The sequence below is a fragment of the Elaeis guineensis genome, chromosome 5 (assembly GCF_000442705.2).
Source record: "Elaeis guineensis isolate ETL-2024a chromosome 5, EG11, whole genome shotgun sequence".
Taxonomy (NCBI): domain Eukaryota; kingdom Viridiplantae; phylum Streptophyta; class Magnoliopsida; order Arecales; family Arecaceae; genus Elaeis; species Elaeis guineensis.
The window spans coordinates 130,436,051-130,580,229 of record NC_025997.2 but is presented as its reverse complement, the minus strand read 5'-3'; the positions used below and the strand labels follow the sequence as shown (position 1 = coordinate 130,580,229).

The window sequence follows — 144,179 nt, the reverse complement described above, 5'->3', positions numbered from 1 at the left end:
AGATCAATTTCTTACCTTTGCTGCAAACGCAAGTTATAACGGACAAAAATGAGGTCACAGAGTCGCTGATGCTCCAAATAGTTCATTCGTTGGTTATGAATTTGTTCAAAAGGAATGTGAATCCGCTCACATCCCCTTGCACTGCAAGTTTGACTGAGAATGCGTACAGCCAAACGCATCAGATTTGGGCAACCTCCTCCATATGTGGACCACCACTCAGCTGCAACAAGAATCAACATATTATCCCACAAAAGATGCATTTATAAATACCATAAGGATAGCAAAAGCTATAATAATAGCCAATAACCACCACCACGACAAAAAATGGTCCCCAAGTCTTTCTTACCAGGAAGTAAAGTTTGTCTTGCTCTGACAGCCATCTTCCTTCCCAAGTCCCCTGCTGCACTTTTATACAAGCTGAGCTCCTTTTGGATTTTGTCTTGGACTTTTGTCTCAGGCACTAATCTTTCTATACAATCGAGCATGCCTGATGATACCTCATTGGAAACTTCTCCCTGGATGCTGTAGAAGAACTGAGGGTTGAGGAAGAAACCTGCTGCATGAAGAGGGCGAGGCAGTTGCCTATCCCACCTCCAATCAATGATATCCCAGTAAGTCATGTAGTCTCTCTTCTTCACCAATTCCTTCTTAATTGCTTGTTTAACTTGATGCATGGCCACATAAATATAGCCCATTGCAGGCCTCTTGTTGCTATCGACCAACTTAAGAACTCGCACTATAGGCTCTGTTATGCGAACAATTGCAGCACAAGAAGACCAAAATTCTAAACTACCAATAAGATTAGTCATAGCAATGCCTCCAGGCTTTTTTGAATATGGGCATTCCATCCACTCCTCTGAACCGACCATTGCTGTTAACTCCTCTTTCAGACTAGTCATGCTCTTCAATGTGATGAAATTCATAGCAGCACGGGTGTCACCAGGGATTATCAAATCTTTACCATTTGTATACTTCCTCATCAGATTCAAAACAATCGCATGATTGTAGATAAACCCTGTAATGGTCTTTGCATTCTCAATGACCCCACTTATTGCCTCCAACTTCCCAATATCCTCGAGCATTGCATCTATGCACTGTGAAGCACATGGTGTCCAAAACAATGTAGGAAAGGTTTCGGTCAACCTTTTCCCTGCAATAGCATGGCTTTCAGCGTTGTTGGTAATCACTTGTACTACATTTGCTGCACCAACTTCTTCCACCACATGCTTAAGCAACTCATAGAGCGTATCAGCAGAGGTAACAATATGTGATGCATCAACCGACTTCAGAAACATTGTTCCTTCAGGACAATACACCAAAAAATTGATCAGGGTTTTACCGGTCTCAGTGGTCCATTCATCGGCCAATATAGAACAACCAGTCCGACCCCACATCCCCTTTAAACGCAGCAACTTGTTATTCACTTCTTCAATCGATCTCTTTAGAATCCAACCACGAAAATCATGATAGGAGAACATTTCAAGCCCCGGCCCAGCTGATGCAATCGCATCTAACATCGGTTGGAAATACACTGAATTCACTGCATCCAAAGGCACCCCAGCCTCGTAGAGAAACCGCCCAATTGCCATATAAACCTGATCCTTATCCATAGTCGCTCCCGAACCGGACTTGATGGGCACGCCGACCTCCAATGCAGTGACAAGAGGTGGGAGAGGGGCAGGAGGGGGAGGAGAAGTATATCTGGCTCTCTTCTTCCTCCCTCTCTCTTTGGGCATACCCTCCTCTCTCACCTCCACCTGAATGGGAGCAATATCACCGAGAATTTCAGGTACCGGGATCATTTGCAGCGCGGCATCCACTTGGCCCCCTTCCGCGTGATTGTTACCCGAGTTAACCTTCTTCACCTCCTCAGCAAGCTTAAGCTTCTTCTTCTTTCTCACCGCCGCGCCATCCAAGCTCTGCTGCATGGCGACCTGGACCTCCGGCGGGACTTTCGGGCAGCACGAAGCATTGACCTTGTGCCGGGCAAGATGTTCTTTGATTCGGTGGATCCCACCGCCGAGAAACAGTTTCATGCAGTACATGCATTTCAGCTTCGTCCGGCCACCGGACCGGATCATCAAGCAGTGCTTCCAGGCCGGATCATGCTTTTGGGTGCCAATTGGGAGTATAATTTCCGAGGCAGATGCCATTCAACTGTTTGGCAACCGAAATAACTGTCATCCCACTGCACTTTTGGAGTTGGACAAACTAATTGAAACCAAGAAAGAAGAGGTAGCAGGGATGAGGACCACAGTTGGGCCCGCATGGTGGGAGGACTGGGTCCCACTTGATAGACGGACGCGTGTCAGGAAGGTGGGCGCCCACTCGGTGAATTTTGTACAGAGAGCCTACTATCTGATCTACTTAACGGATTTACGAAAGGCAGCCAAAGGCTTCAGGGAAGAGAACCTCCTCTGATTTGGTGGTTTTGGTCAGGTTTACAAAGGTGTGCTGCCCACTTCGGCAACCGAAGTTGCGGTGAAGAAGATATCTCATGAATCAAGGCAAGGGATGAGGGAATTTGTCGCAGAGATTGTAAGCATGGGCCGGCTGAGGCACCGCAACTTGGTGCAGCTCCTTGGTTATTGTCGGCGTGAAGGGGAACTCCTATTGGTATATGAATACATGCCCAATGGCAGTCTCGATAAGTTCCTCTTCCATGGAGAGCAGCCAGCATTGACCTGGAGTCAGAGGTTTCAAATTATCAAAGATGTGTCCTCCGGGCTCCACTATCTGCATGAAGGGTGGGAGCAGGTGGTGATCCACAGAGACATCAAGGCCAGTAATGTCCTACTTGATAGAGAATTTAATGGGAAGTTGGGAGACTTCGGACTAGCAAGATTATACAGTCGTGGGGCTAATCCTCAGACCACCCATATTGTCGGGACACTCGGTTATCTTGCCCCAGAGATCAGTATGACTGGAAAGGCGACAACAAGCTCTGATGTGTATGCCTTCGGTGCTTTCCTATTGGAGGTTGCTTGTGGGAGGAGGCCTATAGAGTCCGATCCATCGATCGAGGTGCCAGGCCTGGTGGAGTGGGTCCTAGGATGCTGGAAGATGGGGACGACTCTGGAGGCCAGGGATCCAAAATTGGGAAATGATTATGTGGTGAAGGAGATGGAGTTGATACTGAAGCTTGGCTTGCTCTGCTCACACCCCGTCCTACGGCTAGACCAAGCATGAGACAAGTTGTGCAGTCCTTGGAAGGTGATGCTCCCCTGCCTCCTTTCCCGGTAGATGCTCTGATCCCTGGCACTTCAACTCAGATATATGATGAATGCTTCGACGATTTTGTCATTTCATATCCATCTATACATGATCACACAAGCACAACATATTCATCACCATTTGTTAGTGGTGGTCGTCAATCGTACAGTAGATCTTGCTGTGTAACAGTGTAACCATCTTTCTAAATGCTAGAATGTTTAGGCTTGCTGTTCGCGAAGCATAGAGCGTAGCGATCCATCCATTGGGTCTATGTTCAGGAATTGAGACAATAAGGACATGCCATACAGGTTGTGTGTTGTACTCATTTCCTAATTTGTATCTCATGCACATACAACTGCACTTCTTTAAATTTACCTACCAAAACTGGATCCTGGGAATATGCAACGTCCCAGTAGCACAATAATGGCATCATATAGGTGAGCTCATCAATATGAGAGTTTTAACATTCCTCAAGAGTTCATTGAGACATATGAACGCGGTTGACGATTTGTTTAAAGGAAAGTGGAATTCAAATTGACCAAACAACTAACAAGAAAAGAACACAAGTAAAGAGAGAAGAATGCTTCCCAATACTGATCTTTCCCTGCAGGCATGTATGCCTAGCCCAATGAGGCCTATGATCCTGGTTTTGGCAATCCCGCATGCCTCCTAACTTCTCACCCTTTGAACATCTATATACAAATACTGATGAATCATTAATCATTACCCTCATTGTTCACTTGAAGATGTCATTATTAGTATAAGCAAGATTATTACTAGTTTCAAGTGCGGTGTTGTATCTAAAATATTATTTGAAAATATAAATGTACAAAATTGTCCTGAGTCATCAAGAAAACCTCCTTTAAATTGCAAAGTTGTGCAAACAAATCATAAAGGTACACCAACATGCAAGCTTATTCGGAAAGGATCATGATCAAGTTACATCTTATGTAACTCTAACCTTTTTGAACTAAACAATAGAAGTTCCTCATTGATAGGCTGTTGAATATGATCTACTATCTTTAAACTGGATATTTTATAATATGTCGACCTTTCAAACTACTATTAAATCTATGGATGAGCAAGAAACAACTTAGTGAATTGAAACATCCTAGTAGCCAAATGAAACAAAAGTAAAAGTGATTCTCACGGTAGCAATGAGAAGAAATAGAAGGAACTATTTATATATCAGGAATCATATGATTTGGAATCTCTAGTCTATATATTAAGTGAAAAGAATTAGGTACAAGTAATACTTAATGTAACTCCAATCTTTTTGAAAGGATCATGATCAAGTTACATCTTATGTAACTCTAACCATTTTTGAACTAGACAGTAGAGGTTCTATATTGATAAATTGTTGGATATGATCTACTATCTTTAAATTAGAGATTTTATAATATATCAACCTTTCAAACTGATTATACATAAATAAGAGACAACTTGATGAATTGAAACATCTTAGTAGCCAGAGGAAAGAAAAGTAAAATTGATTCCTATAGTGGCAATGAGAAAAATAAGAAAGAACTGGTTATACATCAAGAATTATATGATTTGAAGATCTCTAGCCTATATATTGAGTGAAAATAATTTAATTCAAGTAATATCTCGTGTAACTCTAATCTTTTTTAATTAGGCAATGAAAATTTTATATTGATTATTTGAGCCATTGGATAAAATCTACTACTTCTAAATAGAAGATTCCATAATAGATCAACCTTTCTAGTTGCCGCTGAATCCACAAGTAGGTAAGGGTTAACTTGGTAAATTGAAATATCTTAGCAGTTAGATGAAAAGAAAATAAAAGCAATTATCATAGTAGTAGCAAGTTAAACAGGAAGCTACTTATATATCTGAAATCACGTGCTTTGGAGATCTTTAGCTTGCATATGTCATGATCAAAAAGCATATAAGCTATCTAATTTTTGATCTCTTAGTACATAAATTAGGAATCTCTAAATCACAATTGTTAGGTATAAGTATTATATATAAAGGTAATAGATTGCATTCAATAACTTGGATTATCAATATGAGATTTTCATCAATCCAATGCAAAGCCAATTGAAAGGATAAGATCAATATGACTTCTGTGCCGATCAAAGAAAACCACGTTGACATCGGGACAAAACCATTTCATCTTTAGGTTGCATTTAGTGCATCACCAGGCAATTTTGGAAGATAATATGGATTACCTTCCAGATAGATTGCCATCATTAAATTAACAGTAATATTAATTATTATTTTTGGTATGTACAGATAATGTTGCAGTAATAATATTAAGATCTTGATTGACATGTTTAGTATGACAATCAAATTACTAATAATGTAAAATTAAATTTTCAAAATACCTTCAATAATTTTGCCTTAATGCTCTTCTTTCTTCATAGCGGCGTGGAGAAGCAGCGAACCGAAAGGTGTGGAGAACTACAAGCACGAGGGATGGGGCGGACGTGCATGGAGGAGCCCTGAGGATGGTGAGGACGAGTGCAGAGGAGCCGCAAGGGGTGGTGGGGGATGAGGGTAGAGGAGCCGTGGGCAAGTGAGGGGGCAGAGGAGCACAGGCAAGTGAGGGGGCGGAGGAGGGAGATAGAGGAGCCATGGGCGGGAGACAAGCATGGAGGCATCAGGGGAGGAAGGAGTGTTGGACGATAGATTTTATGTGATTTTTCTGAAAAATAATTTTATCTAAAATTTTTATTGCAGCATTTGCAAAGAAATAATAATCTGGATAGCCATCTCTTCTCAAGACTATCTAAATTGCCTTATAGAAGATAATATAGATTGTCAAAATAATTTAGATTATCATCTAAAATGTATATCAAATCCAGCAATCCAATGAATAGATTGCTGGATATCAAACGCAACTTTAGTCCTTTCTAGCCGTGATGACCCAGCATGAAAAGAACGCCATGACACAATTTCTTGTAGTTGACAGAGAACGGAAACTTTCATGCTCAATTGCCGCGTTTTTGCTACCCACTGTTCTAAACCAAATCAACACACAAAAAGCGGCACAACGAGGCATAGCACACAGACACGTGATGTTTTGAAAAAATGCATTTTAATCCGAGACAACAAAAATCGACCATACATAAAAGACAGAAAAAGGTGCAGAATTAAAAAGAAACACACAGGCGACACCAATTAAGACAGAACTAGCGATTTGTGAATAAATACAAGATTCTAGGTCCTGAATTGGAGGTTAATTTTCAAGAAATAACGCCGTATCTAGTAACAAATGAAGAAAAGAAGGGGGAAAATTAAAAAAAAAAAAAGGAAGAAAGAAGAGAAAATATTATTATTATTGTAACAAATGATTGACATGATATGGCGCATAAGGATTCAACCGGTTCATAATTTATATGGCGGCCCAATATACTCTGAAATCCCCCAAGACATTCTAGTAAGGCTTCCTCAGACAAATTCTGAGGCCAAGCCAAGCATATCAGAGGCGACGCGCAGTTCTACCATATGGCAGGTTATTACAGTACATCTCTAAGGGTGTTATGTCAGGTGAACAATTTTTTCTTTCTTCATTTTCATAAAAAAACTCTGTCTGTTATAAATATTGAATTTTTTGTTCGTCATCTCGTAGATGATGGAGGCGGTTAGCGGCAACCACCTTGGACCGGGATAAAGAGGCTTCTAGATCGAACGTATTGCTGATACTTGGAAACAAGGAAATATTAGGATTTGGAATGCGGGATCTGGGAGCAACGAGGGCCTTTCAACTTTTTATAGCGTTTGAGAGAGCCGGTGGACGTCCAATTCTGGTTCTAAGTCATCGGTACCAAGGGCCTGACTTAACGGATCCGCCGGAAAGAGATATTCTTTGTGCACAGCGCACGATATAGAAAATCCAACGTGGTGCGCATCGTTTTATCTCATGGAACCATATAGCCATCATTTTTTCATATGCATTTACATACTATTTTTTTATTTAAAATTTAAATGATTAAAATATATTTTTTTTAAATTACAATATTTCTTTACAAAAATTATGATATCTCTACAGAAAATGCTAAACTGAACTTGTCTACTGGGATGTCATAATCTTTATGAAAGGATGTCATAAATATCCCTTCACAAAATTATGACATCCCTTCATATAAATTATGACATCCTTTCACAAAAATTATAACACCCCTGCAATAAATACTAAATTGAACTTTTTTACAGAGGTATCATAATTTTTGTGAAAGGATGTCATAATTTTTTAGGAGTATTATAATTTTTAAAAAAGATATTTTCATCATTCAAAATTTCAAACAAAAAAGTAGAACTGTGGATATTAAATGCATGTTAGAAAGTGGTGGCTACATGATCCAATAAAGCGAAGCGATGCGCTCCACATCAAATTTTCTACATCGCAAGCGACGCAAAAAAAAATTTCTTATCATGCCCCCGAACTGAGATTATGAGTCGAAGGTCATAGCAACCGCTGTATGCTCATAAGAAACTCTTCCTATAAGCATGCAAGGCATCTCATCATGATATCATAAACAAACGGTTAAATAAATTTTAATATTTAATGATCAAATCTTAGTTCAAATAACAAATCAAAACTCAGTGTCAAAAGAAAAATAAATGTTTGACAAAGTCAACATTAAAATAAGATTTTGCATCAATTCTGAAGAAATTCTAAATCAAATAAAGTAAACTAACTCCATCTCTAATCGCACTTCCAATAGAAATCTTGCATCACGCTAATTTTTTGAATCTGTAAAATAAAATAGAAAACTCACCATATGCTAAATAGTCCAATAAACAATGTATACCTTTAACTGAATCAATCAGGCAATAATGTTACACATATCAATTTACTGATAATAACATAACAAATATATGAGTTCAAGAATTTATATTTTAATTCATCGCACTATCAAATATTCATATATAAATTTTTAATTCATCACAATTTTAAATTATATTTGTCATCTTAAATTCATCAAATTTCTTAAGTTCTTCTTATCAACCATGAACTATGACCATATTTTTTCTGTGGCAGGATCATGACACCGCATTTTTTCTTGCGGTAAACTGCGAATCATCTGGCAGTAAAGTTCTTCAAAATTGCTGGTCTCGCTGGCGACATGTCGTTGGTCTCGCTGGCGATATAAACCCTCAGAATAAATCAATTGCTAACGTATTAACCCTTATTGGTAGGATCCTTTACATAGTCAGGTTGTCAATTCATATCATTTTTAAGTCAAAATTTTTCATAAATTATCTCTTATTCTAGTTCGATAAGAAAATATATAAGCATGCGGTATCAAAATCAATCAATATAATGCATAATAAATTCAATATGTTCAATCATGCTTCATCATAACATATCAAAATAAGGTATTTTTTATAACAAAATATCATTCATCTAATTCATGCATCATTTCATAAATCATATCAGAAAAATATATTATAATTTACTGATAAATCTAGAAAAAGTAAAACATTACTTACCTCGTACGCATTCTTACAAATCCACATAATTTTAAAAATATCTTTCCAAAATCTTCAGTTCATAGATCATATCACAGTATCCAATTATCAAGTATCCACAACTCCTATACAAGATCAAGTCCAATAATCAGAAAGAATACAAATACCATATTCAACGGTTTAAATTGGTTCGGTCATCTAATTTCTTTTTAATTTCTTTCGATTAAGATCCAATTAGGATATAAATGATTCAGAGAATGGCTATTTAGGTCAAATCAGATTCGAAGTGATTGGACTGAAAATCTTTCATTAAGTTCATAAATCAAGTGGAGAGAGAAAAATTAGAGGAGAGAGAATTCATAAGGTATAATTTCAATTGATCAGGTGACATAGTCCAACATCTCGATTGGTCTGAACAAGATGATTTTCATCAAATCATGATTCAGTTACTCCACAAATAACTCAACAAAATGATGGATGATAAAATTTAATAATATCTAGTTTGATCAAGATGGGTGTCAACATGCCAATCAGCGACTATGGATTAGAATCCCTTCGTTAAAATCACTCAAACTCATCAAAATAAATTTTTTTTTTGATAAATTTTAAAAAGATAAACTTCTAGAGAGATACAATTTTAGAAAGAAAAATTTATGAAAAGAGACAAATAATCTAGAGAGAGAAAATTTTAGAGAGAAAAAATGGAGAGAGAAATTAGAGAGAGAAAGAGAGGAAAGAGAGACGATGGGAGAGAGTCTATTTTTTTTCCTTCTTTTTATTTCTTTTCTTTTCCTTTTTCTCTTTCTTCCTTCTTCTTCCTTTGTTTAAATAGAACAGAGGACCGTGGTCTCCCTTTTTGTTCTTTAGACTGGAAGCCCCATGTGGCATGGGGGTGGCCAGTGGCTGTTGGAGCTATGATTGCGCAGCCCAAAAAATCCAAACCGACGATCGATGATGACCATCGATGCCGAAAAATCAAAAAGAAACAGGAGCGAAAACAACCCGAAATAGGGGATGATTTTTTTCAAAAGAAATCCAGCGATTGCCAACTGAAAATTGGGGTTTAAAGGCCAAGGAAGATGGTAAAATAAATTAACTTCTAGATTAGAAGATCTTACCTCTTTATCCGACGGTATTTGGCCCAGATTTCTGAAGAATTTGAGAGCAAAGACATGAGAAAAATCGAGAGAAAGAGGAAGTGGAAGAGAAATTTTTCGATGATTAACGACTGAGGAAGGGAGGGGACTTCCCTTTTATAGAGAACACTCAAGTTTTTGGTTCGGATTCGGCCTCCTCGTTGGGGTTGGAAGAAGACTCCTGTTAAAGAAGACTCTCAATAGGAGTCTTTTTTCTCCCATTAAATTTTTTATTTTTTCTTTTATTTTTTTTGTGCTTTTAGATTGGACTTGGGCTTGGGTCATAACATTCTTCTCTCCTAAAAAAAATTTCGTCCTCAAAATTTTTTTTGCTTAGATTTTCAAAAATTCTTAAATTTTATGGTTAAAATCTCACCCACAAATATTTAAATATTCTAATTCTCAATGCAAATTCATTCTTAAATCATTTCATAAGAAAAAAATCAATACGTCAAATGTTGATCTAAATCAGAACCATTCATTTCTTATCATCAAAATTAATATCTCAATTCTAAATAAGAATATCAAAGGTCTCACCAAAATAATTATCCACTATTGACTCAATCAATCTATCAAAAGATTATTAACAAACTTTACTATATTCTCTGTAGATGAATATTCAAGGATAAAAATCTAAGATCAAAATTTAAAATCGATAAACAATCTCAAATTTTTTCTAATAGATAGAGAAGTATAAAATTTAATTCTAAGATAAAAAAAATCTATCTATAAATATTTTAAATTAAAAATCAAAAATCAAGAGTCCACTCATTCTAGAATTAGAATGCTAAATATTTTTTTAGCATAGTAGATGGAAGCACTACTTTTGAAAATTATATTAAGGATATCCAAAATAATCTAAAATTTCAAAAACATCATTCTTTCTAATATCAATAAATTTTTTGTATCAAATCATATTATCTATTATAATTTTTTTAACTCAAAGAATCAATATTTCTGATTTACTCAAAATAATTCAGATCACTATGCTTCCACTGCACACTCTATTCTAACAATCAAAATTTTTTAGGTTCACAAAAAAAAATTTTGATCAAATTATTTTTTTATCTTATCAATAGAAAAGATTTAAAATTTTAAATTTCAATTGAAGTCAAAGATTAATTTTCGATTCTCATTCATGCTTTTGCTGGTGTGCAATAATCTTAATTAACTCTTGAGTCCAATATCACCTTCAAAACCATCATATAGGTCTACTATAATCCAATATGAATTAAATCTTAATTCTTGTATCAATTCAATTAGATAACTTTAAATCAAAATCCCATAAGTGAAATCAATAAAAAAATTCTTCGATGCTCCACTAAGTTAGGACATATGAGAACATATAAGAATTTCAAATCATTATTTTTTCTAGAATTTCTATCATGAAGATCCTTAATATCTATCTTCTTTCATAACAATCATACAAGCCTAAAAGAAAATCAAATCTCCATTTAATAGTAGATTCAATCAAGGACCTCATTAACAAAAACAAAGGAACTCCATATCAATTTCTAATTTCATAATTTTAAATTATAAATTCACATAGATCCCATAATCTCAAATAAATATAAATCAGATCTTTTATCTTAATCTAAAGATAGCAGTCTTTTATTAATAACTTCAACAATAATATCAAAAGCTCTCTTGATCAACTTAGATACAAAATCTTTAAATTGAAATTTTATACACATCATATAGTCTCCAAGAGACACAAATAAGATCTATTATTTAGATCCAAAGATTGAAAATTAAAAATTTCACCAAAATAAATATTCAACAATTCCATCATCAATTTCCTCAATAAGGAATAAACTTCTTTGTAATATCTCCAACTATAATTTTCTTCTACATGCAAACTTCATACATAATCCACATTTTAGTATAAACCTCAAAGATTATTCCAATCAATTATCATAAAAGATCTTCTTAGTCTAACTAGAAATATATATGTATATATATAATCAAATTTTTATCTTTCCACTATATAATTACTTTTAAAATTAAAAGCAATATGATAGTATTCTTTCATATCAAATTTGAGTTTGCAATTTACTTTAGCAACTAATGATCAAATTAATAATCACAGTGCACAATAAAAATTTCATAACCAATCTTTTTACAATTCCTTTAGATCAAAATCTAATTAATCATAACATAATCTATAGATAGTCCATTATATATCAAACCCTCTGAATCATTATTTCTAAGCAATCTTTTCATTCATAATCACAGAATTATCAATCTACATCCCGATGTCTCTAGTATCTAGCCACCTACACTCATCCTACATCTGATTCTACGTGTCATAATTTATCAACTTATGCTCTGATACCACTTTAATTGTCATACCTCTGATCCGAGATTGTGAGTCGAAGGTCACGGCAACCACTGTATACTCATAAAAATTTTTTTTCATAAGCATGCAAGACATCTCATCATGATATCATAAACAAACAGCTAAATAAATTTTAATATTTTAATGATCAAATCTTAGTTTAAATAATAAATCAAAACTCAGTATTAAAAAAATAAATATTTAACAAAGTAAATATTAAAATAAGATTTTGCATCAATTTTGAAGAAATCTTAAATTAAATAAAGTAACCTAACTTCGACTCTAATCGCATCCCAATAGAAATCCTGCATCACTTTAATTTTCTGAATCTGTAAAAAAAATAAAAAAACTCATTATGAGCTAAATAGCCTAGTAAATAATGTATATCTTTAACTAAATAAATTAGACAATAATGTTATACATATCAGTTTACTGATAATAACATAATAAATATATGAGTTCAAGAATTTATATTTTAATTCATCGCACTGTCAAATATTCATATATAAATTTTTAATTCATCATAATTTTAAATTATGTTTGTCATCTCAAATTCATCAAATTTCTTAAGTTCTTATCAACTATGAACTATAACCATATTTTTCTTGTGGCAAGATCATGACACCGCGTATTTTCTTACAGTAAGCTGCGAATCATCTGACAGCAAAGTCCTTCAGAACTACTGATCTCGCTGGCGGTTTGACACTGATCTCACTGACGATATATTGTTGATCTCGCTGGTGACATAAACCCTCAAGATAAATCAATTGCCAATGTATTAACCCCCATTGACGGGATCTTTTACATAGTCAGGTTGTCAATTCATATCATTCTTAAGTTAAAATTTTTCATAAATCATATCTCTTATTCTAGTTCGATAAGAAAATATATAATCATGCGGTATCGAAATCAATCAATATAATGCATAATGAAATCAATATGTTCAATCATGCTTCATCATAATATATCAAAATAAGATATTTTTCATAACAAAATATCATTCATCCAATTCATGCATCATTTCACAAATCATATCAGAAAAATATATTATAATTTGTTGATAAATATAAAAAAAATGAAGCATTACTTATCTCGTATGTATTTCTATAAATTTATATAATTTTAAAAATATCTTTTCAAAATCTTTAGTTTATAGATCATATCACAGTATCTGATTATCAGGTATCCACAATCCCTATACAAGATCAAGTTCAATAATCATAAAGAATATGAATACCATATTCAATGGTTTAGATTGGTTCGATCATCTAATTTCTTTCGATTAAGATCCAATTAGGATATAAATAGTTTAGAGAATGACTATTTAGGTCAAATCAGATTTGAAGTGATAGGATTAAAAATCTTTCATTGAGTTTATAAATCAAGTGGAGAGAAAAAAATTAGAGGAGAGAGAATTCATAAAGTACAATTTGAATTGATCAGGTGACATAGTCCAACATCTCGATTGATCCAAACAAGATGATTTTTATCAAATCATAATTCAATTACTTCACAGATAACTTAACAAAATAATGGACGATAAAATCTAATAATATCTAGTTTGATCAAAATGAGTTTCAACATACCAATCAGCGACCATGGATTAGAATCTCTTCGTTAAAATCACTCAAACTCATCAAAATAAAATTTTTTTTGATAAATTTTAAAAAAATAAACTTTTAGAAAGATATAATTCTAGAGAGAGAAATTTATGAAAAGAGATAAATAATCTAGAGAGAGAAATTTTTAGAGAGAGAAAGTAGAGAGAGAAATTAGAGAGAGAAAGAGAGGAAAGAGAGAGGACAGGAGAGAGTCCATTTTTTTTATTTTTTACTTTCTTTCTCTTTTTTTTTCTTTTTTTTTCTTTTCTTTTCTTTTTTCTCTTTCTTCCTTCTTCTTCTTCCTTCGTTTTAACATAACAGGAGACCGTGGTCCCCCTTTTTGTTCTTTGGACAGGAAGCCCCGTCCGGCATGGGGGTGGCCAGCGACTGTCAGAGCTATGACTACACAGCCCAAGAAATCCAGACCAACGATCGAGGTGACCATCGATGCTAGAAAATCAAAAAGAAAGGGGCAGAAACAACCCAAAATAGGGGACGATTTTTCTCAAAAGAAATCCGGCGATTGCCAGCCGAAAATTAGGATTTAAAGGCCGAAGAAGATGATAAAATAAATTAACTTCTAGATTAGAGGATCTTACCTCTTTATCCAGCAGTATTTGGCCCAGATTTCTGAAGAATCTGAGAGCAAAGACATGAGGAAAATCGGGAGAAAGAGGAAGTGGAAGAGGAATTTTTTGGTCATTGATAACTGAGGAAGGGAGGGGACTTCCGTTTTATAGAGAACACTCAAATTTTTGGCTCGAATTCGGTCTCCTCATTGGGGTTGGAAGAAGACTCTCAACAAGAGTCTTCTTCCTCCCATTAAATCTTCTTTTTTCTTTTATTTTTTTTTTGTGCTTTTAGATTGGGCTTGGGTCATAACATTTCTCCTACCGGAAAATAACACATTTGGGCTCTAAAGCACCTCCAGCCCAGTCCACATAACTCAAAAGGTTACATCATGTCACACTCGAATATATTGGATGACTAATGATAAGAAAATGACACACCATGTTATCATCAGCTAGTCATTGTTTAATTTTCTTTCTCATAAGTTTGTGGGGCGCAAAAGAGACAAGAAGGAAGAAAAGTCATACGATTATAGGTAGCACAAAAACTGTCTACATGCATAATTAGGTACACTTCATAGAAAAAGCAATAGATGAATAGCTCTGCTGCCTTTGAAGAGGTCTTTTTTAATATTAAAAAAAAATCTTTGATAGAAGAGATTTGTGAGTAATTGTCTACACAATAGGACAACCCTCCCTCAAATACTCTTAACCCCAAAACTTTGATCAAGATATGGTATTGTTGGACTGTATCCTATCTGCCAGATGACATATCCAATGTACGAAAACATGGTGAGCACATGGCATCATGACCTGGCAACTCAGATCATATGGTCCAAACGACGTCACATAACACCACAAAAGCTTCACAGACCTCGGCCCTTACCCGACCACTTAAAGAAAGTCGATAGCTCGGCAAGATCTGCACCATCAGGGAACCACCGATCTCACTCGATCTCTATTCCAGACCTCTGAGAGCCATATCGAGACTCTGGAAGGCCTCCGATGCACTAGACGTTCCGATCTAATGGCCAATAGCATTGGCAACTTTTTTCTACTCGTGGAAAGTTGGTCCTATCAGGATCAGCTGACACCCATGACTCTGATTCTGATGGCCATCTCTCTAGTGGGTAGCGACCAATCACCTGACAAGCCCTCCCTTCGTAAAAGAGAGGCCAAGCCGACACCACAAGGGGATTTTCTCTCTCTCGATCTCTCTCTCACTATCCTCTTTTTTCACTGTTCTCTTCTTTTCGAGATTTTGTTGACTTAAACATCGGAGAGTCTTCCACCGAAGAATCCCTCCATCGTCTTCTCCAACACGTGAGGGCTTCTTTGGTATGTCTCGAAGGCCTTGGTCAGCACTCAAATGCTCCAATGCGGCATAGAGGCTTTGAGCTATCTTGCCACGATGGTCAACCTCAAGGAGGAGCGGCAACAGGTATTATATCATAGACCTATTTTACCATAATTACTAGTAGAGAAATTCTCAGTGCATCGTCTGCAATATAGAAAATCTGATGTGGAGCACACCGCTTCATTCTATTGGACCATATGGTCTTTACTTTTTAACGTGCATTTAATGTCCATTTAATGCTCGTAGTTCTATTTTTTCGTTTAAAATTTTTAATGATGAAAATATCCATCTGTTTTAACAAAATTATGACATCCAAGATAAAAATTATGATATTGTGGATCAAAATTATGACATCCTATGATAGGATGTCATAATTTTGATGCAGAATATCATAATTTTTGCACACATGACGTCATAATTATAACCCATAATATCATAATTTTTGTCTTGGATATCAAAATTTTGTCACAACAAAGGGATTTTTTGTCCAGTAAAATTATCGCTTTTCTAAAATTTTGAATGATAAAAATGTCCCTTTATTTTGATAAAATTATGACATTCAAGAAAAAAATTATGACATTCTGGATCAAAATTATGACATCCTGAGCAAAAATCATTGCTTTTTTGAAATTTTGAATGACGAAAATGCCCCTCTGTTTTGATAAAATTATGACATCCAAGACAAAAATTATGATATTCTATATCAAAATTATGACATCCTATCACAGAATGTTATAATTTTGATCCTCAATGTCATAATTTTTACTTTAGATATCATAATTTTGTCAAAATAGAAGAATATTTTTGTCATTCAAAATTTCAAACGAAAAAGTAAAATTATGGGTATCAAATACGCATTAAAAAACAGTATCCAATAGAACAAAGCAGTGCGCTCCATGTCAAATTTTCTACACCGCAAGTAGTGCACAAAGAATTTCTCATTACTAGTAAGGTTTTGTTTTCCTTTTGTGATTTATAAGTAGGCTGTTGCAAGTTGAATGCTTTCCCGGTTCTTAATGAAAACTTACTCTTTGAGCCCGATGGTGCCAATTAAACATCGCCATATAACTCATTGCCAGGCACCTTTGGTTCTCTTACTCAAGCCAGCTTTCTCTTCACCTCAATCCACCATAGATCTTGGAGATCCATTTTAATTCCCATCCCCTCAAGTAAAATAACTGATTTATATATACAGAACCATCCAACGAAGCATTTTACGTAATTACATATGTACATTCCAAATGCTAGTTGGAACGCAGAATTGCATGCCATGTGATATGTATAAAATGATATATTATACGGAATAGATCGTCCGAACTTACTCAAAATTCAGAACAAACATCAAATACAAAAAAAATATTTACAAAAAATTGTAAGAAAAAAATAATTATAGAAAAAAATAAATTTATTTCATAAAAAAATAAAAAATCAAAACAATAAATTCAGCTCCTCTTGTAAAGATGTCCAACAAAAGAGGCTCCATATATAAAACTAATCTCTCCTTTTTTTTCACTTCTTACACACTACGAAGAAAATGCCAAAGATCCGAACATTACATAGATAGGATGTTTGACTCATATCTGAACTTAAAAAATTAAAATTTGTTAAAATACAAATTCTAAAAGTTTATAAAGGAAAATAATTGAGTAGAGTTTTAAAATTATTAAAATTATTAGTTAATTAAAAATAAAATTTTAATTGAATTAGAAATCTTAACAATACGTTGTTTTCCTGTCGGAAAGCCGGATGTGCTCTCGCTTGCGGCACATGACATGCAGCCTAGTTTGCTTTGCTCTTCCGAAGTCCATAAAACAAGATAACTATCTAATAGGAATTATTTTCTTCTGATATATCAAAATCGTTTTCACCATAAAAATAAATAAATTGAAATAATGTCTTAAGTCAATGAAGTGTGGGAACTTATCATATTTTGGAGGTAGAATCATGCCTATCATAATTTTTTTTTGGGGTTCTTCTCGGTACCTATCACAGGAATCACATGTCTCATAGATTAATAATATGTTCTTTATTCTCAGTGGTAGCTATCTGGAGTCATTAAAAAAAAAAAGAAAACAGTGCCACCCCTGTACTTTTTAACTTATGATAGTATATCATTAGACATTTGATTCATGAAAAATACTTTTCTTTATTTTCTATAAATATAATATTTAAAAATATAATTTTAGTATGTTTAATTGATAGCTTATTATAGAGTGATTTATATTCGATTGAGTATCTACTTTCTTAAAAAAATTATATAAAATATCTATTATATCTTAATAAATATAAAATCATAATTTTTTTGCTCTTAAACTCTATATAAATATTAATATAATATTTATATTAATATAAATATAATATAATATTAAATTATTATAATTTATTATGTTAATATATATATATAATATAATATAAAATTGAGGCCTCTCAACGGAGAAGCCTCCATGTGACACATGGAGTATTAAGAAAAAAACACATGAAATTTGTCTCCTCCTCCGTGTTCGATTAGGAGAGCAGAAGCTTTTTTGCCGGGCGAGATTGTTTTGCTGGGCGAGATCTCAGATTGGAGGGTTAAAGGTTAAAGGAGGAGGAAGACTCCCGATTGTTAAAGGTTAAAGGAAAAGGAAGACTCCCGTCTTCCTTTTCTTTGTTTTCGGCTAGGAAAATAGATCTAGGATCCGGGCCTATAAAAGATTGTTTTACCCTCCTCGCCATTTTGCTCTACTCCAAAACCCCGTCCATCGTCGGTGACGTAACCCTCCTCACCACTCTGCTCTGCTCTAAAACCCCGTCCATCGCCGGTGATGTTCCTTCGATTGTTTTAGACACCGAACTTGAAATAATCGACTCTTCCTTCTCTTCTTTCTTCCTCTATTTTTTTTTTCTCTGTTCTTCCGAGAAGGAAGAGGGGGCCTCCATTGGTGAGATTTAGGGCTGAGAGAGAGAACGGTGGAGTTGGAGATCGGAGGAAGTACATATCCGATGAATCTTAGATACTCTTCATCGCCAGAGATAGAATCGGCCGAAAACCATGGATGCCTCAACGAAATCTTAGCCAGAAAATGGATAACCGTCGGGTGGGGCTAAGGTTTAAAAGATTGAGGAAGGTGAGGGTGCGCAGGGGTTTTTTGGATGGAGTTCGAGAGCTTTTTCTGGGAACAACTGGCTTTCCTCTTCTATAATCTCCTACAAACCCTCGGGCCCACCAATTACACTTTTATGATGAGTCTCGAATCTGACCCTTCTCCTACTTTGTATTTATTAAGTTTATCACGATAGATTTTGATGGATCTCTTTTCCTAGAAATTTGACAGATTTTGATGGATCTATTTTCAAAAAAAACATAAACTTCTATAAAATTAACTTTATGAGCTGGTGCTTGGTCATACCTCTTTGCTTGGTGAATCTACGTTCAATTCCTGCTCCACCTCAGAAATGAGAAGCAACAGTCTAGCAAATTTCCATCGTATCAGACAACTTTCATTACTTCTTAAAATTTTGATTTAATCAGTATCAATAGGATTGCAATCTCACAACTAAAACATATCTTTTATCAACTTTTTACATATTTGAATTTAATCTATGTCAGTAGGAAGCGGGGCAAACGCATATCTTGACAATGATGATTAAGATCAACGTTTTCATTGGGCTACATTTTGGTGGGCCCATGTTGTAGTAAAGCATGCAACTTTGATCCTTTATGATCTATATTTCAATGTGATGATTGCATTAAGATTATCTATATTGATGCTTTTTTTGGTATGGTAGTGGTGTGGGTGGTTTATTAGGACCAAAATCACAAAACATCAACTCCAAAGTCCTCCCCTTTTTTTGATTTAATGCTTACTATTTTGTTGAGCATTCATTTTTCAGAACCACAAGGTATCCACGTATTAAACAGAGGTTTCTCTTGAGAAACCTCCGTTTCTCTGTAGTATTTAAATTTTTTTTTACTATTATTGATATTTTTTTAGATATTATCTTATTTTATATTGATTGTTATTATAATTATATTTTTAATTTTATAGTATAGTGAATAACTTCATTGTCTTATTCCTATGGTTTGTGTAGATATAATTGATTGTTATTATAATTATTTTTTAATTTTAAAGTATAGTGAATAATTTCATTGTCTTATTTTTGGTATGGTTTGTATAGATATGATTGTTAATAATGATTTTTTAAATTATATGATATTTGAAGTTATTAGGTTAATAACTCATATATTTTATGATGAATAATTTTATTATTTTATTATTGATAACTTTTTTAGGTATTGTCAAGTTATCTTTGCAACACTCTACCAGCTGTTAAGTATTGTTAGTATTTGTTAGTAACTCATACATTTTATTATTGATAACTTTTTTAGGTAATATCTTATTTTATATTGATTATTATTATAATTATCTTTTTAATTCTATGGTATAGTGAATAACATTATTGTCCTATTCTTGGTATAGTTTGTATAGATATAATTATTAATAATAATTTTTTAAATTTAAAAATAATAAATATTTTTACTATTCCTATAGTAGTAATGCATTCATCTCAATATCTAAGATTAAAAATATATTTTCAATGATTTAGACATAACAGATACTTTTGCTATTTCCACAGCGGTTATGGATTCATCTTGATACGCAAGACTTAGAAGACGGATAATATTGTCAAAGAAAAAGAATAGACATCTTAATATAATTAGAACACAATCGAAAACTTCTACTGATATAGGTAATACTTTATAAAGATTTTTTTTAATATATTTTCTAACATATCAAAGATTTGAAAATTATAATATTATTATGGATATTATTTTTTTCAGCTATAAATTTTATCCAAAAAAATATGAGGCAGAAATTTTATGGTCCTAAAGATTTAGCTAGAACTTCTGATCTAAGACCAACGCCCGCACTTAATCCTTTGGTTGGAAGTTAGTATTATTTTTTTTTATTATTATTATTATATTTCAACGATTATATTTAGTTTTTCCAAGTTAAATCTTACATTCATTATTTTTTAGAAAGATTTACTCAAACTTGAGATTTTGGTCGGTCTAACTGTGTATGTGAATAATATGGTGCTATTATGTGGTATAAAGAGAAAACAGCGAAATCAAAAAAATATTCAAATCCTAAATTCTCTCTATGCTGTTCAAATGGTAAAGTGAAGCTACCACTTTTCAAAATTACACCTCAGGTACTCAATGAACTACTTACTTATGATGGTGGCCGAAAGTCAGCAAGATTTTGAGAAAATATAAGAATATATAATTCTATTTTTTCCTTTACTTTGATGGGAGAAAATATTGATAACTCTATTAATTGTGGTTCAGGCCATTATATTTTCCATCTAAATGGTCAAAACCATCATAAAATTGGGTCATTATTACCTATTAAGGACAATAAACCTAAATTTGCTCAATTATACATTTATGACACTGATAATGAGATTTCTAACAGAGTTAGTTATTTCAACATGAATGGTGCATCAAATTCTCTGAATCTTGATATCGTCAGAGATTTAATGTAAATGTTGGACAGTTGCAATCCTTTAGTCCGAGCTTTCCGAATGGTATGTGATAGATTTCAAAAATCTGATATTGCTTAGATCAGACTTCGACTTTTGAGTAATAGAAATATGAATACAAGAAAATATAATAGCCTTTCATATTCTACGGTTGCTATGCTAATTGTTGATGATTTTAATATGCATTCTTCTGGCCGTGATATTATTATTGAACATCAAACTAATGGTTTACATTGTATTAGTGAACTACATCCTAGTTTTATGGCAATGCAATATCATAAGTACAAAAATTATTATGTAGAATGAAGCTCCAATGGCTTACAGATATTATTTCGAAGTTGTGGATAGAAGTTTAAGAGATATTTTATGGCATGTAGATCCTGAGAATATATATAAACTTTTTGAAAGAAAAATAGTACTTATTGGTGGAGATTTTAGATAGATTCTACCTGTTGTTCCTATTTTTAAGCTTTTATTAATAGATCATATTTATGAAACCATTGTCATATATTCAAATTACAAACTAATATGAGATTGATGAATGGTGAAAATTCTATCATAAATGCTCAAGATATTTTTCAGTTCAATAATTAGATATCAGAAAGAACCAATCTCAGCTACGATCAAAATTATATTATGGGTTGAAAGATGCTATTCTTAGAGGTGATACTAAAGTTTCATCAGTTGGTAAATGTATTGTATTTTTCTCCTCATTTACTGATGGTCCTAGATATTTTATGCCTAGAATTATCAAGATGCCATGGCAATTTGTCGATGGGTAGGTTATCATGATCTGTTTATCATATTTACTTACAATCTTAAATTATCCGAGATTAGTTATTTTTTAAAAAATATACCAGGCCAACAGCCTTCGAAACATCCTGATATCATTTCACAGGTCTTCAAAATAAAATTAGATGGACTTCTTCATGATCTGAAGCATGAGAAAATATTTGAGAGAGTTGTAGCAGGTTTATGTTATTTTCTATTTTGTATCAATTTTTTATTATATTTTTGTTATTATATTATTAATTCTCTAATTTTATAAGTATGATTTTATTTATGTTCTTTTATGTAGTTGTATATTCCATTGAGTTTCAAAAGAGGGGGCTTCCACATACTCATATTCTTCTATTCCTTCATGATAATGATAAATATCCTTCTGCTACGGATATAGATCGCATTATCAATGTAGAAATTTTTGATGATAAGAATAATCCAATTGCTTTGGAAGCTGTCCAGCAGTTCATGATTCATGGCTCTTGTGGGGTTGTCAATCCTTTTTCTCCTTACATGATGAATAACGAATGCATAAAATACTTTTCAAAGAAGTTTAATAAAACAACTATGGTTAATAGTGATGGTTTTCTAATATATCGATGAAGGAATGACAGCAGAGTAGTTGAAAAAAATAGAATATTACTTGATAATCATTATGTCGTTCTTTATAATATCAAGTTATTGATAAAGTATCAAGCTCGTATTAATGTTGAATGGTGTAATCATTCTCGATCAATTAAATATCAATTTAAGTACATTAATAAAGGCTTAGATCGAGCAACTATAATCTTAAAAAAAATTAGGGATGATTTTAATATAAATAATGAGGATTATAGACCAGTTGTGGATGATATTAAGCAATTTTTAGATTGCCGCTATATTTCAGCTTCAGAAGCATGTTGGAGAATATTTGATTTTGGTATTAATTATCATGAGCCCGATGTTGAGAGACTTAGTTTTCATCTTTCTGATCAATAGTCCATTACTTTTCATGACTCTGCTAATTTACTTAACGTAATAAATTAGCTTCAAATTAAAGATACCATGTTCATAGAGTGAATGAAGATAAATAAAAAATATGAGGATGCACGGACACTAACTTATACTGGATTTTCAATTCATTGGGTATGGCATAGTAATGTAAAGGAATAAAAATGAAGATTATCTGGAAGATGTATTGGAAGAATATATTATGCACATCCTGCAAGTGGTGAGAGATTTTATCTACGAATACTATTGAACATTGTAAAAGGGCCTATATGTTATGAGGATATTCGTACTGTAAATAGTATCACATATCCAAATTTTAAGGATGCATGTCATGCTCTTGGTTTGTTAGATTCGGATAAGGAATGGAATGAATGTTTGACGGAAGCTGGTTGTTGGGCAATAGATCTATAAATGAGAGTTCTATTTGTTATAATATTTTTATATTATCAGGTATTGGATCCACTACAATTTTGGGAGAATAATTGAAAATTAATTTCTGAGGATATTATATATAAGCAGAGATAAGTTCTTCAATTTGATCGATTGTAATTGTCAGAATCACAGATAAAAAATTATGCTCTTCATGAAATTAAACAGCTATTAATTAAAGGTGGTAGGTCTTTGAAAGACTTTCCTCAAGTACCTTTGCTAGATGTAAGTCTTCTTGATCAGAGACAAAATCACTTAATTCAAGAAGAATTATCTTATAATATTGAAAAAGTTATAGAAGAACATAGAAACTTATTTACCGGTCTTAATACTGAACAGTTGGTTGTCTACAAAACTATTATGGGAGCAATCTCGACTAATAGTAATGGTTTATTTTTTATTTATGGACATGGTGGCACCAAAAGAACTTATATTTATAAGACTATTCTAGCTGCAGTTAAAGCTAAAGAAAAAATTACATTAGCTGTTGCATCTTCGAGCATTACTGCTTTACTTCTATTTGATAGGAGAACTGCACATTCAAGATTTCGTATTCCAATAGTTATCAACAAAAATTCAGTTTGTGAGATTAAATCTGATAGTCATCGTAGAATTAATCATAAGTACAAAAATTATTATGTGAAATGAAGCTCTAATGGCTCACAGATATTATTTGGAAGTTGTGGATAGAAGTTTAAGAGATATTTTATTCCACGTAGATCCTGAGAATATATATAAACTTTTTGAAAGAAAAGTAGTACTTATTGGTGGAGATTTTAGATAGATTCTACCTGTTGTTCCTATTGTTTAAGCTTTCATTAATAGATCATATTTATGAAACCATTGTCATATATTCAAATTACAAACTAATATGAGATTGATGAATAATGAAAATTCTATCACAAATGCTCAAGATATTTTTTAGTTCAATAATTAGATATCGAAAATTGGCAAAGACGATATTGGTGATGGAGATGGAGACTACTTGATTGAATTTTTATTGAATTTTATCATCATACCACAGAATGATGCATATAATGATATAATATAGAGTATTTATTCTAATTTGAGTTCAAAATTACTTAATAGAGAGTATTTAAATGAGAGAGCTATTCTCGCACCTATAAATAAAATTGTTGATGTACTAAATGAGAGAATACTTTCTTCAATATCTGCAGAAGAAGTTGTTTACTTAAGTGCCGATTTAATTTGCAAGACATCATCTAACTATGCAGAAGAAGATCTCTTATATCTATCGAATTTCTTAATTTTTTAAATTTTTTTAGATTTTTAAATCATGAGTTAAAGTTAAAGATAGGGATACCAGTGATATTACTAAAAAATTTGAATCAAAGTGCTGGTCTTTGTAATGGTACTAGATTGGTACTAACAAGATTATTTTTTAAGATTATAGAAGCTGAAGTTATCAGTAGAAGCAACATTGGTGATCGTGTGTTTATTCCGAGAGTGGTCTTATCTCCAACTGAATCTAAATGGCCTTTCGTATTAAAGTGAAGACAGTTTTCTCTTTCTATGTATTTTGCCATGATTATTAATAAGAGTCAAGGGCAATCATTAAAACAAGTTGGAATATATTTACCAAGGCCTGTATTTACTCATGGACAGCTATATATTGCACTATCTAGAGTAACTAGCAAAGATGATTTAAAAATATTGATAAATAATGGTGAGCATTCCAATGATTATTGTTCAATGAAGAATATTGTTTATAGAGAGATTTATTCAAATCTAGCTGCTCCTCTTAATATAAAAGGTTTGTAATTATATGTTAATATTTTTATCTCAATTTTATATTTATTTTAACTATTCTATGGATATTAATATATATTTATTACAGGTTCTTGATCAACTATAATATGCAGTGTAATTTATTAAGCAATTTAACAAATGAGAGAGACAACTGAAAGATAAAAGTTAGAATTGACAGAATATAGGATTCAATTAACATAAAAAATAATGATCTTATAAGTTTGGACATGCTCGTTATTGACGAAGAAGTATCTATTTTCCTATTTGCAAATATTTTTCACTCTTGTATTCATTAATATTTTTTTTACAATAATTATTAATATTTTATTTTTTGATTTGTTGGTTTGTTAGGATAACCATATGCATGCTATAATCAGAAAAAATATTGTACAGAAATTTCGTATGCTTATTAAAGAAGATCATATATATCTGATTATGAATCTCAAAGTTATACCACTGATGGAATGTATCGTCCAATAAAGAATGATAAGAAGATTTTTTTTCTGCTGACCAAAAAATTAAAGAAAATATTAGAAGATGATATATGTTCACATCTGCACAAATTCTATTTCATAAATTATAATGAAATGGTGAATTGAGTTAATAATCATATTTATCTTAGTGGTAAGAATAAAATTATATATGTATCTTGCTTAATCTTCTAATTATTTTATTAAACTAATAAATACTTTTTATGTCTATATTTTACAGATGTTATTGAAAAATTGATTACCGTTAAACCTTTGGAGAATGTTCATGCTCAGAACTTTAATGTTAAAAGAAGCAATTTGGAGCTATTGATGCTTGAGTATGTATTTTGCTTAACATGTACTGTATAATTTATATAGAAATATATTATTTATCTTTCTAATTCAATCTGATGTTATTGTAGTGGTCTGAGGATAAAGGTAACTCTCTGAGGTAATGCTACTGGCTACATAGATAAAGCTGAAATTTTATAAAATTTCACACATTCAATTCTAATTATAATATCAACGATGGTTAAAATATTTCAAGATATTTAAAAAATATTTTTAATTTTTTTATATTAAAATTTTATTCTTAATAGGATATTTATATTATAGGTGAGCATTATCTTTCCTCTACCAATGCAACAAAAATTTATATCAACTTGAATATATCTGAAGTAAAAAATTTTAATCATAGGTATTGTTTACTTATTCGTTATCTTACTGTTAAATTATTTTATATATAACAAACTACTAATTAAATTTGATAATTTTTTCTGTAAAGATTTATCATGTACAAATGATGTTCAAAAAATTATATTCTAAAGCCAATCACAAACTTCTTCTGCTAATCTATTGTCTATTAAAATGATAATAATTCAAGAGATAAAATCTATCGAGTGAGATTGTCATGGACAAGTGATTGAAATTATATAGTACTAAAACTTCATTCATATATTATGTAAATTTTTTAAATTTGATATTTATATTTGAAGATATATAATCATAATTATATTGTAGCAACCCGTTTACTTGGGCCTGTAGCCCAGATGGCCCAACAACACAAAAAAAAAAAAAAAAACAGAACAGAGAAGGAGGAAGACTCCTAGCCGGAGTCTTCTTCCTTCACGATTTCCGACAAAATCGGACTCAAAGAGTCCGGCTAGGGTAGGAAACCTCCACTATAAGATCCTCCAACCTTCCTTTAGGAATTTACAACAAAAATTTCGAAGTAAATCAAGGGATTTGAGGGATTTTTCTCAGAGATTTCCGTGGTGGTTGATCGGAAGAAAAGAGGTCGCCGGAGCTGTTTTGGCCGTCGGAACAAGGTATTTCCTCTTCTCCTTGTTATTCTCCGGTCACCGGTATTTTTTGGAAGCCGACGAGGTGCCGGTTCGGGCTTCCGGTTCGGGCTCAAATAGGGATACCCTGTTTTTATGATTTTCTTCCTTCTCTGCCGCCGGCAACAAGGAGGGTGACCCTGCCGCCGGCCAGCTTGCATGCTCGGCCGTCGTTGCCGGATCTCCGGCCAAGTCGTCGGAGCCCGAGCCACCCTCTTTTTCCTCCCCTGTTTTGGCCCAACGGAACCCGTGGGAAGAAAAGAAGAAAGGAAGAAGAAGAAGAAAAGAAAAAGAAAAGAAAAAGGAAAAAGAAAAAGAAAAAAAAAAGGAAAAAGAAAAAGAAAAAAAAAGAGAAAGAGAAAATAAAAATAAAAATAAAAATAAAATAAAATAAAATAAAAAAGAAGAAGAAGGAGAGAATTTTCCTCTCTCTCCTTTCTCTCTTCTTTCTCTCTCTTTTCTCTCTCCTCTCTCTACCTTCTCTCTCCAATTTCTCTCTCTAGATTCTCTCTCTATTTTCTCTCTCTAGATCTTTCTCTCTTTTTGTGGATTTTATCTCTCTAGAATCTTTCTACTCTCTCTCTGATTGCATCACAGACCCTAGGATATATTTGAATTAAAAATATGATGAATTGAGATTGCTCTGAAATTCGTGCAGTAGGTCTGATCCCAATCCAATCCTATTTGAAATTTGTAACACTTGATTCATATTAAGTCACCCTGATAGGACCTCTGATGGTCTCGACCATGATTGCCTCATCGGAAGGATACGAAGGTTTCTCTCTCCACTTTATCTTTCTACTTTCTCTCTCTAGAATTTTCTCTCTCTTCATGGATTTTCTCTCTCTAGAAGTCTTATGGATCAGTGGAGGATCCAGATACTTAGGTAAATCCTAATTTTGGTTAATCCTAAGAGAGATCCTAGATTTGTGTTATCATGTCGATTATCGGTAATTTTCTCCATATATGTGATCTTTATATTGATCAGGGTTATGAAGAGATGATTGTCTGCATATGATATCGAGTGGAATATCTTGTTAGAGAAATTCATAAATCAAAGAAGAACATTAATTTCTGTGTTTGGATCAGTCACCGGTAAAGGTAAGAATCCCTGTACATGATCACTATTATATATGCTATTTTACTGTTGGTGTTGCATTATTGGTTTTGCGTTATCGGATTTGAGATCGATGAATTTATTATACCTGAGATACTGTTATTTGATTTTGAGCATGAGTATGTTATGTCAATATATATGTATCAGAGATTGATGGCATGATTATATGGATATGACATATCTGAATTGATCATAATGCAAGACAGAATTGATTGATGAAATCAACACATAATGATTAAATGAAAAGAAAGAGATATATGGTATGGACTAGCCTTGTCATGTGGAACAGCCGGCCAGGAGCTTATGCCTGGGACAGTCCGCCAGGAGCTTATGCCTGGGACAGCCCCCACTGGCTTACAGGTGGATCAGCCGGCCAGGAGCTCAAGCCTGGGACAGCCTGCCAGGAGCTTATGCCTGGGACAGCCTCTCACGGACTTTGGTACGTGGGACAGCCGGCCAGGAGCTCATCCTGGGACAGTCTTGAAAGACTTTTTAAAGTGGATTCGATCCGGATGATGACTGAGGTATAGACTTGGATAGTCCAGAGCCAGAAAGAAAATGTTAAAAGTCATGTGATTATGGAAAGAGAAATGAAAGATAAGGCATGAAACAATTGTTGAACAAAAGTGTTTCACCTGTTAACATATGATGATGCATCTATTTTGACAAGACAGCAAATTTATGAATGTTTGCATTATTCTGGACATTGAACATGAGATTTTATATTTTATTGTTATTCTTTATTTTCAGACTATATTACTATATCAGTGTGATATGGGAATTCTTACTGGGCTGTAAAGCTCACACCCCTTCATCTTTCTTTTCTTTTCAGAGATACAGGATGTTCATGATTGGCCATGGCTTAGATTTATGGGTGAGCAGATGGATAGATAGAGTGTTATAGTACCTGGTCAGAGAACTGAAAAAATTTAATTGTACCTATACAAAGTTTTATGAATTATTATTGAAATTAAATATTATGGTTGATAAAGTTGTAATGATTTAATTTGGCCTTGCATATTCTTTAGGGCTTGCTCTAAGGAGTGTGCGGCCATCACGTATCCGACCCGGGTGTTGGGTTCGGGGCGTGACAGAATGGTATCAGAGCATAGGTTAGGATCATTAGGGATTATGATATAAGTGATTGGAATATGACAGAATGGTATCAGAGCATAGGTTAGGATCATTAGGGATTATGATATAAGTGATTGGAATATGACAGAATAATATCAGAGCTTAGGTTTAAAATTTCTAAGATTATGAAGTGATATTAAAACTTTATGTAAAGATCAGTAGGATGTGACGGAGTGGCATTTGAGCTTAGAGCTTAGGTTACGTTTATTCGGAGACAATGATACAAGTGATTAGGATATGACAGAACAGTACTAGAACCCAAGTTTAAGGTCACTAGGGATTGTCATATAAATGATATCAAAACTTTGGGGTTATAATCACTAGAGTATGATTGATAATATCAGAGTTTAAGATTTGGATCATTAAAGGTATGATAGAATGATATTAGAGTTTAGGTTATGATCACTAGAAAATATGATTTAAGTGGTATTTGAGTTTAAGGTTATAATTATTCAAAATTGTAATTCTAGTGATATTTAAACTTAGGTTATGATCATAAGGAACATGATAGACATAAAACAAACGATCCGGTAATTAGATTTTGAATCAATAGATATTAAGATAAAATTTATGCATAAGTGGCATATGATATCTATAATAGAATTGACGAGTTATATCTTGGATTTCAATTAGTAGGGTGGCCTGAATATAAGAAGAGTTGACCATGGAAGGAAGCGGGAGGTATTGATATGTTATGTTGAGTATACTCGATGATTTTGGAATGTTAAACTTATATGATTGAAGATCATGATACTTTTTCTAATTTCGATGATAATTATCTGATGCATTATGAATTTTAGATTTATCAAAAGAAAGCTAATTAGGGTATGGTCTAAGAAGAAATTTCATCATATGAGAGAGAAATATTTTTGAACATTGAATCTATAAGAGGTCATATATGAAACTCAATTTTAAATGAAAAATATACTTGAATTTTATTATGAGAATATGAGATACACATCTTGGTGAAATCTTTGGTTACTCAAAATATCATATTCTGAATATGATTCTTTGATCTTTCAAGTTGCATTGAATTTCAAGTCAATAGTTTATTTTTTAAGTGGATCAAAAGTCTTTTGATATTGTTGTTAAATTAAAGAAGAAAATTTATTTTGTCAGAGTATGATATACAGGTTATGATGAAATCTTTAATAATTCGTATTATTATCTTTGGATTAGATTTTTTTTTTTGTGACTGTTGAAGATGATGAAGTGTATTAATTATTCAAGTCAAAGTTTGGATTTTTAAATTGATCTAAGACATCTTACTAGTGTTAAAGTTTGAATGACTTATACAAGGGACAAGATTTTGTATAGATTTATTGATTAATATTAAGAGTTATGATGAAGAGAATTCTATAAGAAATAATCAAGTTGATTCTACTTAAGGATGTTGGCTTGAGTCCTTCTAGTTTGTCAAGTTAGAAGTAATTCTTTTAAAAAAGGAAGATTGATTTAGAAATTATCTAGATGATTGTAAGGTAAATCTAAGGTTAACTCCAATCGATTCTAGACATGTCAGATTCTTGAAAGAGTGATGAAACTTATGTAATATTTTCGAACATAGAAAGTGGATCAAGATTTAATTTTTGTATACTATACCCAAAGGTAGTAAAGATAAAGAAACTTAAAATTTTGCCCTAAATCTTATATGAAATTTGAAGGTTAGATCTATCTTGGATTGATCTAACATATAAGGATATTTTTATTTTTGATATAATTATATAATTTGATAAATTAAGATCAGAGTGCGCAGCAAAAGCGTGATGGTCTAAATTGATTAGAAATATTAATCTTTTAAATCAAAAGATATTATGATAGAATACATTAGTTGTTAATAAAGAATAATTTTTTAATCTGATCATAGTCGGATAAATTTTGTTAGTAGGTTGCTTCATTGTAGATAATGCCAAGAAATCTTAGATATCTCAAGTTTATTAACAGCTTGATAGTTCTGATATTAGTTCAAACTTAGAATGTCCTGACATAGATCTCATATTTTTTTTTAAATCTAATATTGTTACTCGAACTGATATAGAAGATTGAGATTTTTCTTAAGATGAGAGTCTACATATAAAATTTGTTGAAAGATCAAGTGAAGAAAGAAATCGATGATTGTAAAGAGTGATCGATGTTTGATATTTATTTATTTTTCTATCAAAAGATAGTCTGAGATAATTATGAATTTCGAGTGAAATGTATTAGACAAATAATGGTAGTATATTAATACAAGTTTAAAATGTTACAGTTCTTCAAAAAGTTGAAAAATCAATAAGAAGGGATGAGTTTGAAATTTTAAATAATTTTGTTATAATAAGATCATGAGAAATAAATAATATATATGATATTATCGTAAGCTTGAGAATGACATGAAGAATGTATACTTTGAAATAGATATCTCAAACGACATAATCTAATTTCGAGGACGAAATTTTTTTAAGGGGGGAGATTGTAGCAACCCGTTTACTTGGGCCTGTAGCCCAGATGGCCCAACAACACAAAAAAAAAAAAACAGAACAGAGAAGGAGGAAGACTCCTAGCCGGAGTCTTCTTCCTTCACGATTTCCGGCAAAATCGGACTCAAAGAGTCCGGCTAGGATAGGAAACCTCCACTATAAGATCCTCCAACCTTCCTTTAGGAATTTACAACAAAAATTTCGAAGTAAATCAAGGGATTTGAGGGATTTTTCTCAGAGATTTTCGTGGTGGTTGATCGAAAGAAAAGAGGTCGCCGGAGCTGTTTTGGCCGCCGGAACAAGGTATTTCCTCTTCTCCTTGTTATTCTCCGGTCACCGGTGTTTTTTGGAAGCCGACGAGGTGCCGGTTCGGGCTTCCGGTTCGGGCTCAAACAGGGATACCCTATTTTTATGATTTTCTTCCTTCTCTGTCGCCGGCAACAAGGAGGGTGACCCTGCCGTCGGCCAGCTTGCATGCTCGACCGTCGTTGCCGGATCTCCGGCCAAGTCGTCGGAGCCCGAGCCACCCTCTTTTTCCTCCCCTGTTTTGGCCCAACGGAACCCGTGGGAAGAAAAGAAGAAAGGAAGAAGAAGAAGAAAAGAAAAAGAAAAGAAAAAGGAAAAAGAAAAAGAAAAGAAAAAGGAAAAAGAAAAAGAAAAAAAAGAGAAAGAGAAAAATAAAAATAAAAATAAAAATAAAATAAAATAAAATAAAAAAGAAGAAGAAGGAGAAAATTTTCCTCTCTCCTTTCTCTCTTCTTTCTCTCTCTTTTCTCTCTCCTCTCTCTACCTTCTCTCTCCAATTTCTCTCTCTAGATTCTCTCTCTATTTTCTCTCTCTAGATCTTTCTCTCTTTTTGTGGATTTTATCTCTCTAGAATCTTTCTACTCTCTCTCTGATTGCATCACAGACCCTAGGATATATTTGAATTAAAAATATGATGAATTGAGGTTGCTCTGAAATTCGTGCAGTAGGTCTGATCCCAATCCAATCCTATTTGAAATTTGTAACACTTGATTCATATTAAGTCACCCTGATAGGACCTCTGATGGTCTCGACCATGATTGCCTCATCGGAAGGATACGAAGGTTTCTCTCTCCACTTTATCTTTCTACTTTCTCTCTCTAGAATTTTCTCTCTCTTCATGGATTTTCTCTCTCTAGAAGTCTTATGGATCAGTGGAGGATCCAGATACTTAGGTAAATCCTAATTTTGGTTAATCCTAAGAGAGATCCTAGATTTGTGTTATCATGTCGATTATCGGTAATTTTCTCCATATATGTGATCTTTATATTGATCAGGGTTATGAAGAGATGATTGTCTGCATATGATATCGAGTGGAATATCTTGTTAGAGAAATTCATAAATCAAAGAAGAACATTAATTTCTGTGTTTGGATCAGTCACCGGTAAAGGTAAGAATCCCTGTACATGATCACTATTATATATGCTATTTTACTGTTGGTGTTGCATTATTGGTTTTGCGTTATCGGATTTGAGATCGATGAATTTATTATACCTGAGATACTGTTATTTGATTTTGAGCATGAGTATGTTATGTCAATATATATGTATCAGAGATTGATGGCATGATTATATGGATATGACATATCTGAATTGATCATAATGCAAGACAGAATTGATTGATGAAATCAACACATAATGATTAAATGAAAAGAAAGAGATATATGGTATGGACTAGCCTTGTCATGTGGAACAGCCGGCCAGGAGCTTATGCCTGGGACAGCCCGCCAGGAGCTTATGCCTGGGACAGCCCCCACTGGCTTACAGGTGGATCAGCCGGCCAGGAGCTCATGCCTGGGACAGCCCGCCAGGAGCTTATGCCTGGGACAGCCTCTCACGGACTTTGGTACGTGGGACAGCCGGCCAGGAGCTCATCCTGGGACAGTCTTGAAAGACTTTTTAAAGTGGATTCGATCCGGATGATGACTGAGGTATAGACTTGGATAGTCCAGAGCCAGAAAGAAAATGTTAAAAGTCATGTGATTATGGAAAGAGAAATGAAAGATAAGGCATGAAACAATTGTTGAACAAAAGTGTTTCACCTGTTAACATATGATGATGCATCTATTTTGACAAGACAGCAAATTTATGAATGTTTGCATTATTCTGGACATTGAACATGAGATTTTATATTTTATTGTTATTCTTTATTTTCAGACTATATTACTATATCAGTGTGATATGGGAATTCTTACTGGGCTGTAAAGCTCACACCCCTTCATCTTTCTTTTCTTTTCAGAGATACAGGATGTTCATGATTGGCCATGGCTTAGATTTATGGGTGAGCAGATGGATAGATAGAGTGTTATAGTACCTGGTCAGAGAACTGAAAAAATTTAATTGTACCTATACAAAGTTTTATGAATTATTATTGAAATTAAATATTATGGTTGATAAGGTTGTAATGATTTAATTTGGCCTTGCATATTCTTTAGGGCTTGCTCTAAGGAGTGTGCGGCCATCACGTATCCGACCCGGGTGTTGGGTTCGGGGCGTGACATATATATTGAACTATTTGATTTATAGGAGACTATCTTTAATTGTGAGGTTCTAATTAACAATATCGAAATAAGATATGGATGGTGCTATACAGCATGCTAAGTTTATCAGAAAAAAGTAAGATGCACTGATATTGGATTCTAGTGTGATCGATGCAATATAGAGCTTAAATATCTAATGTCAAGTTTGTTTCGTATTTGATATTTAGAATTTACTGATAAAAGATAAATATATACTTTAGATCATAAAAAAAATAAAAATTTATATATTAGATATTTTAATATCACATCACTTGCTCATGTCCATTATAATTTTTTATTTGTTAGTTATAACAAATTTTAATTTGGTTCTATTCTTTTCTGTTCTTTAGATACCGATTATAATTTCATGCAGAGAATTATACTAGAATTGCATCATTTATCTTTTTTGATAAAGTTGCTCAACGGTTAATAGGCAAATCAGCTAAAGAATTATGCATGGATAAAGTACATGCAGTATATATTTTATATTTTATTCATTCAATAAATTACTTGATGATATCGAGTCGTGTATTTCTCTTCATGCGGAAAGATGATGATTCTACTATTTTTTTAGAAATCAGAAAAGTTATAAGAAAAAATTATATCTTCCAAATTAAAATTGATGAATACAATCTCAAACAAGGAGGACTAAGCTACACTGCTGTTAAAATAATTTCGAATGATGCATGCAACGAATCAGAAGGCAAGAGAAATCGAAAAAAATTTATTGTGAGTGATGTATTTTTATTCTTTTACATATGGATGATTATATTTATATATTTTATTCTAATAATTGATAACTAATTTTTTTTACAGATTAAAGTAGATGAGAATAAAATTTCTGTTACTTATATGACTACGAAGAAAAGAGATGTATGTGAGATACAAATAGATGATCATGCTCTGCTTGATGATGAGAATTCTGAAACAATTGATGCTAAAAATATTGATTCAAAAAATAATTTCTCTGCCAGCAAAAGACAAAAATAGTTATATAACTTATTATTATTATGTTATTTAAATATTTTGAGTTTATTTTTTATTTAAAATATTTGATATCATCTATAATATTTTTTATATTATATTAAATTTTTAATTTATAAAAATATTATTTGAAGAAATAAATACATACCGTACATTGCATTGGATTCTAAGCTAGTGTGTATATATATATATATATATATATATATATATATATATATATATATATATATATATATATATATATATATAAAACATCAAATTACAATAAATACTAAAATAATATTAATATATTATAAATATTATAATATTTATATTAAAATAAATATCATATTATATAAATATAAATATTAATATTATATTATATTAATATTTATAAGGATAATATTCGAAGAATATTTTTAGGAGGAAAAAAGCTTCATCAACTTTTATTTTATGAGAAATTTCAAAACTCATCTACTCCTTATAATGCTCATGAGATATGGGAAACATCTTCTCATGGAAAGAACTTTTTATATTATCTCTTCTTTTAAAATTTTAATCAAACAAAAAAAAGGCTTCCCCCCATTTTACAGGAATTTTCGTTCCTTCTCTCCATTTTCCGCAAACTCCTTTATGATCAGACCGGATTTTATGCGACTTTTGCCCGATTTCAGTCCAGCTCTTTAGTTATTGTTTGCAACGGTCACAGCGGTAATGGGGGGGGGGGTTGAGAAGAATCCATCCTTATTGAATCCAATCCACCAGATGACTCCCACCAGAAGACGGTTGAAGAGAAGATACCCCTCCTTCCCATACCGTATCCAAGCTTGGAAGCGGTTTTTCAGGCAGGCTCCTCCTCGGTCCTCATCGATGAATTTATTTTTTTGACAGAGACCTGACGAATAATAAAGTAGGTGATCTCCGATAGTCCGTGAATTTATTCCCTGTTTCGCACGAAATTGCAGCCAAAATTCCGCTGTTCTCTTCCCTCTCTTCCAAATAGCCCTCACCACCACCATCTCTCTCTCGCGGATAAGAGTGAACAGGAGAAGAGGGGCCGCTATTAAAACAGAGAGCTCCTCCCTCTTTCCACACCGCATTTCCCTCCTCGCCGTGTCTCCCTTACCATCTCTCTCTCTCGCGCTCCCAGCGTTCTCTCTCTTCTCACGCCTCCGCTCTTTCTCTGTCTCGTCCCCTCTTCCTCCTACCTCTTCTCTCACGCACCACCCTCCATCCCGCCCCTCTTCTTCTCCCTATTCTCCTCTTCACCCTTTTTTTCTCTCCCCAGCCCCTCCTTCCAATCCGTGTCCACGAGCGTGTGTACGAAAGCAGGTAAGAAGGGCTACGTGCCCGCTCCCACTCCTTTCTCTTTCCCTTTAATAATCTTCCTCTTCATCTCCTTGTGTGTGTTTGTGCGTTAATAAGTGCTCCCTTCGTTTCCGTGTGCATCAGTAGGCGAAGGGCAATCATTCTCTCTCTCCACTATGAGCCAAGCATAAAGGGGCCAACATGGTACCTCCATCTCTCTCGCGTCGGGGAGCGAAACACGACGAGGTTAGTGGTAAAGCTGTAAAACGATAGCCACTTCTTCTGTTATGGCAATCATCGGTGTAGGATATTAAATGTTTTGAATTTTTAGAGAGATGTTAGAAATTATTTTAAAATATTATTGCGATACTTATTTAATATATGTATGATTTTTAGGATGTTAATTTCTGAAAAATTTTTATATTTATTTAATTAAATGATCAAACACGTTATATTTCATCTTTAAAAATAATATAAAAATTAAATTTTTATTTTTATATTTCTGAAAATAAGTTATTTATTTATTTTGAATGTATGATCTGTTTTGAAATATTTAATTAGATAAATCTATGAAAATATTTTTATATTTATATATTCAATAAAGATTAGCCTAATAACGAAAATTATATATTGACCTTATTAACTTGTAATCCAAGAACACCACATCGTCGATGAGGATAGTGACATTTGGACATCACTACTTATTATTCAACCCATACGACTAGGTTATGCGGGCATAACCAAATGCTAGACTTAATATCAGTTCATAAAAAAAATATTTTTTTAAAAAAATAGTACTATTTTTAATGTTTGATAAGAATGAAATTTTATCCAATAAATAATATATTATTATATTTAATGTATTATCTCTTATCATGCTCTGATCTATTCTGAACTGTCGCTTACTAGACTAGCATTCTCTGTTTCTCGTATTCTGGACTTGAAGTGTACTAGATTATACGGAGCATTTAGAAGAATAAAATTTTCAAGGATTGAGGTTGTTTAGTTATTGATTTAAAATTACAATGATATGATTAGATTTGTTCTTCATATAGTTTTGCATATCTGTGGGGTTCTTCTTATAGACATGCAACATCTGTTACCTGCTCGATTAGGAGCGTGAAACTACACCTGGATCTCATGGTAAACCAACTCATCCATTCTTTGGTTCAAAAGGAGCACCTTTATATGCACCAGCCCAACCATCGCAGCTGTGTTGTTGACATAACTTTCTGATGCAGAGTAAAAATTGGTGCAATTATGGTTGAGAGATCCAATTTCCCGTCCCCTTCAGCACCGACGGTGTGGAGACCTGGTAAAGCAGCAGTTGGTAGAATGAAGTCCAATTAGCAGCTAGGTAGATAAAAGGCCACCAAGAAGTGGGAATGCTTCTGTGATGTTTGAAAGCAGCCATGGTATCCAAGATCCTCCTTGTGATCCTTCTACTGATATTAGTAGCCTCCTCCGACAATGAGATCATCTTCAATGGATTCACCGGTGCAAACTTGAGCCTGAACGGCTTAGCACAGATCACCTCCGGTGGGCTTTTGATGTTGACCAACAACACAAAGGAAGGACAGGGTCATGCCTTCCACCCTGCTCTGCTTCATTTTAAGAACTCTTCCAATGGTAAGCCTCTTTCCTTCAATGCTACGTTTGTCTTTGCAATCAGACCGGAGTACCCAGATGCCAGCGGCCATGGCCTGGCTTTCGCTGTCTCCCCCTCGAAGGAGCTCCCTGGAGCTATGCCCAACCAACATCTCGGTCTCTTCAACACAACAGATATTGGAAAACCTATCGATCATATATTTGCGATCGAGCTCGACATAGTGAAGAACGTGGACTTCAACGACATCAACGATAACCATGTTGGCATCGATATTAATAGCTTGACATCTATGAATTCATCTCCTGTAGCATATTTTGATGGTAAGAGCGGTCGATTCAAGAGTCTGAAGCTGATCAGTGGAGACCCGATGCAAGTTTGGATTGAGTACAACGGCATGGATATGCAACTGGATGTTACCATATCTCCAATCAACGTACCTAAACCTGATATTCCTCTTGTGTCTTCGAAGGTCAATCTCTCATCAATATTGTTTGATGACATGTACGCAGGCTTTTCTGCATCAACAGGGTCAGCCACAGCGTGTCATTATATTCTGGGGTGGAGCTTTAGCCTGAATGGAACTGCTCAGCCACTTGATCTCTCGAAGCTTCCATCACTTCCTTACCAAGAAAACAGCAAGAAGATATCTCATCTTCTAGCTATTGCATTGCCCTTAGTTGCAGTAGTCCTCTTGCTCCTCTCCATAGCTGTGATTTTCTTTGTTCGGAGGAAGAGAGAGAACTACGAAGAGCTAATTGAAGACTGGGAACTCGAATTCGGACCCCATAGGTTTCTATACAAGGATCTCTTCAAGGCAACTAAAGGCTTCAGGGAAGAGAACCTCCTCGGATTTGGTGGTTTTGGTCACGTTTACAAAGGTGTGCTGCCCACTTCGGCGACCGAAGTTGCAGTGAAGAAGATCTCTCATGAATCAAGGCAAGGGATGAGGGAATTTGTCGCAGAGATTGTAAGCATGGGCCAGCTGAGGCACCGCAACTTGGTGCAGCTCCTTGGTTATTGTCGGCGGGAAGGGGAACTCCTATTGGTATATGAATACATGCCCAATGGCAGTCTTGATAAGTTCCTCTTCCATGGAGAACAGCCAGCATTGACCTGGAGTCAGAGGTTTCAAATTATCAAAGATGTATGTTCCGGGCTCCACTATCTGCATGAAGGGTGGGAGCAGGTGGTGATCCACAGGGACATCAAGGCCAGTAATGTGCTACTTGATAGAGAATTTAATGGAAAGTTAGGAGACTTCGGACTAGCTAGGTTATACAGCCGTGGGACTAATCCTCAGACCACCCATATCGTTGGGACACTCGGTTATCTTGCCCCAGAGATCAGTAAGACTGGTAAGGCGACAACAAGCTCTGATGTGTATGCCTTCGGTGCTTTCCTTTTGGAGGTTGCTTGCGGGAGGAGGCCGATAGAGTCTCATCCTTCAGTGGAGGTGCCAGGCCTGGTGGACTGGGTTCTAGGATGCTGGAAGATGGGGACGATTCTGGAGACCAGGGATCCAAAATTGGGAAGTGATTATGTCGTGAAGGAGATGGAGTTGGTACTGAAGCTTGGCTTGCTCTGCTCACACCCCGATCCTATGGCTAGACCAAGCATGAGACAAGTTGTGCAGTCCCTGGAAGGTGATGCTCCCCTGCCTGCTATGTCGACAGATGCTCTGTTCACTAGCACTTCAACACAAAGATATGATGAATGCTTTGACGATTTTCTCATGTCAGGTCCATCTATATCTGATAGCACAAACATAACATATCCACCACCATTTGTCAGTGGTGGTCGTTAATTGTATAGTAGATCTTGCTGTGTAACAATATAACTGTCTTACTAAATGTCAGAATGTTTAGGCTGTTTACTGAACATACAAGTGTAGCGATCAATCCGTAGGTCTATGTTCAGGAATCGAGACAAAGATGATATCTTTATAGGCTGTGGGTTGTATTCACGGTTTAATAATATTCTGCAACAATAATAGTTGTCGACTGGTTGCTGTATGTGTTACTTTCATTCTGTGACTACATCAAATTGAGATAGAAAGCTCAGAACTTGGTTGCAGCTAACCCATCTAGGACCCCCGATGAATTGTCTATGAAGGTTGTTTTTTTTTTCCAGCATGATGTAGTTCTGTTACAACATGTTTACTGAAAAAAGATTGTAAATAACCTTGGACAAAATTAGATGAGGGGGAAAAACAAGAATATATAAAAGTTAGATACTCTTCATATGCTCATTTCCTAATTTGTATCTCATACATATACAACTGCACTTCTTTAAACTTACCCACCAAAACTGGATCCTGGGAAATATGCAAAGTCCCAGTAGCACAATAATGGCATCATTTATGCAACTAGAATAAGAATGCACTTTTTTCACATGAGATATGCCATATCATGAAAGAACCCAAAGTACGTGAAAGATGTCTAGCTCTTATAGATGTTCAAATGTTAATAATCTCACAAATTGATAATATCTCAAATAAAGCTACTCATGCTGCGACAGGCTTAAGTTGAAAAGCAAGAGGACAATGGTAGATAGCCAGTTGGAAGCCATGCCAAACTAAGAAATGAATCCCAAAACCGTGTCTCCAGAGAAAAGGGGTGAGGCATGTTGCCTCCAGTTAAACGTACAAGAACTCGGTTCTCAACATTAGCATTCAGATGTCATTTCTTGTGGTGTTGTGTGGCACGAAGTCAAGGCTTCTCAAGGATATCTCACGGCTTTCATGTGAAAGGCACTTAGCAGCATATCTAATACTTCTACAGAGTGCATCAATGTTACTCATGGGTCCAACCATCATATCAATGTAACTCTCTGTATGTGAATTACAATCTCTTTCAAGGGCAAGAGTTAAACATTAAAAACCCTTACAGATCATCAGATCTACCATTTCAGCAAACTTTAGTCGATTTAAACCATTTATCAGCTAAGATCCACGCTTCCATCAGGCCTGACCCTCTCAGTTGTCAATAACAACAGCTTACATCAATTTCAGTTTTTATCTGCAGAGTTTTGAGGAGGTTTGCTTGGATTTCAGCCATTTCTTATGATTCCATCTTGCCATCTGTTTTTGTCATTGAACCACAGTAGACTCTGCAAATTTCATCATATATAAGGATCATACATTTCTGTTCTGTCCTAATGATTCTATCAAGTAAAACTCAGCATTTCAATGTCATTAATCTTTAGATCTAGTCATATCCAGAAAATTGTTACCAAGTGTGTCCATATTTAAAATTGTATGGCGTTGTGAACTGAAGGCATAATCAACTGTTGTTGAGTACATTATTAGAAGAGAATTTACATCATCACTCTATAAGATTCATATAATTTCTGCACTTCATCAGAATTGTTCAGAAATCCTTGCATTCCATAGTTACTTCATGGCTTTGGATTCAGTCACATTAAGAGATCTTTACCATGCTTGCAACATCAGAATTTACTGACAGAATAAACTGTGACACTGGCAATAAAGTACCTGAAAATCAGTTTCAACAGGGAAGATGGTCCACATAAAGATAGTATCAAGCCTAAATCACATTGTGATAATAATCCACAAACTTAATGTGTACCCAGGCATCTCCAGAGAAGCCAACATTAATTGCGAATACAATGGTCTGGAACATTCGTTTCATTTTACTTCTCTGCATAACGAAGTCAAACTACAACAGTTCAAAAGCCACAGGATCATTTGCTTAGAATATGATACTTTTCAAGTAGCGTACCACTTCTCTAATATACGAAGGTAAGAAATGTAAACAGAATTATGACATATGAGGTCTTAAATTGCAGGAAAAACAAACCTCTGCCCATATCATTCAGAGTATAATTTTGTCTCTTTTCATCAAACCTTCAGCCTCAAACAATGACAAACTCATCCACAGTAAATTCTACAGTGCTGATTCTAGCCGAAATGGAGTAGCTTAGTTCACATCAATGACCTGCAGACCTTCAACTTCACTATCATCCTGAAACTTATCCAGAGGTAAGACTTTCCTTCCTGTACTTGCTTTTGCACTTTGTCTTAACAGTAGTCTCTGTTTTTTCTCATTTTGAGCAGAGATATAGTTGCCTTTGCCTTTGCCTTTTCCTTTTGCAAAAATGCCACAAATATCTATGTACAATACTCCACTATTCCTCTCCCATAGCTTATTTGATTAATAGACGGTGCATCTTTAGAAGCTAAGCTTGATAAGAGAACCTACGTAGGCTAGGCTCGAATACAAGTTATCAAAAGAGTGACTTGTTGCAGCAATCCACAGGCCAAAATTGCTAAATTCAGATTCAATTTATTTATTTGAACATATGTCTTTCTATGGATAACTGGATATCTTAGACAAGAGGTGCATATGGCTTAATTTGCTTACAGGCTATGTTATAACTCCTTAATACATTTGGAATGGAATTTTAGACTGAATCAATGAGAAACAAAAGTTCTAGATCTTTATTCATTCGCTTGCTTAATGTTGCAAAATTGAGGATAAAGTAGTTTCCTTACACTTTAAGATGAGTGGATGTTGCATACCTTAAATATCCCTTAAGTAGTTACAAGGCCCATAAAAAGTTATCATACACATCATTACAATGTTTGGAAGGTTTTCATTCACAAAAGAAAAAGAAGTCTGGAGTGATGCTTATTGAGATCACAAACAATTCTTCTGAAAACTAAAATATTGCATCAGAAAGAGGAGCTCAATTGCCAAATTACGGATACAGAAACTGGCATTCGAATTCAGCAAGTTAATAGGCATAGTTCATGCATGCAAGTGGATGAAAGTAGCCTTCTTATAAATAAATGCAAGTACAACCTACATATTCCAATGCACAAGCATCTACAGACTACTTGAGTACAGATTTACAATATCTTTTCTAAGTAGCAGCCCAAAGTAAATGCAAAATAGCAAATAAATAATAATCATGCTGCCCCTTCGAAAGACTGAAAATACGAACTTCAATGTGGAACCATAATCGCTTTATTATATGACTCTTCAATTACATATGAAAGAAGCACCATCACGGCTCTCATCTTCCTCTTTGATGTCATCATCATCCTCTGCATCTTGACCAGCACCTCGGATCACCTCATCATCAAGTCCTATGAAAAGAAAGCCTTTCAACTTCAATTTCATGTAAACAAAAACAAAAAAAAGGGTAACATGTATCTCAATAATGAAAGATACCTGCAATAAAGGCTTCAACTTCAACATCATCAGAATTTTCTGAAAGCACTCCACTAGCTAATGGTGGATTTAATACCATCCAATTGGGATCTTCATCAGCCCCAGAAAGCAGTTCACTCTTCTCCACAATCCAATCATCAACAATGTCAATGTTGTCAATAGAAATAGGATCAAATGGTTTACTCTTCAAAAGTTGCCTGTGTAGTTAAAAACCATGATTTCCCCCATGAATTTAGCAATGACAAATGTAAGTGATATCTATCATATTAGGTAAAACACACATACAGTCGTTATTTCTAGATCAATTTCTTACCTTTGCTGCAAACGCAAGTTATAACGGACAAAAATGAGGTCACAGAGTCGCTGATGCTCCAAATAGTTCATTCGTTGGTTATGAATTTGTTCAAAAGGAATGTGAATCCGCTCACATCCCCTTGCACTGCAAGTTTGACTGAGAATGCGTACAGCCAAACGCATCAGATTTGGGCAACCTCCTCCATATGTGGACCACCACTCAGCTGCAACAAGAATCAACATATTATCCCACAAAAGATGCATTTATAAATACCATAAGGATAGCAAAAGCTATAATAATAGCCAATAACCACCACCACGACAAAAAATGGTCCCCAAGTCTTTCTTACCAGGAAGTAAAGTTTGTCTTGCTCTGACAGCCATCTTCCTTCCCAAGTCCCCTGCTGCACTTTTATACAAGCTGAGCTCCTTTTGGATTTTGTCTTGGACTTTTGTCTCAGGCACTAATCTTTCTATACAATCGAGCATGCCTGATGATACCTCATTGGAAACTTCTCCCTGGATGCTGTAGAAGAACTGAGGGTTGAGGAAGAAACCTGCTGCATGAAGAGGGCGAGGCAGTTGCCTATCCCACCTCCAATCAATGATATCCCAGTAAGTCATGTAGTCTCTCTTCTTCACCAATTCCTTCTTAATTGCTTGTTTAACTTGATGCATGGCCACATAAATATAGCCCATTGCAGGCCTCTTGTTGCTATCGACCAACTTAAGAACTCGCACTATAGGCTCTGTTATGCGAACAATTGCAGCACAAGAAGACCAAAATTCTAAACTACCAATAAGATTAGTCATAGCAATGCCTCCAGGCTTTTTTGAATATGGGCATTCCATCCACTCCTCTGAACCGACCATTGCTGTTAACTCCTCTTTCAGACTAGTCATGCTCTTCAATGTGATGAAATTCATAGCAGCACGGGTGTCACCAGGGATTATCAAATCTTTACCATTTGTATACTTCCTCATCAGATTCAAAACAATCGCATGATTGTAGATAAACCCTGTAATGGTCTTTGCATTCTCAATGACCCCACTTATTGCCTCCAACTTCCCAATAACCTCGAGCATTGCATCTATGCACTGTGAAGCACATGGTGTCCAAAACAATGTAGGAAAGGTTTCGGTCAACCTTTTCCCTGCAATAGCATGGCTTTCAGCGTTGTTGGTAATCACTTGTACTACATTTGCTGCACCAACTTCTTCCACCACATGCTTAAGCAACTCATAGAGCGTATCAGCAGAGGTAACAATATGTGATGCATCAACCGACTTCAGAAACATTGTTCCTTCAGGACAATACACCAAAAAATTGATCAGGGTTTTACCGGTCTCAGTGGTCCATTCATCGGCCAATATAGAACAACCAGTCCGACCCCACATCCCCTTTAAACGCAGCAACTTGTTATTCACTTCTTCAATCGATCTCTTTAGAATCCAACCACGAAAATCATGATAGGAGAACATTTCAAGCCCCGGCCCAGCTGATGCAATCGCATCTAACATCGGTTGGAAATACACGGAATTCACTGCATCCAAAGGCACCCCAGCCTCGTAGAGAAACCGCCCAATTGCCATATAAACCTGATCCTTATCCATAGTCGCTCCCGAACCGGACTTGATGGGCACGCCGACCTCCAATGCAGTGACAAGAGGTGGGAGAGGGGCAGGAGGGGGAGGAGAAGTATATCTGGCTCTCTTCTTCCTCCCTCTCTCTTTGGGCATACCCTCCTCTCTCACCTCCACCTGAATGGGAGCAATATCACCGAGAATTTCAGGTACCGGGATCATTTGCAGCGCGGCATCCACTTGGCCCCCTTCCGCGTGATTGTTACCCGAGTTAACCTTCTTCACCTCCTCAGCAAGCTTAAGCTTCTTCTTCTTTCTCACCGCCGCGCCATCCAAGCTCTGCTGCATGGCGACCTGGACCTCCGGCGGGACTTTCGGGCAGCACGAAGCATTGCCCTTGTGCCGGGCAAGATGTTCTTTGATTCGGTGGATCCCACCGCCGAGAAACAGTTTCATGCAGTACATGCATTTCAGCTTCGTCCGGCCACCGGACCGGATCATCAAGCAGTGCTTCCAGGCCGGATCATGCTTTTGGGTGCCAATTGGGAGTATAATTTCCGAGGCAGATGCCATTCAACTGTTTGGCAACCGAAATAACTGTCATCCCACTGCACTCTTGGAGTTGGACAAACTAATTGAAACCAAGAAAGAAGAGGTAGCAGGGATGAGGACCACAGTTGGGCCCGCATGGTGGGAGGACTGGGTCCCACTTGATAGACGGACGCGTGTCAGGAAGGTGGGCGCCCACTTGGTGAATTTTGTACAGAGAGCCTACTATCTGATCTACTTAACGGATTTACGAAAGGGAAGAGGAGGGAAATGGGTTGAGGACGTACCCGGTTTCGAAGCGTTCTCTCTCCTCCAGGTTGTGAGCCTGAGGGTTTGTTTTTCTGGGACGCGCCTCCGGGAACCAAAAGGGGGAGAATGCGGTTCGGTTTGGTATAATTTATAGGAGTGGGAGAGGGTTGGGGGTCTGACCGGCCAAACCGGTAAGGCGCTGGGGTTGGTTTCCTTTATCGGCGTCGGCCTAATCGGGTTCCACCGGTCAAAGCCGCGCGTTGGACCGGTTCCGCGGGGGAAAAAACCGGAACTCCCGGTTGCACTTGCCCCGCGGTAGGCGCGGCCTCGGGGCGGTTCGGATGCCGTCCGCTCCGGCTCAGGTCGGCCGGCGAGTCTCTCCCGATGGATCGTTCCACCAAGAAAAATCCTCTCCTTTCTTTCCCCTTTTTGGGTTTTCTTGTCTTTCCCCTCTGAAGAGGAGAGGTCGGACGGTCTACCTTTTTTTCCCTCAGGTTTTTTGTTCCTTTTCTTCTAGATCGGGTCGATCGATAGGAATGGCTTTGAGAGCGGTCGAGGCCTCCTCGCGCGGGCGAATTCGAGGTTAAGATTCTCTCTGAATTCGCTTATGCTTGTTTTAGTGGGTAATATAGTGGATTATTTCGACAACTCGATGCATCTAAATCTAAATCTAGGGTTTGGTCCAGAAATAGTATTAGGGTTGGACTGGGCTTTCTTCCCTTTGTTTCCCTTTTGCCTTCATTTTTATTTTCTTAGGACTTGAGGGCATTAAATCTTGAAGAGCTGTGTGTCTCGAACCCTAGATTGTTTGGGTTTATGTAGTCAAATGGAGGGAATTTGACTGAGGGTAAAAGATAGGTTATCTGCGGTGTTTTGTTGTAAGTTTTTGCAACTTTCTTTCATCCTGTTGTTGGAGCTAGTTCTTTACTGAGGAATTATGGATATGATGTGGAAGATATTTGGAATTTTCCATCTTATAATGCTTGAAGCCTTGTTGGGCCTGCTTAAGCTGTTTGCTTTCCTGTTTTCAATGATATGCATCAGGTAATGGTTCCTGAATAATGACTTCAGTTCCTGTACCAAAAGCAAAATTCTTCCTATCAGAATTAATCGACCGTGGATTTCGTCTAATATATGAAACAGGTTTTGTGCCTTGAATTGATGAGCCGCTGTATCAAATGTCTGACTGGAAAATAAAACTTAAAGAAAAAACTTGGACAGCAACCACATAAGTATTTTGTCTGCTAAATATGGATTATTTGCTCGATGCAACGATAAACATGGACCTCGTGGTTGCAATAAGCTCATTAAAGATGGACAACTGGGTGTTACTGAAAAAGCTCATTAATGATAGGGCCTCAATTTGCTGGAAATCTTACTGTGCTTTTGCATTAGTTTACAAGCCACTGAATGAACAGAATTCTTTTTTTTTTCACAATTTAGGCCGTAGCAATGCTACTTTTTGCTGCATTTTTTTAAAATTGTTCATATCTTGTTATATAGAATTTAGCTTTATCATTGACTTGGGTTTCAGTATTTTGCTTGCTTGTAATACTTCATATGTAGATTTCTTAATGCTGAACAGACCAATGATTGGCTTGTCATCTTCTGTGTCATTATGCTGTTCCTAAGATTATATGTTGTGCAATTGTTATTAGCATTTTGGGCCATAGTTTTAACGGATAGAGGTTTCCTCCTGACAGGAAAAGAATCTCGTACATGCTCATTATCTAGTGTCCCTCTTATGAGTTTTTACACCATTTAATGCATCAATGCCAATGTATTAGCATATCCAGTTTTCATACCGGGATTCAAGTTCTAGGTTACCTTTTGAGTTTATTTAACCTAATTTGGATTGAAATTAGTTCTCGGAGCCTTTAGACATGGTGTTCGATCAGTGGTTGGATCTCTAGGGTCTTCAAACATCAGGTTCAAAGATTGATATTACTTTTAGCTGAAGGGTAGTGTTTTGCTTGTCTTCTTTATAAATGGAGATATATTGAGTTGTGAAGGTAAAGTTGAAATTTTTAGTTAAGGAGTGCTGCACCGTTTCTACTTTTAGCTGAAGGGTAGGGTTTTGCTTGTCTTCTTTATGAATGGAGCTATATTGAGTTGTGAAGGTTGAAATTTTTGGTTGAGTGCTGCACCATTTCTTCCACCTTGATCCTCCCACTCTTTTATGTTCTAGTAACTTTTTCTTGGTTATTCTTTAGATTATATCTTGCATCAGTACTTGAAGTAGCCTACTCAACATTTGAAAATTTGGCATGAAATAGAACCAGTTAGAGTAGCATTTTGCATTGGGATTACATTTATTATTAATTGATGGTATTGTGGTGAAGTTTTGGAAGTGGGAAGGCCTCTTTGCCAGGGAGGTGGATGCGGGATGGAGGGGCAGGTCTCCTTGCCCCATTATGCTTGAATTGGCTAGGCTATTTCTCTGATAGAATGCAAACTGGAGTGATATGTCAAAGAATAAGACAGACATTCTTCTGCCAATGGAAAGAAAATCAAGTCATTTCCCCACTTCCTGGTTTTGCAATCTTGTACCTAAGAGTTCTATGTTGCTGCTTGCGGATGGTCATTTCTTTGCAATGTTTTAAAATACATCTGGGCATGATGGTCTTCCCTAACAATTTTGGGTGCTGTATTGTTTTTCATAGTCACAGGGGGACTAAGTATTGCCCAAAAATGTTACCAACTGAGCTTTTTCAATCAGGTTTCAGAGATACGTCACAGATACAAATGCCGGCAAAGTCTTAGATTATAGGAAAATATGTTACATATTGTTTTTATTCGGGACCTCTTATTTTTAAACAGGTGATGTTCAATTGCCACCTGTGTATAGTTTCATGTCTTCTTCAGCAACCACACCCCCTCCTCCCATTCCAACAAAAGAAAATATATATATAATTCATATTATGTTTTGATGCTTTAAGAATTCATTCTGCTGCCCTCTCATGTGCAAGATTCTTTGACCTTTTATAACTATCATATCTTTTTGATTATAGCGTTAAATAGAAGCCACTAATACATAGTATATGTTTGTTTAGATGGAATAATATCAAACTTTTACGATTAAATTTGTATTTTCTTTTTTGAAATTTTATGAAGTTATTAATTCTCTTTCCTAGTGGAACTTACTTCTTATTATTAAGGTTCATTAGAAAGTTCTGAATTATGAATTTGGAACCCAAATCCGTACTACTATACTAAAAACTGAGCTATGTTTCTTTGGGTTCTTAGCCAAATCTCTGTCAATTGTTGGCATTGTAGGAGTTATCTTTACCATCCAATAGTTGAAATCTTTATTTGTGTTCACTTTTCTTTCAAGGCTGTTTACAAGGCAGTTACATTCTTATCATTCTTTCACTTCTCCTCAGTTTCTTTAGAATGGAAGCCATGTTGACTTTTTCAGGGATTCACCATGTCCTTGCTTTTTTGAAAATTTTCTCAAGTGTTATTCTAATATTTTCATGTCATAATTAGCTTCATTTGAACAAGATCAACTTTTTTCTTTCATATATAATTTCATGATGAAGGTGGTATATCTATTGTTTTGGATTAACTACTCACATGTTTGTTGTTTTTTTCTCATTTATGCTTCCTCCCACATGTTACATAGTTGGAAAGAGGTTGTATGTTGGCCATCACTGGCTGCTCTTATGTTTGCTCCTGCTGTAGACATGGCTCAATTAGTGCCTTCTATTGTGGCCAAACAGTAGGTATGGTACTTCTCACTTGCAGACTCTTTATCACAATTTAGCTACATTGTTAAGGATATTTTGAAAAAGAATCATGTAGTTTTTCCATGCCCTCTTTATTGAGAAGGGAGCTCCAAATATGCTATGTGCTCGTAGTTGAGGTAGCCACTTGGATTTACAACCTTGGTTGGATTTTGATAAAGTTTTCAGTTGAAGTCCGGCAATCTTCCATATTATTAGATCTATTCAGATGAGTACGGATAATGAGCACCGACAGTACTCAAAGGCTAATTGGGGAGCGCGATTAGTCATAAACTGATAACTATATCAGTAACAAACCGATTAAGTAATTTGAATTTCAACCAACCATTATCTGGGGAACTATAACCAATGACCTAAAAAATCAAGGGTCGTAATCAGGGTTTGCCGTATCGGGTCGAACCGCTTGATACAGGGCGTACCGAGCCGAACCGGTCCGATTTGAGCCTATTTTTCGAAAAATGATCCCGAACCGCTCGGTTCGATGCGGTTCGGGCCCATACCGCCCGGGGGACCATTTCACATAGGAGAGGGGGGAAGGTGGGGGCCTTTTCACGTGGTTGGGGGGGAGGGGGGAGAGAAATGGGCATGGCCCACTTCACATGGGGGGAGGGCCTGGTGCTTAGGGAGGGGGGAGAGAAATGGGCGTGGCCCACTTCACATGCAGGGGAAGGGCCTGGTACTTTAATAAGCACCAGGCCTTCGGTGTTCTCTGAGAGTTCTCAGAGAACACCCGTGGCCGTGGGCAACCTTAGTCTCAACGGTTTCGTTGAGACCTCCAAAAAATTAGAAAAGAAGACAAAATTTCGTAAAATTGGAGGAGTGATTTGAGAAGAGGCTGATCTTTGACCGGAGATAAAATAATATGTTATTTTGTTAGTAAATATTTTTTTTTTGTTTTTGTTGTTAGAAATAGGATAAAAATGAGGTAAAATGAAAATAAGAGAAAATCATGCCAAAATCTTATGATTTTGGTATGATTTAATTATATGTGATAGATCTTTGAAAGATCTACACAATGACACCAAAATTATTAATTTTTATTAATTATATATTTTTTAAATATTTTTATATATTTATTTATTTAAAAATTAATAAAAATTTAAATTTAAAAAAAAAATCAGAGTTTGGGAATCATATTTAGAATGATTCAAGCTACTTAAATCTAATCTCAAATTTTTTTTTTGAAATATTTAAAATTAAAAAATATTTTTTTAATTATTTAAATAAAAAAATTAATTATAAAATAAAAAATATATAAAAATAGTGTTATATTTTAGTTAATTTAAAAATATTATTTGAAGCATATAACATATTTATTTTGAATTTATAAGTTTTAAAATAATTATTATAATTATTTTAAAATTATATATAATTATTTTAATTATCATTAAACTATATTCATGTTTTGTTATACTTGCATATATTTATAAGAAAAAAATTAGAGCATGATGTTCGTTCACTTTAATTAATCAGCTATTTTATAATATATATTTATTTATATAAAAATTATTTAAAAAATAAAAAAAATAAAAAATCAGAGTTAGTTTTGAAATTGAGAATAATGTTTAGAATGATTCAAAACAATTGAAATATTTGAATCTAACTTGAGATTTTTTTTAAAATTTTTTTATAAATATTTAAATAGTAAAAAATATTATCAAATAAAAAATATATATAATTAGTGTTATATTACAATTAATTTGAAATAATTAGTATTTTGTTATACCTGCAGAAATGAGTAAGAAGAAAGATTCAGAGCGTGACATCGGTTGGGATCATGGTGAGATGCTCTCGACTCGGCATCATTGGAGATGCAAATAGTGCAACACAGAGTTCAAGGGAAGAGAGATGACTAGGTTGAAGCAGCATCTGGCTGGTGGTTATCCTGATGTGTCTATATATCAAAAATATCCGCAAGAGGTCCGACAATTGATAAAAAAGCACTTTACTGATTCGAAAGCAGCAAAGGAAAGGACAAAGCAGAAAAAGACTGAAGTAGACCATCGAACTGCAGAGCCACCTTCTTATCATTCTAGAGAGTCAGAGGAGGCTTCTGTTCCAGATGATGAGGAGGCACAGATTGAGGCTGCCATTCAAGCGAGCTTAGCGGATCAGTATCAGTAGGAGGAGATGGTCCGGTACAGAGAGCAATTCGGACCATCATACTATGAATCAGAGTCTGGATCAGCGACTGGTGGAAAAAAATTTGAGCTAAGGAGGACTACCTCAGTCAGAGAGTCTGGTGGTAAGGGAGCAGACGCAGCATGTCTTCTTTGTTGGGAGCTTTTGACAGTAGGAGGAGGTCCTCTAGAGATATTCCAGCAGGAGCCAGCATTCAGGATTTGGATCCACATGCTTTGTCCAGTAAAGATTCAAAGCAGCAGAGAATTAACAGTATGTTAAAAAAAGATAAGAAAAAGGATATATGGCGAGTTACTGGATCATGGTTTCATTTCAGCCATATTCTAGCAAATGCAGCAGCCAACCCTTACTACCAATCTGCTATTTCAGCCATAAAGGCTGCCGGCCAGGGTGTAGATCCTCCAGGACCTAAGGACATCTATGGTCAGCTTCTTGACAGTAACAAGGAGGATCTGCAGAGATGGATTACTTCTTACAAAAATAAATAGCCTACATACGGTCTGACAGTGATGTGTGATGGTTGGACAGGTCCTACTAGACAGAGTATCATTAATTTTTTGACATACTGTGATGAAAAAATATTTTTTCACAAATCAGTTGATGCTTCAGATAAGATGCACGATGCCACATATATCCTTGGTCTGATGAAAGAAGTGATTGATTCAGTAGGTGAGCAGCATATCATGCAGGTCATCACAGATAATAGACCACAATATAAGACTGCCAGAGAGTTGTTGATGAAGCAGCGACCGCAGATATACTGGATCCCATGTGCTGCACATTGCATTGATCTTATATTGATGGATATTAAGAAGATTCGTAGGGTACAGCAGGTAGTGAAGATTGCCCAGATCATTACTAGATTTATCTACAACCACACATGGGTTCTTTCATTGATGCGGACGTATACTCGGAGGGAGATCTTACGATCAGGTATCACACCATTTGCTACCAACTACATAGCACTTGATAGTCTTCTTCAGAAGAAAGCAGTCCTACGTCAGATGTTTGTCAGTCCGAGTAGTAGGAGAGCAGATATGCGAAGGCCGGCACTGATAGAAGTCATGTGGAGAACTTGATGACGAGTCAGTCATTTTGGCAGCGGACTGAGAAGGTAGTGAAGGCTATCAAGCCTTTATATGAGGTGCTTCGTGCTGTGGACAACGAGAGATACCTCCAGATGGACTTCCTATATTACATGATGGAGAGGACAAAGAAACAAATCAGTAAGAATGATCTCAAGCATGCTCAAGAATTTATTAACATCATTGAGCACCGTTGGGACTATCAAATGGATAGAGATTTGCATCTAGCTGATAAGTTTGGATTTAAGAATGTTTTAAAATATTTTTTCGAAGCATGAAAATAAAAGTATGCTTAATCAGTCTTAAAATTTATCTGCAGCTTATTACTTGAATTCGAGATTTCAGTATACTATTTCGGAGATAGATATGGACAGCGAGCTTCTTGCTGCTCTTCGCAATATTATATATAAGATGGTGTCCGATCCAGAAATCACGTCGTTGTGTCTGTAAGAGATATGCTAGTTTAAAATAGATGTAATTATTCAACTGAATTCGATCTGATATATTTATAAATAATAAATATATTTTATTTCAGTGAAACAGTTTAGAGAGGGATTAGACAGTTTTGAAGTTTCATTAACTGTCGTAAGCAAAAAGCAAATGAATTCAGATAAATTACATATCAATAATGAGCAATATAGATTGATATATAATTTTACTTAATAATATCATCAAATTTGATATGTAATTTTGCTTTTACAGCTGAATGGTGGATTTATTTTGGAACGTCAGTGAAAAATTTGAGACATGACTGTCTGTATTCTTTCTCAGACGGTCTCTGCTAGTGGCTGTGAGCGTAATTGGTCCACTTTCGTCTTTATTCACAGCAAACAGAAAAATCATCTGACACAAAAATACCTCGACGATCTTGTATATGTTCACTACAATCTGAGGTTGAGGCTAAAATACATTCAGGAGGAAGTTCAGTTGAAGTACACTGATCTGATGCTGGATGATTATGCCGACGAGGACGACGATCCGATCATCGGATGGCTTGCAGGTCAGCAGCAGGAGCCAGAGCTTGATGAGCCGGGGTCTCCTCCACGATCAGCTAATGTGGTGGCAAGAGAGATCAGGGTGGATCCAGGGCAATGGGCAGAAGAAAATATTTCACATAGGGTTCCAGCTGATCAGCCACAGCCTGAGGGGATACAAGAGACTCATTCATTACATGACTCACCGTCCAATATATCTTTTCAGAGATTCGAGCGAGAGATGTATAGACGATCCTCCCGACAGCCAGCAAGAAGGTATCCATCCTCCCAATCACAGAAAACTCAGTCACAGAGGGGCACAATGTGAGGAAAAAAAAGACAGTTGTACGTGCACCACTCTCGAGAGTACAGAAGCTATCTGACAAAGATACGGACACCAGAGAGAGTAATGATGATACTGGTAGTAGTAGCCATAGATCTGATGATCAGAGAGGAATTGGAGGACAGGAGACCATCGTTTATGAGACAGCCACAGGATGACATTCGATTCACCGATGAGTCTCAGTTTACACATGTCACACAGGATAGAGATCATGATGGATGAGTCGGTAGAGATTGTGGGGAGCCGATTTCATATAGATGACGGACTCCTAGAGGTTGTCCAGCACATGATGCAGTTGCGGATAATCTTGCACGTGGAGTAGGATCCATAGATGTATTTGTATCATCTTTGCATTATGGATCCTATTATCCGCAGCCACCTTATAATCCATATGCATATGGTGCATTCGAGGCATCGTCTTCTAGTGGTTACTACCCTATACAGCCTGGAGCATCTTACGGATCAGATTTTGCTACTGGCATATTTGGATGGGCTCCTCCGCAGTCGTACCATCATCCGGAGGATACTTCTCAGAGTCAGAGTTTTAGTGAAAATTCTGAGATGTCTTACAATCCGGAGAGGATGCCTTATGGGATAAATATTCGAGAGTACTGTGCAACTTGGCTAGAGGGTTGGACTGATATCCCTCCAGATTATGTTAATGATCCAGACATCTACAAGCATCACAGACACTCGATAAGAAATTAAATGCAGAGTATATCTTGGGATTCGTATATCAGTTATTGCACTTTGTACTTAAATATTTAGATATATTTTAATACATATTTTATATATTTTTTTTTTAGTTTTAAGATGACATAGTTAAAATATAATGTAAATAAATATATGTTTGAAATTTTGGATCAAGAGTCTTTGTACCGCTATCTAACTCCAAATTGAACCCAAATATGTCAATAATATGCAATATAATGCCATTTTGAGGTTGTATTTATCAATTATTAACTTCAACATCCAAAAAAAAAATAAAAATCGAAAAAAAAAATTATGTACCGATATCAAACCGATATGTTTTGGCGTATCGTGAGTCGGTATGGTACCAGTACCGTACCGTATCGGGCCGGCACCAGTACGTCGTTCAGTACCGATACAGGGAACCTTGGTCGGAATAATGGTTACAACGCGTAAAGAGCGCATTAGCTACTCACAATTGAGAAATCGTGAGCCTAATTAACTACCCATTACACCCATAGTAAATTCAATAACTCCCACGCCCCAAGGGGTGGAATTTACGGAGTAACAGTAGACTCCACCTCCATATAGAGAGAGAGATAAGAGGGGGGCCAAGGATAAGTTTTGGCTAACAGATAATTTTCTCTAATCTTCGTGGTTTTTTTTTTCTATTGTTCTCTAAACTCTGACTGACTTGAGCATCGAAAGGTCCTCCACTGAACAAACTCTAGCAAGAGGACTTATTTACAGGAACAATTTATGCTGGGAGCAGGGTGCGACTTACTCGATGTTACACTGAGATTTCTATCAGAGTTTAGCGACAACAGATTGGCGCACCAGATAGGGAGGCTAGAAGCAACCATAGCCTTGATCCTCTTGAAAGAAGAAATCATGACAAGAACAAGAGTGCAAAATGCATCTGCTAGCACTGCCAGACGCTCTTCACAGCAAGAAGATCATCTAAATCAACATGCTGGGCCCAACTCTTCATGCCTCGTGATCGTAATGGACCAGCAACAATTTACCAGGCTCGTATAATAAGTACAAGCCCTTACAGCTATCACTCAAAGTCTACAACAAATGGTGGAAAAACAACAGCAATAACTGGAGGAACCGGCACCGTATGCTGCACCTTCTAGCATAGGCGGCGATCTCTCTATCAACCTTCAAAGCAACGCCAACCTACACGACACTCACATCACCCAAATCCCTTGAAATGACGAACTCCTCATCGGCAAAATTTGAGGAAGGAGAAACGGCGTCGCTGTCCTTCAAGATCATTCGGAGAAGATTCTACTCCAGGATATTCCCAATGTCGTGACGAGCCCTGACAACTGAATGATTATAATCGAAAGTTATAAGAGATCGATCGTCAACTTGTCGAGCTCCAGAGAGGACAACTGAGGGCCATTGAATGGCCTCGGATTTAACACCCATCTTCTTTTCTCCTAAAGAATCAAAGAAAATCCGATTTCAGCTCGTCTTAAGATGCCTCAACTGAAGCTTTATGATGGCTCTTTGGATCCACTTAACCACCTTGAGAACTACAAGACTCTCATGATAATTCAAGGGGCTACTAACGCCCTTCTTTGTTTGGCTTTCCCGGCAACCCTTAGAAAATCTACTGGGGTGTGGTATTTTGGACTTCAATCAGGAAATATATACTCTTTCGAGTAACTTGAGAAGCAATTCATGGCACACTTCAATATTGGTAAGAGGATGCTATGAAATTCTGATAGCCTCTTCTCCATCCAGCAATGAGAAGGAGAATCTTTAAAGGACTACGTGGCACGTTTTAATGCTGACGCTTTGAAAATTCACGACCTCAACGAATCAGTGGCCATCTCAATCATGGAATGGGAACTTTGGAGTTCCAGATTTACCTTTTTTCTGGATAAGAAATTCTCAATATCTTATTTTGAACTCCTCGCACGAGCACAGAAATACGCTCATGTCGAGCAAGGTGCGACTAGTCGGCGAGAAGCCAAAAGAAAAATGATGGCGAAGAAGAAACATGAAAGCAAGCTCAATTAAGAATGGCTTCGTACCAACAATGAGTAGTCCGATATTATAATTCTTGGATTAAGCCCAAGATCTTTTGGCTAGGAGATCTTGTTCTGAGACAAGCCGAGGTCTCCAAGCAAACTGAACAAAAATTATCTTCAAATTAGGAAGGCCCACATAGAATTGCTAGAGTACTTCGACTTGGAGCATACAAGATTGAAAATTTGAACAGCATCGAAATCTCTCAGGCTTGGAATGCCGAAAATATCCACATATATTATCAGTGAGTCTTTTGTAATTAATTATATAATGAAAGTACTTTGTTTTGGCAGGTCATGTTCAACAATATCAACTAACAAAAAACTATGTCATAACACGGAATATTCGGTATTCAATCAAATAAAATGATCGATTAACACCCAATCACATCAATAGAAAACATTATCGGCTAGCACTCAGCAGATAACAATCGGTTTGCACCCGATCAAAGAAAGGCTCTAGACAGTCAACAATGAGTTGGTTATAAACCAATCAAAAGAAGAAAGAAAAGCCAAAAAACTAGCCACTCAAAATATCCAACATAGTCACTTGGTATCCGATTTTGTTGCTCCATTTTTCTAAAAAGTTTTACTTTCAAAAGCATACCGACAAGCATTCTTGGCAACATGTTGCTTACATCTCGACTACATACCAACTTCTATACTTAGAAAAATTTTTCAACTTAAACAAAGAACAAAAAGGCGGCAGGAAAAACAACTTGCCAAAAATACACCGAAGACCAAGCTTGAAATCATGATGACATACTCTCTTTGCCCAATATACTTAAACCATCTCGGACTCGGGAGTGGAGAGCAACTATTAAGGTAACTACTCAAATTTACAACATTGGTTGAATCCTTATAAAGTTTTTCGGTTGAAGTTTGATAATCTTCCATATTATTAAATCTATTCGGATGAGTACCGGCAATACTCAAAGGCTAATTGGAGAGCATGATGGATCATAAATTGATAACTATATCAGTAACAAACTGACTAAGTAACTCGGATTTCAACTGACTATTATCTGAGGAACTATAACCAATGATCTGGAAAATTAGGGGTCGTAAAACGGTTACAACGTGCAAAAGGCACATTAACCACTCGCAATTGGGAAATCATATGCCTAATTAACTACCCATTAAACCCACAGTGTATTCAGTAACTCCCATGCCCCCAGGGGCAGAATCTATAGAGTAAGGGTAGACTCCACCTCTATATAAAGAGAGGTAAGAGAGGGGCCAAGGGTAAGTTTTGGGTAACAAATAATTTTCTCTAGTCTCTATGGTTCCTTCTTTCTACCTTTCTCTAAACTCCGGCTAACTTATGTATCGGAGGGTCTCCCACTGGACAAACTCTAGCAAGAGGACTTATTTGTAGGAACAACTTATGCTGGGAGCAAGGCATGACTGACTTGGTGTTACATTGAGATTTCCACCAGAGTTTAGCAGCAACAATCACCATTGTTAACTTGATGATTACAAATTACTAGGTGAAGATAGCCTATAGTCCCTGTTAGATGTTGGAATCAGAGTTATTAAGGGGAACCTCAGTTTTGAGCCTTTGTTATGGATGTTACAAAGAAAATAGCTAAATAACACATTAGGAGATACCACCGGGGGCGGGGGGGGGTGGTTGGGGGGGGGTGTTGTGTGGGGATGTTGTGGGGAAGAATGGTTGCATGAAGTGAAGAGGGACCAGTCCTTGTAAAATGGGAATCATGTAAGATAAAGATTCCTTCCTTGAAAAATACTCAAGGCTGCATCTTTCCAAGTTTCTTCAAATCACTTGTTCTTTTGAGCACCATTGATAAGGTTTCATGCAAGATATTCAAAAAGTGTTAGTGGTTGCCTAATAATGGACTGGGGAGCTGTAGCCTAAGCTCATGCGATTTGACATGTACCACCAGTTGTTTGGATCAATTATTTTTACACTTGCTTAATCAACAATTGCTGGATTTACTAATTAAACATTGTATTGGGAATAATTAAAAACATCACATTGATGTGCATGATGAAATAATGAGTTATGTTTGCTTAAACAAAGTTGTAATCCTCCAAAACCTTTTTTTCTTCAACATTTTTCTTGTGATATGTTTCTTTCCCCTTTCTTCATCCTTGTTTATTTACAGTAATAACTGCCTTTTTTAGTGGCAGAATCATTGTATTCGAAATTAATTTTTGTGAGCATATATTTTTCTTCAACCGAATGAACTCACAATTGTGAACACAAAATAATGAATTAGGTAAATATTGCGATCAATAGTTACCTAATTCATTAATTCAATAGTTATTTATTTTTCCTGAACTATGAGTTGGTAGAAAGTGAATGAATTCGCAACATATTTTTGATTTCTATTATATGATAAAGGATTTCTTTAATTAAATTGATTATCCTTTACTAACCCTTTCACTTCACATTTATCTTCTGATAAAATTGCAGAATTTATTGATGCTGATATCGGATGGAAAGCCAAAGAACTTAGCGAATCTTTCACTTGAAGTCTGGCAAGAATTGGTCTTTCTATCCTGATCCCTATCAAAATGTGGTTGAAGTTGCATTCAAGCTTATTCAGGGCAAGGCCCCTGGAACCCTAAATCAACTCGATGCATGACCATGGGAACTATATATAAATCTGAGACTCAGATAATTCCGATGCAAAGTAGCTTGGAATATATTGTCAGCATGGTTTTGGTGCATCATATCTGTACATGCTGCAGAGTAGACTGGTCGGATGTATGAAAGAAAATAATCACTTTATGAGTTAGAAAAAGGCATCTGGAATAATGCTAGAAATACTGTAGAATGCCAAGATGCTGGAGTTTGCAATGGAAAGTTTTGACGTGAGCAGGAATGCTAACATTGGAAAGGAGAGCTGGATTTAGGAACTTGCCCACAAAGATTATTTTGTTCAATCACTTGTTCTTCTTCATGGCTCTGCTCAGATTATTGATTCAGCAAACTACCTAAAGTTGAACTTAATACTGGCATTGCCTTGGGTTGAAGATGTTGTAATGATTTTGTTATTAGAGGCCACCGGGGATGCCCGTGGGCAAAAGGATGAATTTTTTTGGAATATTTCTTATATCTTAGTGTTGATTTATCCGAAGCCAATGAAGGGGAATCAAATTGACTCTTTTTAGGATGTGGGATCGATAGGCTTGGAAGGTTTTCAGCTACAGGTTCGAAGATTTTTGACAGAAGGTGGGTATCAGAATAATCTTCGAAATATGCTTGCAATAAGTTGGAGTAGCTCTATGCACAAACCTGGCTTGTGATTAGTTCTGCCGAGTATGGTGTCTATGTTGGAGAGATTATTATACAAAAGAACAGTTCTGTTCTCTGTATCTACAGAAATTACTGGAGGATTGGCCAAGTCCAATCATCAGTGTTAGCTTGGTAGCATAAATTTCTGTACACTGGAAAACCCCCAAAATCTTGTGGATTAAGAATCAAAGCAGCCCTTGGAATGCTTTACTTTTTCGGTCATGTGTCTTTTCTATCTTGTGCTTGTGTTGATGATGAGGGATGGCAATGGGTAGGGTTTGGGTCGGGTAGTATACTACCCATCCCCAAACCCGAACTTAATACCCTATACCCAAACCCTACCCGATACCCAATCGGGTAAGAAAAGAGATACCCATCCCCATACCCAACGGGTTCGGGGATACCCGTGGGTAACCCATTTCCCCATACCCAATCCATACTCGCCCCATACCCAACCCATACCCGTCCATTCTATACCCAAAAAAAAGTAAAATAATTTTATGCATATTATCAATCAAAAATAGAATTACCAATTATATATATATACATACATACATACGCACATACACACTTCTAACACACACACACACATACATGCATACATATATGCATGCATACATATACATACATACATATATATAATTATATATATATATAGAGAGAGAGAGAGAGAAAGAGAGAGAGATCATATATATGTGTGTGTGTGTATATGTGTGTGTGTGTGTGTGTGTATATATATGTATATGTATATGTATATGTATATATATGTATATGTATATATATATTCGGATATGTATATATATATATATATATATATATATATATATATATATATATATATATATGTGTATATATATATGTATATATATATGTATATATATATATATATATATATATATATATATATATATATATGTATATATATATATATTCGGATATGGGTTCGGGTATTACCCATATTCATAGGTTCGGGTCGGGTTCGGGTAGAAAATAGCACTATCCATATCCTACCCATACCCGTACTATAGTTTTCGGGTTTTACCCAAATCCGAACCCAAACCCAGTCAAACCCTATTTTTCGGATTTGACCGGGTTCGGGTAGGATGTATACCCATCGGGTCAGATTAATTTTGCCATCCCTAGATGATGTGATATATGGGCTGCTGCTTATCAATGGTCTCCTTGTTGTGACCCACCCACCTGCCGTGAGCGTGGGCTCCAGCACTCGCAATCCAAGTTGTTCGGCTGGCAGTGCCACCGGGGAATTATATGGTTCACGTGTTGTAGTCTAGCAGAGCATATTGCGTGAATGGTCCCTGGCTATTCCTCTGCCGCCACCATGAGTGTAGCATTGCATTCAGTTTTATCATCATTCAGGACGGTTTTTTATCTAGACGGAGCAGAATATCTCAGCTGTAGCCCATAGATATGCAAAAGTTCAGAACAGACCTGGTCCCATTAGAAATGTTAAGGGTGGGTATCGGCCAGACATTACCGTGTTTTGTCCGATCAGACTTCCTACCATGCGTCTTAGATTCATTTTATAGCTTGACGTGTTCTCGATGAATGAGGGTTGTTAACCTAATGCCAGTTACATTTTTTAGTTGTAAATTAAAACGAGTCCTTTTTATCAGTGTAACACCGTTCTCAGACAGTTTGAAATAAGGCTTGATGATTATGATGATCAAGTTTAGGTCGAGCCTATCCCACTGTTGCTGTTGGTCGGCCAATCCAAAGGACTGGGGTGAATGGTATGACCTCTATGCCAGGAGGGTGCCATGCGAGGAGGTGCAGATGTAGCAGCTGATCATCCAAACTAGTTCTTTGTCATCGACATATTAATTGGTGAATTATGAGAGAGGGAGGGGGACGGGCCCATCCTCGTGTACCGTCACGCCTGTGGTGAAATAACAAGAAGAGAAGTATACACCCAGCATTTACCCTCCCTCATGTGGGCAACCCTCCCCGTTTTTAAAGCTCCACCAACCACCTCCCCGTTTTTACTTAGCCCAGCCCACCTCCACGCTCCTTCGCCTAGCTCGTCGATTGATGGTTCGTTGGGACAACCCCACGACCCACACCTAGCGTTGCGTGAGTTTAGGGGGGGCTACAAGTATAACTTCCACCCCTCTACTCCACGTCCTTTATCCTTCATACTCTTACTAGAATTTATACATCAGGCACAAAAGAGATACTTACAGAACAGAGGGTAGGGGTCAGGGTAGCGTACTCACAGTCAGCCAAAGGTTTCGAAAAACCGTTAGGAACCCTTACAGATCCCGTACACATCGTTCAGAGCCGCTGCGACTCTCTCTCTCTACCCGAGAATTATAAAAGGCGGCATCATCCTGAGTTCCTTTCGGGCCAGCTGTTCTCAATTCACAAATACCATCTTTGGGTTCCTCTTCCTGTGTACCTGCTCGTGAGAAGTCCCCTTCCACTCCACACCTATCAATCACATTGCCGAAAACGCGTAGAATCCAGAGGGAGGGAGGGAGAGGATGGTGGAGAGCAGCAGTCTAGAGCTGCTGTGCGACGAAGAGCCGTTTCTTCTAACTCCCGCAACTTCTCCGGTGCCAGCCCAACGTGGACCGCACTCGTGCTTCCCTGAACCTCCTCCACCATCCCACAGCAATATCACTGATGAAGAATGCAGCCAAGCCTTCCAGGATTACATCCTCAGGGAGCGCCATTATGCTCCGTGCGTTGGGTACTCGGAGCATCTCCATCGCTTTACTCATCTATCAACTGCCAGAACCAAAGCCATAAGATACATCATCTTGGTGTGTGATCGCTATCATATTCCAATTCTGACCGTGGGAGAGTACTTTGTCTCTCATGTTGCACTACTGCTGCTACTCTCACCAGTGGTTATCTTTTTTGCGTCTCTAGGTTTGTAGCCGGCTTGGTCTCGCCACTGGAACAGCATTTAACGCCGTGAACTATCTGGACCGCTTCTTCTCCATGAATTGTCGCATGGTACGTAGTACGTCCTCCCAGACTTGCTTGCTATCTAACTTCTTTATTTAGTCGATCGACGTCTTGGACGCAGAAATGGGAAGTTTGGATGACCGATCTGCTCTCCGTTGCCTGCCTCTCAATTGCTTCCAAACTGGACGAGGTCAACACCCCTTCCTTGCATCATCTCCAGGTTGTTTAATTTCTAATCTCTATACCCATTTCTTTCTTTCTTTCTTTCTTTCTTTCTTTCCTTATGAGTTCCCCAAGAGGAAGCATTGATCGTGGTTGACGTGGTACAAATAGACGGAGGATCTGAACCATTGTTTCCAGCCGAGCACGATCCAGCAGATGGAACTGACGGTCCTCAAAACACTGGACTGGCGTCTCTCCTGCGTCACCCCATACTCCTACGTCCACTTGCTGACGTGGCACATCCACTCCTCCCTATCCGCTCGCGTCACCCACCTTCTCCTCCGCGCTCTTCTAGGTAACCAACTGGCACCCCACCTCTTCATGATAAGAAAATCCAGTGTTTGGGAAACCGCATGATCGAAATTCAATGGTACAGATACCACGTTCGTGGATTTCGCTGCGTCCACCATCGCTGTATCGGCGATGAGGTGCGTCGTGCAGACCGGTGCTCTTTTCTCGACTCTCAGCCGTCTGATTCCGGTGGAACGCATGGTAAGATTGAAATTTTAATCCTTACCAACTAAAACCAATATTGTAGTTAAGCTTGCTATGATTGTTTCTTGGGCTAGAGTGACGTGGACAATTGTCACAAGATCATGGCCCGACGCATCATGGACCCGCACAACAAGAACGATGGTCCGTGGAGCCCGGTGTCCGTCATTCCCACGCTCTAGCGTGCGACATAGAGCCTCCTTGGTTCTTTGCCGGCAGTGCCTCGGAGGCAGCTCCAAGAACCCAAGGATCGAAAGGCTTCAGGATATAATCATCGATAGCCACACGTCATACACCACCGCATTGCATTGACTGTATGTGATCATCAAAGGTGATCATAGTATGATTCTTATCTCAGAGTTAAGGCAATGCTAGCCTAACAAAATGTTGCATGCCAAAAGGTTAAAGACTGCTGATGATTGCTCTACCATTGATCCCTGATACCTGAGCCAAGGCGCAATGAAGAGTTATGCATCAGCTGTCTGAACTTTTTGTGTCATTTATTATATTCAATTCTTTGTACATTTTGTGGGCTTACGGATTCTTCTTTTTCATTATTCGGAGTAATGTATTCTTCTTCTATACATATACATTAAAAATATATGCATTTATTTCTTTGAGTAATATGATTGATGTGCTCTTCGCTTGTTAATCCATGAATTTGTCAAAACTAATTAGAAATTGATAGAGAAAAAGCAACGTAAAAAATGTAGTTGTTGGACTGCTTCATAATTTTTTTCACACTCGTGATCGTTAGTTTTCAGTTTCTTTAATATATAAAGGAACTAAAGTGCACTTCCAGAAGGCTTGGAACAATGACGGAATGCTGCCATGCACAGGGAAGTGCTTTACCGACAGCATACCCATTTAAAGAAGGCCCTGCATTTTGTCACAATAGAGTAGAATTAAGGTTTTTCGTAACTTAGATTTAGTGCATAAGCATCTTTATTGATCTGTTTAGTCTTGCATATGATCATAATAGAAGTAGGTGATCTCGAGATCAAACTGAGAGGGAGCTTAAGTGAGACAAGTTGCGTATGGGCACGAGTCAAATTCATGCTTGCTTTTAAATAAATCGAGTGTCACCACTTGATCATGATAACCCAATGATAATGAAAACAGAGCGCGGTGCTTGATGGAAATAGACCATCAAAAAAAAAAAAAATCATGGAATATGTGTGAACCACATATAAAAACCTGTAATTTCTATTATTTTTTAATTACACAAGTACGAATGAGCCTCAGATATTAGTGGACATTGATATATTTGCGGATCTATCAAACTTAGTACATGAAAATTTATGATTAAAAATATTTATTAATTACAAACATAAGACAACAAAGACTGTATTGTTTGTAGTTTCGTACTTCACATAGATAGAGAGTGAACATGAAACGTAAAGTGATCCACCACAAGGCATCAGGCAATGGTACACAGAAATGTTCGTAGCGAGATATATTAGGCCTTGGTAATTATACAGCCTTCGTTACTGGTAATCATATAACTCTACCGATCCGTGTGTCGATAACAGCAGCCTTTGGCGGTTCCAAAAAGTCTAGCGCCTGGGCTAGAGATAATCGATGGTTCCTCCAAACAGTCTTCGCCCACTTTCTCATTCGTTCACCTTCATCTTTTCTGTTCTGCTGAATGCATAACAATTCTGCATATCCACCTAAACAATAATTATTTAGTCAAAACTTTAAGATGCCTCTTAATATTCCAACTACATTATTATATCAAGAAAAGGTAGAAGTTATGAAAAACAGTATTCTATAAAATAAATATGTACTAGTTATATATTTCTATCATGAAATATATAAGCTTTCTTTTTAGCATCAAGAAAAATTTTTTCTATCATCTAAATGCGAGCATTTTTACAGAAGCAAAAGTCTTTTACATTTATCAACATATGTAAAAGAAAACCATGTTACTATCATCTAGTTTTCTTTTTTCTTCTACTACTACACGATAAAAACTAAAATTGATCATGTGAAGCTCTAAACATGCTGCCATAAATTGGAAGCATACAGGAATCCTCTTCCATGATACACCTCAGATGAACCATAACAAACTAGTTCTAAAATAAGCTATATTTTATCACTCACTTTATCAAAAAGTTATATTACCACAATGGCCTTCTTCATACACTTCCTCACAACCGCTATTTGAAAGGTCATCTTAATTATTGTTCCTCCTTTGACCCATCAACCCAAGTATCTTAGCGAGAGGCAAGCATTTACAAAGCAGCAAATCATAAGCGTATGGACTGTAACCAAAAAGTCACAAACAACTCAAAGAAAGTTGGGAGGGCATATGCTGAGAATACCCAAAAAAGAAAGAAGTAAACTGGTTGAACCATTTCCAAAACCTCACGTTCCGAAACAAGTATTAATCATGGAGAAAAAACTTTTACTAGGAAGCAAATAATGTTGTAAGAAAGGATCTAAAGGCCCACACTAACTACAAGCTATTAAAGCCTACACAAGCTACTGAGGAGGGGCATCAATAAAGAGATGCAATTCATAATAGGGGCGGTCCACAGAATTCATACACATTAAGGATATTCTAGTTGAGATCAAGGATCGTCCAGAAATTTTAAAGAATTGTCTAGTCACAAGACTAGCATTGAAAAGCCTTTTTTCAGGGGGCAAATTAAGAACATTGTGCAATTAATGAAGATTGCCCTTGGATGTATTAAAATTTATATATAGTGAATGCTGCATATTGTCATTACTTGGAGAACATAGCATATCGCACATGTAGGAACTAGGAACACTTGAATGCAAAGGTTTTACCATAGCTAATACTTCTTATAATGTGAGGAATGACAACATCAGTTGTTAAAATCAGAATCCGAAAATGATTGGAACATTTTGTGATACGCAAGTTGTTCTAACAAAACTCAGACAGAGATGACTAGAATACCTTTGGATGAAGAGTTCTGAATTATTTGTAACCCCAAGATCATTTTATCATGGACATATTGAGCTTGCATTCAGAGACGTGGTTAAACTATTGATTTATATGTTTAGTTGTCCTAAACTGGGCACCATTGTCTTAGATTCTAGTGCTGGGGCCTCGAAGTACGTTACATGGATTGAGAAGGCTTAGTAAATCTGAATGGTGCTTGTATAGGGAACTGCCAATGTCATATTAGTTGTCTAAAGGAAAGGTATTGTTACATCTCATAATGCATGGGCTCACGTACAAGTGTTCAAAGCAGGTTTTGCTAAGTACACAGTATCCACAAATTTCTTCTTGCAGATTTTGTACCTGAATGACCTAGGTAACGTCATATTTTAATTGTCAGATGCCGATACACTGGGATACATCAAAGGGTCCAACAATCATAGGTCAAATAAAATCAAACATATGCGCATAATAAACAAACTGGTGGCTCCTTTTAAAGGAATGATGATTAGACAAAGAGGAGGAGAAAGCAGATCGTTCAGGGTGCAGGAAGTGGAATCTCCATGATAAGATGAGATGTCCATTACCACTATGCCCATGCCAACAGCAGCACTAAAGGACTTCAAAATCAATCAAACAAACTGGATCTGATACATTACATGTTTCTGTGCTTTAATGACACCACCAGCACTATATCCGCTTCGAGCATCACAGGAAGGATAAAATACCAATCATGTGGTCACTTGGAGTATTACAACCTTGTCAGATGTATTGGCTTTTCGGGGGGGTTAAATGACTTAACAATTGAAAATGCATTAAATTTATCAGCAGATTAAACGAAACACTACCTTACTTGAGGATTGGGATTGAGAGTATTTCAATAAACTTCAAAAATATAAATGAACAGAGAATTTCAAGCAGCAAGAAATAACCTTTAGAAAGAGGTCATCTATAGTTGATTTCCCCCCACCCCCTTCTATGATCTTTCTTTCTATTGACATGAAAGAACCCGAATCCTTCATAATGTTTTGCTTATATGCAATGATCCTACATATCATGCACATGGCAAATAAGGTGGTGCAAAGAACTACCTCTTGCAAGGGCAACAATGTCTCCTCTATCCACCTGTATTTCATCATCTGCAATGATACACCATCAAAAAGCCCATTCTTACATGCAGATGTGTCATGCAAAATTGGATATTCCAGTGGAAATTGAAATACCTTCGCAATCCAAGGCTGGAGCTTTTAGCAAATCAATGGCCCTCCTATATAATCCCTGTCATTTGGCAGTATCAACAAGCTATTAAGCAGATAATATACTGAATTCAATAAAAATAACAAGCTTCTTTGATGTGGGTGCTTCCATATAAATTATACCCAGTTGAGCGAAGAGCATGTGAGCAAAATTAAGATAATCATGGCATACAATTAAGAAAAAACCAATAGCACAAAACAAGGTGAAGTCATGCTGTATGTCTAGCCATGTTTGGCCACATTTATAGCTATTGAAAAAAACAAAAACAAAAACAAAACAAAACAAAACACACAACTGAATTTGCAAAGACACAACTACAGACACTTGTGACTTCCTTTATGAGATACCCAATAAATCTAGGTGAAACCAAACATGACAATTATGGAAATTTACTGCGACAAATACATCAAGGATCAGGCTGACCTCCTGGATCAATATAGAACTTGAAGCTTCCATTTTCGCTTTATGTTTAAACATAAGAGCTATGCAAGTTAACACAATCCCAACCTTCGGATGAGTGGAGCCTGAGTTGAAGAATAATATGTGATGTAAGTCAATCACTCAAACTGGAAAATAGCCAAATGAAATAATGAATCTACAGTTCATGAACGAAGAAGTTTAAGTATGACAAACCAAAATGATTTTCAGCCTTAGTTAGTGCCTTTGTTAGCAACTCCTCTGCTTCTTGAAATTTCCTGAATGAGAAAGGAAGCAATTAACCAACTCAGTAAGAAAAATCACAATGATCATATTGTGATATTGAAAAAGTGAGATATGACCTTTTGGTAAATCATATATGCTGAATGTAAGCTAAAAAATGTTGACTAAAGTAGTGGCTCTTTAGTTAACAACAAGAACCTTACCCCAAATGCGACAAGAGCTGACCTAATGCACATGTAGCTCCCAGGAGAACTTCTTCAGGGATCATGTTGGCAGAAGACAGATACAAATTGCTTGATTTATCCTTTGCTTCTGATATCTTGTGTGCCCTCTCATAGAAGTCATTTGCTGATGCAAAGTTCCCCGTGCAATGTAGAAATTCCCCATGAGAAAGAGCAATATTTCCTGCATATCAAGAAAAAAAAAAACTTGCATGACTTCGGCGTACAGAGGAAAAATTGTCTCTTGATTTGCTGCTAGGAGCATAACATACCCATTTGATCTTGACCCTCTTCTACATTATAGTCTCGAAGCCCCTCAAAGAGCAGCTCAGCTGTCCCAGAAAATTAAAATCATTTCCCTCCTACTCTTGCTTTTCTTTCTAATAAAAGAATGTTTTTCTTGGGAAACTTCAAGAAAGTCACATGGGTTCCCTCGAAGAAAACAGAAACCTGATTGGAGTTCCCCATTCACAAGATCAGCAAGTCCCTTGATGGCTTTAGCCCGCAATTCAGGTACACTGACTTCTGTGCTTTTCCTCGACAGTTGAGAGAATTCATCTGCGAGCACTGAGGGACGAACATCCTATGGCAACATAACCGTCAAATAAATCTAACCTAAAGCATCACAGACACTATATATAGCCATGATTACCAACCTGGCCCTGTTGCAACTCTAGCCCGATCAAAGCTTCCCATGCTGCAACTGCACAGTCATTTGAAAGAAAAGATGGGATGCATCTTAGTGCCAACAATTAGGTGAGAAATCATGCGCATGGTTTCTGTATGTTGTGAAAACAGCAGGATTGATCCCTACATACGATTCCTTTGTAATTTGTAAAGTAAGGCAACACCATTTGTGCAAACCGGATTGATAAACTGATTAATCAAACAAGAAAACAGATGAAAGACTTGTTTGGTCTCTATGGCATCCAAATATACCAAAACTACAGAGCAGTTCATAAAATTCTCACAGAAATGGCATGTAGAGAACCTACCAAACCCTGACCAAGGTAATCAGGTTAGAGAATTGATCAAAAGCATTTCCACAAACAGCACATAGCCGGTACGAGCTTATCTATTTTATTTTCGTTAATCATATGAAAAGCTTTCAGAAAGCAGCCATGGGAATTACCTTTAAGAGCTAAAGAAGTGCGCCTCAGCTGGCGAACCATCTCGAGCTTCTCCACGGCATCTCGAAGCTGGCCTCTGCCCATATACACGAGACACATTACAAACCATAAGCGACCTGTTATCATTAAAACTTTCTTCTAACTCCCACTTCAGAAATGATGATGAATTTAAATAAAAGGAGCGACCTTTCGTAGTGCAAAGTGGACATGGCAAGCGTCAGCATTCCCATCGCCTCCTCATCTCCTCCTCCTCGAAAGTTGGACAGCCCTTGCTCCAGCACCAGCATCGCCTGGGCAAACGATTCCCCTGCATGAATATAAACAAATAGTATAAGATACAAAATTAGATCCAAAAAAAAAAGCTTAACTAAAAGATAGAAAGGGGCAGGGGACCTGATCTGTGGGATCTAGCATGGCCGAGGGCGTATTGGATCATCTGGCGAGCAACACCAACGCGCTCGTGCTGGGGAGCATCTGGGCCGTTGCCCGCGTAGGTCCTCAGGACTGGCGTCGAGGAGAGTATGGGTTCCTTCCGGGACTGGGCTGGGGCTTTCGTCGCTGCTCTCCTCAGCGCGACTCGGAACATGGTCGTGGGAGATGGGAAAAGAACGGAAAGCTGCAAGAAGAACCGAAGAGCGAACAGAACAAAGGAAGCCGCTTACATCGCAAAACTAGATCACCACAGCGTCTTCTGTGCCACGCTTCCAGTTTTAACGTGTCATAGTTTTAGGTCCTGGGGGCCTCTTGAACCAAGCGGTTCCGTTCCATCCAACCAAAGCAAGTCGGTTTCCGACATGGGTTTGGTTTCTAAAACATTGTATGATCTCCGATTCCAACTAATCCCCACGGTACTCCATAAAAGACTGCAACCTTCGCGTCCAAATCCTTATCCTGGCACAAGACACTAACGCCCCCCTCATCATCAAGATGTTGGTGCTCCTCTGACACCCCTAGAAACATGGGTCTCATCCTTGGTTCTGCATGAGGGTAGCCATGATCAGAGGCTCTCTTGCTATAAAAGTACCCTGAAAGCGCCTCCGTATTGCATGCACGAGGTTCAATTGGACCGCATCAAACCCCACGGTGGATAACACGCTACGCTACCCTTCTATTTCATCAAATCCCAATCGCGCGCCAGGATTTGCCCTGGTTCACTTGCACCTGGTGCATGCAATAATTTCTGAAAGGTGATTCAATTCAGGGTAAACGACTCATAGATCCATAGGAGTCCCATGTTATGTTGTGAGTCTTCGCACTAAATAATAATGAGAAGACTCATATTTCCAGGAGATGGAACTTAGTATTAATATTCACCATTGGAATCTACGGATGGTCCAGGAAAACAGCTATGTTTTTTTGATGGAACAGGAAAACAGCAATGTTACCATTTCAAATTTCGCAGTATCTATTTTAGGCATTAGAAATGAACTTGAATTAAAAAAATGTGAGTATGCTCTGCAATGTTCAAAACCAGGTAACAATAATAATGATTCTAATATATTTTGAAGAAATTATTCTTTTGGTACAATTGAAGAAATTATTTTAATAATAATATTTCGTGTTACATCAACCTTAGGTGGATTGGGATTCTGGAAATGAAAGTGGATGGTACAACTTGTAAAAGAATTTACATGAATATTCTCAATATAAGAAATACAGGTGCACTACATGTTACGCTTTGGCAAAATCAAAACACCTCCGGAAGTGGACAATTGAGCAAAAGATTAGGCATCAGCTTGGCTCCCAGCACCGTCTCTAAACTCATAGGTGAGAAAGTCTTTCCCTTGGAATACCATTACCACGAAGATGCTTCAAAGGTGACTGGAGAGAATGCCCCTACAGTCCCAATTCCTTTTTCAATTGAGCAAGAGCAGCTTCAATTTCATCAATGCTATTCTCGATACTGCCTTCATTTCGGCTACCATCTTTCCTTTTCTCTTCCCCTGACTTTGTATATGAGTTTTCCTTCAGCGAGTCATCACCACCAGTCTCTTCAGAATTTGAATTATTGACGTTGAGCTCCTTCTCTAAGAACTCGACAAACTCCTCACCAATGTCCTGATACATGCAGGGATGAATGTATAATGAAAATATCAAGTTCAAAGTTTTTTTTTTTTTTTTGATAATAAATTTCAAGTTCAGAATGAACGAATGTTTTTTCTGGTTTAATTACATAGGAATATGTTGGGTAGGCAGGAACAAGGATTACTTCATATCTTATAATTGCACAATGTTTATCAGATTGGAACTTACTGCCAATTCCTCCCACAGGCTCTTGGGTTTCTCTTCTGAATTTATGCCTGCTTCCCAGTTTTGGAATTCTGCTTGTAGATCATGAAAGAATTCCGCTGCAACATCAAGGTTCTGGTTATATTCAAGGAAAATTGGCTCTCTTGTATAAAGAAAAAGATTGATCAACTAAAACTGCGAAAATAACATGTTTAAGCCATGGTCTCCCGCAGGAGAAAAATCTACCTATTGATATTTGAACATCTCTCAAAAAATTGCCTGCAGAATAAATGGGTTATATAAGGACTTCCAATTAATTATGAGGGTAACATATCCTAAATGAAGCGCTAATAGAGTGACTATATTTTTGAAGTATGATAACAAACTTATTGAAAACAATCATGGTGCTCATGATGATGCTGCAAATGAAAATAGACTACTTCCTATAACTAACTCCTTATCCAATATCAGAAAAATAATTATAGATAAAAGTAAGGTGATATAATTAACTTTGGATCGAGCAATTTTCCAGACAAGTGGTAGTTTAGACAACTTTTCAGAAGGCAAGATTCACACCAAAGCCATAAAATTCTTCTTCTGGAGTACTACTGTTCCTTTCAGCTGTTCTTGAATAATCTGAACTGTGACCGCCATACTTGAACTTTGATTCTGAATTCAATAAGGTATTGTAAGCATGCTTAATTCGCATGAATTTCTCTTGGGCATTTGCCTGCGTCACAGTCAATATAGAATTTTATCAGTAAAACAATCAACATGATAAGGCAAAGCATTATGTCTCTTATTTAGTATAGTATGATTACCATAAGTCTTTTCAGCAAGTTAGTAACTCAAGGATCTCATCAAAATAAAACTAGAAACAAAAATTAGAAAATAAAGAAACAAACTTTTAGCAAAAGAATAAAAAGGAATATATAGGACCAAAACTTTCAAGCACATCATATGCCTTTTTAGAATAAAACAGAATTTGTTATGATATGGATGGTTGAGACAGCTGTGGCAAGTGTTTTTTTTTTTTTTTCAATGAGGTTAGCTTGCAGGTAGCACACGTGTAACAACAATGTATCAATTTACAGTTTCCTGTTTCGTGTCCAGCAACTGTATTCAGGTTTTAAGGAACTAACACTCTGTCTTAAGAGATCTTTCATTATCACTAAGTGAGATCTAAAGTAGACAAGTATGTAGAAAACATTGTCCATAAAGAAGTCATGACATCTGTAGCAAATGTGTACAAAATAATACTAGCGACAATTAAGGTCTAGTCTCAGTTTTGGATGATGCTTCCTGCTCAACAGAATAAAAATGGTATCAGCTTTAAACAGATCATCAGATGAACTTAAGAAGTAAAATTATAAAGAACGTTAAATATATTACTCAAAGAAGTTACTTTCAGAAAGTAAAAATGAGAGCAAGGTAACCATACACAGACAACAAGAGAGATTAGATATGCTCTACCATTAGGTCCTATTTGCTAACTGTTGTCTATGCCCCACATTTTGAGTGCTATATCCTAGTGCTCCCTAATGTAAAGTTTTTCATAACATTGCCGAACATTTAACATTTTTTAACAGTGAAAGAATGAATAAGTAATTGGTAATTCAAGAGTTATTGATCATCAGCTCTTGCATCTTACTGGATGAGACATCTCTTGGAATTTCTGAATAGTCAATTGATCAAATGAAAAAGTTAATTCAATTTTTCACTTATTCTGTCAAACTTTCATGCATTATCATCCAGCATTCAAGAGTCAAATTACCCAATTCATATGCACACTTTATTATGATGATCAAAAGGGTGGCCCACTGCTTCAGCCTCACTTATAGAGAGGCTATTTTCATGTTTCGAACCTGGACTCCCAAATAACAATGTGGAAACCTTAGCATTATGCCAATAGAAAACAGTACGTATCCAGTTATTCACGCTCACATACATCAAACTAGTGCATCGCCATGCCTGTTAAAAGCTGTGGTTCAACAAGGTCCATCCAGCATATAATCCTTTCTAAGAGCAACCAACTAACATCTTATTCAAAGGCCTTTCTCTTGCAACACATCATTAACTGTGCCAAGCTTTTGTTGCACCAAGAAGACACTCAGCTTGTAGGGATATCTTGACCTCACATAACAGCACTTCTATCTTTTCATCATTTGAAACACAATTACCAGTCATGTATAAATACACTATCTAATTGAACATTCAGTAAATGAGAAATTATAGTCCATCAACCACATCTTTTGCTTCTTTTTTCAACATGTTATCTTCGCCAATTTTCCTCACATTAAAAACTTTATCAACAAAATGAAACATAAAAAATTATGCATAACTTATTCCCCCTATGCTTACAACAACAAAAAAATATCATTTCAATGATTTACATATTTTAGTTGGATCTTCTGATTAAGGTGGAGTTGGTGCACACACAAAGTTGTCATTATCCGATCATTTCCTTCTCAGATCAACCACAGGTAGAGAGGGCATAGATATTGAAATAGGAACAAGAAAATCTTCTAAATAGAAATTTATCCCAGACTACTTGGATAAAAGTACATCACTAGCTTGGTCTTCATAGAATAATCTAAAGAGTATGAAAGAATTATCAGCACTTAAAAATGTTGATTGTAAAGAGGATTGAATCTTTATAGCTGGTGAAGATTCATTGTTTGCAAAGAGGATACATGAACTTTCAGGATAACAAAGAGCTGACCTAAAAAGAGTAATTCAACTGACATTCAGGACAGGTCTACTAGAAGAAGTCCCTTTTGCAGCTGCCTATGAGGTTATTACTAATAAAGAGGCAAGATATTCTGACTAATAAAGAGTGCATTCAAGATGACATGGTGGCAAATTATGTGGATGTCCAACGACTCTTATCTCCCATGCTGCAGAACATGGTCCCACCAGCCTTATCACTATGCAAATTCCACAGCGTGGAAAGCCACAGAGAATCCAGATTCAACATGTGCACCTCGGTTCCAAATGGCAAGAAATTTCAACCTCTAATGCTGTTTGGCATTATTTTGAATTATCATCAAGTGAAGCTTGAAATTCGACGTGATGAAGTTTTGATATGAAGATATCATAGTTCAACAACAAAATATTTTTTTGGCATCATCCTGCATCGAAGATGACACAGACATTCATATGCACCGCAAACAAGTAATGCAAAATGCGCAGATATGAAAATGAATACAAGAAGCAACACCTTCATATATATATATATATATATATATATATATATATATATATATATATATATATATATATATATATATATATATATGGACAGATTTGGATAAGAACGATCAGATTCGATCAAATCAAAACTGGATAATGGGAGTCCTACTATATTGATGATCCAAGCTATTGGATGTGATCTACTACTTTAAAAAACTGGTTACATACAAAAAATCATATGATTTGAAGATCCTTAGTCTATATATCAAGTGATTAAAAAATATATCTAATTTAATTTTATTTAGGCCGTCTAATTTTTTAACTACTTGATGCATAGTCTAGGAGTCTCCAAATTATGTGATTTTTGATGTGTAAGTAATTTTGAGGTAGTAGGCCATACTTAGTTATTTCGATCATTAATGTAGGACTCTTATTATAGAGCCTTGACCGGACTGAACGTAAGTCCAAATCCGGTCAACCTGATTCTAGCCCCCCCCCCTCTCTCTCTCTATATATATATATGATGAAATTTCCTAAAAATCGATAAAGCAAGAATTATAATACGTAAAAAGAAACCCTGCCAAAGTTCTACAAGGCAAAATAGAAAAACCAATTTCACCAATTCACGTAAGAAAACTTAGCATGGGAACAAACCAGGCGGATGTAAGGGAGCTTTCGCAAGAAAGCAGAATGAGTAAAAAGATATTCCAGGAATCAAGAATCCAAGGTTCTCTAGGAGAATCTAAAGTAGTTGTTGAGGTGAAAAAAAAAAAGGTATTGGAAGCCTTACCTCTTTGTTGACATCGGGGTGATATTTGAGGGCGAGCTTCCGATAAGCCCTCTTGATCGCGTCAGGTGTTGCGGACGGGGACACGCCCAATACCTCGTAAGGCGATTCCCTCCGGCTCGATCTCACCGTGGAATAGGTGGTGCGCCTTCTCGCCTCACTCCTCTTCGTCGAAGGGCTCCAACCAAGGCTTGTTCTTGGGTGCGGGGACGGGAGCGAGGAGTGAGAGCAGGCCTCATAGCAGCGGGCAGGGATGGAAAATTTGGGGAAGAGGGTGGGAGGGAGGAAGAGGAGAGGGGGGTGGAGACGGAGAGGAGGAGAGAAGGGATGGGTGGAGAGGGGAGGCCTTAAACGCATGGAAGCTCCATTCATGGCCTCATCCTGTCAAAGGGACAGCCATGGGATAAGATCGTCGCCAAGGATAGGTTTTGGATGAACGCTTACCAACCACAAGCATCGATTCCGTTTGAGCGAGCATATTACATTGCATATGGGGATAAAATATGGTCCCAAGCTTATTAGCTAATTAACCATATGGTCCCAAGCTTAGTAGCTAATTAACCAACATTCTGCATCATAAACCCCGGATGCTATTTCAGTGCGTGGTCTGGGCGTTATTGGGAAACAATTGCAGATGCTGTTTACAAATTTATAGGATCAAGTTTTCTACTTGTGAAACGCAGACACATGCTTTTTCAATCTCTTGATGTATATCTGTGCCAACATGGCATCTCACATGCACCAATCTGAAAATTAATAACTATATTTATTAATATATTAATATATTAACTAACATATTAATATATTATTAATACATATTATATATCATTTTTAAAATTAATATATTTTTAATCCATGAATCTCTTTCATTCTAGAAGCTTAGTAGGCTAATAAAGAAGAATTTTAGAAAAGATATATATAAAGAGTGCAGTTAGTTTGATATTCATGATGTGGTATACTTAATTTTTCTAGAAATTTTTTTAAAGTTGTAGAGAGGATCGAGCTTTCTCTCTCCCATCCATCTAATAAGACAAGACTTGAGATGCTACATTCCGCATGCACAAAGCTAGTATCGCTTCCACACTAATAGGCCCTACCAAACTGCTTGTAGTTCACCTTCTCCATCAAAGAACGTATTTGGTCAACATTTAAAATTTGATTTTGTGGCTCATCTCAAGTAGTGTTAATTGAGGTATTGATCTTGAAATGACCTAGTCTGGATAGAGATGAACATTTTCAGAGATAAAATTTTGATATAGATATCCACATCCATAATTTTTTCTTTACTCCACAAATAACAACTCCTCAGTACCTAGAAAACATTATTTGCATTCACCTTCAATATTTTTTTTTTAAAATTCTGACAGCTGTAATTTTCGATTGTTTGAAGGCAAATGCTCTACGCACCGTATTTTCTATCCGCAGGGGCCAAAGTTGGCGTTCAGGCCCCAAATAAATGACCTATATCGCGCACCAAAATGTGGACACGTCCCTTTTCCAGATCCCAAGCAATCCTGCAAATCAACAAAACAGGATTAGCAAAGATGCTAACATGGACTGCAGTAGCTTGACCCATTTTTCAACATGTTTTCATGGTAGGCTCTTATTTCTTGGTTCAACAATGGTCAAGGACATGGAACATACTCCACCAATCTTTTTAGTTTTAATAAAAATATACTATAGCAATCTTGCCGTCTCTACCTTCTCCTTTTCCCTCCAAAAAAAAAAAAAAAAATCCTGACAGCTTCTGAAATTTTGAAGAAAGCAATGCATGAACATATATTTAAGAAACAGACAACAGCAAGATGAATTATTAAAACCCCTGAAGCAAGGGATCAATATCCCTTTCAGTTCTTTACATGGGCTTTTACTTCCTATTACTGGGAAGCAAAGTGTTAGCAAACCCAACCTGAAGCAAGGAATATATGCAAAGCTCAAAACTGGGGGAAAAGTTAAAAATAAATAAGTAAAGAACGAAAGGAAAAGCAAGCGAAATTATAGAAGACCGATCTATTAGGAACATGCTTGTCCACTTTATAAAACCGTTAGGCAGTTGTAGCATGCTTCATGGTAACGAAATCAGAGGGCACCACTCTCCCCACGCCACCTTCTCCCTCTTCTTCCAAGCTAATATAAGATCCATATCATACCACGACTTCAGAAAATCATAGAGGGAGAAAAATGCCAGCTTCCAGCTCACATCTCTTCTTCCTCTGCCTCTGCCTCTCCATTTCTCTATCATGTAAGACTCGGATCAACAAAAACTTTGATCATATGCTCGCAGCTATAGTATCTAACTCATTGGGTTTCTCCTCAGTTGCAGGTGAGATCCAACTCATTGTGGTAAACAACTGCAACCACAGCGTGTGGCCCGGCATTCTTGGCGGCACCGGCAACCCCACCCCAGAAGACGGTGGTTTCCACCTCGGTGCCGGCGAGGAAGCAGTCTTTACAGTGCCCACTGGATGGTCTGGCAGGATATGGGGCAGGAAAGGCTGTTTCTTTGATGAACAAGGGAAAGGCTCCTGCGACACCGGGGACTGCAATGGTGCACTGCTTTGCAAGGGCATAGGTGGCACGCCACCCAGCACGGTTGTTGAAATGACATTTGGAACTGCCAATTCTCCCCTTCACTACTATGATGTGAGCTTGGTCGATGGCTTCAATCTTCCAGTCACAATGTCCCCCATTGGTGGAGGGATCGGCTGCGGTATGGCAGGCTGTGAGGTGGACTTGAATGTGTGCTGTCCTTCAAAGTTTGCGGTGATTAAGCAGGGGAAGGTGGTGGGATGCAAGAGTGCATGCTTGGCTCTGCAGACAGACAAGTACTGCTGCACTGGGGACTATGGCTCTCCAAAGAGTTGCAAGCCAACGCTCTTCTCCCATATCTTCAAGTCCATATGCCCTCGAGCTTACAGTTTTGCCTATGATGACTCTTCAAGCCTGAACATGTGCAGGGCATCACGATATCTGATCACCTTCTGCCCTCCACCGAGATAAGAGATGCAACAATAGTCTGTTTGTAGTTGCAGTAGTAGATATGGTTTGTTGGCTTTTATATCTGTATCCCAAAGTATTTTCAGTTTCTAGTTATGTTGATTGTTGGTATTAGTTATGCAACAATGTCTCCGTTAAATTGACTTCCCTATGGCAAATCAGTTCTTAAAATCTAGCCTACAAAAGTGCAATCGATTGAGCTTATTGCCTTACACTAGTTAGTTGATATAGATGGCTCGATAGCAGTCTAAGAAGACACCTGTTTGGACCTGAAGCAGAGGCCAGCATCAACACCTGAAAGGAAGAGCCTTAAAAATCAAAATCATACTAAAGATTATAAAGTAAGGGGACAAAAGTTACTTATGGAAGTGGTGTAGAATAATCAAAAGATCATGCAAATGGATAGCAATGAGTTAACACACACCAAGCATTCTAAATATGATCTGGTATCACCACCAACCACCCTTTTGTGATCGTGCATGACAAATTTCTTAGTACTGAAATAAGCACAGATGATACATTTGTCATCAGAAACACCCCATGTATGAACCCAGTCATGACAGCGTATGCAGCAGCAACAAAGTTGGATTTTTGAAACCATATTCATAATCATCCAAGCAAAGAAGAAAAGAAAAAAGAATTCCTGAAACCAATGGTAGCTCACCAAGTGAAAGATAAATTCTATATTTTTGCCAAGTTTTGCTATTTATGTATCGTATCACTGTTCTTTATTTGACAATTTTACAACCACACAGGCATATAAACCTCTCTAAATCTCAGAAAGACAGCACTGAGCAACATATGGTATCTACTTTATTATATATATCCTATTCAAGCAGTGACTTAGAATGAAGTTATTACTTTCAATAATTAGTGCAATAATAGAAGTTGCCACAGCCCATCTTCTGGGCATCCCATTAGTCATTATCGAACAGAAAGTCACTTTGGCACAATTTAAGAAAAAAGGGTAATGCTACAGAACTCCCCTTATGTGAAGTACTGGAGGATACAGGTAAGTCGATCAGAACGCTGTATAGCAACAACTGGACTAAGCAGTCTTCTTTATGTCAATCCGTCTGCCCAGGTTCAGAAATCTTAGCTATAGGCAAAAACATTCTTTTTAGTTCTTTTTTAAGGAAACTACAGGCAAACAAAAGCAACTTATGCATGTTTAGTTGACATCTTCTCTTTCACATCAAAAAGTTTGGTGACATCTCATACATATCAAGGAAGAAGACCTTTATCAGAATTATGATATACAGGTGACGCAATGGAACAAATTTTGAGCGTTTTCAATCCAGAGATTTTAAAGCATGAAGCATATACAGTTATAATCCAGAAAAACAGTCATGATTCAACAATCAGATTTGGTCATGATAAAAAAATGAAAGAGCTAAGTAAATTATGCACAAAACTGAAAGGGCTAATAAGAACATTACAAAGTTTAACTGTATTAGTATCATAAGCCGTCGATTTTTTTTTGCTCCTATATGTATGGTTTTTAAAAAAATATGAAAAAAGATAAGAAACAGTTACAGACAAGATCGATTTAGACAATCTAAGAGGGAGGTGTGAAAGCCATGTACCCATTTAGCCGAGATATAAAGTCTTCCAGAACACTAACACACAAGTAGTGCATGAAAAAGTCCACCAATACGCCTAAAATTTTCTCATCAACTATATTACATAGTAAAAGCAAAATTACCCAGAAAATTTAGGTGTTAGAGATCTGTTGTTGCTCATCTCTCCAATATTAACGAAGAGAGCCTTCTCATTATGATATTTACTCTTATCTGCAAAACCTTATATTAGCAACAATGAACATGACACCAAGTGAGACAATGATCACAGCAGGCCTGAAAAGTGATCAAACTTGGTGCATAGGAAAGAGGGAAAAAAGACTGAGTTAAAATGGTGTAGCAATTTATATTTTGGCAAGAGGAGTTTCCCAAGTAATTATTTTAGAAGAACACTGGTCTGGAGTTGACCAAAGTTGCGCCCGGGGGTGGGGGGGGCTTGTTGGGTTGGGGATGTGGGGTGGTTGGTGGGGAGGGGGGTACAAAATTTTGACAAAAAGATGGGAGCAAAACCATAAAAAATAACCAACCCAAACACAGTCACGCAGGTGAAATGTAGCAAGTATCATTACAAAAGTATTCTGGTAGCATTCTTTATGGTGATTGGATCTAAAGAAATGTCAACTACAAAATGATTTGAATATTGAGCCATGACAGATGAGAATAAGCTAAGAATTTCCATCACAACATTCAGATCTCCACAAGATAAAGAAGAAATGAAGCCTAGACCAAATTATGAATTGCCAATAATGTCAATGTACAGAACATCACTAAAGGGACACATATTGAATTTTATATATATATATATATATATATATATATATATATAATCATTTGATGTTTATAAACCATCTGACCAAATATGAAACTCTATCATCTAAAAGAATTTTAGAATAGGAAGAATGTAATGTACTTAAAAAGGGAAGAGATGATGTTCCTACCAACGTTTCAAGCAAGCAATAGAAATAATGCCCAAGGCAGAGCAGATGAATTCAGAAGAATGGAAATGATACAGTTGTTCAACGAAACTAGATATCTAACAAAGTTCCATAGACATAAGATCAGGGCAAGAACGTGTGTGCAATTAAAGGTCATAAACCAAACCAGAATATAAAGGATTGAAAGGTAAATGTCTATAGACTAGGGGCATTAAGAAGGTAGCACAATTACCCCAAATTAAGATGCTGCAATAAGTAAAGATTATGAAGAAAAAAAAATCACCACATATCAAGTGATACCAAAAGAAGTTTGTCAACAACATCACAGCTCCATCAATACAGACTCAGTAAATCGATGAGAAGATGATTGGTCACAACTTCAATGAGACCAAAGGGATGGTGTTTACAGTTTCAAAAGAACAGGGTAACATAACACACCAAAGTGGGAAATGCAGATCTGCAGTATACAGCTTGGATGACAAAGGATGCAGCAACAAACGCCAAAAGGCCACACATCTCAAGCCAGTAGATATACATGAAAAATAATAATAATAATAATTTCATTTTTTTCTAACACGGCCCATCAAATTGTGATATAGCATAAGGCTGAGATCATGGTTTTCGAGGTAGTAAAGCATGAGAAAATTGAAACCACAAGAATATTGGCTTTCTAATCCTATCAAACTATGTATTATGAGTTATGCTTCCTAAATCAATATCAAACAACAAATTTCTTGAATGAAGCCAACAAGCTCCCTAAAGCCAAACTCGTAAAATAACAAATTCCTGCTTTTGTATGGAACAATCACAGCTAGAGGGAACCATTTGCTTCTCTTAGATGTACCGAGAAAATCTTCTATTTACATTTGCTTATCATTCGGTATAGCACGAGGATGCGAAACAATCGAACCGTACTTGTTCGCAGCAGACCAGTCCCCCTGCCGGTCCCCAATCACTCCTCCATTCGGATGGTGCGAAACAAATCCATGATAAGCCCCAGCAGCCTGGTGGTGGTTAACGATCGGCATCATCTCCATGGAACCGTTATGCCCGGGGTGGAATGCGATGCTGAAGACCGGCATCGGGACCGGCGGCGATGGCATACCATACGGCATCGGCATCTGTGCCGGAGGCTCGTGAGGCAAATGGTCGAACGAGAATGACCCCTCGTTGGGAATCCCCTCCTTCCTCTTCCGGTAGAGCCTGTACTTCTGGAGATGGCTCGCGACGTTCTCCCTCGTCAGCCCCTCCACGTTCATCAGCTGCATGATGGTTTTCGGCACCGCGTTCTTGATCCCCAGATGCGCGACCACGTCGATGAACCTCTTGTGGAGCTGCGCGGTCCAGACCAGGCGGGGCCGCTTCAGGGCCCGGCTGGAGTGCTCGTCGCCGGGATCCTCCGTTGGGAGGCAGGAGGATACGCCAGCGATAGCCACAGTGGCGATGGTTCCACTCTCGGCGTCGTCTCCTTCACCTTCGAAAACGACGGGGTCATCAGTGGCAACGGAGGAAGGAGAGGGAAAGGGCGAGAAGAAATTGAGGGCGGCGGCCGCCAAGGAGGAGGTGGGGTGGCGGCGGAGGGTTGAGACGGTGCTCTGGGAGGCGCGGTAGACGTCGAGCAAGGTGCGGGCGGGCTCCGGCGCGATGCTGAAGGCGTAGGCGAGATCGGGCGAGATCAGGGACTGGGATAGCGGGATGAGGTCGTCGGCGCTCGGGAGGCCGACCTCCCACTCGAGGACTCGCCCCTCGTCTCCTTCGCTGTCTCCGGCCACCATATCGTAGTCCTTAGCATCGGCTTCTTCCCCCATCCGCGGTTAGAAGGATGGTTGGGGAATTATTAGGGTTTTGATCAACTGGAGACGGTGGGTTGGTGGATATTTTGGGAGGTCTCAGATTCCGAGAGACTTTCTCCGTTATTTTTCGAGGGATATTTTTAGTTTGGGAATTTTTATATAGTTTTGATTTTCGATACGCTGTCATCTGTCAGTCTGTCCAAATGTCCACGTGAAGACGGCCTTCCCTTGATATTTTTGCTCGCTTTTACTGTTTGCGTACCCGGAATGAGCGCCAAACCGGAATGCTGCTGCGGCGGATAAGGTGGTGGCAAAAATTGCCGGTTGGACATGGAAGATCTTATCCTTTGCTGAGAAGGCTACATTATCTCAATCAATGTTGTCTTCTATCTCATTATATATTATATCTTCTATCCCAATTTTTATGGCTACGTTGGTTAAATTTTAAAAAAAAAATTCATGCCTTTCTATGGGTCATTTTTAAAACTGTTCATCCAATTTTAATCGATTCGAATCAAAAATTAAATAATAAAAAAATTAAAATCAAAAACTGATCTGAATAAGAGTGGAACATAATTGAAACCGAATTTTAGAATTTCAGTACGATTCGATTTGATTATTCGATTTTTTTAATTTTTTTATTTTTAATTATTTATTTTTAATATAATATATTTAAATAATTATTATTGATTTATTGTTAGTTTATTACATTATATTTAATTAAATTTAAGATTAATTAAATTTATTATTAAATAATTTATATCAATAATCACATTATCTGTAATATAAATAAGCAATCAAGTATCACAGTAAATTATAACAATAGACCAAATCTAATATCCAATCATCCGTTTATATAACCAACAGGTTCTTAAAATAATAAATAACATAAATTTAAATTATAATTTCAGTTTTCGATTCGATTTTCATGTTTTTCGATGTTTAATTGAATTAAATCGAAAATCAAAATTTTTGAACATGAAAATTGAAAATCAAACCGAACTATATTTAGTTCGATTTTGATTTGATTTTTCATTTGATTCGGACCAATTTTCGATCTAAAATCGAAAACAATCCCCGTCACAATTCCAATTATAAAAAAACTGCATCTACTATCTTGGGGTCGTGTTTGCATGCCTAAGTAATATGGGGGTCTTGGTTTATGCTCCCTTTATGATCGTCGTAATCAATGTCTTGCTAAATTAGCAGCTCAACTGATTCTGAATCCTGAATCATTATGGGCCCAATTGGTTTATGCTAAGTATCATTTTCCTGATAATTGGGATAATTATAAAACTCCGAGGCATTACTCGATTATACGGAGGAAAATATATTTCTTCAGATAAAAAATGAGATTTAAATTTCGATGGTTCATAGGGAATGGGCAATCGGTTAATATGCTTCGTGACCCGTGGATTTCAAATATTTCTCTTAATCATTGGCCTACTTACATTAATATGAATGTTGTTTCTGATGATTTAATTGTTGCAGAATTTATTACTCCATCCAAAAATTGGAATGTGGAGCATTTGACTGAATTTTTTCCAGCCGAGATGATGAGTTTAATCCTTTATTTGCCTATAGCAAAAAGACAATGCCCTGATCAGCTAGCTGGTTTGGAGCAATACGAATCAACCACAAGTGCCAGTAGGAGTTTGGACTCACCTTCCTATTCTGAATTTGGGATTAAATGTGAATGGATTTGGGAGCTGAAAGTGCAGGGGAGAGTTAAGAAATGTTCATGGAAACTGATTTGGAATCGATTGCCTTGTAGAAAACTACTGGCCATGAGGAATATTATTCCCATGAATGGTAAGGATTGTGATGTGTGTGGCACCACTGAGGACTGTGAGCATGCTGTGATTACATGGTCCTATGCTACTCTATGTGGGCAGCATCTTGCAAATAACTAGGCATAAGTTTCCAACCCAATACTAAGCAAGGTTTTCTTGATTTGCTGGCTGATCATAATCGGGTGGAAACAATAAAATCCATTGCTGCCTATGTTGGTTGGACGATATAGAACGCTCGTAATAAGCGTATATTTCAGCAACAAAGGCAACCTTCTATTCAATTTGTTCGCAAGGCTGTTGTGCTATCCAAGAAATTTCTCGGTATCATTAATGGTAATTCAAATACTCCATAGCAGTACTGGGGCAGTGGCTATACAAAATCCTCTTTTGGTATCATGGCTGCCTCCTCCTGCTGGACTTTTGAAAATTAACTTTGATGCCTCTGTAACCCTCTGGTGAGGAATGTTTTGGCTTGGAAAAAAGTATGCTTGCTTTGCTATATATATCCCATAATTTTTGCGAAGCTAACCAGGCTCCTGATTACATGGCCAATAAAGGCCTTTAGGGAAATATTATGTGGCAAGAAGGGGATGTATTAGATCCACCTTTTGCTGCTATTTTGGAGGCTGATGGGCTTGGTATCCATTTTCCTCGTCAATCACAGTGATGGCTGAATCAGAATATCTTAAATCTAATAGGAGAATTGGCCTGATGATTTTCTATGTATCCTTGAGGAGAGGCCTTTCTGCTGCTGATGGGTATGTAAGTATCCGAACTCTGTGTGAACTCCTATTTCTTTTTATAGTTGGCTGCTGCATCCATTGGGTTTCTAATCAACTAGCTGGTCAACTAAGCAAGTATGTGCAGATGGAACTATGGGTATATTGGACAAAGTTTTATACACAAGTTCTTGCTTGGAAACCTATACTGCGAAAATCTTATATAGCTGAATGGATTTATCTGCATATGGATTATTGGAAACCAAATTTTCTTACTCTTGTATCATGTTTCAGGCGTAGCTATGTGGTTGCTGTTTATAATCCAAATGGGAGTTTGTTTGTTTATCATCCAAATTGTTTATTCAGGGAGAATGATGATAATCTCTAACAAGAGGGGTTGGAAATGGATTTTCTTATTGATTACTTTATCATGCTGCTTTAATTCTGGTTATTTGGATGCTAAATGTGTTATATCAGAATACTGGCAAGGTTTTCTCTACAAAAATGATTGTCATGATGTTAATTCTTGGAGAAAGGAGAGGAATTATATAATGACTGAATGGGAAGGGCACCTTGTTTATCTTCTGTTACTGCTAATTGCTGATGATATATGTTCCCAGGTTAAATTTACTTCTAGAGATGAAGGGCCAGGCGAGGATATTTTGGGATGGCAGTGGATTTGGTGGCACATTTGGTTCTTCAGGTGAAGCAAATGATCAATGAAGAGGACTTAAAGGAATGTAATCGATTGTTGCTGAACTGCTGTGAGGTAGAATGGAGGTTGCTGAACTGCTCTGAGGTAGAATGGAGGATGGCCTTAGGAGATGTAAAGACGAATGCTTTGAAGGATTTCACATCTTCCAATATGTTACGGATTGAACATAATCTTGTGGAACGTGTGTGGGAGATGGCTATATGGGCTACAAAGGAGGATTTCTGAATGTATTAATATTTTATTGCTCCCTTTGGATTCTGACATTCCCTGTCAATTACGGTATTGGACTTGTGATCTCTCCCTTTGTAACAGTGTAAGTGTAATAGCTTATGTATGTATCCATGCTGTAGGTCACCATCTGCAACAACTTTATATCTCTATTAAGTTTTACTCCTCTTTCTACCACCAAAAAAAAAAAAAAAAAAAGAAAAGAAAAGAAAATTGGATATGAGCATATCAGAAACGCAATAGGAGATCCATCTGATTGGGTATGTCAGATTACAGATAATATGGTGATTTTTAAAAATTAATTATTTAAAAAAATAATTATAAAAGAAATAATTTTATTATATTTGATTAGTGAAAATTTTGTTTTAAAAAATAATATTAGAAAAAATTAATATGTTTGGTTGAAGATAATTCTATATAGAAATATAATCAAATTTCTAAATATATATATCAACGTAAATAATTTTTAATACCAAGATAACATTGTTACATTCAATCAATTTTTTTATAATAACTATAATCATGTAGTCCCTAATTCTATCTGCATCTTAATTTTTATGTAAAAATTTTTCATTGAATGAATTTAAAAAGATATCAAAACAAATTCAATATATTTTTACTATATTTTTTGAGCTTTATTTTTTTAATATTTTTATTATCATTAATATCTCATTATTAAAGATATTTTTATCAATTATGGATTATCATCATTTAAAAATTTATCAAATATCAATCTTCTATGATATTTATTTTATGTTCTCTCTCCAAAAAATAAATATAAGATCCACGAATTTTTTTAGTACTCTTCCTTTCATTTTTCACACCAAATATGAATTTATTTTCTCATACTAGATTAATCTCAATCAAATGGATTCTTAGTAATTCAGAAAAATCAGGCTTTTTTTTTTTCTGAAAGTTTGAGAATTTTTTCGTCTCGTTCATCGGCACTGCAATGCGTGACCTCCACAGCAATTGCATCTTTCCGGTTATGGTTCAACTTATGGGGAAAAGGAATTATGGCTGCATCGACCATCCTACCGCTACATTTTCTTCGCAATCCTTGAAGCTTTGTAGCTCAACCTCGATTTCATAATTCTCATGAAATCCATGGGTGGGTTTACCGTCCCTTTCTCGGGGGGGAAAAAGGGAAGTTCCATTCAATCCAGATCGCGCTTCAATTTTTGTTCGTTACTTGTAAGATACATGCCGAGTGCTAGCACATAACATAGGCTTTCCAGCCTCTTATCTTCCGGGAGAAAGAAAGGAGAGAAGCACATTTGTCAATATAACTATACTAAATAACAACCAAATTGACTATAAGAAATAATCACAATCACAGCCAACATCTCTCACACGCACCATACATAATCTCAGTTCATCTAATTCCAGCAACATGACACGTCCAAGAAAGAACCAAGAACCCCTTTACAGCTTAACAAGGACATTATGAGTTCATCATACAAATAACTTTGTTCCGTAACAGCTAGATAACAGCTAATGATAAGAGCAGCAACGTACATTTTGACACGACTGTACACATCTCAAATTTTGCCTTTTATCCGACGTCATTTCATTAACGTGCAATACTTTCTAATACAGACAACATTCCCAGAACCAACAACAGTCAGTCGCTGCAAACTCACCTAATCCCCCATCTTTAAGGTTCCACTCTTCCACCATCTGAAGCAGGGCCATCATGGTGTGCGCTAGACCCCTCATCCACAGCTCCAGGGCCTAGTGACAGCGGCCTCTCCTTATTCTCACTTGTGGAGTTTGAACCCTGTGGCATGGGTTGTGCTGCCCGTGCCCGAAGTGGTGGTTCAAAAAGCTTTCCAGCAACATCAGGTGGCGGCTGAGATGCATCTTCTCCTGGAAGCACGACAAGACCCTTCTCTTGAAGAGAGGATGGTTCGTTGTAGCATGTGCTCCACAAGGAGTCCACAAGTTGTCTCTCCTCCCTAGCAGCCCCAAGATCATCAGAGTTCATAGAGTTGATGCCCTCAATTCGGCTTTGGAGTACCTGTCTCAGCTCTTCTTCCGCTAATGCACTACCATTTCCTGATGTAGTGCAACGAGCTAGCTCTAAAAGACCTCCTAGAGCAGCTTCCCGCACACCTGAATCATTGCTGGAAGCTAGATGCATCATGAGCTGAGGGAATCCAAGTTCTGTAACGAGACTGCAGTCTGCGTTGTTTTCATGGAGCAGGTACTGAATCAGATTGAGAGCCTTCCTGATGAAATAATTTTGTTAGCAGCACAAACACAGATGACACATTATGAACCAGATCCAGTTTATTCAACTTCTCTCTAAATTAATGGAGATCCAAGATCTAGGCATCTACAAAGAAAAGCTAACTTCCACTCAACCACGATGTCCACAAACTCATTGACCTTCTCTAACCCCACTGTTTTTGTCACCTTTATGACTAATGAGAAAAATCTCGACTATGGTGCTTGCCTTGACTCAAAAAAAGAAAAAAAAGAAAGACTACTACTACTCATGATACCGTGCATCCAACAGCTCAGTTAATAGCCACATACTTCAGCCATGTAAAGGATCAAAGACAGGTACCTTTGAAATCTGACATTTTCTGAGTTCAGTGCATCCCTCAAAGCTGCATAGCCATTTGCCATACGAAATGCAGCAATCGCGGGCTTATTATGCCGAATCAATGCTGAATAACACATGAGAACACACTGAATTATCATTCTAGCAAATGCATATATAATGAAATCTAACAAATAATTCTATATTTCTGTTCTAAGCTTTTTTAAACAAAAAAGTAATATGAACAATGATAGGTACTTACAGGATAGTGCACCAAGAGCTTTTGTTCGTACAGTTATCTCAGGATCTGATGTGAAATTTGACAGGAGGGATTCTAGTCCATTAGCTTCCATTACAAGTTGTTGACTCTTGGGATTATTTTGCACAATGGTAGTTACAACTTCTGCAGCCTTTGCTCGAATACCAGCATGGGAATTTTTCAAGTAACCAAGTAGAGGAACCAAACCACCAATCGAGTGAAGATCTGTTGCATTCATAAAAAAGATACTATAGATAATGAGAAAACCTCAAAGATGTTCCTCGCAATACCTATATCACTCACCCAGAACAATTCAGTTAAAAATAGTCCACAAAACAAAGTTTCCATAAGCATTATACAGGATTCTAAATGTAAGGTTAGGGAAAGTTCATGAGAACAGATCTTTTTGGTAAAAATAGGAACAGAAAAGATATGCAGCAAACACAACAAAACAGTTATAATAACATATTATGTTTTACCAAGTCTCACTACTTCTCTGCGCTCTATAACTGGATAAGTTGTCATCATTCCATGCAAGAATTGGATATTCTTTGGCTTCTTTTGCTGTTTTTTGTATTCGGTTGATTATGTGCATTAAGAAATTCTCTGAAATTAGATTCTACTTGATCAATTTCACTCCTCTGAATTGAGGGTGATTCATATTTAAAATAAAATAGAAGCAAGAATCTGATGAGTCATTTCATGCTTAAGTATTTGCATAACAAGAATTCAGGTTCGATTAGAACTCAGAACAATCCCTAACTCTTCAGTTTACATTCACTAAAGCATTATACCAGCTAATCTATGGTTAGGCGTTTACCCAGACCATACATTATTAGGGAGAAATAATCTCTCGTTAGCTACAATCACAAAAGACTAGGGCCTGGGCAGATGTTTGCTAAAATTTTATCGCCTCAAGTTTGGAGCCACATTTAAATATCTTGATTCTGGCTATGACCAGTCAGATAAGACAATCAACGTAGTCATAGCAATTCACATCAAGAAGAATTGGAACAAGATATCATTAGTAATCAGATAAGGCAGCTACGCACTATTATGTTCACATTTCTTTCACTGAAGAAATATAAAGTGAATTAACCAGGATATTTAATTATGAATTTTAGAGATTTTGCACCATAAAGACTTGCGAGGCATTAAATGTAGAACCATCAACTTAAAAATGCAAATGTAGTATTCTTACAAGATAGAAGAAGATTTGACCGAGGATCAGAAAAATTAAGAGTTACTTATTAGTCATTTGGTCTTTTCTCTGAAAAAAAAAAAAAGGAGGGAAAACAAAAGTTACCACTAACAACATCAGGCATCTTCTCACATGTCCAGCCAATCCACCCATAAGCATGCAAACAGGCATGTGTATGCAGACCAAACAAAAAAGACAAGAAAACAATGTACAGAAGGGAAAGAAAAGACACTGCAAAATTTTACCATTAGCCATGTCGATAGATTCAACATGCTCTTGTAGCTCATCCAACATATCTGCAGAAATGGGTCGAATGGTTATTGACTGTCCAAAAAAATGAAGGAAAAAAAAAAAGGAAAACAACCATAAATGGTGTAGTAGATACAGAATAAAAATAAATGAATAAGCTAACATAATCCATTTTTAAACACCTATGGATGTCTGTTATGTTTAACATGTTTCAATCAATTTTAAACTTGATGTTCCCTCTAAATTAAACAAAAAATAAACCAACAGACCTAATGCCACCTCGCTGTCACTGATTTTTAAAGAGAACATTATTTTGACCTTCATCTTTTCAAGAAAAATGATTCTGATCCTCATCTATTAGCAGATACTACCTTTACAGAAAATTTAGTCATATATCTTCTACTGCCTTCATGGAAAAAAGATGAAGAATGGGATAGATAAAGGGATCCTGTCCTCTATGACCTCATCATAAAAAGTGCACTCCTTTTTCCACGTTACTATTTCCCTTAGGCTAAAAATAAAATAAATAAATAAAAAACAATTCACCATAATTTGTCCAAACTAGACCCTACTGAAAGGTGAAAACAGCATTTACCAAAAAAGAAGAGTGAAAATAGCCATCAGCGGGCCTTTCAGATCCTAACCTCCTTCTCATAAGACAATCAAGCTTCCCTTTCTATGGAATTGAACAGCATTGAAGAAATCACCTTCGATCTTCCACACAGACAACGAAAGTATCTTTCCATCAATAATACAGCAAAGCAAGGGATGCCTTAACCAAAATTAAGTTCCACTATGTCCATATCTAAAAACTGAAGGTTTTACCAACTTTCTTTTATACTCTCTATTTTTTTGGCTCAATAGAATATTTAATTTTTTGGATAAATGATTGCATCTGAATCAGATATGTTCTAAGAAATAAAGAATTGGCATGTTTCATGCCCATTAAGTGGAGGTAAGACTATACCAAGACAAAACCAACAATTGGATGCACGCCCTTCGAAGTGTTAAGTAATCATCTCTTGTTGAATCAGAAAAAGAGAAGTCTGTTAAAAACTAGTAATAAGTTAAGAAGGGAAATCTGATAAAATAACTCCTCACTTCCAGTAACCTTTGTTTTCACTTTCTTTCTCGGCACTCATGTTTGGCACTTCAATTTCCCATTACAACGCAGATAGACTCATGTAAAAGGGGAAAGGGTCCAGGGTTCAAGCCAAGTGGATAAACCCCTAAGTTCTTCATGCATGCCCCAAGCTACTAGGTAAATTTCTCAAGATCTACTTTCCTATTTTCTTCAGGGTATCTCTTCACCTACCCAAACTATAACACAATAAGTTGAGTACTTAATAATGAAACTAATAATATCCATAGAAAAAAGGCAATTAATCTCGGTGCATATAATGTACCTTCAATATTTTCTGGCATGACGCCCTGAGCCTCCAAAACGTCCTCTGGAGTATTCATAACAAGAGTAATCTCCTTCATTCGTTTAACAACATCAACCGTCTGGGCTTCCATCGCCTCCATGAACCACTTCCGATCCTCCTCACTGGCCACAAACAATTCAAACAACAAATATAAAAAAAAGTTCAAACACACACCAATCGATGTAAAAAGTTTTTAAAAAATCGAAAAAAACAATAACATTCACCAAAGCCACTTAAAAAAAAATTAAGAACAGGAAAAAGAAAAAAATTTGAACTTGAGGAAAAGAAAAATCTAATACACCTTAAACCTTCAACTAAAGAATAGGAAGCTAAGAATTAAACCCTAGAATACCTGAGATTGCGAGAGGGTTTGGTCCCATCGGTTTGAGCAAGGCTCCACTTGAGCAATCCGTCCCACTTCAAGCCGTCGTTCGCCATCGATCCTTATCCGTCGCGAAGAATCAAAAAGGAACGAATCAAACGATCTCTTCCTCCCTCCTCTCTATGAAACCCTTCCTTTTATTTTTTTTTAAAACCTCTGAAGCGAAGCCAGCGAAAGGAAGGGTCTCGAATTATAGGGCGAATAAAATCGGATAATTGCCGCTAATCCCCGAAATCGGGAGACTGGAGGACGTATGCCGTTTGATCAAGATCAAACGGCTCTACGTTAACTTCCACGATCGCGATCGTTAAATTGCTAGAGCTTCAGCGAGCGATCTGATGATGCCTTCCTCCCACGGGTTTCCGTAGGACCATGACGCCGATCTACGCCAGCTAACAGACCTCCTACAAAACCGTTATTCTCCGTTAGAAGGAAAAATTAAATAATATATTAGCATGGAATCAGCTCACTTAGAAATGCAACGCTACTTGTTTATGAGACCCCATGAAGGCAGAAAACAACAGACCATAACAAACATATAATACTATTTATTGCGGCAGAAATTCATCCTGTGATTGAATTGCCTGGAGTTTAACGATGAATGCAGGACTATGATGGCCAGACGATGGCAGCAGGATCTACAAAAAAAATCTACGATTGGAATGGACTCTGATGGAGACCTAGATATTTTTCATACCTTAAAGATCTCCGTGGGCTTTTATTTATAAGTGAGACTAAAGAATCGTGAAAAAGAAGGTCTTGACTTATTAGGCGAGATACGGCTATCATCTCCTGCTTTATCGGGAGATATATATTTGTTATCTCTTGTCTCATCGAGAATGTTGGCTCAAATGGTTAACTTTAACTTATCAGATGAGATATGTCCATTATTTTCTTCCTTATCTGCTCTGTAACCAGCTGTCATGTTGTGGTAGTTTGAATTTAAAAAGATGCGGAGAATTTTCAGATCAAATCAAATCCGACAAGATGACCTCGGATCGACCGACAGCATGGCTGGCAAGGGTGTCTTTATGATGTTGGAAACTAGGATCGATAGTCAAAGTCGAGATCGATGGCCGAAGTCAAGAAGCTAATAGTACCATCCAAGATAGTTCGATCGGAAGATAGAATTGGCAAAGTCCAAACTTGTTTGGATCTTTCACTTGCCTCATATCTTCAGCTAATACGAAATCATCCACAACATAAGCCTCCTACTCCTGAATTTAAGTCAGAGTTGATTGGGACGAAGGGAGTATATTAAGTCGAAGCTGTCGAAGATATGGGGCGCATGCTTCTGCTTCAATTTGATCGCTGAGGTCTTCGTAGGATCTGCTTGCTGAAAAATGAGGGATCTTCGATCTTCGTTGGCTCTGCTCACTGAAAAGTGAGGGACCTTTGGTCTTCATAGGCTTTGCTCACTAAAAAGCGATGAGCTTTCGGAGTTCCTTATAGGTTAGCCCCTACTTCTTAGTCGCCAAAGTCTTCGACCCAGATAACTTAGAGTTCGTTGGCTTCACTCTATTTGTCCATGGGCAAAGAGCGCCATTGGACCGCTTTCATTGTGGCCACCTTCGTCGAGGGGACGAGACATCCGACATCACGACTAATTCATCGTTGAGGGAACGAATTGTCCTTCTCGTGGCTATATCCATTCGGAGACGAAGCACCTTCGAGAAACTTTTGGCTATATTCGTCTAGAGACGAAGCGCCTTCAAAGAACTCTTGGCTATATTCGTCTGGAAATGAAGCGTCCTTCTCGTGGTTATATTCGTCCGAAGATGAAGCTTCTTTGAGGAACTCCTGACTATATTCGTCCGAAGATAAAGCGCCTTCGAGAAACTCATGTCTATATTCGTCTGGAGATGAAGCACCTTCGAAAAACTCCTAACTATATTCGTCCGGAGATGAAGAAGGAGCCCTCCTTATCAAAGCAGAGACCCCCCCCACTAGCAGAGAGATATACCATCAATTATCGTTACGTCTTTTTATAGTATAGAAGGATCGAAAAAAAGAGAGAGAAAGATGGACTCTGGCTTTAGAACAAAGAACAAGAAAGCCAATGATAAAACGAAAAGAGTTAGGAATGACAGAACAAAGGAAAAGATCAAAAAAATGAAAGAGCTCGACAACAAAAGAATGGATAGGAAGCCTAAGTCCGACTTTGAAAGTCTCTTCATACAGGCCAATTCTATTAGGAGGAGGACTGCCAACCTTACCATTAGGCCAAGAACACTCTAATTCGAAGGCAGTCAGGATTCCATTTGGGACACAGATAACACTCAGGTCCTCCGTGCCCACTTTGGATCCAATTGTGTCAGGAACGAAGAGGGATACAACACCGTGCCCTTCACCCACACCGATGGGAGCTTTCTTCGAAGAGGAAGATAATCCGAAAGATCAGTTCTTATTAAGACTCTCGAAACCTGCCATTAGGAGATGCAAAGAAAAGAACAGAAAAGAAAATGGATGCAGAAAGAAGGATGATCGGACTAAAGAAACAAAAGAAGGAAGGAGACCAACCTACGGTGACACAAGAGATGAGGACAATGATTCCGTAGGAAGTAAAGACGACAATTCCAAGAGAAGCTGCTGGCGATCGAAAAAGCTCTCGGAACAAGGAAGAGAACCAGAGGAGAAAAAGAAAGATTTGGAAGAGTTTGAAAGCATGAAAGAAGAAGGTAGGAAGCACAACCTCCTTTATAGGCACAGAAGATCAGAATTATCCAAATATCAAATCCTGTCTAACCATCTCATGACTAACACTTGGCACAATTCTATTGACGTACGGACACACCAGTCGGCCCATTAATGATTTGTGCAGGAAACAAGACATATCACTTTTTGAATTCCACCAACCACCTCTTGGTCATGATTATTCATTGATATGACCGTTCACTCCACCCAAGGATCACAAACACCATTTCGACGAGAAGAACAGCATGTCTTCGACGAGTCAAAACTCATGGACTCCCTTCGTCCACATCAAAATCAAGAGTAGAGGATATGTGTTGGGAAAAAATTTATCATCCAGACCGAAGACATGGATTATTGAAAAGGTAGGTGATATCATATGCAAGGCTGATATGACGGCACAGTCAGGGATGGAAGTGTTCAATCCCAAAAGAGTGTGTTTCTCCTGTACCGTAAAAGAACCGTTTGAAGTCTTCGGCCCCTAATGATCTTTGACTCCTAATACTCCCCCTAAGCAGAACACCCAGAATCAGCCATTCCTAACTTCGGCCTCATCCTAACTTTGGTCTCAAGCCTATCTCAATCTTCATGGTAGCTAATATCCGACATCTGTCCAAGATGTGTAGACAATCGGACACCTGAACTGGCCGATCTCCAACTTCAGCCGCAGGTGTGCTTCAACCCTCATCGGTCTTATCTCACTGAACGCAATTGGTTCCAACCGCTTCTTTCCTTCGGCACCTGCCTCCATCGGACCACGCCGAAGCCTCAACAAAAAAAACTAGTCTAATCCAATCAGCACCCTTATTTCAAAATTCAAAAGCACCCACGACATTTATTTGGCTCCAGAATAAATAAGACAGGTGTAACCATCTGATCTTAAAAATTTTGATCAAAAATCTTACCATATCGCACCTAAATCTGTCACGTAATCTGCCTAAAACGGCTCTCCAACCCTCGCTTATAAAAAACCTCTAGAGAACCTTCAAGGTACGCGCGTACAATCTCTTAACACTCCTTCTTACATGTTTCTTCAGATTTCTGATTTGAGCATCGGAAGATCCCCACTGAAATCCACTCCAATCAAAGATTTTTCTTGTAGATTCTGCTGCCATCATCCAACCGTCGCAGTCCTGCACTCGCTACCAAATTCTAATCGATCCGACTTCAAGATGAATTTCTACCACAACACTATTATCTTACCAAATCACTATGCATCAATTAAATAATTCTTCTTCTAAATTGGCATGAAGATTGCGATCTTAAAATATCTATTTTTTGAGATAAATTATGAAAAAGAAGCTATTATCATCGTATTGCCGCTGTTGTGACAACATAGGAGTTAAATAAATATCATTATTAATACATAACAAAAACAGGAGCCCATAATAGTAACGAGGCTGTTAGTTTGAACCTTCATCAGCCTGCGCTTTAAGCAAAATTCATAATGATGCAAAGGTCTCCAACATCAATGGAAGCAAAAGCTCTGCTTTTGATGAATGGAGTTTCCACTGACTTTCAAGGAATTCTGTCCCCGATTCTTCAAAAACCTAGAGCTTACATAGAAGAAAAATTTATCAAACAAGCCCAAGGAGAAGTTAATTTGTCTGGGATCATCTTTGCATCCCCGGTACACCACTGGATATTATGAGAATAGAATGATATTGGCTACCGAAAGTGCTTCTTAACAAATTTCCAGCCGACCGTAACCACCCACCCAAAATGACGAGTAATGTTATGGGCTCTACTCAGTTACCCAGTAAGGTCATCAGCTTGGGAGACAAGGGGGCAGTCAAACCATGATATGCCACATTAGGGGGAGACTAACAAGAAAGGTATGGCATTTTTTTTTCCAAAAACAATTTGCAACCAAAATAATTTTAGCTTTAACACATGTTCATTGGAGCAGCTAGTTGGCACAAGATACACACAAATGGCTGCCATGGATGATGTATCCTACCATGTTTATTAACACGCGAAAGGAAGTTTGCCAAGCAATAAGCCATGCAGAACGTTCCTCTCTCACTCTCCGTCAATAATTGGCACGTAAATTGCAGCAGACTGGACTTAAGGTAATTATAGCTATCGTCTTATAGGAGACTAGGTTATTGCGTACCCTGATGGCCGGAGTTAAAATACAAGTTGCTTGTTTACTCTAAAACATGGTATTCTGGTGCCATACATAGAACAAAATCAAACCAAAAACGGCATACTCAGGAAATTAATAACATCCTTATGTCCGAAATTGAGTACATGCAACTAATTAAGGTGACCACATGCTAGGTGATAACATCGAGAAAATTCATCTATATATGCTGCCAATGGATACTTTCACAAAGAAGTGCTTAGAGAAAATGAAACAGATGAACATACAGTATAACTCTTTTTATCTTAGGCTGAAGCTAGGAGATGTATTAAGTTTGTATACCCATGAAACAAGATTCCATTACATGCAACAAAGGCAGGTAAGTCTGAAAAAACCAAGTTCGCAGGTAATGAGCTCAAAATCCAAGCTATTAACACAAAAGCAGCCAGGCCAGGTAGACAAGAACCAAATGAGAGTTTCAAGAGTTTAAATAGAAGAATTTTCGATAGAAAATACCAGTGAAACTAACATAAGAGAAAAAGCATTAAGACTTGGATATGATTCATAAAACACCGGCGGCAATATAGCAATATAAAACTTCGGAGAAAATCATGAGCTAAATAAAACCAAAGGCTTAACCATAAACAAGTGAATGGCATGTGAAAATTGTTTATAATGTACTATAAAATCCATGAGTAATAAAAAAAAAAAACCAAAGAGAATTAAGATTCTGCTAAGTCCTAAACAACTGACAGCTCTCCACGTCGCTACATTTGTACAGTCATGCTACCATATGCATCTTTCCTTTACCATCTCTTTACACCCATAAAAGCTTGTACAGACATTAATCTCCCGTGCAGGGGCAGCAGGTATACTAACCTTCTGAGCCTCAGGCTTGGCATATAAACTATAACCTCAAACTACAGAATGTACAGTTTTCCAGTACAAGCAACATTTTTATTCCCAGCCAGCTTGTACCTGCCCATTAAATAGATAAAAGGAGTTCACACTAGCCTCAGTTAGCTGTACAACTTCGTTCCTATGCCATCTAAGAGGAATATGAGGACTGCAGTCCAATCCTCCTTTCTGTGAAGGAAAGAAAAACCCGTTAGACTGGTCAATTATTAACGACCCTGTGGGAGATTAAAGGAGGCACTAAAAATATAAATGCAAGGATCAGTTCATGGAAACAGAACCACCATCACTCTATATGCAAAACTCATGTAGACAAGATGGAATAGGAAGCATACACTCCTGAAGACACATGATTGACTTAAACTTAGGGTGCCTATGTAATATCCAATAGGTGGCCTTTCTTTTGAGCACAAAGGGAAATATAGATTTTACCAAGTGATAGGAATAGTAGAGAGAAGTATGCCTTACCCCCAGCTGCAACAAGTTTCTCTACACGAGCAACTATATGCTTTCCGTAAGTATATTTCTTCAGTGCATTCAAGTGGACCTTTATTCGTGAAAGGATCAACTCACGTTGCTGATCATCACAAGTCTCCAATACTTTCTGTACAACATAGTTAGCAAATTGATCTTTCATCATGGCCTGCCACCCACACACAGAAAAGGGGGAGCATGTAAGTGAGATGCCTAAATGTTCCAGCAAACAAGTATCTCTTTTCTCTTTTCATCCATGAATAGTTATCAACCGAAAATGCTTTTTTACATTAGCAGGAAAGGGTTCTTAAATTACAAGAAGCAAACCATACATTACTAACTTTCATTACATGATTATCTCCAAATAGAGGTTTTTCCTTTCTGTTGTTGATAGGTAGCGACAACAACATTCAGTGAACTATAACCAAACTATTCGAACTGATTGGGATGACAGTTTATCAGTCCGGATTTGTAAAATGAAAATTTTGATCAAATCACAGCAAACTGACTTGTATTGAACTCCACACAGCACAATTATTCAAAAATCTCAGACTATTCAGACCAGCCAGTGTGTTCACAGTTCAAGATAAGTAGCACGCAACCATGATGCTATTATGTTTTAATCCCACATATATTATGCGATCTAGTTTCCTTTGTTTCTCATTTTCTGAGCATCTAAAGCACGAACTGCAGTATATCTGTAACTTTGAGACTTTAAAGTGCTAAATATTTGTCCATTTCTCGTAACTTTTTCTCCCTTCTTTTTTCCAGTATAGATACAGCATGATTCGGCAAAAGGCATTATTCACAGTTTACACATCTTGTAGGAAAGCAAAGGTTTTAATGAGAATGACAAAATCATCCTAAACTGCAAAGGATCAGTCAACTTTAAAACATATGGAAATTCAAATATTGTATGAAAACAATGATGTAGTATATGCATAAGAGGAAGTCAGGGTATGCTCATAATGTGTCGCTTGCAAAAGTGCAACCAATAAAGGGTGTCTTATAGCTTTTTACTGCATGAACAAGAAAAAAGTGGAAATTTCTCACGGCATAGGGAAATGGTAAAGTGAAGCCATTAACGCTGTAGCTACAAGACAAGCTCAACACAGGGCAGGCAGAACTGGATCTCATGCCATAGTTTTCCAGGAAAGATGGATAATGTTACCATAACCATATCATAACTCATAAAAAAAGACAAACAACAAACCTGGAGTGGCTCATTTTCATCAGTGGAGCCAAGCATCTCATTTACCAAAATTTGACGTTCTTCAGGGCCACCAAAAGTCAAACACTTCTCAACAACATTTGATGCAAACTTCTGTTGGCTCATCTGAACTATCTGTCCAGCTAATTTCTTGATAATGGCAGATCGCTCGTGAGGTTTTCCATGCTCCAATACATGCTGTTACAATTCAAGCAACATGGAAGTGAGGAGATCCATAATAGTGTTGGGTTCCGGTGACGCAGCGGAATATAAATTTCAAAAATTTTTACATGTATTCAACAATTGAAAACAAGTTTAACAATTAAACTAGACTACCGGAACACAAAACCCTAGGAACACCTTGATGATTACAATCAAACAATACAAGCATGTATAACAAAAAGAGATTAGAAGCCATATACCAACATGAAGACGATGATCTGGTAATCATGAGATCTCCACAAAACTCCAAAGTAGAAGCCCTCCAACGGTGATCCACACAAGACTGATCAGGATCCTTTTCAATTCGACGTAGTGCTGCAGCCTTTTTCGCAAGTTCACTGCCGATCGTCCTTCACAAAAACGGATTGCACCACTGCTTGTATGCCTTCGAGACCTCCACTAGGATCACTCTAGAAACCATTTTCCAAATGATCTCACCACATAAAAATCAAATTAGATGTTCAATATTTGAACAATCTGATTTTAGGACAAGCATCACATGCTTTCCTTTTCCTCTTCTCTTCCTTTCTATTTTTCTCTCCCTTTTCTTTGTCTTTTTCTTTTCAGATTTTTTCTATATTTTCCTCATCTAATCCCACGCCTAAAGCCCTCTTGGATCACATTATATCCCATATGGGGCGCCCCTTATATAAGGTATAAAGGGGCGCCACAAATGTTTCCAAGGGACGCCAACTCTTGGCATCCCTTATCCCTTACACGCTAAAAATTAATTTTTGCGTGGAAATGGAATAAGAAGAGGTTAATAAACAGAAGGACTCCTCTGCGTACAAAAATCAAGACACCATCTCATGGCGCGTGGGATAAGGGAATGGGCGTGAATTCAAGAGTCCAAAATAATAATGACTCTTCCATATTCAATGCACAAAAACAAGGGGTGACCATTTATTTTGTGGCGTGTGAGTTCCTTTCCAGAAAAGGACTCCTTTTCCACGTCCATACATCCCAAGGGTCCATCTCATGGCACAAAAATCAAAGGAAGGAGTGAAATATGGAAAGGAATTTAAGAGTAAACCAGAAGGACTTCTCTTGAACGCACAAAATAAATGGGCGTGCCATTATTTGGCGTGGAGGAAGTTGATCACTTATGGAACTCTTCCATAAAAATCAAATAAGCCACCTATTTATTTGTAGATTCAAACCTAATCACATTAGATCAAGACAACAAGTCAAGGGTTAGCACAAACACCATTGTACTGAACCCAATTGGGAACTTGAGTTGATTCATGTGCTAGCAATTTAATTAATCTATTGGATTTACAATAAATCCAAATAAATTAGACCAAGACCAAATTCCTATTGTGTGTGACCCATTGAGTTCCAAATCTAGCCAGCAGTGGACTCTGACTCTCAACGTAACCCTAATCCGATCAGATTAGGTCAGCTCAAAAATCCCAATCAACTAGGACTCTTCCTAATTAATTCTCGAATTAAACTCTTTTAATTCTGATGAGTCCACAAGTCAAGATTGATGTCTAGCAACGTATCGTGACTATCTGAAAGATTTAAAATTTGATAAAAATATCAAAATTACCCTTCCGTGGCGAGTTATCGTGCAATTCAATCCTTCGATCACACATCCTAGACAGACCATGGGCATAGAAACATATCAAGTCCAAATACCTATCCATATGTATCTCGATCCAATGATGATGACTCGATTGATGAACCAGTAGAAACATTTTCTACTGTTCATCCCTGCTCTGATCAAAGACTCTCAGAGTCATCATCCTATGAGATCACATAGGATGTTCTCCTACAAGGAGTGACCGATTCCTTATTGACCACTCACAACCTCCATGCACACTTCACTATACCCAGAATATCCCACACACATCTCAAAGTGGCATGCTAGGGAATAAACCAAAGTAAGGATATATATACATAAAATACCATGGTGATCTCAAGTCAAAGGATCACTTGCACCACTCCCATAGAGAACCATCTGTCGACATGCTGTAAGACTCCATCAGATGTTCTTCGTGTGGATCAGTTCAGTGAACTCATTCTCTAATGAGCACCTACATCTTTGTATTAGTATCACCACACAAGTAATTGTGAGATCAATCACCCTCTCCATCGAGCATACATAGGATGTACCAATCTTACCGATATCATCGATCTCCGACTCGATGATCTAATGACTGAAAATATTTTAGATTGGAGCTATCAAGATTTTAGGTCTCACTAGCATGATCTCATCATGATCCTAAAATCATTACTCTAATCTATGGGGTTTATCATAATCATAAAAATATGATGCAGCAAATGATAAAACATAATATCTCATAAATAAAAATAACTAATGTCATGCAAATGAGTAGAAAAAAAATACAGAAAAGTCCCTTCACATTACCCATGCGATTGGCTTGTAGGGCACTATTTTTTCAACTTCAACTTGCACTTAAGCCAATCGCCCCGTACCTGATGCCCATGCAATCAAGGTGACGAACACACTGCTGCTGTGTTAAGGCTTAGTGAATTTGTCTATTATACTATTCTTTATATGAACTCATTTTATGATCAAATCATGAATGAGGTGAAAATGCCTTAGGATGTGCGTGAGTTTCTGATGAGACCACACCCAACTCAGTGATGAACCCTTTCATCAGACAACTTTTCTTAGCAATCTTTACTAACAGCATTTAACTGAATCAAATACAGTTTGCTGTTTGGAACTCTTCCAATTCACTGCTCCTCTAGTACTTCTCAAGTACTTTGAGAATGCTTTTCACAGTTTTCAAAAGATCCTATCATGGATCTGTCTGAAATCAATGATTATGCACAAGGCATAAATCACATCAGGCTTGGTATATTGAATATAAACACTTTTACACCCATTCATGTTGAACCCCTTCAACATAAAATCCATGTACCTAGACTGGGACAAGCCTAGCATCCACTTACATCTATGACTATAGATGCCAAATATATTGGATGCTACACCTAAGTCTTTTCCATGAAAACTTTTATGATAAGCATGTCATTGATCGAGCGCAATATTGAGACTACCTTCCCAATATGCTGTATATCATTCACATACAAAAATTAAAAAGTTAGTGAGACTTCCACTTGTCTTCTTGCACACACTTGGTTCATCCATATTTTGATAAAATCAAACATTTTGACTATCTCATCAAAAATAGAAGTACCAACTCCTCAATGCCTGCTTTAATCCATAAATGGATTTGCCCTCCCACTTGAGACAAACTCTCTAGATGGTGTGCGGTTATAGCAAGCAAAAATCCGGATTGACATTCCTGTTAGCAACTAATTGGGTCATACTCATAGGTGCTTCAATCATAGTCCATACTTAGTTGATGTACAGAAAGTTCATTTTGAATTTCATAGTTTCAAACCATCTGTCAGAGTCTCTACTCATGACTATTTCTGAATAGATCAAGAAAACATCATTCTCAATAATGTATGGTGTATCGTCATTCTCAATGACAAACCCATATTTTAAGTGGTACATTACACACTCAGTTTGACTTTCGATGAGGTGTGTTTTATGGTTGTGCCTTATCAATGAGCACATCTGATCGAGGATCAACTTATGGACACTCCACAGATTATGATAGGATAGTTCAAGATCTTGAACTTTTCAAGTTCAATATCCTCCTACTGTCCCCTTCTTAGAAATTTTTTTTTTTCAAAAGATGGCATACCTACTGACAAAACACCTTTTGTCCAGTAGAGTAGTAGAAATAGTATCACATACTACTCTTAGGATAACCTATAAACTTATATAAATCTGATTTAGCACAAAACTTATGTACATCAATTCTTTTCACATAAGTTGGACAACCTGCCTCTTCCTTTTTCATATCTCATATAGAGTGCTAGTAACAGATTTTAATGATATCTAATTCAAAACATATGCAGTAATTTCTAGGACATATCTCTAGAATGAGATAACAAGATTTGTGAAACATATTAAGAAACACACCATATCATATATAGAGTGTCCATCTCTGGATCGAGATATTATTAGTCTTCGAACATCCATATGTTCGAGACCTAATACTTTGCTTGCCTTTTCCCATGTCCAGTAAATGAGATCTTGATCATTTTATCCATGAGACAAGATTTACAAGTTATATATGATTCAGAATCATACAGAACAATAAGCTCTTCTTTGTATTACTTGTTTATCTTTGACTCACAAAAATAGCCAAGTTGGCAAAGCCAGAGATATGTGACCATTATATATTCTTTTCTTATTCTCATCAATATGAAGAACAACATCATTGAGTGATAGAAACATAAGACCATTATCATAAATCCATAGCCATAAAATTTACCAAAAGGAGAGTAACTTTTACTCTTTACATTAATTTCAAAATCATGCTATAACAACAAAGGAATTGAAATAATGATTCTGATAAATTTAGGCATATAACAACAGTCTACTAGTTTCTAAACTTTGTTAGGAGGTTATATGAATAAGTTCCTACAGCTTTAGCATGAATGGACGGTCCATCATTGCCAAAAAACATATAATCACAACACTTCAGCTTTATAAATCCAGCAATGCTTTACATAAGTGGAACCTATATAAAGTATCACATATCCAAAATTCTAAAGCTGAAACACTCAATGATATATTAGTTTGTATCGCATACAAACCATTAGCAAATGCAACCTTTTGCATCCTGCTACTGCTTCACATTTGCAAGACAACTCTTACAATTTATCTCTAATACTCATCATTACTGTAATGATAATAAATACCCATAGTAAAGACAATCTTCATCTTTTTCTTCTAAGAAATACTAAAGAAAGAATCCAGAAGAGTTAGTAGGATCAAATCCTGGATTAACTCACTATCCATGATAATGACTTAATCATAGAATTAAGTTAATCAGGATACATTTGACAATTATACTGTCAATCCCAGCCATATCGCATATGCGGTTTTTCTTTCTTTATAGTATATCATCTCTGATCAAATCAGAATCAGAAGAATAGGAGACTATCTCCTATGTGAGAACTATTCTCAGGTTCCTCAACCATTTTATGAAGTTCGATTAATTTTAAAAATATACCATACAGTGATAGTGAAGATGCAGATGAATATATAAGAACATAAAATGACTACTCATGATGACATGCACAATTTAGATGAGATTTTTATCTAAATGTGTCTCTCACTATTTTAATGAATTTCATAGCCCTCAAGTATGGAAAACGAAGAACCTATCATGAAGTTCTTTAGTGGGGTTGAAATCCCAATTCCTCATAAAAAGCCTTGTGGATAGCACAACAAGTTCCTATGAGTTCAAGGGTAGGTAACTCTTTACCAATTACATCTCATGCAACTCTCAACATAACTTTTACCTCTAAAATACTTATAGCCTTGTGGATAGCACAACAAACTATATTATTTTAGTTAAATCATACCCTTCAATTCTATATGGTCATATCTGAATAATACTATCCTTGTGGATAGCACAACAAGGCAGCACTACCAAAATATGCTATAAGCATCACTTAGTCAACATCGTATCAATCTCTATAGCAAGCCTTGTGGATAGCACAACAAACTCACTATAGTTTTTGACATCCTATATTGACTTAGTATAAGCTAAGTACCATTAACTTCATTATGCACCAAGACAGTATTAAATCAGTCCCCACAGCAAGCCTTGTGGATAGCACAACAAGCCTACTATGGTTCTTGACATAATATTGGTTTAGCATGAAGAAAGACATGGATAGTGTTCTTAACACTTCGCCATTATGACTTAATATAATTTAAATGAGGGACTTAAGTCTCATGCACATCCAAAACATATATATAAAAATGCATCATTTAAATTTTAATTCTAACTACCAGCATGTAAGAGCATATATAGGAAATTTAATGGTTATGAACTTCTGAAAAAATCATCCGAGCCACGGGATGGTATATGGGTCTAATCCTAGGTGCATCATAGATTGAACCATCTCATGATCAATCTTAATGCGCCTTTGCTCTACAAATGTCTGGTAGTCCAGTCTTCATCTCCATGAAGACTTCTATGAATGCTTGATCTTTATCTGAAAATAGAAAAAAACAATTTCTATCTATTTTTCAAATAATTTTTTTCTATAATTTTACATCAATATGTAAAAATCCCAATCAACAGTTGGGAACGTACAAAAGAAAGATACAGCTGATGATACAATACATCAGGGACACCCAGCCCCTATTGCAACTTTTGCAGATACATTTATATCATTAGCCAATAGGGAAGCATTCATACATACATCCATCACATGAATGTACCATAGTCCATAACCACTCAACATGTATTTTATAATAATTATAAAACATGATAACTAACTTCTCATGTTATCTTAATTGTGATATCATTCATAAACATGTCGATAGAGATGTTTAAATATATGGACATAGAGCCCATCTAGAGATTTTGATTCGGATTCAACTCTCGATCCAAATTTAATTATAAGTCAATCATTTGTCATTCTTTTGAGTTAAGTTGATCAATTCTTAAATTAACCTCAATCCAATTAGATTAGCATAGATTCGGTCAACCATGACTCAAATCCTAATCAAATTAGATCAATGACAATTTGATCAATCCTAAATTAAACAGAATTTCAAATCAAATTAGAACTATGAATTTGATTTAATCTATAATCATTAATTCTAATCATATTAGATCAATGAATTATAGTTAAACAAATCCATCGGTAAAAATCCTAATACATGTCTGAGGCATCCTTTCCACGATCAAAATTTTTCGACTCCACGCATACCTTGAACAACAATCAAGATGGAAGACCCACGATGGCGAGTGCCCAAATAACATGGTGGGAGGCCCTTGGATCTTAGGTAAATGCATCAAATGCAAGAACCCTAAGTCTTGGCAATATACATCCAATGTATCATTCCAAGGCTTCACGCATCACATGCATTGGATTTACAACTCCATAGAAAATTAGATCATGGGATCTAACTTAAACTTGTCACACAAGTCTAAAAACCATAGAAACTCATATCCAAGTTCGATCATGGATTGACAACACTTTATCATTAACAAAAAAATGCATCAAAAATATCAATTAAACATCATTCAGAAAATCTGATTTTGACATAATATGAACTGGATCTAATCCATGTCACAATAATAACATGATATTTGATTGAATCAATCAAGAGTGGCTCTGATACCACTGTTGGATTCCGGTGACGCAGCGGAATGTAAATTTCAAAAAATTTTATATGTATTCAACAATTGAAAACAAGTTTAACAATTAAACTATACTACCGAAACATAAAATCCTAAAAACACCTTGATAATTACAATCAAACAACATAAGCATGTATGACAAGAAGAGATCAGAAGCCTTATACCAACATGAAAACGATGATCTGGTAATCATGAGATCTCCACGATTCCAAAATAGAAACCCTCCTACGGTGATCCACACGAGACTAATCAGAATCCTTCTCAATTCGACGTAGTGCTGCAGCCTTCTTCGCAAGTTCGCTGCCAATCGTCTTTTGCAAGAACGATTACACCATTGCTTGTATGCCTTCGAGACCTCCACTAGGACCACTCTAGGAACTATTTCCCAAATGATCTCACCACATAAAAATCAGATTAGATGTTCAATATTTGAATAATCTGATTTTAGTACAAGCATCATATGCTTTCTTTTTTCTCCTCTCTTCCTTCCTATTTTTCTCTCCCTTTTCTGTCTTTTTCTTTTCAATTTTTTTCTATCTTTTCCTTATCTAATCCCACGCCTAAACCTCTTGGATCAGATATATAAGGTATGAAAGGATGCCACAAATGTTTCCAAGGGGCGCCAACTCTTGGCGTCCATTATCCCTTACACGCTAAAAATTAATTTTTGCGTGGAAACCAAAAGACTAAGGCGTGGAATAAAAAGAGGTTAACAAGCAGGACTCCTCTGCATACAAAAATCAAGAAACCATCTTATGGCGCGTGGGATAAGGGAATGGGCGTGAATTCAAGAGTCCAAAATAATAACTCTTCCATATTCAACGCACAAAAAAAGGGCGATCATTTATTTTGTGGCGTGTGAGTTCCTTCCCAAAGAAGGACTCCTCTTCCACATCCATACATCCCAAAGGTCTATCTCATGGTGCAAAAACCAAAGGAACGAGTGGAATATGGAAAGAAATTTAAGAGGAGTAAACCAGAAGGACTTCTCTTAAATGCACAAAATAAATGGGCGTGCCATTATTTGGCATGTGGTTTTGACGTGGAGGAAGTTGATCACTTATGGAACTCTTCCATAAAAATCAGATAAGCCACCTATTTATTTGTAGGTTCAAATCTAATCACATTAGGTCAAGACAACAAGTCAAGGATTAGCACAAACACCTTTGCACTGAATCCAATTGGGAACTTGATTAATTCATGTGCTAGCAATTTAATTAACCTATTGGATTTACAATAAATCCAAATAGATTAGACCAAGACCAAATTCCTATTGTGTGTGACCCATTGAATTCCAAATCTAGCCAGCAGTGGATCTAAACTCTCAACGTAATCCTAATCCGATCAGATTAGGTCAACTCAAGAGTCTCAATCAACTAGGACTCTTCTTAATTAATTTTTGAATTAAATTTTTTTAATTCTGATGAGTCCACAAGTCAAGATTGACGTCTAACAACGTGTCATGACTATCCGGAAGATTTGAAATTTGATAGAAATACCAAAATTATCCTTCCGTAGTGAGTTACCGTGCAATTCAATCCTTCAATCACAACATCCCAGACAGGCCATGGGCATGGAAACATGTCAAGCCCAAATACCTATCCATATGTATCTCGATCCAATGATAACGACTCGATTGATGAATCAGTAGAAATCTTTTCTACTGTTTATCCCTGCTCTAGTCAAAAACTCAAAGTCATCATCTTATGAGATCACATAGAATGTTCTCTCCTCCTACAAGGAGTGACTGATTCTTTGTTGACCACTCACAACCTCCATGCACACTTCACCATACCCAGAATATCCCACACACATCTCAAAGTGGCATGCTAGGAAATAAACCAAAGTAAGGATCCATATACACAAGGTACCATGGTGATCTCAGATCAAAGGATCACTTGCACCACTCCCACTGGAGAATCATCTGTCGACATGCTGTAAATCTCCATCAAATGTTCTTCCTGTGGATTAGTTCAGTGAACTCATTCTCTAATGAACACCTATATCCTTGTATTAGTATCACCATACAAGTGATTGTGAGATCAATCACCCTCTCCATCGAGCATACATAAGATGTATCAGTCTTACCGATATCATCGATCCCTGACTCGATGATCCAACAATAGAAAATATTTTAGATTGGAGCTATCAAGATTTTAGATCTCACTGACATGATCTCATCATGATCCTAAAATCATTACCCTAATCTATGGGGTTTATCATAATCATAAAGATATAATGCAGCAAATGATAAAACACAATACCTCATAAATAAAAATAACTAATGTCATACAAATGAGTAGAAAGAAAATACAGAAAAATTCCTTCGCATTACCCATGCGATTGGCTTGTAGGACACTATTCTTTCAAATAGCACACAGTACAAACCAAGAAGATTCCATAACATCAGTCTAGTGGAACTCAAACATTATGCTACAACGACAAAGATATCAAACCATTGAGATAAAACAGATATAAATGTATGCCATGCAGAACTGAAGACACTATATAATCTAGGCACAAAACAAATTTGAACAAAGGAACAATGAAGCCAAGCTTGTAAACATCAGAAGTTTGACAAGGCAAAGCAGCTATGTCAAAGAATGCATCACATAAAGAAATTGGGTTTTTTTCATAGCAATGCAATATAACAGGAGGTAATATCCGGTTCATATGTCATAGTGCCTTTCTCTTTACATCATTTAAAGTGTCAAAAAGAAAAGCATACCCTTTCCGCCTCCATCCAAGCTTCATGGGATCTCTTTAACAAAATGCTAAAGGGGTCGAGATAGATTGCTTAAGTTCGGTCACAATACCATGATACTAGATAAAAAGTCCATGTTCCACCAGCAAAGAAAAGAATTTTGAGTCTTTGACTACTGGGAAAAATGTAACATGTGCTTATCATTAGGTGGTTAAAAATACAACCCACTTGATTTGCTAAACAAAAACAACTTTAGAAGGAGATCTTGGTCAAACATAGAAGCAGATCTTCAAAATAATGGCCTCTTTCAAGAGGTTAGTGGCAAATTCTTGGAGAAGCCTCCAATTAATGGGATTATGGTAGGATCCAACCTTGAATGGAAGTATATATGTCAAGCTATATTCAAGGATGTATATTCTGTAAGTCAACCATTAACATGCAAGAATACTTTTCGAGTTAACTGCATACTCACATTGACAACGTTTGCATCTGATGGTAATATCATCTGATGGTAATATTAAATAAAAGGTGTCCTTTTGGTTTGGTTAAATACAATCATCTTGAGCAAGCAATGACAATATTTAGACAGTCACAGAATGGTTGGAATTTCAATATAGCTATCAATTTACGAAAAACAATACAATGCAAAATTATGAAAGAAAAGAATTTAAATCCTTGATGATCATCAGGAAAATTCACAGAAAACCTATGGATCCACATAAAATTCACAGAAAATTCACAGAAAACCTATGAAAAACTCCAATGATGCTACAAACCTGGACAACATAATTGCCATACTGATCTTGCGCCAACATGCAAACAGATTGCAAAATTTCATCCATCACAATTTGCTGAGTTTTAGGATCATCACAGTGCTCTAACACCCTCTGAGTTAGGAAAGCAAAAATGTTAAAGTCCATGAAGCACTGACTAATATACACATTGAAGTATCAATGCAAGCAAGTATAAGAAAGTTCATGAAACATTTTCTGTACCTGTATCACACGACAACCATATGGATGAGTTGATAAAGTCACGACTTGATCATAGAAGGTTGAGATGATAAACTGAATGGCATCCTGAGGGACACACTCAATGCATTTTTGAATAACATGGTTTCCATTTTGATCACGCACACAACGCATAATGTGGCCATCAAGCTCTGTAACCATTTTTGTTTTCTGGTCCAAATCAACAACTTCTATTGCCTGCAGCAATAGTATGTACATAGAGTTGACTTGCACCCACAAGAATTACATTGAGCCATCTATTTGCATTGTAATGTATATGTATCCATTTAATTCAAGTACAATCAAAAGGAAGATCAGATAAATATGATGAATTAAGTACAACAACAGAATTCTTAAAACTTTCTTCTGCAGTTCAATGTCTAAAAACACAACTTTTGTAAGTTCAGATGATATTTTCAGAACTTTCCCAGAAACATGGGCACCCTCTCCATTTAATAAATAATTGCAATATGCTCTAACATGCAATGAGGAGAGCTAGAAGCCAACAAAAAATACAAACCAGAGTTAATATAGGACATAACAGACCTGAGCAAACAAGGACCAGATGGCACACTTTTCTGAGGCCATTATTTATACACCAAGCTACTTGTTAATGTAGGACAAATATAACATGAGAAATATCTAAATATAACAGTCATGTTTATTCATGTTATGTAGGTGTACTGAGAAAGGATATGCTAGAATACACACATCCGAGACTCGACCTTGATGTCAGCAGCCAAACATGTTTTTACATGTTACAAATAATTAGAACTCCACGGTTAAATTACAAATTCGCCAATTTTTAAACTAAAATTACCTGTTTAATATAAACACCAATAACTGAATAGAACTACTTACAGACAGTATGGTAAATGTTGGCAGATCTTGTCTTTGATAGTCTAATCTCCAAGCTTCCTTTTCAAATGAGAGAGATGATTTCACTATGAAGATAATGGAAAATGGTTCTGATATAGAAATTCCAATACCTGAAGATATGAATCATGTTCTACATACCTATACAAAAATCTATATAGTATCCTATTCTTAAACATCATGTTGATGGATTTTTAACTATAATTAGCCCCTTAAGCAGTGTTACAGACTTCAGTGTCCAACAGATATGACCAAAATATATATTTCAATAAATCATTTATAATTCACCGCATAAATCTTCTCCATCTCCACCCAAACATCTGAGATCAAGATTTGCAGCTTGCCCTAGAGTGAGTTCATCCAAAGTCCACCTTCGCAAGTATTAGCCCATCAGCAAGTACAAAATTCTTCTAAAGCCTCATCTCTGCCACACAACCACATGAGTCCAAGACATGCTCCTTAAAACACCTTCCTATTTCTTAACAGAAACATTTCTGATCACTTATTTTGTGTTCCCTTGGAATAGATTGATTTCTTTTATGGGTAGAATATTTTTATGGATACAAAAGATCTGCTTGCTAGGTTTGGATAGCAGGTCTTAATAGGGCTCAAAATTTTATCTTGATTTTCTAAATGGTGTTCTGGTCCAAAATATTCTGTACAAATCATGCTTAATGGGTTAATGTGTTCTAAAATTAGGTATACTAAAAATCTGAACAGGCAAACCCATATACAAGTAACAGTCTTCCAAAATTTGAAATGACAATACCTAAAGAAAATTCAAAGAATCTCTGTGACAAGAACCAGATGAAACCACCTGTCAAATTTGGCAGGTTACCAATGGGCAGAATTTTCATGATGGGGAATTTTCAAGTTGTGTCTAGGCAGCATTGCTCCTTCTCCATCGTTTCTGATCAATTGAGAATATTAAGAGCAACATCAAACAACAACAACAATTGGCAACTACTCAAGCAGCAAGGAGTTAAGGTTGTTCTTAAAGTCAATAATTCTTTCACAATTCTGGTCACTCTAGTCTGAAAAATATCATTACAAAAGAGTAGTTCTTGGTCATAGTTTGGTCACTTTGAACAGCTAAAGTAACACATATACTCTGTGACTGCCTATCAAGTTGTAGATCCATATTCATTCCATAATGAACAATAATTTCAATGAGACAGCTGCCGGAAGTGGTTCCTAACAATAAAGATGAGAATCGAGAGGAAAAACCTGCTATAAGGAGAAGCAGGTTGAAACACAAAAATGGATAAGCAGAAGCAATTTCCATATTCTTTTTTTTCTGGCCTTTTTGTGGAGAGGCTGTGTGAAGGGCAAAGAAAGCAAGTATGCACAAGGAATTATCTCCATCATAACAGGTAAAACAAGTATAAAAGATTCTTTAATAATGAGGACAGTCACGCCAAGGTGGGGTTCCTAGGAAAAAGGTCATACAGTTAGAACTTAGCAGTAATATTGGGCTTATCTAAAAGCACATGTCCATTATAGGCAGCACCAGAAAGTATGAATAAGACAAATAAGAAATGACTATCTGTATTCATTTATTTGAAAATGTAAGTTATCCCAAATTTCAACTTGATATCAGAGTACCTAAGAGCAAAACACTTAGGTTGCATTTGGTGGATAGATTGCCGACAATTTAAAATGAGCCCACCGGATTACTGTGTTTGGTATGCTTTTTGGACAGCAATCCAAATAATCTCTTAGGAGGCAATCTAAATAGCCTTGGGGAGAGATGGCTATCTAGATTACCACTTGATTTGGTAATATTGCAAAAAAAAATTTGAACAAAATTATCCCTAAAAAAAAAATCACACAAAACCCACCCATCCACCCCCCTCCCCAGGTGGCTCTCACCATCCCCTTCTTCTGCGAACTCTCCCATGCCCTCGCCGCCCTCGACCGCCTCCCCTCCGCTCGTGCTCTCATCATCTCTGGCCATAGCCCTCACTTCTACGCTGGCATCAACCTCTCCTCCCTCGCCTCCATCACCGCCGCCCCCTCCAACGACCCAGCTGTTATCCCGAGTTCTAAAAGACCAGACGCTACGAGCGCGACGATGCCTGCAACCTCGCCCACAGGGTCTTTGAGAGCTAGCTCCACCCGACACGCCATTGGACCCAGCCCTGCAAGACAGCATCACCTGCTGCCGCCGTGTCTGCTTCTTCGTGCACACCCACGCCCAGCTTTGCTTCCCCCCTAGAGCCCCCAATCGCTGCTGCAGGTCGCCCCGAAGTCATACAATGGAGTGCCGGCCCGACAGTCCAAGAATCTGATCACCTCGCCGAGGTCGACTCTGATATCAACCTCGATGTCGCCGACGTCGGAGTCGCCGGTGGGGGCGAAGGTGGTGAACTAGGTCCTGGCGGGGATGAGGAAGCTGCAGCTAAGCAAAGTGAGGTTGGTGTCGTGTTCTTCGGGGGTTGGGATGGGGGGTTTGGTTCATCGAGGGGTGTTAGGGCGTTTAGGGAGGGTTTTGTTAGCTTGCTGGCGATGCCGACAGCGGCGAGTAGAGGAGGGCATGGGTGAGGGAAGGAGGTGGCAAGGGAGTTCGGGAGGGAAATGAGGGATAGTTGTTCGAGAGTTTGTGGAAAAAGGAGTCAGTGGAGGGCTGTTCTAATGCCGGCGGAGTCGGCAATGCTGCCATAGGGTTGCTGGATTTCAGAGTTAGTGAAGTAATAGCTAGATGGGTACTCATCCGACAGACAGCCATTGTCGGGTACGAAAATGCTGACGATCTATGACGATCTAGCGCTTACGAGGCGGCGGGCCTCGACGTCGAAGGCCAAGGGCTCGTCTCGAGGGTTTTTTCCTGTCGTCAGATGTATTTTGAGAATTTTGATTTAAATTTAGAAAATAAAACTAAACTCTTCCCTAATAATTTAAAATTCCATAAAATTTTATGGGGGTATTTTAAAATTTTGATTTCATATTACCAATAATCTGATTGTCATACTAAATATGTCAATCAAGATTCTCAATAATTTTACTACAATATTATCTGTATGTACCAAACATAATAATCAACATTACTGACAATTTAATGATGGCAATCCATCTTGAAGGCAATCCCGATTACATTCCAAGATTGCCTGGCGATGCACCAAACGCAACCTTAAGGCACAACCAAAAAAACCAACCACCATAAACAGGATTTGTTATAGCCAGAAGAGCTAATATAATGTTACTCATCCATATTCACCAATAAATATGTACTGAGCTAAAGATACCTTTTGGATCACTCGACAGCCATACATCTGAAGGCTGAGAGCCAACACATGCCCATTAAGCTGGTTGGCCAATTCCCTTCTCTGAGCTGCACTCCCATGCTCAAAAAACTAAAAAAAAAGGCAAATTATAAGCATTTTTGAAAAAAATTGCACCCCAAAAGTAATGAAAAACTAGCACCAGAGCACCTAACTGCAGAGTGGGTGGGATTACCTTTTGGACCACATAATTTCCAAAAACATCTGTCATCAATGAAAGTGCATGAGGGATGACTTCTTCAAAAACCATGTTTTTCTCTTCAGTGGTTGCTGTTTCAAGTTTCTGTTGTATGAAACGGCTCCCATACTGGTCAGCACTGGACATAACAAATAAAGCTGTTTAGGTATGCATATGCCTTGATGACTATTAAACATTACAGGAAACATAGAAGCAGGAATGCAGGATTTTTTAAGTCCAGATCACAGGGTTGTAACTGAGGCAGTAGTTGGTAAACCTCAGTTTGCATTCAAGATTACATGGAAACAGGCAATAATCTCAGTATCAGGACATATTAGTTGATCCAACCCTGCATTGCCCAAAAACCCAAACGACATGCACGTTCTAATGTAAATTTGAGCCCGCACTCCCGCTCCCCCCCCCCTCCTTTTTTTTTTGCTCTCTAAAGATACATATATACCACAATTCAGTTAAAAGCAAGTACAACATCCAGAGTTATCAGGTTCCGTATACGATTCTGAAATATCATGGAAAAACATGCTGTTATCTGACCAGTATCAATGATATCATCCAAAATGATGAAGAGAACAATACTGAAATGTCAAGATCTGAATGCAAGTTGAGCATACCTGAACTCAACCACGTGGCCAGCAATTTCAGCAAGCTCAAAACATCTTGTCTTGTTGCTCTTGAACTCATCCAGAAGTGAGGATGGAAAATTTTCATCCATGCTGCCAGTTGGACCACAATGCCAGGAGCCCATGACACTTCCAGGTAAATTTCTCAAGCCAGAAGGAAATCGCATGTTGCGCTCACCATGCCTAAGAGGACTGCCAGGTCCAACTGGAGAAGCAATAGGACTTGCCAAAGGGCTTACTGGATATGACATACCCAGGCCAAAAGCTGGACTCCCATAGAAACTTTGATTTAATGCTCCAGATTTACCTAGAAGCGGCACCCCATACTGTTTCTGCGGTTGAAGCAATGTTCCTACATAAGCTTTCTGCAATCCAAGTAAATCCATATAAGAATTCCCAGCAAAACCTGTTTCCACAGAAGGATTGCTATGGCTAGCTGCAACTTGTGCTGTATATTCAACTGCCTTCAGATACTGAACATAAAGCGGGTCAGCAAGGGGTGACTGAAGAGCTGCTGCTGTCTGATTACCAATTCGACCGAGATTCTGCAAGTCTGCTTGATTAGTTAAATTTGGGGGTGCAAATATGCCACCTCCTAAGCCCCTGTAGTCCATACCAAGAGATACAGATGCGGCAGCAGCAGAAGCACTTTCAAACAAGGAAGGCAAATTTCCTGTTCCAATATGATTGACTGTCATCGATGGTAACACAGGATTCACAGAGAACCCACTCAATCCATAACTTGTAAATGCTGTATCCACAGAATCAAGATTCTGAAATTGCGGAGGTGAAATAGAAGAGTTAGATGACTGTGGAATAGAAGACACATGTAAATATTCTGGATCCGAATTTTTCAGGAAAGTGTGTTGCTTGACATGGTTTTGGCCACTTTGCGAATCAAAAAGAAAAGACTGGTGGTTGTTGAATCCTGGTTGAAGATTCAACTGTGAAATATTGTCACTGTCCATTGCAGCAGCAGTTGACAAGCTTATGCCTGATAAAGCAGTTATAAGATCATCCGATTCAGCAATGCCAGAGGAGACACCATTGAAGGAAGATGAGCCATTGTTATGTTTCTTGTCATTGGCGTTAAGCCTCACCCCAACTGGTGGAAGGCAAGGACTGGGAGCCCTTGCCACCACCTGAGGATCAGGAGTGGTGCTTCTCTCTAGGGATGATCCTAAAACAGATGCAAAGTTATGAGATGCCGATGCACCAACATTCTTAAGTCCAGGAACACTTTGGACATGACCCCCAGATTTTTTCCCATCTAAATATGCCATTTCTTTAGGTGGAGCAAGATGAGACTCAGCAGAACCTAACAGTTCGACACCATCAATAAATGCATTGCGACTTCCTGGGCGAGATGAATGGCCTGACATGGAAGTTCCACGGCCAAGGTCATCCTGTAATAAATGATAGCCAAATCTCATCAAGGCTTCACAGTACAGTACCAGACCAAATTTATGAAAGCATTGTAAAGACAGATACCTGTACATAAAAAATGGACATAAAACTTTAAACAGATCCTAAATGGCAGATGAATGAGCAAGTCTCAATGCTTTATATTTGATAAAATGTAAGGCATCTGACACAGTAGACAGGATGCAAAGCTAGAAGAAACCAGGATGGCTGCTGGCAAACTAATGGTTTATTTATCATTTTCATCATCTTTCATTCGCAATCCTAAATGGGGAAATAATTACCCAGTAATGCATTTATATTAAAGGCAAGTGCTGGGCAAGCAACAATGGCTGCAGATGATTGTGTACGGTAGAGAACAAAAGTTGAGAAATTGTAATCAACAGCCTTCGTCAAATATGATATCTGATCATAGGAAAGTTCATATTTAAAAAAAATAGAGAGAGAGAGAGAGAGAGAGAGAGAGAGGGTTTTTTTTTCAGCTAACATGATATAGTCATTGCGCCAGATTTGGAATACATATCATGAGACTCTATAAGATTCACAACTACCACAATGACAAAATCATAGTTGTCTTAAAGGTCAAAAATTACAGTAATTGTTAACATAATATAGTCATTGCCCCAGATTTGGAATACATATATCATAAGACTATATAGAATTCACAAATTACAACAACGACAATGTCAAATCATAGTTGTTTTAAAGCTCAAAAGTTATAGCAATGGTGCTTTCAGCAATTCTAAGCTAAGGCAGCATACATCTGTATACTGTCCTGCCCAATTTGAAATTATATGCATTCATCATTACCTCATTTATTGTTCTCCTTGTCAATTCCTGCCTCATTAACTGACTTTAAAAAATAGGCAAGAAAGAAAACAGTATAGATCATACCAATTGCCAAATTTTCTTCTTCCTTAATGATCATTTTACATCAACCATTTGGTGTTGGGCATGGATAAACAACCAAATACATTAGCTCCCATATATAACCTTCAAGGAGGTCTGGCAATACACCATTGTCGGTGTCCTTGTTTTTATCTTTTAAAACAATTAAAGATGAATGACAGAGTGATTCCTACAATCTCACATCACACAAATTGCTTGAGACACTTTAGTTGCATCAGGTTTATACAGGCTAAAATGTGACATGGACTTCTCCAAGCAGAGGATCTGAAAACTGTCGCACTATTTAACATTCGGGTATATGCATAATGGTGGGTATTCCCTACCATTGGTCAGTTCATAGCTGGACAGCTGTAAATGAGGAAGCAAGATTCATCCCAACCCAAAAAAAAAAAAAAAATGGTTCTCTCCCTTTTAGACTGAGAATGTTAGATATGGATTTGCAGTGTAGTAATACATACTTACAAAGTATAGAAAGGAAATATATGAAAAGATAATACAAATGAGGCACAATTAAGGTTCGCCATACCGGGCCGAACTGTCCGGTACGAGGAGTACCGAGCCGGACCGGTAGTTTACCGGTCCGGTTCGGACTTTTTTTTCGAAATATTTTCCGAACCACCCCGAACCGCTCGGTTCGGTTCGGTCCGGTTCGCATCCATACCGCCCAAAACCGAACGGTATGGATCGGTTCGGTCCGGTTCGGCGTGAACCGAACCGTACCGACATACCCACATGAATAAAGTGGAGAGGGAGGAGGGGGGAGGGGGATGGGGTCGGAGACTTAAATCATTGAGCGGCTTAAGAGTTCTCTGAGAACTTCTCAGAGAACTCCCGAGGATCCGAAGTTTATGAAGGTCTCAACGAAACCGTTGAGACCTCCGAAAAATTAGAAAAAAAAGAAAAAAACTCCGTCAAATTGTAGTAGTTCGAGGAGAGGCTGATCTTTGGCCAGAGGTGAGATAATATGTTATTTTCTTAGTAAATATTTTTTTTTTATTTTTGTTGTTAAAAATAGGATAAGAATGAGAAAAAATGAAAATAAGAGAAAATCATGCCAAAATCTTGTGATTTTGGTATGATTTAATTATATGTGATAGATTTTTAAAAGATCTACACAATGATACCAAAATTATTGATTTTCGTTAATTATATATTTTTTAAATATTTTTAAATATTTATTTATTTAAAAATTAAAAAAAAATTAAATTTTAGAGAAAAAAATCAGAGTTTGGGAATCATGTTTAGAATAATTCAAGCTACTTAAATCTAATTTCAATTTTTTTTCAAATATTTGAAATAAAAAAATTATTTTTTTAATTATTTAAATTAAAAAATTTAATTATAAAATAAAAAATATATAAAAATAGTGTTATATTTTAGTTAATTTAAAAATATTATTTGAAGTATATAACATATTTATTTTGAATTTATAAGTTTTAAAATAATTATTAAAATTATTTTAAAATTATATATAATTATTTTAATTATCGTTAAACTATCGTATTTTGTTGTACTTGCATATATTTATAAGAAAAAAATTTAGAATATGACATTCGTTCACTTAATTAATCAGCTATTTTATAGTATATATTTATTTATATAAAAATTATTAAAAAATTAAAAAAATAAAAAATCAGTGTTAGTTTTGAAATTGAGAATAATGTTTAGAATGATTCAAAACAATTGAAATATTTGAATCTAACTTGAGATTTTTTTGAAATTCTTTTTGTAAATATTTAAATAGTAAAAAATATTATCAAATAAAAAATATATGTAATTAGTATTATATTACAGGTAATTCGAAATAATTAGTATTTTGTTATACCTGCAGAAATGAGTAAGAAGAAAGATCCAGTGCGTGACATCGATTGGAATCATGGCGAGATGTTCTCGGCTCGGCATCATTGGAGATGCAAATGGTGCAATACAGAGTTCAAGGGAGGAGGGGTGACTAGGTTGAAGCAGCATCTGGCTGGTGGTTATCCTGATGTATCCATGTATCGGAAATGTCCGCAAGAGGTCCGACAATTGATGAAAAAGCACTTTGCTGATTCAAAAGCAATGAAGGAAAGAACAAAGCAGAAAAAGATCGAAGTAGACCGTCGAGCTGCAGAGCCACCTTCTTATCACTCTAAAGAGTCAAAGGAGGCTTCTGTTCCAGATGATGAGGCACAGATTGAGGCTGCCATTCAGGCGAGCTTGACAGATCAGTACCAGCAGGAGGAGATGGTCCGGTACAGAGAGCGATTCAGACCATCACACTACGAATCAGGATCTGGATCAACGACTGGTAGGGGAGAATTCGAATTAAGGAGGACTATCTCAGTCAGAGAGCCTGGTGGTAGAAGGAGCAGACGCAGCATGTCTTCTTTGTTGGGAGCTTTTAGCAATAGGAGGAGGTCCTCCAGAGATATTCCAGCAGGAGCCAGCATTCAGGATTTGGATTCACATGCTTTGCCCAGCAAGGATTCAAAGCAGCAGAGAATTGACAGTATGCTGAAAAAAGATAAGAAGAAGGATATGTGGCAAGCTATTGGATCATGGTTTCATTTCAGCCATATTCTAGCAAATACAGCAGCCAATCCTTACTACCGATCTGCTATTTCAGCCATAGAGGCTGCCGGCCAGGGTGTAGATCCTCCAGGACCTAAGGACATCTATGATCAACTTCTTGACAGCAATAAGAAGGATCTGCAGGGATGGATTGCTTCTTACAAAAATAAATGGCCTACATACGGTCTGACAGTGATGTGTGATAGTTGGATAGGTCCTACTAGGCGGAGCATCATTAATTTTTTGACATACTGTGATGGAAAAATATTTTTTCACAAATCAATCGATGCTTCAGATAAGATGCACGATACCACATATATCCTTGATCTGATGAAGGAGATGATTGATTCAGTGGGTGAGCAGCATGTCGTGCAGGTCATCACAGATAACGGACCACAATATAAGATTGTCGGAGAGTTGCTGATGGAGCAGCGACCGCAGATATACTAGACCCCATGTGCTGCACATTGCATTGATCTTATATTGATGGATATCGGAAAGATTCGCAGGATGCAGCAGGTAATGGAGATTGCCCAGACCATTACTAGATTCATCTACAACCACACATGGGTTCTTTCATTGATGCGGACGTATACTGGGGGGGAGATCTTACGACCGGATATCACACGATTTGCTACCAACTACATAGCACTTAATAGTCTTCTTCAGAAGAAAACAGCCCTACGTCAGATGTTTGTTAGTGCCGAGTGGCAGGAGAGAAGATATGTGAGGGCCGGCACTGATGAAAGTCATGTGGAGAACTTGGTGACGAGTCAGTCATTTTGACAGCGGGCTGAGAAGATAGTGAAGGCTATCAAGCCTTTATATGAGGTGCTTCGCGCCGTGGACAGCGAGAGATACCCTCAGATGGGCTTCCTATATTACATGATGGAAAGGGCAAAGAAACAGATCAGTGAGAATGATCCCAAGCATGCTCAAGAATTCATTAACATTATTGAGCGCCGTTGAGACTATCAGATGGGCAGAGATTTGCATCTAGCTGGTAAGTTTGGATTCAAGAATGTTTTAAAATATTTTTTCGAAGCATGAAAATAAAATTGTGCTTAATCAATCTTGAAATTTATCTGCAGCTTATTACTTGAATCCGAGATTTCAGTATACTATTTAGGGGATAGATATGGATAGCGAGCTTCTTGCTGCTCTTCGCAATGTCATATATAAGATGGTGCTCGATCCAGAAATCGCGTCATTGTGTCTGCAAGAAATATGCTAGTTTAAAACAGATGTAATTATTCAACTGAATTCGATCTGATATATTTATAAATAATAAATATATTTTATTTCAGACGAAATAATTTAGAGAGGGATCAGACAATTTTGGAATCCCATCAGCTGTCGTAAGCAAAAAGCAGATGAATCCAGATAAATTACATATCAATAATGAGCAATGTAGATTGATATGTAATGTTGCTTAATAATATCATCAAATTTAATATGTAATTTTGCTTTTGTAGCTGAATGGTGGATTCATTTTGGAACGTCAGTAGAAAATTTGAGAAATATGACTGTCCATATTCTTTTTCAGACGGTCTCTGCTAGTGGCTGTGAGCGTAATTGGTCCACTTTCGTCCTTATCCACAGCAAACAGAGAAATCATCTGACACAAAAACGCCTCGACGATCTTGTATATGTTCACTACAATCTGAGGTTGAGGCTAAAATGTATTCAGGAGGAAGTTCAGTTGAAGTACACTGATCCAACGCTGGATGATTATGCCAACGAGGATGACGATCCGATCATCGAATGGCTTGCAGATCAGCAGCAGGAGCCAGAGCTTGATGAGCCAGGATCCCCTCCACGACCGGCCAGTGTGGTGGCGAGGGAGATCAGGATGGATCCAAGGCAATGGATAGAAAAAAATATTCCACATAGGATTCCAGCTGATCAGCATAGTCTGAGAGGACACAAGAGACTCATTCATCATATGACTCGCTATCCGATACATCTTCCCAGATATTCGAGCGAGAGATGTATGACGATCCTCCCGACAGCCAGCAAGAAGGCATCCATCCTCCCAATCACAGGAAACTCAATCACAGAAGGGCACAAGGAGGGAAAAGAAAAAGACAGTTGTACGTGCACCACTCTCAAGAGTACAGGAGCTATCTGGTTCAAATACGGACACCAGAGAGAGTGATGATGATACAGATAGTAGTAGCCATGGATCTGATGATCAGGGAGGAACTGGAGGACAGGAGACCACCGTTTATGAGACACAGCCACAGGATGATATTCGATTCACCGGTGAGTCTCAGTTTATGCATGTCACACAGGATAGGAATCATGATGGACGAGTCGGTAGAGATCGTGGGAAGCCGATTTCATATAGACGACGGGCTCCTAGAGGTCGTCCAGCACATGATGCAGCTGCGACGATCTTGCACGTAGAGTAAGGTCCATGAATGTATCTGGATCATCCTTGCATTATGGATCCTATTATCCACAGCCACCTTATGATCCATATGCATATGGTGCATCCGAGGCATCATCTTCTAGTGGTTACTACCCTATGCAGCCTGAAGCATCTACAGCCTGGAGCATCTTACGGATCAGATTTTGCTACTGGCATATTTGGATGGGCTCCTCCACAACCGTACCATCATCTCGAGGATACTTCTCAGAGTCAGAATTTTAGCGAGAGATCTGAGATGTCTTACAATCCAGAGATGATGCCTTATGGAATGATGAATATTCGAGAGTACGGTGCAGCTTGACTAGAGGGTTGGACTGATGTCCCTTCAGACTATGTTGATGATCCAGATATCTACGAGCGTCACAGACACTCGACAAGAAATTAGATGCAGAGTACATCTTAAGGTTCGTATATCAATTATTGCGCTTTGTACTTAAATATTTAGATACATTTTAATGCATATTTTATATATTTTTTCTTTAGTTTTAAAATGACATAGTTGAAATATAATGTAAATAAATATATGTTTGAAATTTTAGATCAAGAGTCTTTGTACCGCAACCTAACTCCAAATTGAACCCAAATATGTCAATAATATGCAATATAATACCATATTGAGATTGTATTTATCAATTATTAATTTTAAAAATTCAAAAAAAAATTGAAAATCGAAAAAAATTTTGTATACCGGTACCGAACCGGTACGCTTGGACGTACCATGTGTCGGTACAGTACCAGTACCGTACCATACCGATCCGATATCGGCATGCCATCCGATATCGATACAGCGAACCTTGGGCACAATGATAAACATATGAATGAACTAGGAGTTCGAAAACTAGCTGCAGCCGGAGAAGTGACAACGAATCAAATGGCCAAATTTGACAAGGAAAAAAAAAGGACAGGATGAATAACAACAGAAGTGGATAGATAAGCCAAGTTTCAACATTACTAGAAATTTAAGCTGACTAGGTTAGTGATGATGGATATAATAGACAAGCTATTAAACAAAGGCCTCATCAGCTTTAAAAGTGCTAAAGCATAAAAGAAAAAGAAACAGAAAAGGAGAAACAGCAGTTGTATAACTGGTACTGGATAAAATGGCTAAGATATTAGAAATAGCCGGACATGGACTAGGGGAACTGGAGCATTCAAAGCACACAATATAAAAGGCAATCAAGTATATGATATAAAATGAAACTTAAAATGCCAAACAAAATGAGTAAGCAAACCAGTGACACAGATGCAAGCAAGAAGTACTATGTGTGATAAAGCACCTTATTGAGTAGAATTCAGTATACTTTGAACCATATGCAAAGAGCATTTCTAATACAGGCAAAAAGCTTTATGTCTAATAGATCCTGCATAAAATCCAGATGGCACAAGGATAACATTCTCCTTAAAGAAAGAACAAAGTATTCTTAATCATATATATTCTGTTTCAAGATTTATATTTATTCAGTAACTTTGGGGTGTACGGAGCAATGCACCTTTCCTGTTGACACAACACATAGTCAAAGAAATGAAAATCAGAAGGTTCACTTTCAGGTTAAAGAAAATGATGACTCGGAAGGTACAAAATTGGTAATAGATTTGCTGGAGGCAGCAAATCACACAACCTGCAAAAATTTGCAGATGTCAGGTTAGCCTAATTGAATAAAGTAGGTTTTTTCCACATATACCTTAATTAACAAGACTGAACAAGAAATTTTCATCTGGAGGATTTTTAAAAAAAATTATTACGCCTCCAATAAATCAATTATAGGTTAAAAGGAGCATAAAGAAGAAAGTAAATTATGTACAACTAAATCAGCATGGAAGATTTTACATAGTTCTTTCATGTGTACGCAAATTTCATTCAGAGCATTTTTTTTCTTATTAATCTTTCCCTTGTACCACTTATTATCTTGCATATACAACCTTTTAATCAAGGTCAACCTAGCATAATCGAATTCCATATGATGGAGTTACCCCTCGTCAATATTCCTGTTCTCTTAACCAGTCCGGCGCTAGCTTCACTACTACAAAAATACGATTATTCAACTAGGTCGCCAGATCTCTTCCACACCAAGAGACTCTAAATCATCAGAAAAGATGCCTTATCGGAGAGCAAGATATGAGATCCAAAGACGGATAGCTTTTTATAATTTCCTCCTTTCAAGTCTCCACATTTCAATGCCATGAATGCCATTTTGTTCCCCATACAACTTCAATTGTTTTCTCACATCATGTGGACCATACAAATTATAGGTCTTAAATTGCTATGATTTGGTGGGCTCATGTCCATGTTGCAGTGTATGACGAGGATGTGTAAAACATAAACATGTTGTGAAGCAGCACCAGATCACTTACATGATTCCATATGTATTGATTATATACCAAGGATTTGAGTGCCAACCATACCAGCAAGGCCTTCAATCTCAGTACCTGACCTGTAGCAGTTAAGGGATAGGTTGGTCAGCGCAGTAAACCCCCAGACCAACACATGGTGCACAACCAAAAGCAAGATAGCAGCTGTACCATGTGTCAGTATGGTACCAGATCGAGCCCCTGTACTATGGGGAGCACATATAGTATGGCATATATGGGGTACTATATGTCAGCATCAGACCTTAGTGAGCCCCCATACTATATTGGGTACTATATGGTGATGTCAGTACATAGAATCTTGAATGCTAGTCCATGTCATGCCATACCAACAAATTGCTGGCATTGGGCACACATGTGCCGAGATATCCTGCATACTGACTCATGCTCACCCATATCAAGCAGTGTTGGTTCGGCACAAGACAATTTAGCTTAGCACCTCATGATGTTGAGTGGTTTTTGGGGAAAATAAATCTTTGTTTTGGCACGACACTACACATGTCAACATGGCAGAGTGGCACTATGCTAACAGGCATGCCCATTGGCACCAACACTTGAATTCATGCATATTCATGTATGAAGATATCTAAACCCCAATATATTAGTTGCTAGGTTTTAGGAATTTGCAGCGTTAGACACTTGCATCCATGCCACCATGTGACAATCATGTCAGTCTACACTTAATCATAGCTAAAAAAGGGCTTCTCAGTGCACAAGGCTCCACAATTGCAAGGTCTAGGAAGGTCAAATGTATGCAACCTTACCTCCACATGCGAAGAGGCTATTTCGATATTTTGAACTCGTGACACCCAGGTCACTATGGACCAATCATATAATCGCACCAAGGCTTGCCCTCTAGACTTTATCAAAGCTAAACCAAGATATTCTCAAAATCCATAACTTTGTTTATGATGCTTGTAAAATCCATTACTGTAACCAATGCAATTGGTCCTTCATCTCCTTCAGCACAAAAGTTGCAAACATCATCCAATTAAGGACACATTGAAAATTTTCACAGTCCTATAGTTCCTATTTGGAATTTTTCAAGATTTGAATACATTTAATTGCAGTGTTGATTGTCCACTTCACTTCACAAGTCCAATTATACAAACAACTTTTGGTGTTTTTATATGGTTCGCACGGTAATCTCTTTCTTCTATCTAAATCATGTCATTGTTTCCCTACTTTTGCAGTCCTTTGTCATCTTGTTGTCATTTTTTCTGCTTTTTCATATCATGCATAAATACATGCTTTCAAGAAAACTTCCAACATTGCTTAGTTGTCCACAATGTTCTCTTAATGTATTTCTAAATGAAATCATGAATTTTCATCTCAGGCCCAAAATCAAAACCCTCACTTCTGTTCTTTTCAAATCCTATGAATACAGTGATTATACATTCAGATGTGATTCCAACACAGTAAGGATTTTCTGATTGGGCATTGTTGAAGCCACTGGACCAACATGATTGCTCAATAATATGAGCACCAGCGTTCAGCTGTTTATGACCACCACAATGTGCTGATATTTCTAATGTGGAATGGAGGTAAAGATTTCACTACAACACTATGCATGCACATGGGCACTTGGTTCATTTTGGCAAGGAAAATTATTGAAATCCCCTAAGAAGGGTGATTTGTATTTTCACCTAGCAAGGCAACTAACAGAACCTCTTCAATATTGGGATTTAAGGGTAATGTATTTACTTCAATTTGTTGGAACAGATATGTGAAATTAAAGGTGGCAAATAACACTAAAAGTATCTATTAGCCAAACAACAAAGTAAATCCCCTCGATTACCAACCGTGGGCCAACGTGAGGGAGAGAGGTTATAAGAAAGATTTGATCCATAGCACAAAATTACTTGGAACTCCAATTCTGAGCCTATGAGAATAAAATTGTTTCCATGAAAAGTGTTATATGTAAATAAACCAACAATTTGCTGCACTTCTGTTACCATGTCGTCCAAAACCCAAATTACCACTACCACTTTTCCATTAATCTTATTATTATACTTGACTTTTACTTCTAAATAAGGCAAGTTAATTTATTCTTTGGCCCACCCAATACTGTGCATGCCACCCACTATCATACTGGCTCATGGCCATGATTATATGGGTACTAGTATTGATACTTAAGACCTTGCAACGAAACTTTCTTAGCCTCTCTTATCATATATGACTGCACTATTCTAGCCACTTTCCTTACTTGCCCATCTGATTTTTATCAGAGATCAAAAAGGATTGCATAGACATGTACATGTCAAGTTTATAAACTTTGATATCTGAATAGTACAAAACCCTAAAGATTTAAAGACAAAAATAAGTATCTAAATATCTTTATGTGTTTGCCATTAAAGTAAAATGAACGTGTCAAATCACCAAGACAGTGAATTCTCTCGGTGGTTTGGCCAGAGACTTAGATTCAAATCCCAGCTTCACTAAGGTATGGGGTGTCAGGAATATAATGCCTACCAAAAACACGTGGGTCTGATGCAGATCACCTGGGAGCTCAAACTACACAGCCCATCCACAAAGGCCACCTAGACCCCATGCACAAGGACTAGGACGTTGCACATGTATGTATATATATATATATATATATATATATATATATATATATATATACGCATATATATACATATACATATGTATACGCATATATATACATATACATACATACATGAATATATATGTATATGTATATGCATGTACAAGTGTCTAGACATATGTACATATATCCATATAAAGTTGCATATACATATATATATATATGTATATGCCGTTGTACAATTGTATAATTATATACAGATGCACATACATATATCTATGTTTGTATTGTCGTATACATGAATTGATGCTCCAGGCAAGGCTTGCCTGTAGATAATGAGGGCCATCTATAGCCTAGGCGACCATCTAATCACTGAAACAACCACCAACGAAACAATGACTTCATTAATCAATGGGACTTTTGACATAAATTCTTTCATCCATGAAGTCTGAATATCTTTATTCCTCGGTTAAAAAAAATGTGATCAGAATTACAGATTAACAATATAGAGCAAGTCAAATAATCATGAAATTGATTTCAATTTATGCAAGATGCATCAACATGGATGTTATTGTCATGACACAGCTGAATAAAAAAGAAGAGTGCACCAACAAGCAACCAAAAAAGAAGGATGGAATAGGATGCTTTTACGGACAGTTGGATGCAACACAACAAGAGGAAAAGTGGCAGACAGTCAACCCACCAATGGATTTAGCAAAGAATAGCAATGGCATCTGCAAGACTAAAAGAACATGTAGTTGAATAACCAAATCATAATAGTTCGAAAAAACATACAACAGACAGAAAAGCTAGAATGGAGTTCATAACATAATCTTGGCTAGAGTGAGAAAAACAATCAAGCAAAATAGGCAATAGATGATAGTAACAAAAGGTAAACCCAGAAATAAAGATGGAGGCAACCAAGATTTGCCATATCAGTTGGTACCGGTGCATAGCAACCATACCATACCACATCAGTACCAAACCGATACACGGTATAGGAGATGTACTGACTCCTAGTACGCCGAACCAGACATATCAATACTGCAGTGAGATGTTACCGGTATAGGATCCGGTACCGAGATGCCAAACCTTGGAGGCAACCTTATACAATCTAGGGTCAAGATGCAATATACAGTAGACAAAATTTATATACAAAGGCCTTTCAATAATATGTGAGAGTTAAAGTTTAAAAAGGCAAGAACATGGTGTTATATTAACATGAAAACCAGATATTCATCCTGTAAATGTACATTTAGGGATGTAATATCCATATCTCATATAATTAAATGCAGACATAAAACAGATATGAGCAATGTTCTTACTCACGTATGCACTAAAGGACATGACCTAAAATGGGCTTGAGAAAAGCTACAAAGAGAAGAGTTTTAACCAAATCGTTAAATGTAATACAATTTGTTCTATCAAAAGAGGTTGGTGTGTGCACATAAGTACTGAAAAATATATGGATTCTTTTATGATATATTCAAATAAGAAATTAAAAATGGATGACTTTACTTATCTGATTTCAGCTCAGAAATATGACTTATATCCATATGTGGTAGCTAAGATACAAATATAGATTTTGATTAGATATTTCTAGCCTGGTTACATTCATATGAACAAAGCCAAAATTGTTGGGTACGTCCAAGGTACTTTGACTCTCAAATCAACCAATTCCAATATTCAAAGGCTACAAAGGTCAAGGAGTCAAATGCTGACCTCAGCAATCCTGACAGAGGAAACACCACAGACTTCTTTGCTTTAGCTAATTTCCACATTTCCCTTACATTAATTAATGTTGGCTAAGCATTGATGCATCAAAGGGAAGTTGTGACTATAGGAACCTTCAGTTTTAGCAATATTGCTGAACCAGGATCACTGCTGCACTGGCCTTGACAGGATTTTGAGTTTCCCACAGAATCCACCATAAGTTGTTGCCATTACAATTCCATCTACATGACTTCCAAAGTAAAATAAGAAAACACTTCTTTTCATTTTCCAAAATCATAAACTCGTTCTCACCCTCAAATCTATTTCAGATAAGTTCAGAACACAGTTTTGTTTGGAGTTCAGGGAATTATCAAGATAAGATAACCACAAGAGGGTTGATGGTGCAAGTGTTTTACTGAAGTAAATAACAGAAGAAAGTGTGAAGTCATTTACGTTACTAACTAAAATAACATTCTCAAAATCTGGAGACTTTGCACGATTCATCATCAGTTTCAACCTTCAGATTTCATAAAGAGATATTTTTCTACCACATATAATGCAAATTGCCAGTATGACCGGATGTTTACATGTGAAGTCATCCATCTCACTTGAAAGCAGCTCAGACCTGTTTCAGTCCCTTCTATATGCTAATCTTAGTAGTTAAATTCCACTGGATTTACCCTCCAACAAATTCCAAGAAAGAAAAAGTTGATGGATACATAATCTGAAACAACGTGTAAATTTATTAAATTGAAATCACAGCGAACTATTTATTGATTTTTCTATTTGAATAAATCACATCCGTTGCAAGTTCCCATAGCTAGTAAAGAAAAATAACAATATCAATGTACATTTATAAGTGCACCTTTGGCAAAATAAGAAATCATATCAAACTTCCTATGTTTCACCTTAATATACCTTATCTCTAGAACTTTCAAGTAAACTAAATAAACCCAAAAAAATAAAATTTTGTATAGAAGATGAATGTACTCATATGTTAGCTCTTATCACAGATGTCTAAAGTTAAACCATACTCCAGGTGATTCAGCTACATTTCCTGACCTACAAATCATTTCCATCTCTAAACACTACAATCATTCTGCATAAGCCTTTTGCAATACTTCGAGCATCATTGTGTGGTTTCCAAAAGGAGGAGGGAAAAGATACAGGGGAAGCCACTCCTATGAATTCACAGGTATTTTTCAATATTAAACAATTTATAGGAAATACCTCTTTCATTCCAGCCATTGTATTATTTATTGGGACCTTCTCATCATATACTTATTAATGATTTGCTTGGCTAAATATTCATAAAATGAATGAGATGATCCAGAAAAAGACAATCAAGCTATCAAATAACAGGAAAAAAAAAAAAAGATGCTGAAATTTTGTTGCTAGTGTTTCTATTTTCATTTCTACTACAGTTAGATCGTTGACCATATCCAACAAAATCAAATCGAATGCAAGTTGATCTGTCCCTCCACATATGGAAAGAAACATATTGTCCTCCATAATTTTGTATGCACCGGAATGAAAATTATCATAAGCATGTAGAAAGGGAAAATGATACATGTGTCAGCACGTACAAGTAAAATCACACAATTAGGAAAAGAAAAGAGCCCTGTAGAAAATAAAGATACTTCACCGGAGCATCGAATTGTCTCCAGCTAAAAAATAGAAAAATCAGGTAAGAGAACTCCTCATGGTTTTCGCTCATAGGAAATATTATACAAAGAAAGGTTTCTATGCGTAAGAAATACAATGTTAAAAATTTTATAAAAAAAAAAGTAAAAGATTAAATTTTTAAAATGGAAATATCTAAGTCAAGTCAAGTAGCAATGGAGTTCATACTACAAGGAAACATAATGAATATTTCGTGCCACCGAAAGTCACCTGAAGAATATCAGCAAAGCTCTTCTGTCGGCCGAGTGACAACCCGAGCAGCCCATCTCCTTCTTGGTTCAGCCACTCCCCAGAACCAGGCACCGCCCTCAGGTTGCCCTTGCGCTCCTCCTGCAAATTGAAGCCAGGCTGCTGCGAGAAAAGCGAGCTGCCACTCCCTTCCTCGTCCCTGTTTGGTCCCCTCCTATCCCCGATCCCTCCCAACACGGAGCTCCCGGCCTTAAGCCTCTGTGTGGACCTCCAGTCCTCCTTGGATAGAATCGGAGGAGGGAGGCGCGGGTTCATATTAACATGAGAGTAGTAGTAGGAGGGGTAAGCCGGATGAGACCGGACCTCCTCCTCGGATAATAAAGCATTCCCATTATTTCCTGGGGAGAAATCCGGCACGCCAGCAGCGGCCTCCCTGCCAAAGAGCCCTCCCGCGGCAGTGAGCGACCCTTCGACTGTAGGAGGCGCGGAGCCACTCCTGTAAATATTCAGCTCCCGCTCCCGATCGCTCGCCTCCTGCCTCCGCTGCTCCCGGAGGAGCAATTCCAACTCCTCCCCACCAAATCCTTCCCCCCCGCTCCCGATCATGGACCGAACCCCCCTCTCCGATAGCACCGTCAGGGGGCTCTCAGTGACCATCCCAAAAACAGAAACAAAAAAACTACAAAAAAAAAGGAGATAAAACTAAACTTCAAAACCACCCCAAAAAAGAAACGAGAAAGGAGAAAAAACAGCGAAAGATGGCTGCTTGAACAGCTGCGAGATGAGAAAACCCCAAACCCACTATGTTTTAACCGGAAAAATCGGATCTTTCGCCATTAAAACAAGGATTCACACCATTTCCCCATTGGAAACCCTAAATCCCTGGCTCGGCGACCGATCGCCACTCCGGAGGCCAGATTGCCTTGGGCGTCCGAAAGATCGAATGAAAAAGGCGCGACCTTTCTACGCCCGAGCTCGAAGCGATCGGCGATCGGCCATCGATTCCGCCATTGAAACCCCGCTCTCCGCTCCGAGGCCTTGGAACGAGGAGAGAAGAGAAGCAAGTAGCAGCAGTGACAGACGGAGAGAGAGAAAGAGAGAGTAAGAGAACAGTGAGTGAGGTAAGTGCCCGGGGGTGATAAGCACGAGGACCCGGACGATCTCCACCGTCTGATGAAGGAATCAGCGGTCAATATCGGTCAGGACAGGGAAATTCGGCATGATTAGGGTTTTTGCAAGTAACTAATGCTCGGACATTACCAGACTGAAAGCCGATTTAAAAAATAGTGCATTTTTTCTTTCTCGTTTAACGCATGCAAGGGATCATAACTAAATTTTATTTTTGGATTTCTTAAATCATTATCCGATGCGTTTTCTTAAGCGAGTGTCGAGCTTAGTTTGAGTGGACTGTCGTTCTCCGGCTCCTGCTCCAAATCCGCGCGGCGGGGAGATGCCGGTGCCACGTCGGCAGGGGGCGGATTCGCTCGTGCGGCCCGCACGTGACAAGGCCAGCCCCGGGATCCGGAAAGGGGCCCGCAACGAGCGGCTGGGGATGCACGAGTTTGAGATCTCGGAATGATTTTGCTGCCTGTGAAACAAAACAAATTTCTTACCAAAAAAAAAAAAAGGAAAACAAATTTCTGATATTTTGCTGATATTCGGCAGATATTTGTTGCATATCAAAAAATTCATAGTGATGTTGTAACCATTGGATGCAAATTCGATATTTCTGATTGAAACAGATGATGGGCCCATTTGAACCTACCGATTTGTATGCCAAAGAAAATCCAATTATTTGGTCGATTCAAAGATTTTAATAAATAAAAATTAAAGATAAAAAATATATATATATTGCTTAACTTGCATGCTAGTGCACAACTCTACTATCATAATTTACAATGATAGTTATGATGCAGATATTTAATCATAATTTTGCACAAAATGATAACTAGCCACCATCAAAAGCATAGCAAGGTGAGTATGCTTGATTAATTATTAGAGGGATAGGATCCAACTTGAGGATTTTTTTTTTTTCCTAATGGATGATATCATGAGATTATAGATTGTGCCTAGATAAGTATTTAAACAAATAGTGAAATGCCCAATTTAACCTATAAAATTTCTTGCAACCAGATATATTGCAATTATGGACTTCTACTGGAATGAAGGTTCCATCTTGACTCCGTATAGCATTCACTAAAATTATAAAAAATTAGCAGCCATAAATGTCAAAGTTGTGCCTACCATTTACTTTGGAGAACATTAAAGCATTTATAAGATCTACATCATTCCTTCATTGGGTAATCTATAGGTAAAGATACACCAAAACTCAAAGCAATAAAATGACATTGAAAGATAGAAGAATACACCATAGAACTCAATGATTGTGCAGAGACCATAGAGTGATATCTGGAGATCTCCATGTTGTGAATACCACTCGCTTAATGTATCTGAAACATCTTATGTAATATAGCCTTCTTTTAAAACCGATGCATAATGTGGACGAGTGAAATAGGAATTGTTCCTTTTTTATTTAGCTTGTAGCAAGGCACTATATAGTGGAATGTTTAGTTTAAAATAAAAGAAGGCCTTCAGATTATAATTTCATTTTTGTTATATTTTCAAATTTAAAAAGTTTGATAAGCATGTTAGCAAGCACATTTCAATATTGGATTTGCCAGTAAAACTCTTGAAGTATTTTTTTAGCAGCTTGGCAAAAATGGAAGCATAAAATATATACTTTCCATCATCGGGCATTTTTTGAAAAATGATCATATTTAGATGGGATTTGATATGAACCCTAGCTAGCACACAAACTAGAATTTGGGGTGTCATCAATCCAAACAAATATATTTAAATTAAATGCGAGAACTCACATGTGGCCATGTTTCAAGAAATCAAAAATCCTGCTCATGCTAAAAGCAGCAAAAAGAAATCTTGAAAGAGCTGAGTTGGAGAAATTGGCATCCGCATCATGATAGTTTAGCCAACCTCAATGTGGATGAAAGTTGACCAAAGCTTGAATTGAGAGAAGCCCAGGCTAGAACTAAATAACCAAAGAATGCTTATATTTTACCTTTTCAAAAAGAAAAATGCTTTGTGCACCATGAGCGATGTGCACTATCCATGATGATTGGCTCATGCATAGAGCCGGAGTGTGACGTCTGAAAATTTTTTTTCTTTTTCTTTCAATTTCATGTATCAATCAATCATCATGAGCGATGTGCACGATGCTACACCGCCTGCGGTGCACAAAACATTCCTCTTCCAAAAAATTTGCTCCCAGATCCTAATCAATTCTTTCTGCCTTGGACCCTCAACTCAAACCAGTCTCGAACACCAGACACGGAATAAAAGAAAAATATATATGCTCGAGGAGCCACTTGAGATAGTGCGATGGACGGCGACGAGCACATTAAAAATGGACGGTTGGCTGCAATTCCGGCTCAGAATAGATGGAACGCGTTTGCAACATTCTCAGCGGAAACGTGAACAGATTCCACTGAAGACCACGCGATGTTTGCCGACCGTTGTAGCTCAACTTTGGCTGGTTGGCCACTTGACGTTTGGGCTTAGCCAACTGTTTTAACTTGACATGGTCAAGTTACTCAAGTAGTCACTTGTGGTTACTATGGTTTGGCTTGAGTCACCCAACTCTATCCTATAATCCAGACCACACTGCGAGAAAATAGCTTTGAAAGGTTGACCTAAACTGGTTTCTAACCAGACTGGACTCATTTAATCATGGGGATCAAAAGTAACCAACTGCGTGAGCTTAGGGACATTGCAGACCAACTTTTGGTGAGCTCTAAATATCACCCAATACTTCAGATTTTTTTAACTCCGTTGTCCATGTTAGCAGAGTAGGTTGGCTTGATTTAATTGGATCTATTTTTGTTGAATTCGCAGTGCAGTCTCGCCCTCTCTCTCTCTCTCGCCAACCGCAAGACCAGAATCAGTATGTTTGCCAGGCTCAGCGGCGCCGGAGTGGCCCGTATGAGGCCCAAGCTGTGTTTGGCTGTGAGGTGCACTCCCATCAGATCGACATCCTGTCACACCCGGAGATGGGGCCTTCTTCATTCGGATCGTTCAAAAAAGTATGGCCCCGAAATAATTCTGGCGTGAGGATGTCCTTCGCATGCAGTGCCAGAGATGGATCTGGAATCCTGAGCGGAAAACTTTCTGCTAAAAGAGGCAAAGGAGTGGAGCCTACTTCACCATTGGCCGCCCATGTCCTGTCCAAATCCATGTCGAGTCTAAATGTACCCATCGATTCTTTTACAGCGACCTTTTTTTTCTACCGCATTGCCCCCCGATTTCTGAAAGCCATTGTGCAACCTAACCAAGTTGAGAAAAAATTATTGATTGAATCAAGTCCCAAGTCCATCATATTACTTTTGGATCAATTCAACCAAATTATGACGTATCGATCAGGGAAAAATAAATCTCTGTGTTCTTTCACGGCACTAGAGTTCAAACGAGAAAGAGGAAGGAAAAGATCAAACAGAAGGGGAGAGAGAAAAAGGGGGATAGGTTTTGTGGATGCTGTATTTTTCGTCCGTTCTCTTATTTCATCGGTGCAGCAGCCATGACCAAGAGAGGGAGAGAGAGATGAGGAAAAGTAAATTACGATTTTTGTCTGGAGAAAGGAATTGAAGGTGAGGAGAGGGAGGAAAAGAAGGATGAAAATGATCCCTCTTTTTTCATTCCATTGTGATTACTTTCCCCTGTCATTGTGCCATAATTTGGTTTAACTGGTCCAAAAATTACGTAGTAAATCTGGTTCAATCAATAATTTTTTCAAGTTGAGGCAATGGAATGGATTGTCCGTGACGTGAGGATCTGGTAAAAAATCTGCCAGCCTAAGTTGGCTCGGTTTATAATCAAATTGAAAAGAATAAACCCACAGCAACTCATGTTACATAACTCCAATCCACCGGTTGATTTGTACTTCACCTATCAATTTCATGTAAAGGGAACGCGTCCATAAAGAGTACGGACTTGGGCATATCTCTTTGTACGTGCATATTATATATATATATATATATATAGAGAGAGAGAGAGAGAGAGAGAGAGAGAGAGAGAGAGAGAGAGAGAGAGATTGATTTTTTTTTTTTAAGATATCTGAGTTTAAAATTAATAAAAAAAATTAATAAAATTGAATTTGAACTTAAAAATAACTATCTACTTAAATTTCAAATAATTTTTTTTTTCGTATGAAACATAACATAAAAATAATTATTCAAATAAAATAAAATAATATAATTATTCTTACAGTTATAAAATAATACTATACTATTATAAAACAGTACCGTACTATTATAATATAATATTATACTATAATAAAAATAATATTATATTATTATAAAATAATACCATACTATTATAAAGTTATACTACACCATTATTGTTAGGAAAAAATTCGTATAGACCAAAAATGTGAAGAAGCCCAAGGCTCAAAATAGTCATGCTCAATTCCTGAAAGAGTGCGAAGTCATGACCAACTCATGATTGGCTTCCACCAGAGTTAAGCTACAACTGACTTTCAGCTCATATCGTCTAAGCGGAAACTGATGCCGAGGATTCGTCGGCATAACTTGACAAATCTTATTCGAAATCATCGACAACCCTCTGATGGCCTATCCGCTAGTGTCGGGCTATTTGTGAACGACACGGATCAACTAGGCATCTGTTCATAGTCAGCGATTTTCAATCGATCAAGCATCGATAGCGAACAAACCTCATGCTTAGCGATTAGCTTGACTCTTGACCAAAAGCCCTCTTTCCAAAAAAATAATCATCACATCTGACTCTTCTTCGGCACTATTCACCAATAATGATTTGCCTAATAGCCCTCTTAGTGGCTGCCGACGCTCCTCCACCGACCGATCGCTGTTGATGGTCCCTCGAATATTGTTGATAAGTTTTCGGATCAATCTGATCGATTTAAATGCACCGACCAACTAGATCACCTGAGCAATCGGACAAAATATCCTAACAAACTTTCGAAACATGGTGGACAAAATATCCTAATAAACTTTTGAAACATGATCACGTGGCGTAACAGATATCCACGACTAATAATCTAGTTAGTGGACGGATAGCAGATAGCCTGTCCTGATAGCCTATAGGCTCAAGCCTAACAATCTTTGGATTTTATCTATAAGAAGATGCGAAAAGGGAGACCCCAAAGTAAGCCATTACTCTGCTTCTCACACTTCTTCTTCTGTTGAACGAGATACTGACTTGAGCATCGAAGGATCTCTGTCGGAGCAACTTCTGGTCAGAACTTTCTTGCGGGTCTTGCCTTCGGGAGACTGATCTCGACCGTCCACTCCAGCTCCTCCGGTGCCGGCTAAAATCTCGCATCAACAATTATAAAGCAACATTGCATTATTGTAAAGTAATACTACAATAAAAAAATACTACACTATGATAATGTATGACTATCTTATTATAAAGGAATACTATACTAATATAATATAATAAAACAACACTATATTATTATAAAAAAATACTATACTAATATAATATAATACTACCTTATTGTAAAGAAATACTATACTAATATAATATAATAAAGTAATTTTATATTATTATAAAAGAATACTATACTAATATAATGTAAAGCTACCTTATTGTAAAGAAATACTACACTATGATAATGTAATACTGCAGTATTTTAAAAGATATAAGGATTTAAGGATAATTTCAGTCAAAAATGGATAGTTGCTTTAAACTTATATTTGGAATGAGTAGATACTTTGACATAAAACTCATTTGGGGAGCTACTTTTAGATTGAACGTAGAACTGAAGATTTATCTCTAATTTTTTATTAATAATATACCAATAAAATTAAAAATTTATATCATTAATCAAAATAATATTATAATAATTTAAAACCAAAAATCATATATTTTGCTTGTCTCTAATATATGCATAAAGCTAGTATAAAAATGAGCACATAAACATGATGTACCACATTGCATTGTTGTGATTTAAACGTCAAAATTTATTGATTTTCAATCTATATATATTTGAATACATATAGAATATGATTTATAAAAAAAATAATACAAATACTTTATCATGAATATTAACATAGTTATGTCATAAAAATGATCGATATTTTAGTTCAGATAACGCATTGGTGAGACCATAATAATATGCGATATAATATTATAAATTTTTTATTGAGATTTCATTATTTTTACTTTTAGATGTAAATGAGTAAGATTCTTTCTCCTCTTGATAAAAGTGCAGTCTAAACACACACACATATATATCTAGAGAGAGAAAAAAAATTATGACTTAAATGATAATAAAAAAAATTTTAATCATGCCACATTGGATCTATTATTTATTTTCATATTTTTTTTGTGCTTTTGACCATGGACCCCATTGTCTCCCACATCACGTAGCCCATGTTTCGATGATCGCTTGTTTAATTTTGGATGTAAATGAGTAAGATTCTTTCTCCTCTTGATAGAAGTGCAGTCCAAACATACAGCCACACCCACCCACCCACCCCCCCCCCCACCCACACACACACACACATATATATATATATATATATAGAGAGAGAGAGAGAGAAGAAACTATGACTTAAATGATAAATAAATCTTAATCATGCCACATTGGATCCATTATTTACTTTTATAATTTTTTTTGCTTTTGACCATGGACCCCATTGTCTCCCGTATCACGTAGCCCATATTTTGATAATCGCTTGTTCAAGACCAATATAATTTTCCTAATGCTCTAGTGTTATGCCTAGAGGCATGTCTAATTGGTCTAATTCTAACGATTAAAAATAAGTCCAATTAGAAAGAAGATGGTTTCTTTTTTCTTCCCTATTGTGGTATAGAAAGAAGGGTATTTTTGGTCTCACATTGATTGTAAATCAAAAGTAAGTATGACTTATATGGATTCAAACTTTTTTTTCCATATGAGATATTTTTTAAAGGACAAAATCAATAGGATTCCGTGCCATCAATGCCAAAGATCGAAGTAGATAATATCTCACATATGCCGATATGAAAGCTAAGCCAACCAATCAATCTATCCAACTCCTTGACCGCAACATTTCCTTTTTCCTTCATTTAGTTGTTTGCGAATTAGGATTGTGTCCTTGATTTGTTAAATTTGAGGGTTAAAAGCATGATTGAATTACAAATCATCATTAATTTATCTCTTTTATATATAAAATGTAAAATCTTGGCCAATCAGATTGAAGGTATGATTGAGTTTAGGCCTCTTGTATTAATTCAAAAGACTTTGTTGATTCAACTAATTGACATTCTCATTGTTGAATAATCTAACCTTAACCATATTATATGAAGCACTTGTTAGCTCGTTCATCACAAGTCGATGCGGATTGATTAATGTGTCCAATTTCAATCTAAAATATCCACCCCTGATCGCCCGTATCCCTTTCCTATTGTGCTTCATTAATTGTCAAATTATCTTAAAATGCTAAAATGTTCTATTCACACGTGGTATTGATGCATGGGATCAACCTGCACCATCATATTGGTAATACTGTTTCAAATATTGTTGAAGCAAGTAGAATGGAGTTATTGAATTCAAGAAAGGGTCCAGCTTATGACCAAGGACCCAGATTTCTAGCAATGAAAGAAAATGTTCACTCTTGATCAAGAACACAATCCTAGATCAAGTTGTCGATCTTTGTGGTATATCATTAAATTTAGGTCCCAATATTGCATGCACCAGGTGCAATTGGACTGCGCCAAATCCCATGGTGCATAACATGCCACGTTACCCCTTCTATTTTACCAATTCCCGATTGCGAGCTATCCATCATGCATATGCTCCAAGATTTGCCCCGGTTCACTTGGACCAGTTGCATGCAATAATTTCTCCAAATTGAGGGGCTCAAATAAGCATGCAAAACACTCTCATCGCTATAATCCGGGATATCAAATTCCAACAATATTATTGTTGGGGGATACCCACCGACCGACCGACTAACGGCCCGACCGACTGACGGCCCGACCGACTAACGGCCCGACCGACTAACGGCCCGACCGACCGACTAACGGCCCGACCGACCGACTAACGGCCCGACCGACTGGCGGCCCGACCGACTAACGGCCCGACCGACTAACGGCCCGACCGACCGACTAACGGCCCGATCGACTGGCGGCCCGACCGACTAACGGCCCGACCGACTGGCGGCCCGACCGACTAACGGCCCGATCGACTCCGACGGACGACTCCGACTGGCCGACAGACCGACCGATCGTCGGTCGGGGCGACCGACTGACGGATGCCATCACCGGCTAATTATCGGCTCACGACCGACTGAGGATACGTCGGACGCACCTTTTCCCGACCGACTGAACCCTGAGGTCCGATGGCCGACTCACGGAAGGCTCGCCGACCAACGGGGGGCCGACACCACTCAGCTGGCTACCGACTTTGGGTCGGTCGGCTCCTCCAACCGCCGTACAGCCGCCAGACCTTGTCAGCTCTGACACGGACATGCGGCGCGGTTACCTAGGGGCATTGTCCCGCCGAGGGTATTGTCAACCCTGGTGATTGGACAGCCACACGGCGACATGACATTTTCACGGCGACCCTGACAGTCCACAGTGAGTTGACAGTTCCTCACTTGCCCGCGCCATTAATGACGGCGCGATACCGTGCTCCACTATATAAACCGGGGAAGGCAACAGTGCAAGGGATCGATCTGCTCCGTCTCTCCCAAAAATACAGGCTTGCTCCTCCTCTCTCTCTCTCGATTGAGCTCTCTGTCTTCATTTCACTGTTGCCCAGTCTCCTCTCTGACTTGACCGTCGGAGGGTCTCCGTCGGAGCCGCCTCCGGTCAGTGTGGACTTCCTTTTTTGCAGGCGCTCGTTTCCCGGCGATCAGGCGACGAGGGGATTGGCCGCAACAGATTGGCGCGCCAGGTAGGGGACAGCATGACAAAGACAAGAGCTCAACGATCGAGAATCACTGGGTCAGCAAGGCGCTCTTCCCGCCGGGAAGAGGCCTCCCCGCCACCACCGGCGGCGGAGCCTAGCTCTCCGCGCCCTGCAGTGACCACGGAGGCCCAGATTGCGGCCAACGTATGGCAGATGACCGTACTGACCGACGCAGTCAAGAGCCTCCAGCAGCAACCGACGGCCCGACCTATGCCTTCTAGGAGCAGCCGCCGACGACCGCGCCGATGCGAGCGCCCCCAACAGCGAGCGCCCCCAACAGCGCTCCCACGGAGAGGAGAAGGGACGACCATGGTGCGACGACCGACGGTCCCGGCGGCCCTCTCCTTCCCCGTTGGAACGGGCAAGGAAGGAGAAACGGCCACGCACACCGTCGGCCTCCCTTTCAGAATCTTCCGGAGACTCCACTCCTGGGGTCTCCCAGCATCGACGAGCGGACGACTACGAGCGACGGTTTGAGGAAATCGACCGCCGACTCGCCCGGTTGCAGATGGACGGCCAGAAGTCTTCGAACGACGTCGACTTCCAGACCGCCCAACCTCTCTCCCGACTGGTCCTCGACGAGCCGATTCCCAGTCGGTTCAAGATGCCGCACGTGGAGCCATACGACGGCTCCACCGACCCAGTCGACCACCTCGAGAGCTATAAAGCTCTCATGACGGTCCAAGGGGCAACCGACGCTCTTTTTTGCATCGGCTTCCCCGCCACACTCCGCAAGGCTGCCAGGGCCTGGTACTCCGGTCTCCGATCGGGAAGTATCCATTCCTTCGGACAGCTCGAGCACTCGTTCGTGGCCCATTTCAGCACCAGCCGAAAGCCGCCGCGAACGTCGGACAGCCTTTTCTCCCTCAAGCAGGGAGAAAACGAGACGCTCCGACACTTCGTGGCGCGATTCAATGCGGCCACACTCGAGGTCCGGGACCTCAACGAAGACATGGCTGTCTCAGCCATGAAGCGGGGTCTGAGGGCGTCCCGATTCACTTATTCTCTGGACAAGACCCTCCCCCGGACTTACGCCGAGCTACTGGAGCGCGCATACAAGTATATGCGCATGGATGAAGGAGCGTCCGACCGACGCTTGGCCGAGCCCAGAGGCTCGAAAGAGAAGCGGAGGAAAGGTCGGGAGCCCGTCGAACCCAGCAGGCCCCCGACCGATAGTCGGGTCTCACCACCCCGACGAATCCAAAAGCCACCCCGGCAGCAGACTCCGAGGCCGGCACGCCCCAGGTACGACTCCTACACTCCTCTCTCCGCTCCCCGTGCGTAGATCCTGATGGAGATCGAGGAAGAGGAATACCTGCGACGGCCTCCGCCTCTGAAGGCAAAGGGCCTCGACCGTCGGAAGTACTGTCGGTTCCACCGAAGCCACGGCCACGACACCGAGCGGTGCATCCAGTTAAAGGATGAGATTGAAGCTCTCATCCGTCGGGGGTACCTCGGCAAATTCCGGAAGGGTCCGCCGACCCAACCAGTCACCGATCGACGCCCCCAGCCAACTGAAGAGGCGGCAACCAACCAGCCGACGGTCGGAGTCATCAACATGATCTCCAAGCGGCTGGGCCCAGGGATTTCTGCAGGAGGGGAGCCGACGAAAAAGCCGCGCCCGGATGACGTAATCACCTTCACGGAGGACGACGTTCGGGGCATCCAAACTCCCCACGATGATGCCGTTGTTGTGTCGGCGACAATAGCGAATTATGATGTAAAACGAATTTTTGTTGATAATGGAAGTTCGATAAATGTTTTGTTTTACTCGACCTTCTCTCGAATGCGACTGTCAACTGACCGA

The 144,179-nt window shown here is 37.5% G+C and overlaps 10 protein-coding genes, 1 long non-coding RNA gene and 3 pseudogenes across 38 annotated transcripts in view; 8 read left to right on the top strand and 6 right to left on the bottom strand.

The window, feature by feature from the left end:
* The window catches only part of LOC105036455 (uncharacterized), a 2,900-nt gene extending 711 nt beyond the window's left edge, over window positions 1–2,189 (bottom strand). Inside the window, exons 1-2 of the mRNA XM_010912223.3 lie at window positions 347–2,189; window positions 16–220 (exon numbers count right to left, since the gene is read on the bottom strand). Of these exons, the coding sequence (XP_010910525.2) occupies window positions 16–220; window positions 347–2,153 (2,012 nt within the window). The 5' untranslated portion in view covers window positions 2,154–2,189. The remainder of the gene's footprint in view (window positions 1–15; window positions 221–346) is intronic.
* A 232-nt stretch (window positions 2,190–2,421) lies between these two features.
* On the top strand, window positions 2,422–3,597 carry LOC105036517 (L-type lectin-domain containing receptor kinase IV.2; the record flags this gene model as incomplete). Its single annotated transcript, XM_010912279.4, has 1 exon — window positions 2,422–3,597. A coding segment is annotated over one exon (768 nt), but the record flags the coding sequence as incomplete, so codon positions are not given.
* Window positions 3,598–36,114: 32,517 nt separating this feature from the next.
* LOC140858204 (L-type lectin-domain containing receptor kinase SIT2-like) lies at window positions 36,115–40,099 on the top strand. Of its 8 annotated transcripts, none has more exons than XM_073258601.1 (4): window positions 36,115–36,502; window positions 36,626–36,724; window positions 37,534–37,621; window positions 37,720–40,099. In XM_073258601.1, the coding sequence occupies exon 4, from the start codon at window positions 37,891–37,893 to the stop codon at window positions 39,889–39,891; it is 2,001 nt and encodes a 666-aa protein (XP_073114702.1). In that variant the 5' UTR covers window positions 36,115–36,502; window positions 36,626–36,724; window positions 37,534–37,621; window positions 37,720–37,890; the 3' UTR covers window positions 39,892–40,099. The 8 variants fall into 8 exon arrangements, with proteins under 8 accessions (XP_073114702.1, XP_073114703.1, XP_073114700.1 ...); XM_073258602.1 differs by having other exon boundaries at window positions 36,623–36,724; window positions 37,564–37,621; XM_073258599.1 differs by having other exon boundaries at window positions 36,623–36,724.
* Window positions 40,100–42,869: 2,770 nt separating this feature from the next.
* LOC105036635 (uncharacterized) lies at window positions 42,870–46,119 on the bottom strand. Of its 2 annotated transcripts, none has more exons than XM_073258595.1 (5): window positions 45,997–46,119; window positions 43,927–45,737; window positions 43,596–43,800; window positions 43,283–43,479; window positions 42,870–43,197 (listed from the first exon to the last, which is right to left on the bottom strand). In XM_073258595.1, exons 2-5 carry the CDS (start codon window positions 45,731–45,733, stop codon window positions 43,091–43,093), a joined length of 2,316 nt encoding a protein of 771 aa, XP_073114696.1. In that variant the 5' UTR covers window positions 45,734–45,737; window positions 45,997–46,119; the 3' UTR covers window positions 42,870–43,090. The 2 variants fall into 2 exon arrangements, with proteins under 2 accessions (XP_073114696.1, XP_073114697.1); XM_073258596.1 differs by having other exon boundaries at window positions 43,927–45,791; window positions 45,997–46,057.
* Window positions 46,120–46,209: 90 nt separating this feature from the next.
* Window positions 46,210–60,467, top strand: LOC140858205 (uncharacterized). 2 transcript variants are annotated; one of them, XR_012141715.1, is made up of 3 exons: window positions 46,210–46,540; window positions 49,584–49,683; window positions 59,421–60,467. It is a non-coding gene; the product is annotated as an uncharacterized lncRNA (long non-coding RNA). The 2 variants fall into 2 exon arrangements; XR_012141714.1 differs by lacking the exon at window positions 49,584–49,683.
* Window positions 60,468–61,393: 926 nt separating this feature from the next.
* On the top strand, window positions 61,394–64,445 carry LOC105046146 (putative cyclin-D7-1). Its single transcript, XM_010924670.4, has 6 exons — window positions 61,394–63,028; window positions 63,138–63,224; window positions 63,298–63,396; window positions 63,510–63,693; window positions 63,775–63,890; window positions 63,968–64,445. The coding sequence occupies exons 1-6, from the start codon at window positions 62,747–62,749 to the stop codon at window positions 64,070–64,072; spliced, it is 873 nt and encodes a 290-aa protein (XP_010922972.1). The 5' UTR covers window positions 61,394–62,746; the 3' UTR covers window positions 64,073–64,445.
* A 633-nt stretch (window positions 64,446–65,078) lies between these two features.
* On the bottom strand, window positions 65,079–70,851 carry LOC105045623 (uncharacterized). 2 transcript variants are annotated; one of them, XM_010923975.3, is made up of 12 exons: window positions 70,463–70,851; window positions 70,256–70,376; window positions 70,072–70,145; window positions 69,596–69,642; window positions 69,390–69,522; window positions 69,212–69,271; window positions 68,922–69,123; window positions 68,692–68,753; window positions 68,482–68,582; window positions 68,025–68,079; window positions 67,893–67,940; window positions 65,079–65,551 (listed from the first exon to the last, which is right to left on the bottom strand). In XM_010923975.3, the coding sequence occupies exons 1-12, from the start codon at window positions 70,653–70,655 to the stop codon at window positions 65,388–65,390; spliced, it is 1,260 nt and encodes a 419-aa protein (XP_010922277.1). In that variant the 5' UTR covers window positions 70,656–70,851; the 3' UTR covers window positions 65,079–65,387. The 2 variants fall into 2 exon arrangements, with proteins under 2 accessions (XP_010922277.1, XP_010922276.1); XM_010923974.3 differs by having other exon boundaries at window positions 65,079–65,563; window positions 70,463–70,842.
* A 693-nt stretch (window positions 70,852–71,544) lies between these two features.
* Window positions 71,545–83,718, bottom strand: LOC105045626 (transcription factor PCL1). Of its 18 annotated transcripts, XM_010923978.4 has the most exons (5): window positions 76,281–76,900; window positions 72,875–73,028; window positions 72,545–72,577; window positions 72,323–72,417; window positions 71,545–72,127 (listed from the first exon to the last, which is right to left on the bottom strand). In XM_010923978.4, exons 1-5 carry the CDS (start codon window positions 76,647–76,649, stop codon window positions 71,906–71,908), a joined length of 873 nt encoding a protein of 290 aa, XP_010922280.1. In that variant the 5' UTR covers window positions 76,650–76,900; the 3' UTR covers window positions 71,545–71,905. The 18 variants fall into 18 exon arrangements, 8 of the variants coding, with proteins under 8 accessions (XP_010922280.1, XP_010922281.1, XP_029120692.1 ...); XM_010923979.4 differs by lacking the exon at window positions 72,545–72,577 and having other exon boundaries at window positions 76,281–76,891; XR_012141708.1 differs by lacking the exons at window positions 71,545–72,127; window positions 72,323–72,417; window positions 72,545–72,577; window positions 76,281–76,900 and adding exons at window positions 77,685–77,791; window positions 79,483–79,568; window positions 82,654–83,718 and having other exon boundaries at window positions 72,791–73,028.
* Window positions 78,380–79,309, top strand: LOC105045625 (thaumatin-like protein). The gene is made up of 2 exons (XM_073258594.1): window positions 78,380–78,519; window positions 78,595–79,309. The coding sequence occupies exons 1-2, from the start codon at window positions 78,459–78,461 to the stop codon at window positions 79,275–79,277; spliced, it is 744 nt and encodes a 247-aa protein (XP_073114695.1). The 5' UTR covers window positions 78,380–78,458; the 3' UTR covers window positions 79,278–79,309.
* Window positions 83,719–88,398: 4,680 nt separating the features above from the next.
* Window positions 88,399–93,285, bottom strand: LOC105045627 (hsp70 nucleotide exchange factor FES1). Its single transcript, XM_010923981.4, has 6 exons — window positions 93,074–93,285; window positions 92,701–92,843; window positions 91,291–91,341; window positions 89,848–90,069; window positions 89,610–89,712; window positions 88,399–89,268 (listed from the first exon to the last, which is right to left on the bottom strand). The coding sequence occupies exons 1-6, from the start codon at window positions 93,157–93,159 to the stop codon at window positions 88,695–88,697; spliced, it is 1,179 nt and encodes a 392-aa protein (XP_010922283.1). The 5' UTR covers window positions 93,160–93,285; the 3' UTR covers window positions 88,399–88,694.
* A 5,236-nt stretch (window positions 93,286–98,521) lies between these two features.
* Window positions 98,522–133,498, bottom strand: LOC105045628 (pumilio homolog 2). The gene is made up of 9 exons (XM_010923982.4): window positions 132,445–133,498; window positions 116,597–118,011; window positions 115,965–116,106; window positions 115,754–115,861; window positions 111,618–111,830; window positions 111,399–111,509; window positions 100,483–100,677; window positions 99,264–99,438; window positions 98,522–98,966 (listed from the first exon to the last, which is right to left on the bottom strand). The coding sequence occupies exons 1-9, from the start codon at window positions 133,078–133,080 to the stop codon at window positions 98,929–98,931; spliced, it is 3,033 nt and encodes a 1,010-aa protein (XP_010922284.1). The 5' UTR covers window positions 133,081–133,498; the 3' UTR covers window positions 98,522–98,928.
* Window positions 113,268–115,267, top strand: LOC140857763 (uncharacterized; annotated as a pseudogene).
* LOC140858203 (uncharacterized) lies at window positions 120,780–122,567 on the top strand (annotated as a pseudogene).
* LOC140857762 (uncharacterized) lies at window positions 122,505–126,237 on the top strand (annotated as a pseudogene).
* Window positions 133,499–144,179: the final 10,681 nt, after the last annotated feature.

Excerpts from the sequence above, each read along its gene's own strand:
- LOC105045625 (XM_073258594.1), top strand. The coding sequence starts at position 78,459 with ATGCCAGCTTCCAGCTCACATCTCTTCTTCCTCTGCCTCTGCCTCTCC. Across the intron at positions 78,520-78,594 it reads CCTCTCCATTTCTCTATCAT|TTGCAGGTGAGATCCAACTC; the intron begins GTAAGACTCGGA and ends GTTTCTCCTCAG.
- LOC105036635 (XM_073258595.1), bottom strand. The coding sequence starts at position 45,733 with ATGGCATCTGCCTCGGAAATTATACTCCCAATTGGCACCCAAAAGCAT. Across the intron at positions 43,480-43,595 it reads AACTTGCGTTTGCAGCAAAG|GCAACTTTTGAAGAGTAAAC; the intron begins GTAAGAAATTGA and ends TTAACTACACAG. Across the intron at positions 43,198-43,282 it reads AGTTGAAGCCTTTATTGCAG|GACTTGATGATGAGGTGATC; the intron begins GTATCTTTCATT and ends TTCTTTTCATAG.
- LOC105046146 (XM_010924670.4), top strand. The coding sequence starts at position 62,747 with ATGGTGGAGAGCAGCAGTCTAGAGCTGCTGTGCGACGAAGAGCCGTTT. Across the intron at positions 63,029-63,137 it reads CCATAAGATACATCATCTTG|GTTTGTAGCCGGCTTGGTCT; the intron begins GTGTGTGATCGC and ends TTGCGTCTCTAG. Across the intron at positions 63,891-63,967 it reads TGATTCCGGTGGAACGCATG|AGTGACGTGGACAATTGTCA; the intron begins GTAAGATTGAAA and ends TTCTTGGGCTAG.
- LOC105045626 (XM_029264858.2), bottom strand. The coding sequence starts at position 83,597 with ATGGGGGAAGAAGCCGATGCTAAGGACTACGATATGGTGGCCGGAGAC.
- LOC105045627 (XM_010923981.4), bottom strand. The coding sequence starts at position 93,159 with ATGGCGAACGACGGCTTGAAGTGGGACGGATTGCTCAAGTGGAGCCTT. Across the intron at positions 89,713-89,847 it reads AGCTCTTGGTGCACTATCCT|CATTGATTCGGCATAATAAG; the intron begins GTAAGTACCTAT and ends TGTGTTATTCAG. Across the intron at positions 89,269-89,609 it reads GAAAATGTCAGATTTCAAAG|GAAGGCTCTCAATCTGATTC; the intron begins GTACCTGTCTTT and ends TTATTTCATCAG.
- LOC140858204 (XM_073258600.1), top strand. The coding sequence starts at position 37,891 with ATGGTATCCAAGATCCTCCTTGTGATCCTTCTACTGATATTAGTAGCC.
- LOC105045623 (XM_010923974.3), bottom strand. The coding sequence starts at position 70,655 with ATGTTCCGAGTCGCGCTGAGGAGAGCAGCGACGAAAGCCCCAGCCCAG. Across the intron at positions 69,272-69,389 it reads GAATGGGGAACTCCAATCAG|CTGAGCTGCTCTTTGAGGGG; the intron begins GTTTCTGTTTTC and ends TTTCTGGGACAG. Across the intron at positions 69,124-69,211 it reads AGAGGGTCAAGATCAAATGG|GAAATATTGCTCTTTCTCAT; the intron begins GTATGTTATGCT and ends CTTGATATGCAG.
- LOC105045628 (XM_010923982.4), bottom strand. The coding sequence starts at position 133,080 with ATGGTCACTGAGAGCCCCCTGACGGTGCTATCGGAGAGGGGGGTTCGG. Across the intron at positions 118,012-132,444 it reads GCTTTGCTGATATTCTTCAG|GATGACCTTGGCCGTGGAAC; the intron begins GTGACTTTCGGT and ends CATTTATTACAG. Across the intron at positions 115,862-115,964 it reads GAAATTATGTGGTCCAAAAG|TTTTTTGAGCATGGGAGTGC; the intron begins GTAATCCCACCC and ends CTTTTTTTTTAG.